General features: G+C 42.9%; 3 protein-coding genes across 3 annotated transcripts; all 3 read right to left on the minus strand.

The window, feature by feature from the left end:
- Nucleotides 1–3,630: 3,630 nt before the first annotated feature.
- Nucleotides 3,631–82,616, minus strand: LOC138651617 (carcinoembryonic antigen-related cell adhesion molecule 5-like). Its single transcript, XM_069741937.1, has 18 exons — nt 82,560–82,616; nt 70,633–70,665; nt 68,449–68,712; nt 68,062–68,110; nt 66,244–66,600; nt 63,252–63,518; nt 61,794–62,051; nt 61,513–61,644; nt 59,623–59,672; nt 58,707–58,739; nt 54,323–54,431; nt 39,607–39,966; nt 29,078–29,344; nt 19,478–19,735; nt 10,828–10,962; nt 7,997–8,046; nt 4,813–4,845; nt 3,631–3,778 (listed from the first exon to the last, which is right to left on the minus strand). The coding sequence occupies exons 4-18, from the start codon at nt 68,081–68,083 to the stop codon at nt 3,731–3,733; spliced, it is 2,379 nt and encodes a 792-aa protein (XP_069598038.1). The 5' UTR covers nt 68,084–68,110; nt 68,449–68,712; nt 70,633–70,665; nt 82,560–82,616; the 3' UTR covers nt 3,631–3,730.
- A 10,798-nt stretch (nt 82,617–93,414) lies between these two features.
- On the minus strand, nt 93,415–104,783 carry LOC138651189 (carcinoembryonic antigen-related cell adhesion molecule 16-like). Its single transcript, XM_069741222.1, has 8 exons — nt 104,713–104,783; nt 100,353–100,709; nt 98,597–98,845; nt 97,971–98,261; nt 96,445–96,541; nt 95,499–95,548; nt 94,042–94,074; nt 93,415–93,813 (listed from the first exon to the last, which is right to left on the minus strand). Coding segments are annotated over exons 1-6 (1,017 nt in total). The 5' UTR covers nt 104,735–104,783; the 3' UTR covers nt 93,415–93,813; nt 94,042–94,074; nt 95,499–95,547.
- A 19,273-nt stretch (nt 104,784–124,056) lies between these two features.
- On the minus strand, nt 124,057–127,016 carry LOC138651618 (carcinoembryonic antigen-related cell adhesion molecule 7-like). The gene is made up of 5 exons (XM_069741938.1): nt 126,995–127,016; nt 126,499–126,852; nt 125,578–125,844; nt 124,842–124,991; nt 124,057–124,214 (listed from the first exon to the last, which is right to left on the minus strand). Exons 1-5 carry the CDS (start codon nt 127,014–127,016, stop codon nt 124,057–124,059), a joined length of 951 nt encoding a protein of 316 aa, XP_069598039.1.
- Nucleotides 127,017–144,179: the final 17,163 nt, after the last annotated feature.

Here is a 144,179-nt window from a genome sequence, read left to right on the forward strand (position 1 = left end):
CCCAGGAGCTGGATATAATTGCAGAGAATTCACAGGACATACAGGAGAATATCTTCAGTACAACTCTCTAAACAAGTAAGACTATATAAAGATGATGAGTAACACAGAACTGAAATTTACAGTAGCTAAACTGAATAGTGAAAATTATCAGTTATGGAAATTCAAAGTAGAGATGTTGTTATCTAAGGATGATCTGTGGGAAGTAATTGTTACAGCAAGACCAGATCAAGATAATCAGACATGGGATAAGAAGGATATAAAAGCTAGAGCCACCATTAGCTTATTAGTGGATGATGCTCAATTAATACATATAAGAAATGAAGAAACAGCTAAGGGAATGTCGGAAGCATTAAGAAAACTGTATGAAAGACCTAGCGTGAATCACAAGTTGTTTTTATTAAGAAAGCTGTACAGTATGAGACTGAGTGCAAATGACGATATGCAGAAGCACATATTCTCAATGATGGAAGTGATATCACAGCTAAGATCTATTGGTGAAGATATTAAAGAAAGTCATGTAGCAGCTATATTGTTGTGCAGTTTACCAGATTCGTATACAGCCTTGATAAATGCCCTTGAGACGAGACCAGAAACTGACATTACATTAGATTTTGTGAAAACAAGACTAATAGATGAATATCCGAGAAGAAAAGAACAAAGAAACGATTCTTCTACTGAAAAGGACTGAAGAAATATCTGATGAGAAAGAAGTAGAAATTAATGAAGAACAAAATACTGAAAGTGAAGAATCACAACTAGTGTTGAGCATTCCGATACCGCAAGTATCGGGTATCGGCCGATACTTGCGGTATCGGAATTCCGATACCGAGATCCGATATTTTTGTGATATCGGGTATCGGTATCGAATTAATAGGGATGTGTAAAATAAAGAATTAAAATAAAAAATATTGATATGCTCACCTCTCCGGCGGCCCCTGGACTTCACGCTGCTAACCGGGAGGCTTCTTTGTTTAAAAAGCGCGCCTTTCGGACCTGTGAATGACGTCCCGGCTTCTGATTGGTCGCGTGCCGCCCATGTGACCGGCACGCGACCAATCAGAGGCCGCGACGTCATTCGCAGGTCCTCAATTCCTAGCATTAGCAGTTTTGTGAATGAGAATGACGTCGCGGCTTCTGATTGGCCGCGTGCCGGTCACATGGGCGGCACGCGGCCAATCAGAAGCCGCGACGTCATTCTCATTCACAAAGCTGCTAATGCTAGGAATTGAGGACCTGCGAATGACGTCGCGGCCTCTGATTGGTCGCGTGCCGGTCACATGGGCGGCACGCGACCAATCAGAAGCCGGGACGTCATTCACAGGTCCGAAAGGCGCGCTTTTTAAACAAAGAAGCCTCCCGGTTAGCAGCGTGAAGTCCAGGGGCCGCCGGAGAGGTGAGCATATCAATATTTTTTATTTTAATTCTTTATTTTACACATCCCTATGGTTCCCAGGGTCTGAAGGAGAGTTTCCTCTCCTTCAGACCCTGGGAACCATGAGAATACCTTCCGATACTTGATGTCCCATTGACTTGTATTGGTATCGGATATCGGTATCGGCGATATCCGATATTTTTCTGGTATCGGCCAATACTATCCGATACCGATACTTTCAAGTATCGGACGGTATCGCTCAACACTAATCACAACTACAAACAGACACAGAACTAAGACGTTCAATGAGAGAGAACAAAGGAAAACCACCAAAACGTCTCTCATACAAGACAAGCACGAGAAAAATCTATGAGCCTACTTCTTGGGAAGAAATATCTAAACTGCCTGTAGAAGAAGCTAATAAATGGATAGAAGCAACAGAAACAGAAATTAAATCCATGCAAGATTCAAATACATGGACACTGACAGATTTGCCAGAAGGAAGAAAAACCATAGGATGTAAATGGATTTTTAAAGTTAAATACCAAACAGATGGCACAGCTGAAAGATAAAGAGCAAGACTCGTAGCTAAATGGTATTCTCAAAAATATGGAGAAGACTATGATGAAACATTTGCTCCAGTTGTCAAACACACTACAATAAGAACTTTACTTACAGTTGCAGCAATGAAACAGATGCAACTGAGACATCTGGATGTAAAGACAGCTTTTCTGAATGGAGATTTAACAGAAGACATTTATATGGAGCAACCTCCAGGATTCAAAGATGAAAGAAATCCAAACAAAGTTTGTAAACTACAGAAAAGCATATATGGTTTAAAGCAAGCAGCTAAAGCGTGGAATGACAAATCACGGAAGTACTTACAAATGAAAAATTTCAAAGAAGCAAAGCTGATTCATGCTTATAACCAAAAAGGCTGATTAATAGATGGATTTACATACTCATATATGTAGACGACATTTTGATTTGTTTTGAACAAGAAAGGGATAACGAAAACATTCTAAAAATCCTGAAGCAACATTTCAAAATCAAAGACTTGGGAAATGTAAAACAATACCTAGTAATACAAGTAGAAAGAGAAGAAGATGGAAGTTTCCTACTGAATCAAAATCATATGATTCAAGACATAACAGAAAAATTTGGATTAAAGGATGCAAAAACAGTAAAGTCTCCAATGGAAACTAATTATCTCAAAGAGATGAACAGTGAACAAAATATGCTACCAAATAATGAAGAATACAGAACAGCAATAGGAAAACTACTGTATCTAGCGACCGTTACAAGACCAGACATCGCAGCAGCAGTAGGAATCCTGAGTAGAAAGGTATCAAAACCAAATAAAGCTGATTGGAATGCCGTGAAGAGAGTAATACGTTATTTGAAAGGAACTAGCAATGTTAAGCTGAAATTACCCACAAGCGATGATTGCATTTTAACAGGATATGTTGATGCAGATTGGGCTGGAGATCCAACTGACAGAAGATCTACCAGTGGACATATTTTTTTCCTCTCAGGTGGACCAATAATTTGGACAAGTAAGAAACAGTCAATTGTGACACTATCTTCAACAGAAGCAGAATATGTTGCCGCAGCACATGCGAGTCAAGAAGTACTGTGGTTAAGACAATTGTTGACAGAATTAGGACAACCACAGTTGGCACCAACAAAACTAAAAGAGGACAATCAAGGATGTCTTGTTCTTGCTCAGATGGAAAGAGTCAATCCAAGAACCAAACATATTGATGTGAAATATCATTTCTTGAGAGATCATCAGGAACAAGGAGTCTTGAAGTTAGAGTACTGTCCTACTGAAGAAATGACAGCAGACATTTTCACGAAGGCGTTGAATGCTGATAAACATCAGAGACTAATAAAAAAGTTGGGTTTGATTGAATAAGTCCTTACTGTTGAGAAAGGGTGTTGGCATATGCAACAGATTGGGACTTATTATAAGTGAAAGGAGGACTTTATACTAACCAGACAGCAGATGGCGATAGTGTGTAAAGTCATATACTTGCTGTAATGTGGGGAGGGAAGCTCTCAGTGGTTGGTTGTTTTCTTACTTTCGGTTTTGCTTTTCTTCATGAATGTGTTGTGTTCAGTGCACGGACTGTGTGACACTGAATTGTATCTCATGTTTATCCAGTATGAAGTAAATACTATTTACTCAAGATATGTTGCTGACTGAAGCTTTCCTAAGTACAGCGGTGACTGCAAGAAGACGCACTCTGCAACAGATAAGGCATAGTGTAAACTGCAGTCAGTGTTCAGGTTTGGCTGCACTCATCATTGTTGTCTATTAAATATAGATATTCTTTTGTGACGGTGATAAATCTCTTATATTTTCAGCCCAGTGTAGATGTCCTCAGTTTCGAACTGCAAACCCTGCAAGATAAATAGGTAGACATTTTGAATTGCCCTAAAAACATCACAAAATATAAAAAAAAAATCTAAAAGAAAATATATAACAAAAACAATTCATACTAAGAAGATTCACGAGCGACGAGCGGATAAATTGCTGTCTGATTTTTTTTATTGGATAGTACACTGGCCCATGTTATTCCATAGGGCTGTTCAGATGAAGAATTTTTTTTTTACAGCCCGACTGTCCTTGAAAAAATAATCGCAGCATACACCACTTTTTTTTTTCTGAGTCCTGGATAACACTCAAACATTAAGGCTATATTCACACTTTGCGGATTTTGCTGCGGATCCGCAGCGGATTTGACCGCTGCGGATCCGCAGCAGTTTCCCATGAGTTTACATTTCAATGTAAACCTATGGGAAACAAAAAACGCTGTGCACATGCTGCAGAAAAATCCGCGCGGAAACGCTGCGGATTACATTCCGCAGCATGTCACTTCTTTTCTGCGGATTTTCAGCTGCTCCAATAGAAAACTGCAGTTGAAAATCCGCAGAAGAAAACGCAGTAAAAACCGCGATAAATCCGCAGTGAAAACGCGCTGCGGTTTTCACTGCGGATTTTGGAATTCTGCTGCGGAAAAATCCGCAGTGGAATCTGCAAAGTGTGAACATAGCCTAAAAGTCTATGGGTGCGTAAAAACAATTGGATCTCACACTGAACATCAAAATGTCATCCGATTTTTACGAATACATTTCTATTATAAAATAGGAAACTGTATTTGATCATTTACATTTTTTAGTATTGATGTATTAAAACATATCGCACATAAACGTTAAAAAAAAGCCAGACACCCGGATGGATGAAACTTAGAAAAAAATTGTCTGTGTTTTCTGGATGAAACTTGGCCGATTTCTCTTACGGCCATTAGTAATAATGATTTTAAAAAAACACAGTAACTTACAAATTTTTTATTTATTTTACTCGCTTATATAGCGCTATTGATTTCCACGGGGCTTTACAGATATCAAAACGTAAAAAGTTTTTCTCTACTCACCATGTATGAAGATTCTTCCTTCGATTGTGCTGCCTGCAAATGTAAAGTTGACATAGATGTGAAAGGGTAAACCACAAGTCATCACGTGTCCCCCTTATAGGATGTTGGTGTGTATGTGAATGCTTATGGCTTAAGAAATGTTTCTTTTGGTTGTTTATGTTTTGTTTTACATTATGTTCCATTATTTATTTGCTTCACGCCCCCAAGGAGCCTGGAAGGCTACTATGTGTATGTAGACTACACCAGTTGGATCACTCTACCAGGGAAGGTAGAGGTGTTGGTTTGTAGGTCCTTGTTTTGGTGTCTTGCACTGACTCAATTGTGAACATTGAGATGATGTCAACGCTGAGCTGCAGTGTTGGTGTGAGGACTATCTGCAAAATTGGATGTCTTTATAGGTTTCACGAGCCCACGGAGTCCGAACGGCTGCTACGTGCATGTAGACTACACCAGTTGTATCATTCTACCAGGGAAGGTGGAGGTGTTGGTTTGTAGGTCCTTGTTTTGGTGTCTTGCACTGACTCAATTGTGAACGTTGAGATGATGTCAATGCTGAGCTGCAGTGTTGGTGTGAGGACTATCTGCAAAATTGGATGTCTTTATAGGTTTCATGAGCCCATGGAGTCCGAACGGCTGCTACGTGCATGTAGACTACACCAGTTGTGTCACTCTACCAGGGAAGGTAGAGGTGTTGGTTTGTAGGTCTTTGTTTTGGGGTCTAGCACAGACTGAACGGAGAACGTTGAGGCGATGTCAATGCTGAGCTGCAGTGTTGGTGTGCGGACTATCTGCAAAATTGGATGTATGGGTTTAAGCGAGTGAATGTGTACTGTTAGTAAGTGAGGAGGTGGCCTACACCAGGAAATTAGTTGGGGGGGGTCTCAGAGTGTGATACTGATTAAAGCTTTTACAGACCCATGCAGTTGCCATTGCTGATGGTGCATGTTGGTCTCAAGACCAGTGAAAAGAATAAAATGTGAGAACTCACTGGAGATATCCGTGAGTCTGACTGAGGCTGTATATGTATGGGGTGTGTATTGTGGATGAGGTCTTGGACTGATATTCACAGGGCCTGTTCAGTGACTAAAGAGTTGGAATAGCTAGGATTGGAAGAATAAGGTCTGTGGTTGGTGGAAAGGGCTGAGACTAAACCAGAAGAGAATTAGCAGCCTAATGGTCAGGACAATAGTAAACAAGACGCAGAGGAAATATACTTCGAAGAGCAAGCTTTGCTAAGGGGTAGTCACCTATATGCCCAGAGAGGCACCATTGTTTGACTTAACCCATTACCGATCTTGATTGCAACATGACCAGCTTCTGGAGAATTAATGTTATGATGCACTGTCTTCTGGACCTGAGCAATAAATCAGCAAGCATTTCCAGATACGTTGGATCATTTCAGAGAAAACACACTATGAAAGGCTGGCAGGGATTGACATGTCTTGGATGACAGGTCCACTAGACCAGTCCTGAGTGGCCTCACCCCACCAATGTGCCCTAGATTGATAGGCACATAGGGAGAGAGACCTGACAGTCTAAGGGAGTCTAAGGCTTGTCTGACTAGTCATGGAACTCAACTGGATTTTCAAAAACATGATTGCAATAACAGAGAAATATTCTTATTCTTGCTACCTGTGGTTAGAGTTGGATGAACCTTCTGTCTAGGTGCCTGTCAGAAACGTTAACCACACATCCCACCTTCCCCCCTACAAAATCATTTATATAACTGTTTAGCCCTTTAAATGTTAAGCCAGTTGATTCTTTTATACCCCAAAGTGCTGCTTCAGCAGTGAGAAATCAAAATTTGAAGATGTGTTTGGAAGTGCATTGGGGACTGATGATGCACTTACAGCTTCTCAGCCTCATACTGTATTTCTGTTGTGAATTCTGTTGTCGGGCTCCCTCCTGTGGTCATGAATGGTACTTCGGCTGGTTCTGTCCATGGACTTCCTCTGGTGGGTGTTTCTGAGTTTCACAGGTGACGAGGTTAATTCGTTAGCTGCTGCTCTATTTAACTCCACTTAGATCTTTGCTCCATGCCACCTGTCAATGTTCCAGTATTGGTCTAGTTCACTCCTGGATCGTTCTTGTGACCTGTCTTCCCATCAGAAGCTAAGTTCCAGCTTGTATTTCTTTGGTTTGCTATTTTTCTGTCCAGCTTGCTATTTAATTTGTTGTCTTGCTTGCTGGAAGCTCTGGGACGCAGAGGGAGCGCCTCCGCACCGTGAGTCGGTGCGGAGGGTCTTTTTGCACCCTCTGCGTGGTCTTTTTGTAGGTTTTTGTGCTGACCGCAAAGTAACCTTTCCTATCCTCGGTCTGTTCAGTAAGTCGGGCCTCACTTTGCTAAATCTATTTCATCTCTGTGTTTGTATTTTCATCTTTACTCACAGTCATTATATGTGGGGGGCTGCCTTTTCCTTTGGGGAATTTCTCTGAGGCAAGGTAGGCTTTATTTTTCTATCTTCAGGGCTAGCTAGTTTCTTAGGCTGTGCCGAGTTGCATAGGGAGCGTTAGGCGCAATCCACGGCTGTTTCTAGTGTGTTTGATAGGTTTAGGGATTGCGGTCAGCAAAGTTCCCACGTCCCAGAGCTCGTCCTTTATTATCAGTAATTATCAGGTCATTCCGTGTGCTCTTAACCACCAGGTCCATTATTGTCCTGACCACTAGGTCATAACAATTTCAGACTGAGCAAAACCCTCCCCCAACTGAGTGACAGGCCAGTGGCCATGTAACAGACCAAATGACCTGTCAATCAGCCAGAAGAGGGTGCTGCTAGGTAGGGAAATACTGCTTGAGACTAAGAAGCTGTAAGTGCATCATCATGTCCCAATGCACTTCCAGTGACATGTAGACACAACTTCAATACGTGATATCTTGCTGCTGGAACATCATATTGGGGTTATAAGGGGATCAATTAGTTTATGGTTGGGGGGGGTAAAAGATTCTTGCAGGTTCATTTTAAGACTTAGCTTATTCTAAAAACATCTGTGACATTCCAGAGTGATTGCACAATGTTTTTTTAATGGAACATACAAATACAGAGAGGTAACGGTATTACAGCTATTATATTTGCCCAGGACTTGGAGAGTCAGGCACGAAAAAAAGGGAACAGGACGGATTTTCAGTAAATATATTTATGTAATTATGTTCCTATGATAACATTGTTAGGACATTGTTACCTACCGTCACGTTCTCATAAACATTGATATGATCCTGTCTGTTCTCCGATGACTCTGGGGAAGAAAGAACAGATATAATATGAAGACAGCATCAAAATATGAGACTATACATTAAGCTAATGAATTTTTATCATTATGAATCAATTTAAGGTAAACCTCCATCTGTCTATACTGCATTGTTAAAAGCCACGGGGACTCAAACATATTATTCGTGCATTGCGAAGACACTCAGTTAGCACACAAGCATGCTTAGATAAGACCAAATCCAAGCACATTCACTCATCACTTTTAAGGACTAATCAACAGATGTTTCAATAAATGTCAGGACTTGAAACCGAGCAGCGGTCAAGTATGTGCCCCACCTATGTCGAGCACTATTAGAATGGAATGCTGGTCCAGCATTTACACCGGTTCTCCATTTATTGTTTATAGGACTGCGGGAGATACTTGAGTTCTAATTTTACCAGCAGTCCCATATGCAGTGAATGAAACAGTGGTGATTTTCAAAGTTGACTACTACTCTTTTGGGATTAGGCTTTACAGAACCCTGTTCTCTTGATCTGTGGGGCGCCCCTGAATGTCCCAATCGTTAATAGCGTACATGTGTTTTTTTCTAGTTTCTATCTACTGGAATAAATATTTGGCCTCCATCTTTATAGGGGCTCACTGTGATGTAATGCTGCAACACTTTAAATTTAGTGCCAAAAATGCGGATTTGCAAAAATGCATGTAATTCGCACATTATTATTATTATTATTATTATTTATTGTTATAGCGCCATTTATTCCATGGCGCTTTACATGTGAGCACATGTACAGTATGTATCAATATGATTTTGTCAAAACCAAATACCTGGAAAACTCAAAAACAAAATGAATTTATTTAAAGCATGACATGATACCAACAAGAGACATAAAAGGCAGCGTGAATAACGAGAAAAAATGATTGTAAAAAAAAATGCAAGTAACCTAATTTAAATAATAGGTGCAAAAATTGAGAAAATCTGCAACATCCAAAAGTCACCAAAAGCTCATTGTGGGAATGTAGCCTTACAGCAAAAATTTGAATTGCAGCTGTGACAATTTTTTTTGAAAAATTTAATTTGTGTGCATGTATCCCAATGGTTTGGTTTATTATTTGCTCCCGGCACTACAATTCTCAGTACGAGAAGTGTCACATAAAGTGGCAACAGGTAAAATTAAGTGACAAGCCTTGTCTACACCTGCAGTCTCCCATCCAGCTTCAGTCACTGTGGGTGCTGCTGAGCTTAGACGTCAGTCCCAGTATCTTGCTTAGGCTAATGCTTTTGTCTGGTTACTCCTGGATCTTCAGCCAAGCCTATGGTAACAAGCAGTAGCCAGCGACAAGCAAACACTCTGGAGACTGTCCAGAAATCACCCTAGTGAGCATGATCGTGATGTGGTGACGTCTCATTGGTGGTCGGTCGTCAGCCGTGCTAGTGATGTGAAAGGTCTGGATTGGTCCACGGACAAGGTCCCGTCTGACTGCACTTGAACTGTAGGTATAAAAGGTTCTCAGAGGTGCACGTTGGTGTGCTAGTTTCAGCCTAATCCCATGTGTGAGTGTAATTAGCAACTGTGTGGTCTGTGTCAGCATGTGCTCAGTAGTGGCTGATAGCCATTAGTATTCCGGCACCTCCGGAGAGGAGTTTGTTCGTATGGATTCAAGGCTGAAGTATAGCCACTATAATTCCGGCACCTCTGGAGAGGAGTTGTTTGAGTGCTTTTACTGACTGTCTGACCACTGTTGCTACCTGCTCCGTTGGTGAGCTTCCATCCTCTGTGAGGTTAACTGGGATCACGTCTGGCGTCATATCTTTCGTTGCTGTGTGTAAGTGACACGGCTCTATTGCTGAGCATCTGCTTCGTTACTGTGTGCAAGTGACACTACTTCATGTGCTGCTCACTGAGTGACTTTTAACTCAGTGCAAGCAAGCAGTTGCTCATTGCATTCTCCGCCATTGTTCACATTAGCTGCAGTTTTACACCTCTGCACGGTGGACCCCGGGTTGCGATTGCACTTCCTCATTAAATCTATTTAGTGCAATCCGCCAACCCTAACAGGCGATTTTGTCAACTATTTTTCTTTTGTTGGAATGCCACCAAATCTGTCCAATGTAAACAACAGGGATTTATAAGTTTTAATGATATTACATGGCTATATAATGAAAGTACAGTAAGATGCACATGTAGTTCTCCTGATAATTAAAGGGACTCTGTCACCTGAATTTGGCAGGCTATGTAAATGCCATATGTCTGGTCCGATGGGCGGTGTTTCCTTTTCTTTCATTCACCCCTTCCTTTCCCGCTGTCTGCAATATTTTCTTGAATTTGAGTAGGTTTCCTCCGTAGTTCACGTGTGCGCAATTCAATCTTGCCTCGCACATGCACAGTATGCTTTGCCCAACTGTGGGCAAAGCCAAAAAGCATTGCTGTGCATGTGCCGGCGCACTATGTCCAGGAACACAGCGAAATACTCCCGGGACATAGTGCGCCGGCGCATGCGCAGTAATGCTCTTTGGCTTTGCCCGCAGTTGGGCAAAGCATACTGTGCAAGCGCGAGGCAAGATTGAATTGCGCACGCGTGAACTGCGAAGGAAACCTACTCAAATTCAAGAAAATATTGCGGACAGCGGGAAAGGAAGGGGTGAATGAAAGAAGAGGAAACACTGCCCATCGGACCGGACACAGGTCATTTACATAGCCTGCCAAATTCAGGTGACAGAGTCCCTTTAACATAAACATGGGTGATGATTAGTAATTCTTAGTAATTATTTCCTCTCTTTATGTAAATATATGCCAGAAATTTTTTTACCATTTCTCCTCTTTGTCAAAAATTTCTTGTACAAGTAGAAAATTCCTATAATAATTAGTACAACACCCAATATTAGACCAAAGGCAAGTCCAAGTATAAGTTCAAGGGGAACTTCACATCGATGAATTAGAAACTCTAAAATTGAAGAAGCAAAAAAGGTGGGAAAAAAAGCAATAATATGAATACACTATATGGAGAAAAGTATTGAGACACACATCATAATTATTGAATTTAGGCTTTTCATTCAGTCGCATTACAACAGGTTTATAAAATAATGTCAAAATCGAACTTTTAAAGCGCTCGGCTACATAACTTAAGATAAGAAGCCAAACCAAGGTTTCCATTTGCAGACACATATTTCAGGATGTTTGCCCCTTATCAGTTTAAATGACAGGGCTGGTTGATATTGAGTTTTAAAATGCAGCATCCAATAGGTGAAGTTAAAGTTTATATCCTTATCCTTATCCTCTCTTATGAGGCTATTTGCATATTTAAATTTCCAGAGGAGCACTGCCTGGCCTTTGTATCTTTATTTGCAGGCTCGGCCTTTAACCTAGCCAAAACTAGATGTCCTGCTTTACACTGAGGAGGGGCAAACATCCAAAAACACATGTCTGGAAATTTACTGGCTGGTTTAGCTTCTTATCCTAAGGCATATGGCAAGGCTCATTAAACGGTTGATATTGACTTTTAAGATTGCTATATCCAATAGGTGGCATTAGAGTACAATTGGACTATACGGCAGATGACACATCTCAATCATAACAGGTTGAGGTTACCTCTGACAGTGACATCATCAGTTTCAAGTGATATCCACATTCTTCCTCAAATGTAAAAGTCAATCTTTGCAATTGTAGATTTTTTTAGTTCGTCAATGACATCTCAGTTTTCTCTGAACCCTAGTCCCCTGAGTGAAAGCATTCTGAGTGCTAAGGAAGATGTTGGATCAAGAAACTCCCACATCAAGACAACTCTCCACAAAATCAGGAATGACTATAATGGTGATGATAGAACAACCGAACTTGGAGAACAGATCAGGTGATGAATAGATGATGTCATCAGATAAGGAGGGTGGTGTTATGGCAGGCAATCAGGCAACACAGCGTGCAGTAATCAGCGCACATACAGAGATCTGGCAAAAACCCAAAACAATAGGACGAGCTCAGAGACGTGGAATCTCTGTAGACTGCAGTACCTGAACTGTCCTCACACAACTGGAAGCAGCAGTGGATTGCGCCTATCACTACCTATGCAACTCGGCACTGCCTGAGGAGCTGACTAGCCTGAAGATAGAAATACAAGCCTGACTTACCTCAGAGAAATACCCCAAAGGAATAGGCAGCCCCCACATATAATGACTGTTAGCAAGATGAAAAGACAAACGTAGGAATGAAATAGATTCAGCAAAGTGAGGCCCGATATTCTAGACAGAGCGAGGATAGCAAAGAGAACTATGCAGTCTACAAAAAACCCTAAAACGAAAACCACGCAAAGGGGCAAAAAAGACCCACCGTGCCGAACTAACAGCACGGCGGTGCACCCCTTTGCTTCTCAGAGCTTCCAGCAAAAGATAATAACAAGCTGGACAGAAAAAACAGAAAACAAACTAGAAGCACTAATCTAGCAGAGCAGCAGGCCCAAGGAAAGATGCAGTAGCTCAGATCCAACACTGGAACATTGACAAGGAGCAAGGAAGACAGACTCAGGTGGAGCTAAATAGCAAGGCAGCCAACGAGCTCACCAAAACACCTGAGGGAGGACGCCCAGAGACTGCAATACCACTTGTGACCACAGAATTCACAACAGTACCCCCCCCTTGAGGAGGGGTCACCGAACCCTCACCAGAACCCCCAGGCCGACCAGGATGAGCCACATGAAAGGCACGAACAAGATCTGGGGCATGGACATCAGAGGCAAAAACCCAGGAATTATCTTCCTGAGCATAACCCTTCCATTTGACCAGATACTGGAGTTTCCGTCTAGAGACACGAGAATCCAAAATCTTCTCCACAATATACTCCAATTCCCCCTCCACCAAAACAGGGGCAGGAGGCTCCACAGATGGAACCATAGGTGCCACGTATCTCCTCAACAACGACCTATGGAATACATTATGTATGGAAAAGGAGTCTGGGAGGGTCAGACGAAAAGACACCGGATTGAGAATCTCAGAAATCCTATACGGACCAATAAAACGAGGTTTAAATTTAGGAGAGGAAACCTTCATAGGTATATGACGAGAAGATAACCAAACCAGATCCCCAACACGAAGTCGGGGTCCCACACGGCGTCTGCGATTAGCGAAAAGCTGAGCCTTCTCCTGGGACAAGGTCAAATTGTCCACTACCTGAGTCCAGATCTGCTGCAACCTGTCCACCACATAATCCACACCAGGACAGTCCGAAGACTCAACCTGTCCTGAAGAGAAACGAGGATGGAACCCAGAATTGCAGAAAAATGGAGAGACCAAGGTAGCCGAGCTGGCCCGATTATTAAGGGCGAACTCAGCCAACGGCAAAAATGACACCCAATCATCCTGGTCAGCGGAAACAAAACATCTCAGATATGTTTCCAAGGTCTGATTGGTTCGTTCGGTCTGGCCATTAGTCTGAGGATGGAAGGCCGAGGAAAAAGATAGGTCAATGCCCATCCTACCACAAAAGGCTCGCCAGAACCTTGAGACAAACTGGGAACCTCTGTCAGAAACAATATTCTCAGGAATGCCATGTAAACGAACCACATGCTGGAAGAACAAAGGCACCAAATCAGAGGAGGAAGGCAATTTAACCAAGGGCACCAGATGGACCATTTTAGAAAAGCGATCACAGACCACCCAAATGACAGACATCTTTTGAGAAACGGGAAGGTCAGAAATGAAATCCATCGAAATATGTGTCCAAGGCCTCTTCGGGACCGGCAAGGGCAAAAGCAACCCACTGGCACGTGAACAGCAGGGCTTAGCCCTAGCACAAATTCCACAGGACTGCACAAAAGCACGCACATCCCGCGACAGAGACGGCCACCAAAAGGATCTAGCAACCAACTCCCTGGTACCAAAGATTCCTGGATGACCGGCCAGCACCGAACAATGAAGTTCAGAGATAACTTTACTAGTCCACCTATCAGGGACGTACAGTTTCTCGGCCGGACAACGATCAGGTTTATTAGCCTGAAATTTCTGCAACACTCTCCGCAAATCAGGGGAGATGGCAGACACAATGACTCCTTCCTTGAGGATACTCGCCGGCTCAGATAACCCCGGAGAGTCGGGCACAAAACTCCTAGACAGAGCATCCGCCTTCACATTTTTAGAGCCCGGAAGGTATGAAATCACAAAATCAAAACGAGCAAAAAATAACGACCAACGGGCCTGTCTAGGATTCAAGCGCTTGGCAGACTCAAGATAAGTAAGGTTCTTATGATCAGTCAAAACCACCACGCGATGCTTAGCACCCTCAAGCCAATGACGCCACTCCTCGAATGCCCACTTCATGGCCAGCAACTCTCGGTTGCCCACATCATAATTACGCTCAGCAGCAGAAAATTTCCTGGAAAAGAAAGCACATGGTTTGAACACTGAGCAACCAGAACCTCTCTGTGACAAAACCGCCCCTGCACCAATCTCAGAAGCATCAACCTCGACCTGGAACGGAAGAGAAACATCAGGTTGACACAACACAGGGGCACAGCAAAAACGACGCTTCAACTCCTGAAAAGCTTCCACGGCAGCAGAAGACCAATTAACCAAATCAGCACCCTTCTTGGTCAAATCGGTCAATGGTCTGGCAATGCTAGAAAAATTACAGATGAAGCGACGATAAAAATTAGCAAAGCCCAGGAATTTCTGCAAACTTTTTAGAGATGTCGGCTGAGTCCAATCCTGGATGGCCTGAACCTTAACCGGATCCATCTCGATAGTAGAAGGGGAAAAGATGAACCCCAAAAATGAAACTTTCTGCACACCGAAGAGACACTTTGATCCCTTCACAAACAAGGAATTAGCACGCAGTACCTGGAAAACCATTCTGACTTGCTTTACATGAGACTCCCAATCATCTGAGAAGATCAAAATGTCATCCAAGTAAACAATCAAGAATTTATCCAGATACTCACGAAAAATGTCATGCATAAAAGACTGAAAAACAGATGGAGCATTGGCAAGTCCGAACGGCATCACCAGATACTCAAAATGACCCTCGGGCGTATTAAATGCCGTTTTCCATTCATCTCCCTGCCTGATTCTCACCAGATTATACGCACCACGAAGATCAATCTTAGTAAACCAACTAGCCCCCTTAATCCGAGCAAACAAGTCAGAAATCAATGGCAAGGGATACTGAAACTTAACAGTGATCTTATTAAGAAGGCGGTAATCAATACACGGTCTTAGCGAACCATCCTTCTTGGCTACAAAAAAGAACCCTGCTCCCAATGGTGACGACGATGGGCGAATATGTCCCTTCTCCAGGGACTCCTTCACATAACTGCGCATAGCGGTGTGTTCAGGTACGGACAAATTAAATAAACGACCCTTAGGGAATTTACTACCAGGAATCAAATCGATAGCACAATCACAATTCCTATGCGGAGGTAGGGCATCAGACTTGGACTCTTCAAATACATCCTGAAAGTCCGACAAGAACTCTGGGATGTCAGAAGGAATGGATGACGAAATAGACAAAAATGGAACATCACCATGTACTCCCTGACAACCCCAGCTGGTTACCGACATAGAGTTCCAATCCAATACTGGATTATGGGTTTGTAGCCATGGCAACCCCAACACGACCACATCATGCAAATTATGCAGTACCAAAAAGCGAATAACTTCCTGATGTGCAGGAGCCATGCACATGGTCAGCTGGGCCCAGTACTGAGGCTTATTCTTGGCCAGAGGTGTAGCATCAATTCCTCTCAACGGAATAGGACACCGCAAAGGCTCCAAGAAAAATCCACAACGTTTAGCATAATCCAAATCCATCAGATTCAGGGCAGCGCCTGAATCCACAAACGCCATGACAGAATATGATGACAAAGAGCACATTAAGGTAATGGACAAAAGGAATTTGGACTGTACAGTACCAATAACGGCAGAGCTATCGAACCGCCTAGTGCGTTTAGGACAATTAGAAATAGCATGAGTAGAATCACCACAATAGAAACACAGTCTGTTCAGACGTCTGTGTTCGTGCCGTTCTACTTTAGTCATAGTCCTGTTGCACTGCATAGGCTCAGGCTTACTCTCAGACAATACCGCCAGATGGTGCACAGATTTACGCTCGCGCAAGCGACGACCGATCTGAATGGCCAAGGACATAGACTCATTCAAACCAGCAGGCATAGGAAATCCCACCATTACATCCTTAAGAGCTTCAGAGAGACCCTTTCTGAACAAAGCCGCTAGTGCAGATTCATTCCACAGAGTGAGTACTGACCATTTTCTAAATTTCTGACAATATAGTTCTACATCATCCTGACCCTGGCATAAAGCCAGCAGATTTTTCTCAGCTTGATCCACTGAATTAGGCTCATCGTAAAGCAATCCCAGCGCCTGGAAAAATGCATCAATATTACTCAATGCAGAATCTCCTGGTGCAAGAGAAAACGCCCAGTCCTGTGGGTCGCCGCGCAAAAAAGAAATAATAATCAAAACCTGTTGAATAGGATTACCAGAAGAATGAGGTTTCAAGGCCAAAAATAGCTTACAATTATTTCTGAAGCTCAGGAACTTAGTTCTGTCACCAAAAAACAAATCAGGAATCGGAATTCTTGGTTCTAGCATCGATTTCTGATCAATAGTATCTTGAATCTTTTGTACATTTACAACGAGATTATCCATTGAGGAGCACAGAGCCTGAATATCCATGTCCACAGCTGTGTCCTGAAGCACTCTAATGTCTAGGGGAAAAAAAAGACTGAAGACAGAGCTAAGAAAAAAAAATGATGTCAGGATTTCTTTTTTCCCTCTATTGGAAATCATTGAATTGGCTCCTTGTACTGTTATGGCAGGCAATCAGGCAACACAGCGTGCAGTAATCAGCGCACATACAGAGATCTGGCAAAAACCCAAAACAATAGGACGAGCTCAGAGACGTGGAATCTCTGTAGACTGCAGTACCTGAACTGTCCTCACACAACTGGAAGCAGCAGTGGATTGCGCCTATCACTACCTATGCAACTCGGCACTGCCTGAGGAGCTGACTAGCCTGAAGATAGAAATACAAGCCTGACTTACCTCAGAGAAATACCCCAAAGGAATAGGCAGCCCCCACATATAATGACTGTTAGCAAGATGAAAAGACAAACGTAGGAATGAAATAGATTCAGCAAAGTGAGGCCCGATATTCTAGACAGAGCGAGGATAGCAAAGAGAACTATGCAGTCTACAAAAAACCCTAAAACGAAAACCACGCAAAGGGGCAAAAAAGACCCACCGTGCCGAACTAACAGCACGGCGGTGCACCCCTTTGCTTCTCAGAGCTTCCAGCAAAAGATAATAACAAGCTGGACAGAAAAAACAGAAAACAAACTAGAAGCACTAATCTAGCAGAGCAGCAGGCCCAAGGAAAGATGCAGTAGCTCAGATCCAACACTGGAACATTGACAAGGAGCAAGGAAGACAGACTCAGGTGGAGCTAAATAGCAAGGCAGCCAACGAGCTCACCAAAACACCTGAGGGAGGACGCCCAGAGACTGCAATACCACTTGTGACCACAGAATTCACAACAGGGTGGTGGCATCTATGACAAAGAGTGGAGTCTAAATCCATCCAAAATATGTTCCAGGGGAATATCAGCCTCTAATGTGTTCAGGTTGGGAGCAAGACATACTGCAGCAGCGGTTGGTGAATGAGGCTCAACAGTGCCCGAAAGCTCTGTTTGTGGAGTGATGGCAAATCCCATGTTCCGTCATTTCTAGTGCTGACATAATTTGCCACTGGACAAATATTTTGAAAATATGCAATGGATGGACATTTCAAGATTTTTACAGCAAATGTATTATTGAAAAAAAAGTGTTAAGTTTGTGGTTATTGCTGAGCAAAGGCATCGCTTCTTCAGTCTCTTGGTTTTCCCTCAAGCACCAAAATATTTCTAATGAGTCAGTGAACCTTACTGCTGCCAAAATATAAAGTAGAATTCCTTTAATTATCTCTGGATGGCTTACTTAAATAAGCCGTTTCTATTTTGCTGTCACACTGTTCTGAAGAAATTCATTATTCTTTTTTCCAAACAAAAGTTTATTGCTCTGGTACTGACAAGGAATTCAACGCTGTTTTAAACAGCAGCTAAAAATAATACATTGCTTAATCATGATTTTTTTTATCATAATTCTTTGCCTGGACAAGGGAAAAAAATGTTACAAACTTTTTACTGGTGCCCTCCAAAATATATTTTGTTAGAGGGCCACAGCTAAAAATAAATAAGTCACTGAGTTTTCATGGGCAATACTGGTCTGAATCCTGGACATTCATTTTCAATTGCCTCCTTTTTGGCTATATGGTCTGGGCCCTGGTGCCTCCCTATTGTTTATTCACTTTACGAACATGCACAAAACCTGTTACTACTCCACAGAAAGAGATAATACATTTTTGATGGCTAACAGAAGACAAGACATTGCTTTTTCTAGCTTCCAAATACTAAAACGGTTGCTACTCCATAAAAAGGGATAATTTTTGGACCGTAGCTTGAGACAAAATTTCTTCTGGATACACACCATGTGTTTAACCCAGAGGTGTCAAACTGCATTCCTCGAGGGCCGCAAACAGGTCATGTTTTCAGGATTTCCTTGTATTGCACAGGTGATAATTTAATCACCTGCACAGAATGATTCCAGCACCTTGTGCAATACAAGGAAATCCTGAAAACATGACCTGTTTGCGGCCCTCGAGGAATGCAGTTTGACACCCCTGGTTTAACACATTATCTACCAATGTCCTTTTTTTGGGGACGCCTAATCTTTAGCTTCTAGCAACTAAGATTTTATACTTTTTATAATTAGGTCCAATTTTTTGTGTTGTGTTTGTAAAATGAATGTTTTCAAAATAGGAAATCATGTCATTGTCATTTTTAATTGAATATTGGGACGCCCTTTTCTGAAAAATCCGTACTTGAAAAATTTTTGCAAATTGTGTTTCTGATTCATTAGGACCCAAATCATTAAAAATCATTAAAAAACAAAACATGAAAATTGCTAATTTGGCAAGTAATGGGTTAAACAGCGGCATGCTAGGCATCTTCCCTCAAAAATTATAATTTTTGGAATGTTTTATTTAATTTTAAAGAACATAAAAATTCTGACAGTGCAGTGTTATTAAACAAATTCATTATAAGCGGTTAACATCCGTTTAATCACATCCATATACAGTATGTTGAGGTCACTTTCATTGTACTAAGACAGTGTTTGCATTAGAAATCTGAAAATTGGTTCAATACGGTCCAAGTAGATCCAACTTTTAGGGGAAATTCTAGGCTTTGGCGTGCTTTCGATTTGCGGTGAATCAAATAGCCGCAAATCGAGTTTACAAGCAATATTTGGCAACGCTGGTGATGTTGAATTTCAAAATCTCAATCTGGCCATATTTCAGCAATCTGAAACTTCAAAACAGGTTAATTCATAAACTATCAATTAAACAATTTCTTTATACCATTACCTGCAGTCACATTTACATATACAGAGGCAGTAGAAGTGCGGAGAGTCACCGGGTTCTCCATCACACACGTGTACAGTCCTTCATCCTCAGGTGCAGCATTACTAACAATATAGTTGCTTGTCCTTTCCGCTATGTCTGTGCCTTTGACTTTCCATTGGAATTCAGGAGGTGGATAAGAATCAGCAGAACATGTTAATGTGATGGAGGAACCTGGCCTCACAAGTGCTGTTCCTTTAATTTGTACGTTATCTGGACCATCTGTAAAACAAAAGAACAGCAGTTGCATTGGGTGAAGTTGCTCAAGAGATAATTATTTGTGATGATTCCACAAGGTTTGTCCATCGTGATTATCTTGATTTAGCATTCAGCTTTGTTGCACAATGTTTTATAATTCGCGATTCTTCTTGAACTTCTACTTCTCAAGATTGTAAACCAATTCGGTGTTTTTGATTATATTTACCCATGTAGACAATTTTTTAAGAAGTTTAAAAGTAGTTAAATGGTGGACCTGCTGGATTAAGACCTGTCTACATCTTCCCTCCTTGCTTTCTAAAGAGAATCTTAAGGTACCTTCACACTGAACGATATCGCTAGCGATCCGTGATGTTGCAGCATCCTGGATAGCGATATCGTTGAGTTTGACACGCAGCAGCGATCAGGATCCTGCTGTGCCATCGTTGGTCGGAGCAGAAAGTCCAGAACTTTATTTCGTCGCTGGACTCCCGCAGACATCGCTGAATCGGCGTGTGTGACGCCGATTCAGCGATGTCTTCACTGGTAACCAGGGTAAACATCGGGTTACTAAGCGCAGGGCCGCGCTTAGTAACCCGATGTTTACCCTGGTTACCAGCGTAAATGTAAAAAAAAACAAACACTACATACTTACATTCCGTGTCTGTCCCCCGGCGCTGTGCTTCTCTGCACTGTGAGCGTCGGCCATAAAGCAGATTACAGCGGTGACGTCACTGCTGTGCTTTACGGCCAGCCAGCGCTCACAGTCAGTGCAGGAAAGCACAGCGCCGGGGGACAGACACCGGAATGTAAGTATGTAGTGTTTGTTTGTTTTTTAAATTAGCACTGGTAACCAGGGTAAACATCGGGTTACTAAGCTCGGCCCTGCGCTTAGTAACCCGATGTTTACCCTGGTTACCCGGGGACTTCGGCATCGTTGGTCGCTGGAGAGCTGTCTGTGTGACAGCTCTCCAGCGACCACACAGCGACGCTGCAGCGATCGGCATCATTCTCTAGATCACTGCAGCGTCGCTAAATGTGACGGTACCTTTAGATGTAGCTTAGTTTGCATCACAATGGCGGTTGCATAGAAGATGTTCTCCATGAAGCTATAGAGTAAAGGTACCGTCACACTCAGCAACTTTCCAACGATCACGACCAGCGATACGACCTGGCCGTGGTCGTTGGAAAGTCCAACACACACACAACAACAACACAACAACAACACAGACAGCTCTCCAACGACCAACGATGCCGAAGTCCCTGGGTAACCAGGGTAAACATCGGGTTACTAAGCGCAGGGCCTCGCTTAGTAACCCAATGTTTACCCTGGTTACCATTGTAAATGTAAAAAAAAAACACTACATACTTACATTCCGGTGTCTGTCCCGTCCCTCGGCGTCAGCTTCCCGCACTGACTGTGAGCGCCGGCCGGCCGTAAAGCAGAGCACAGCAGTGACGTCACCGCTATGCTTTACGGCCGGCACACACGCCGATCCAGCGATGTCAGCGGGTGATCCAGCGACGAAATAAAGTTCTGGACTTTCAGCTCCGACCAACGATGTCACAGCAGGATCCAGATCGCTGCTGCGTGTCAAACTCAACGATACCGCTATCCAGGACGCTGCAACGTCATGGATCGCTATCGTTATCGTTGTAATGTTGTTCAGTGTGAAGGTACCTTTATGCTCGTAAGGCTTTAGCTCCAGTTATTAGACCATCATGCATGGCATGTTAGTAAGCCCATCTGCTCACTTTGAGAAGAGATGAACCTACAGCAGCATAAGTTTTTCAGATGAACCATAAGCTCAAGAATTGACTTGGGCAGGCATGCCTCAACCGAGGATACAACTTCCTAGAACATTAGGGTCCACACATCTGATCGCTATGGTCCCAAGCTGAGTTTTAGTGCACCACCAGATTTGTTGTAACATGGAATGAGTAATTATTGCTGAGACTTGTATGATATGTTGTTTTACATATTAATAAAGAGTAGTAACCTATATTATTGGACTAGCAATTCCTGTGAGACAATGTCCTCAGCAAATGGGCCCCAACATTTGGACTTAGCTTTTTGCATTGCTACAGAAATATTATATTTTATGTTCACTAGTGTGTTAGAGATGAGCAAATCTGTTTGATGCAAATGACATTTGTGTCAAATATATAAGAATTTGCTGGTCAGAGTTAGAGTCGTCACCATGTTGTATATCCCTTTATTTAATTTTGCATACTATAACTATGTTATATTATTTTTGCGATGTGTAGAGTTTCCTTTGATGTGATACCCGGACTCTTATCTTTCTTGGCATAATGCTGTAGATATATACTTTTACGAAATTGTTAAGATTCAAGGCTATATACACTGGTGCAAAAATTAATTGACTTTTAGACAGTTAATTGTCCTTTAGTATATAAGATTCTTTAGCTCAAAGTTCAAAGAACCCCTTATATTTACACAAGTACCTCATTTTTACTAGAATCAGGAAATATAACATAGCCTGTTTAAAAGCAGAGGCAGGAAATGCAGCAGCCATTTTGTTGTGAATTTGGATAGTGAAAGGATGTCACAGCTCCCAGCTTAGCTGTAGACATAGGATAAGAAAACCATAAAACACTGAAGAGACTGTTCTGATCCTGTGTGTGACAGTACAGCAATGAAGAAGATTATCTTGTGAGGAACAGGTTGTTGTGTACCGATGATTGTCGTTCATTCACACATAGTCAGTGAAAAATTGGAATTACTAATACTATTTGCAGTCAAAAACTTAAAAAGGTTTGACAACAGTCCTAAGAGACCGTAGAGTGTTTATTATGCTTTCTCTGTTTTTTATTTTTTCATTTTAAATGGTATTTTGTTTTCTATAATGTCTTAACCTTTCAGAAATGACAACATGGTTTCAAGTCTGTTCGGATATTTTACTTTATATTTTTTTGGCTTTTATTTTACAAAACATAGCTTATTCTCACCCAGGTGGGTGTTTCTTTGAATATTCGCACTCATAGTTTAGTTTTGAGAAAAGGTTTGGCACCAACCTGAAAGGAATTAATAAAAGCTACTTGAAATATTACTGTTACGACCGCTGCACATACTTACCCGGCTTCTCTCATCCCTCGCACTAGCGATCCTGTCCCGCGCCGCTCTGCTTCCTGCTTCACCGGCTCACGGCGTCCGGTCTCACTGCGCATGCGCGGTCGCGTCTCCTCCATCGCAGAGCCTTCTGGGAGGTCGCGACCTGGTGGCTCCGCCCCAATATGGCGGCGCCCATCGGGTATTTCTTCCCGGCGTCTTCCTAGGTAAGACGCCTTTGCTTTGTAGGTGCACTGTCTGCCGTCAGTGTCCCTATGTCCTAGGCTCCCCTATTCCGGTATCTTTTCCCTGCTTAGTGTTCGCTTTGTTTCAGTGCTGTGTCCTGCCAAGTTCCGTGTTCCTGCTGTGTCCTGTCAAGTTCCGTGTACCTGCTGTGTCCTACCAAGTTCCGTGTTCCTGCTGTGTCCTGCCAAGTTCCGTGTACCTGCTGTGTCCTGCCAAGTTCCGTGTTCCTGCTGTGTCCTGCCAAGTTCCGTGTTCCTGCTGTGTCCTGCCAAGTTCCGTGTACCTGCTGTGTCCTACCAAGTTCCATGTTCCTGCTGTGTCCTACCTAGTTCCGTGTTCCTGCCGTCTCCTGCCAAGTCCTGTGGTCCTGCCGTGTTCTACATCGTCCCTGTCATCTTCAGTAAAGTCCTGTTTTCCTTTCATGCCCCGCCACTCTAATAGCTCTGTAGTCTCCATCTATCTTGGGTCGTCCCTTTGGCTCTAGCTGTTGTGTCTCCATTCCCCCGAGGTCCTGCTCCTAACGCTCCCTGTATAGGGGGTGATTCTATCTGGTCCGCTCGACCCCGGGGCTCTAGAGTCACGACCCAGAGGGTCCACTCTCGGATTTCTGTCCGAATCCCTGCAGTAAGCAAAGGCCATGGACCCCGCTGGGGCCTCTGCTGCGCAAAAAGAGCTACTCTTTTTGCGGGAGAATCACTCCCGTATAATGTCCTTTTTGAAAGCTATGGATTCTCGCTTGTCTTCGCTCCTGCCCTCTGATCCTGGCAACGCTGCTCTACTCGTTGGCGTACAGCAAGAGTTAGCTCAGCAGCGTGACACCCAGGCCCATATTCTTAGTTATATGTCTTCAATAGACGATCGGCTGCTTTCTATCCAGACAGCCACTTCTACATCTGCTCCTGCTTCCCACCCTCCACCCCGCTTGGCTAAACCGCCTCGGTACAATGGGGATCCTAAATCCTGCCATGGATTTTTAAACCAATGCCGTCTTCACTTTGAGCTTCTGCCCCAGCATTACCCAATGGATCGGTCCAATGTTGCTTTTTTGATTTCCCATCTGGAGGGTGACGCCTTGGCATGGGTTAATCCACTCTGGGAGCGAGACGATCCCCTAGTCTCCCGGTTGTCTGAATTTTTGGAGACTTTCCGTCTTGTCTTTGACGAACCTGGACGTCTGGCCTCTACTACTGAAGCTCTATTTTCTCTCCATCAGGGATCGCTATCCGTAGGCCAGTACGCTATTCAGTTCCGCACCCTCTCCTCTGATTTGGGCTGGAACAATGAGGCGTTGGTGAGTGCTTTCTGGCGGGGCCTCTCTGGGCGCATAAAAGATGAGTTAGCTGGTTGGGACCCCCCTACAGTGTTGGAGGAATTAATTTCCTTAGCTACCCGTATTGACCTTCGGTTCCAAGAACGCACCCGCGAGCGGAGATCTCTTCGTCCTTCTCCTGCCACCCGAAAGCCACTCAGCCCACAGCCTAGAATTTCCTCTCAGGCGTCCGCACCAGAACCTATGCAGGTGGACCGTCTTAAGATGTCCGAACAACGTCGTAAAGAGAGGCACACTCAGGGGTTATGTTTTTACTGCGGGAGTGCTGCTCATTTATTGCGCTCATGCCCTGAACGTCCGGAAAACTCCTCCGCCTAGGTCAGGTAAGAGAGGCCTCCCTAGGTGTGTGTGATCCCTCTCAACCCCTTACTTTGTCCGTTCTTTTGCATGTTGCGGGCAAGGGCATTTCTTTGGATGCGTATGTGGCTTCGGGCGCAGCAGGGAATTTTATCAGGTTGGAAGAGGTTTTGAAATTCTCCGTTCCAGTCAAAACCTTAGAGGCTCCTGTGATTCTTGCATCTGTGGATGGTAAACCTTTACAGGAGACCATTACTCAAGTAACACTTGAGGTGGAACTTCAAGTTGGGGCTCTGCACAAGGAGAGAATTGCATTTTATGTTTTAGCAGGCCTGTCTCATCCTATGCTCTTAGGTCTTCCTTGGTTACGGAACCACGAGCCCATTTTTGATTGGTGCAATGGCAATATCTTGCGCTGGGGTGAGTTTTGTCGGGAACGTTGTCTGCTGCCGGTGCATCCTGTGGGGTCTTCCTCTAATTCTTCTCCTTCCTCTTCCTTTCCCGCCTTACCCTGTGTCTACAGCGCTTTTTCTGATGTCTTCAACAAGAAGGAGGCTGAGGGTCTTCCGCCTCACCGTCTCTATGATTGTCCTATAGATCTCGTGCCTGGAACTAACCCGCCCAGGGGCAGAATCTATCCTCTCCTGCTGAGACTCAAGCTATGTCTGAGTACATTCAAGAAAATCTTGCTAAAGGATTCATTCGCAAGTCTTCTTCTCCGGCCGGAGCAGGGTTTTTTTTTGTAAAGAAGAAAGACGGTTCTCTCCATCCCTGCATTGATTATCGAGGCCTAAACAACATCACGGTGAAGAATAAATATCCTCTGCCACTCATTCCGGAACTCTTCGACCGTCTTCGGGGTGCGCAAATTTTTACCAAATTAGATCTACGTGGCGCATACAATCTGGTTCGTATTCGTGCAGGCGATGAGTGGAAGACTGCCTTCAATACTCGTGACGGTCACTACGAATACTTGGTTATGCCGTTTGGTCTCTGCAACGCCCCCGCGGTTTTCCAGGAATTTGTGAACGATGTATTTCGGGATCTTCTCTACTCCTCAGTCGTAGTTTACCTTGACGACATTCTCATCTTTTCTCCGGATCTCTCCACTCACAGGCGAGATGTCCGTCGTGTTCTGCAAAGGCTAAGAGAGAATCATCTGTTCGCTAAGATTGAGAAGTGCGTCTTTGAACAATCTTCCCTTCCCTTCCTTGGATATATTGTCTCAAGATCTGGCTTAGAGATGGATCCAGAGAAGGTTTCTGCTGTCCTGAATTGGCCTCGTCCTCTTGGAACAAAAGCAATCCAACGTTTTCTTGGCTTTGCCAACTACTATAGACAATTTATTCCTCATTTCTCTTCCTTGACCAAGCCTATTTCTGCCCTAGTTCGCAAGGGAGTCAACTCCAGTCTTTGGACCCCTGAGGCTGAAGAGTCCTTTCTGTCCCTCGAACAAAGTTTCGCCACGGCCCCTGTGCTTCATCGTCCTGATGCTAATAGACCGTTTGTCCTTGAGGTCGACGCATCCTCTATTGGAGCTGGAGCTGTACTTCTGCAAAAATCTTCGTCCGGACGTTTGGTGACCTGTGGTTTTTTTTCTAAAACCTTTTCCGCCCCTGAGCGTAACTACTCTATAGGGGACAAAGAACTATTGGCTATCAAGCTAGCCTTGGAAGAATGGCGTTATCTTCTTGAGGGGTCTCTTCATCCATTCACCATTTACACAGACCACAAGAATCTGGCCTATATTCACTCTGCCCAAAGACTAAATCCACGACAAGCCAGATGGTCTTTATTCTTCGGACGATTTGAATTTGAACTTCATTTCCGACCCGGAAATAAGAATGTCAAAGCAGATGCTCTTTCGAGATCCTTTCAGCCTCAGGACATTGAGGATTCTCCGGCTCACATCATTGATCCTGCGAAGATCGTCACTCTTGCTCCGCTTAGAGTGATTTCAACTCCTCCTGGCAAGACTCTTGTGGCTAATCAAGACAAGGAGAGAGTTTTACGTTGGGGTCACTCCTCCAAAATTGCAGGACATGTAGGAGTCAAGAAGACACTTTCTCTTATCTCTCGGCACTACTGGTGGCCATCTCTCCGACAAGACGTCACCAAATTCATCGCCTCTTGCCCTTCTTGTGCCAAGAATAAAGTCCCTAGGCAGCTTCCTTCCGGTCTCCTGCATCCTCTGCCTGTGCCTTCCGTCCCTTGGAGTCATATAGCTATGGACTTCATCACTGATCTACCGTGTTCCTCGAATTGCTCTGTCATCTTGGTTGTTGTAGATCGGTTCTCTAAGATGTATCACTTCATCGCATTGCCTGGTCTGCCTTCCGCTCCAGAGTTGGCAAAGATCTTTTTACACCAAGTCTTCCGTCTTCATAGTTTTCCACATCATATCGTCTCAGACCGTGGAGTACAATTTACCTCACGTTTTTGGAGAGCTCTCTGCAGTCTATTAAAGGTTAACTTGGATTTCTCTTCCGCCTATCACCCTCAGTCCAACGGACAAGTGGAGCGAGTTAATCAAGTTCTAACTACATATCTGCGACATTTCTCCAACGCACACCAAGATGACTGGGTCTCTCTTCTCCCCTGGGCCGAATTCTCATATAACAATCTTCCCAGCGAGTCTTCCTCCAAAACTCCTTTTTTTGTAGTCTATGGTCAACATCCGAACATTCCTCTTCCTGTTTCTCTTTCCTCGGGGGTACCGGCAGCGGATTTCTTGTCCCGGGAATTCTCTACGATTTGGAATGAGACCAAAGTGGCTCTTGAGAGAGCTAGCCTTAATATGAAAAAGTTTGCTGACAAGAAGCGTTTGGATGCTCCGCCATATTCTCCGGGGGATAAAGTTTGGCTCTCCTCTCGCTATATCAAGCTTAAAATTCCCTCTTGCAAACTGGGTCCTCGCTATATTGGTCCTTTTCCTATCTTGAGTCGCATTAATGATGTCTCTTATAAGTTGAAGCTACCTGCCTCTTTGCGCATTCCCAATGCCTTCCATGTGTCTCTTCGCAAACCCGCAGTCTTTAATCATTTTCACTCCGCTACCTCTCCCTCTCCTCAGCTCTGCACTTCTGATGGAATCTTTAATGTTAAAGATATTCTTGCTAAAAAGGTAGTTAGGGGTAAGACTTATTTTTTGATTGATTGGGAGGGATTTGGTCCTGAGGAGAGGTTCTGGGAGCCTCGAGAGAACATCAATGCTCCCTTTATCATGAAAAGATTCCTTTCTAGCCTTAAAAAAAGGGGGACTAAGGAGGGGGGTACTGTTACGACCGCTGCACATACTTACCCGGCTTCTCTCATCCCTCGGCGCACTAGCGATCCTGTCCCGCGCCGCTCTGCTTCCTCCTTTGCCAGCTCACGGCGTCCGGTCTCACTGCGCATGCGCGGTCGCGTCTCCTCCATCGCAGAGCCTTCTGGGAGGTCGCGACCTGGTGGCTCCGCCCCAACATGGCGGCGCCCATCGGGTATTTCTTCCCGGCGTCTTCCTAGGTAAGACGCCTTTGCTTTGTAGGTGCACTGTCTGCCGTCAGTGTCCCTATGTCCTAGGCTACCCTATTCCGGTATCTTTTCCCTGCTTAATGTTCGCTTTGTTTCAGTGCTGTGTCCTGCCAAGTTCCGTGTTCCTGCTGTGTCCTGTCAAGTTCCGTGTACCTGCTGTGTCCTACCAAGTTCCGTGTTCCTGCTGTGTCCTGCCAAGTTCCGTGTACCTGCTGTGTCCTGCCAAGTTCCGTGTTCCTGCTGTGTCCTGCCAAGTTCCGTGTTCCTGCTGTGTCCTACCAAGTTCCATGTTCCTGCTGTGTCCTACCTAGTTCCGTGTTCCTGCCGTCTCCTGCCAAGTCCTGTGGTCCTGCCGTGTTCTACATCGTCTGTGTTCCTGTCATCTTCAGTTAAGTCCTGTTTTCCTTCCATGCCCCGTCACTCTAATAGCTCTGTAGTCTCCATCTATCTTGGGTCGTCCCTTTGGCTCTAGCTGTTGTGTCTCCATTCCCCCGAGGTCCTGCTCCTAACGCTCCCTGTATAGGGGGTGATTCCATCTGGTCCGCTCGACCCCGGGGGCTCTAGAGTCACGACCCAGAGGGTCCACTCTCGGATTTCTGTCCGAATCCCTACAATTACCATACGTGGAACTACTCCTCTTTCAGAGCAGCTCAGTCTATCATAACATCTATCTCCTACTGCTCCTCACATTGTATTAGTTCTATCTCTTGTGTGTAATGAGCTTGAATGGGGGCTTCCCAAGTTGACCACTAGCGGAAGAGGAAAAACCTCCCACATCTCTGGAGAGCTCCCAGCAAGAACTTGATGGAGGCTCTGCTCCATAGTGAAGAGAGACCTACAAGACATCCTTGTTATCGAGATGCAACAAAAAGTCTATGATGACCACCCCCATACAAATATTTAGATTACTCACAGGCTATAGAAACTGTATATGGATCACTGACATCCCTACTGACAATATTCCAAGCTTCACACCGGTATTCTCCTGAGTCTTCTCTCTTAACATTGGAGAACATGAGAGTCCGGAGATCTCCATATAACTTGGCTTCGGAGGACATTTTGATATCCCTCTTGGTCCAGCTTATGTTTGTAGCAGGTGAGGTGCCACATGTTAAGGTGAATGGATCATTTTCCTTGGGTTGGGTGATGGATGCTGTTATTTTAGGTTTAGCGACCGGTTCTGTAAATTGAGAAACGTAGAAGACAATTATTAAATAAACTATTAGATCAACAGTAGAATGCAAGCAATATATTAAAAGCAACAGTGTCTAAGAATAACATTTAAGTGCTTTATTATAGAATTCTGAGTTAACCCCTTAGTGACGGAGCCAATTTGCAGCTTAATGACTCGACCAACTTTTACAATTCAGACCACTGTAAGTTCGAGGTTATAACTCTGGAACACTTTAATGGATCCTTCTGATTCTGAATTTGTTTTTTCGTGACATATTGTACTTCATGTTAGTGGTAAAATTTATTTTATATTACTTGCATTTATTTATGAAAAAAATGGAAATATGGCAAAAATTTTAAACATTTTGCCATTTTCAAACTTTAAATTTTTATGCCCTTAAATCACAGAGATATGTCACACAAAAAAGTAGATAAGTAACATTTCCCACGCATCTACTTTACATCAGCACAATTTTGGAAACAAATTTTTTTTTTGTTAGGAAGTTATAAGGGTTAAAAGTTGACCAGCGATTTCTCATTTCTACAACAAAATTTACAAAACCATTTTTTTTAGGGACCATCTCACATTTAAAGTCACTTTGAGGGGTCTATATGGTAGAAAAAATCCAAAAGTGACACCATTCTAAAAACTACACCCCTCAAGGTGCTCAAAACCACATTCAAGAAGTTTATTAACCCTTTACATGCTTCACAGGAAGTGAAGCAATGTGGAAGGAAAAATTAACATTTAACATTTTTACAAACATTTTACTTCAGAACAATTTTTTTTTTATTTTCACAAGTGTAAAAAGAGAAAATGAACCACAAAATTTGTTGTACACTTTCTCCTCAGTAATTACACTAAAACATGTGCAGCCGAAGTGAACAAAACTACTAACTAATATCACAAATAGACAAATCCACAAACAAGCACGTATATCCACACGAACACAAAGATAGAAATCTTAGGACCAATAGAAAAGGACTTATAAATGGTCCTCCATATTCAGCAAAATTTATATGGCCATGTGTTACAACCATATATACCGTACATCAAATAGTAACAATACCCATTACCAATATAAAGAAAGGGAACAATCTCACCTCTTTGTATATTGTCATAAAGCTGCTAATTAGCGGTGGGGGTGTGGCTACATAGAGCAGGTTGACACAGCAGTTCCTGTGGGCTGTTAACCCCTTGTACTACTCCTTGGTCAGACCTCATCTGGAATACTGTGTCCAGTTCTGGGCACCATATTTTAAAAAAGACATCGAAAAACTGGAGCCAGTTCAGAGAAGAGCTACCAGGATGGTGAGCGGACTGCAAACTATGTCCTACAAGGAACGGTTAAAGGATCTGGGAATGTTTAGATTGCAAAAAAGAAGGCTAGGAAGAGACTTAATAGCTGTTGTGGAGACACAAAGATGAGTGGGTGCTCTCGTCCTCTGGCTTGGCTGTCTTTAGAAAGACCACATGGACCAGGGCTCTTCCCACTGAACGCCCGTACTCCTTCCATATGGGCAGAATACCACTCAGACAACACAGGGTGAGGGTAACACAATGGGGTGATCACCAAGTGTCAATAACGTAAAGTGTAGACCTAGCAATAGTGTTGAGCGATACCGTCCGATACTTGAAAGTATCGGTATCGGATAGTATCGGCCGATACCCGAAAAATATCGGATATCGCCGATACCGATATCCGATACCAATACAAGTCAATGGGACATCAAGTATCGGAATGTATCCTCATGGATCCCAGGGTCTGAAGGAGAGGAAACTCTCCTTCAGGCCCTGGGATCCATATTAAAGTGTAAAATAAAGAATTAAAATAAAAAATATTGTTATATTCACCTCTCCGGCGGCCCCTGGACATCAGCGGGAGGATCCGGCGTCCGGCACGGCTTCTTTCTTCAAAATGCGCGCCTTTAGGACCTGTGGAATGACGTCCCGGCTTCTGATTGGTCGCGTGCCGCCCATGTGACCGCCACGCGACCAATCAGAAGCCGCGACGTCATTCCTCAGGTCCTAAAAGGCGCTCATTCTAGGACTTTAGCTGAGGAATGACGTCGCGGCTTCTGATTGGTCGCGTGGCGGTCACATGGGCGGCACGCGACCAATCAGAAGCCGGGACGTCATACCACAGGTCCTAAAGGCGCGCATTTTGAAGAAAGAAGCCGTGCCGGACGCCGGATCCTCCCGCTGATGTCCAGGGGCCGCCGGAGAGGTGAATATAACAATATTTTTTATTTTAATTCTTTATTTTACACTTCCGATACCGATACCCAATATCACAAAAATATCGGATCTCGGTATCGGAATTCCGATACCGCAAGTATCGACCGATACCCGATACTTGCGGTATCGGGATGCTCAACACTACCTAGCAAATGACAGTCTCACCTTTCTCTTTAAGACCTTTTTCTTGGAAGTCTGTCTTGTCAGGTTACTCTGTCTTTCTTACTAGCTTGGATAGAAGAGTTTTTGTATAGAGGGTTATTTGATGTTACCTATGGCACTAAAGCTGCAGTATATTGAGCTGCATGATTATATATTGTAAGAACACTCTAATTTACTAGATTTTAGCTTCTTCTTACATTTATAGAAGAAGTAACAGAGAAATTGCACAACGTTAAGTTCTAAAAAAAGAAACTCCAGAATTGTTATTTTTATGGCCATATAAGTGTTTACTAAAATAAACCTGGAGAGCCTTCATGTCTGTTAGGACTGGCAGAACGCACCAAGAGAGATGATATAGATGCGTTCGCAGTCCGGGGTCCACCGTGCAGGTGAAACCTGCTGCTAGGAAATGACAGACAATATGGCGGTATTCAAAAGTATACACGCGTGGGTTAAACCTCACCCAGCGTGATGAAAGCGATCCTGTTGCGTCACAGGACCGCGGTACCGCACATAGAGCGCGAGCAAGTGGTCAGCGAACTAAACCCCAACAGGGATTGTAGTCTGATTAGACCCTTGCTGGCACTACACCGCTACTGGGTGTGAAAGGAATTATATAATTAAGGCACCGAAGTGCGAACTGTGCCGTGCTGGCAGGCACCACTAAGCACCCAGACGTGGGTCAGGAAGCGCACACTGGCGCGTGGCACCGCACTGGCGGTCACAGCAGTAGACGCTGACACGTGTGTGACACGTTGAGTGATAAGTCGGGCGCTAGATAGCAGCCATACTCCATACGCGAACAATCATACAATAGGGTAGGGGTATTTAAAAAACGACTTGCACTCACAACAAACACACATATTAAATTGTACACTAGCGCATGGCCGTGCGGTCATGCGCAGTTTATATAGTTGCAGGACAGGAAGCAGCCACAGAAACTTTGCCCTTCCAAGACCTGCCAAGAGGACCAATAGAATGCGCTGCAGAGTCTGAGCACATGACCCTCGATCTCCAACGGGAGATCTTGCCCTGGGCATGCTCAGTGTGCGCAGACAAGGACTTAGTCCCAGAGAAGTCCACTCGCTGCTGACCAGTATAGGCTTTACAGGCAGAAGCTGGAGAAGCAGCAGTAACTCTTCTCACAGAGTCAGACTGAGCGAGACGCTGGGATCGACGTCCCTGCTGAGCAGGCTCCACTGCGGCTGGAGAAGAATGGGAGACCGCAGCGGAGACGGATTGAGATTCCCCCTGTGCAGCAGAGGAAACTCGATTCCTAACATTACCCCCCCCCCCCCCTAGGGCCCCCCCCTCCTTGGGCCTCACTACGTTCGAAGGCAGCAATGAGCTGTGGGGCCCGAATGTTTTCAGCAGGCTCCAATGACCTGTTCTCTGGACCGTAACCCTTCCAATCCACCAGATAGAACTTTTTGCCGCGTACCACCTTACACCCCAAAATAGCGTTCACCTCGTAATCGTCCGTAGACGAAACCGATGTCCCGGCAGATGACTCGGAAAACCGGGACATGTATACGGGTTTCAAGAGGGACACATGAAAGGTGTCGGTGACCCAAGCGTGGAGGAAGAGCCAGGCGGTAGACCACAGGATTAACCTGTTCGAGAACCTTGAATGGACCCAAGTAGCGAGGCGCAAACTTAGTGGACTCAACTCGCAGCCTGATGTTACGGGCGGAGAGCCACACCAAGTCGCCAGGAGCAAAGGTCGGAGCGGGGCGCCGATGAACATCGGCGGAGGACCTCATTCTCTCCTTGGAAGCCTGAATGGCATTCTGAGTGCGATCCCAAATGTCCCGTGCCTCCACAGCCCAGTCTGCCACCCTGGAATCGGCGGAAGACACGGGCATGGGCACAGGTACCCACGGATGCTGACCATAGTTAAGGAGGAATGGGGTCTGTCCAGTGGAGTCAGCTACAGCATTGTTAAGAGCAAACTCCGCCCACGGTAGCAAAGATGCCCAGTCATCTTGTTTAGCAGAGACAAAATGTCGCAGATATGTGACCAAGGTCTGGTTGGCTCTCTCCACCAACCCATTCGTCTCGGGATGATATGCCGAAGAGAGATTCAACTCGATACTGAGAAGGCGACAAAGCTCTCTCCAGAACCGAGACGCAAACTGGGGACCCCGGTCACTGACAATTTTGTCTGGCATACCATGAAGACGGAAGATGTGTTTAACAAACAATGCTGCCAAGGCCCGTGCAGAAGGTAGCCGGGGAAGCGGCACCAAATGCACCATTTTAGAAAAATGGTCGGTGATAACCCAAATGACAGTACAGCCACGTGACTTGGGCAAACCCACCACAAAGTCCATCCCGACCATCTCCCAGGGCCTGTCTGCCACCGGCAGAGGGTATAACAACCCAGCTGGCCGTTGACAGAGAGACTTATTTTTGGCACAAGAGACACATGCCCGAACGTAGTCTCCAACGTCACGAACCATATGTGGCCACCAATACATTCTCGCCAACAACTCAGATGTCCTCTTTGCCCCAAAGTGTCCACCCACTCTGGACGAATGAGCCCACGAGAGAACCTCCGGACGCAAATTGATGGGGACAAAAGTCTTGGCCGGAGGCACAGACTCAAGCGAAACCGGAGCTACGGTTCTCAGACTCTCTGAAGGGACAATGAGCCGAGGCTCGTCCTCCTCCTCCACAGTTGACACCAGGGAGCGAGAGAGAGCGTCAGCACGAATGTTCTTCTCCCCGGCGAGATAATGTAGAGTGAAGTGGAACCGGGAGAAAAACAAGGACCATCTGGCCTGACGAGAATTCAGCCGCTGGGCTGTCTGTAAATAGACCAAATTCTTGTGGTCCGTGAAGACTTGGAATGGGAACCGAGCACCCTCCAAGAGATGTCTCCATTCCGAAAAGGCCAACTTCATTGCCAGCAACTCCCTATCCCCGATGGAGTAATTTCTCTCCGCTGGTGAGAAGGTTTTTGAGAAGAAGAAGCATGGATGCTTCCGACCTTGAGCATCCTTTTGATAGAGGACTGCTCCTGCACCAACAGAAAGGCATCCACATCCATTAGGAATGGCTTATCCACATCGGGACGATGTAAGATGGGAGCGCTAGCAAAGTGGGACTTAATAGAAGTGAAGGCCTTGGAGACCTCTTCGGACCACGATTTAGGATTCGCTCCCTTCTTGGTGAGGGATACAAAGGGAGCTACCAGGGTTGAGAAGTGGGGGATGAACTGACGATAGTAATTTATGAACCCCATAAAGCGCTGCACCGCTTTCAGAGAATGGGGTTCCTGCCAGTCCATCACTGCCTGTAGTTTGGCAGGATCCATAGCCAATCCCTGGGCCGAGATGATGTAGCCCAGGAAAGGTAAAGACTCCTGCTCAAACATACACTTCTCCAATTTGGCATAGAGGGAGTTTGCCCGTAGGAGGTCGAAGACTTTGCAAACATCTCTCCGGTGGGAGTCAATATCTGGAGAGTAGATAAGAATATCATCCAGATAGACTACGACCGAGATGGAAAGCATATCCCGGAAGATATCGTTCACAAAGTCTTGGAAAACGGCTGGGGCATTACAGAGCCCGAAGGGCATCACCAGATATTCATAGTGCCCATCCCTGGTGTTAAAGGCCGTCTTCCATTCGTCCCCCTCACGGATGCGAATCAGGTTGTAAGCACCCCGCAAATCTAATTTAGTAAATACCCTTGCTCCCCGAAGTCTATCGAATAACTCAGATATCAAGGGCAAAGGATACTTATTCTTAACGGTGATGGCGTTAAGACCCCTGTAGTCTATGCATGGGCGCAATTCCCCATTCTTCTTCTGCACGAAGAAGAACCCTGCCCCAGCAGGTGACACTGACTTCCTAATGAATCCTCTTGCCAGATTTTCCCGGATGTACTGTGACATTGCCTCCGTCTCCGGTAGAGATAGCGGATAAACTCGACCCCGGGGAGGCTCAGCACCAGGCAAGAGATCAATAGGACAGTCATAGGGGCGATGAGGCGGAAGGACCTCCGCCGCCTTTTTGGAGAACACGTCTGCATAAGACCAATACTGCTTGGGGAGAGAGGATAGATCTGCGGGTACCTCAGTAGTAGCAACCTGAACGCACTCCCTCTGACACCTACCCCCACAACATTCACCCCAACCCAGAATTCTGCCTGAGGACCACTCGATATGAGGAGAGTGGTACCGTAGCCAAGGTATTCCCAACAGGACCTCATCAATTCCTTCCGGAATGACGAGCAGAGAAATTATCTCCTGATGAGATGGCGACATGGACAGAGTAAAAGGGATGGTCTGGTGTGTTATCTGTGAGGGCAATGTCGACCCATTCACCACTCGCACCGTTACTGGTTGAGCAAGCATAACCAGGGGTATTGCGTGACGTTGGGCAAAGGCAGAAGACATAAAATTGCCCTCCGCCCCAGAATCCACGCAGAGCTCTACCGAGTGGGAGAATGAGCCAATAGTAATTGTCCCCTTAAAGGACAACTTAGAGGCAAACGTCGCCGTGTCTAGTGTACCTCAACCTACTACCACTAGACGCTGACGTTTCCTCGACCGCTGAGGACATCTGGTGGCTAGATGTCCTGACTGCTGGCAAACATGACAGACCCTGAGTGCACAAGCGGTCCGGGACTTAGATCCTGCTTGTGACACTTCCCTGGCCTCATGTGACTCAGGAACCAGGACCGGAAATTCCAGAGGTTTGGCGAAAGTAGGAGCCAGCCGAAACCTCTGCCTACACTGGGCTCGCTCTAACCTCCGCTCGTTAAAACGGAGGTCAATTCGAGTGGAGACAGTTATTAACTCCTCCAGTGTGGCAGGAATCTCCCTAGTGGCCAGAGCGTCCTTTACGTGGTCAGCCAAGCCCCTCCAAAATATGGGGATAAGAGCTTTATTCGACCAATCCAGCTCAGATGCTAAGGTGCGGAATTGGACGGCAAAATGACTGACCAAGGACTCACCCTGAGTTAATGCCAGCAATTGGAGCGCAGTATCATGGGTGACTTGAGGTCCTAAAAAGACCTGTTTCAGAGCGCTCAGAAACAGCGGAGCACTCTGCACCACATGATCGCCACGCTCCCACAGCGGCGTAGCCCATTCCAACGCCCTGTCCGACAATAGAGACAGAATAAATCCCACCTTAGCCCGCTCTGTGGGAAAACGTGTATCCAGGAGCTCGAGGTGAATAGAGCACTGACTCACAAATCCCCTACAAAACTTGCTATCACCAGAAAATTTTTCTGGCAGCGGGAGGCGAGATAATGTTGGAACAGGGGTGGCAATAGACATAGTAGCTGCAGCCACACTGGCAGCCTGTACAGCTACTGCAGTAACATCCACAGCTGAGGTCGCGCTCTCGAGAGCCGCCAACCTACCCTCCAGCTGCTGGATATGCCGCATAGATTGCTGTTTGTCTGTCATCACTAGCCAGACCCTGGCGCTAGTGTAATGTTAGGACTGGCAGAACGCACCAAGAGAGATGATATAGATGCGTTCGCAGTCCGGGGTCCACCGTGCAGGTGAAACCTGCTGCTAGGAAATGACAGACAATATGGCGTTATTCAAAAGTATACACGCGTGGGTTAAACCTCACCCAGCGTGAAGAAAGCGATCCTGTTGCGTCACAGGACCGTGGTACCGCACATAGAGCGCGAGCAAGTGGTCAGCGAACTAAACCCCAACAGGGATTGTAGTCCGATTAGACCCTTGCTGGCACAACACCACTACTGGGTGTGAAAGGAATTATATAATTAAGGCACCGAAGTGCGAACTGTGCTGTGCTGGCAGGCACCACTAAGCACCCAGACGTGGGTCAGGAAGCGCACACTGGCGCGTGGCACCGCACTGGCGGTCACAGCAGTAGACGCTGACACGTGTGTGACACGTTGAGTGATAAGTCGGGCGCTAGATAGCAGCCATACTCCATACGCGAACAATCATACAATAGGGTAGGGGTATTTAAAGAACGACTTGCACTCACAACAAACACACGTATTAAATTGTACACTAGCGCATGGCCGTGCGGTCATGCGCAGTTTATATAGTTGCAGGACAGGAAGCGGCCACAGAAACTTTGCCCTTCCAAGACCTGCCAAGAGGACCAATAGAATGCGCTGCAGAGTCTGAGCACATGACCCTCGATCTCCAACGGGAGATCTTGCCCTGGGCATGCTCAGTGTGCGCAGACAAGGACTTAGTCCCAGAGAAGTCCACTCGATGCTGACCAGTATAGGCTTTACAGGCAGAAGCTGGAGAAGCAGCAGTAACTCTTCTCACAGAGTCAGACTGAGCGAGACGCTGGGATCGATGTCCCTGCTGAGCAGGCTCCACTGCGGCTGGAGGAGAATGGGAGACCGCAGCGGAGACGGATAGAGATTCCCCCTGTGCAGCAGAGGAAACTCGACTCCTAACAATGTCTTCTGGTAATATATGTATTCTGCCTGAGATGCGTCTCATCAGTTCTATAATTTATTGTATGGTTTGTGCCTCACATGTTGAGCTCTGCTTCCTCACTGATATGTGGTCGCTCTATGACTATATTAATATTTATATTTCTAAACAAGTGGGCAAGAAAGAAGATGAGTGTAGTGGATGCCTAGCTGTGCAACTGCAAGCGAAAACTGCCATCTGCTGGTCAAAGCCGAAAAGGAAAGTAAAGGAAGAATTAAAGTAGTAGGAGCCTAATAGTTGGAACCTATTTTCAGACAGGAAGAATTTGAAGATGGCACCAGGTCAGGTAACGTGGGTGTCAGTTACTAACTATAAAATCGCGCGAGACGAAGAAAAAAGAGGAAGGCACTCACCGAACTGGAACTTGACTTGTCTTTATTAAGTGTCCATTAAAATGTCATGGCCGGGAGAACGATCAAGGAGCTTCTGTGAGCAGTGTACGGACGACGGCCGTTTCGCGCTCTCTCTGCGCTTCAACGAGTCTGATACAGTATTGGAAGTAGGCATTTATCTCTGACTGATAAGACAAGTTTACTCCTTCCCATAACTCTTTTATTAGTTGCTTCTATGGTGCATATGTTTTGTCTTCTTGTCTTTATATATTTATGGGAGTGGCGAGGAGCGTGACCAAGTAAAGCAAAACCAGACCCATTGTGCATTGTGGGTTTTTGCAGTCCTACATTTAAAAGGGCTAAAAAACCCTCCTTAACACTAATACTGATGGGTGTACTCACTAACGGTCTGCGCTCACAATGGCATATACGAGTCCTGTTTGTTATGATAACTTATATATATATATATATAAGTATATATATTTTTATATATATATATATATATATATATTATATACTTATATTATATATATATATATATATATACTTATATATATATATACTGTATATATTATATATTATTATATATTATATATATATATTATATATATATATTATATATTATATATATATAATATATATATATATATATATATATAAATGTATATATATATTATATATATATTATATATATATATTATATATTATATATATATATATTATATATATATTATATACTTATAACTTATATATAACTTATATCAGTCAGCGAGTGTAGAAGACTTAGATTATAACCACAGAGCGCGTATATTTCTAATCTATACTATTAAATTATTATTATTATGTAGAGGAAAAACCATTATGATGTTGGATACTTAATGGAGCCTCATGTATGAGGAGTTTCTCTGGCAGCCAATCAGAATCCAAGGTTCATTCCTCTGATGCAGGTTGGGAAATAGAAGTTGACTTCTGATTGGCTGTGATGGGCAATTAGGACACTTTTGCGTTAAACAGTTCTCATACATGAGGCGCAGTGCGAACATGTAACAGACGGAGAGGGAGGAACAGGAAGTGATGCTCACCGTAGATGCTCAGTGTCACACCTACGTCCTTTACTGATGCCACGGTCTGTACAGACACTATATAATTTCCTCCATCTGTGACACGAAGATCTTTGATGTGTAATGATCCGTTATTGAAAGCCGAGATCCGATCATTGTGCAGAAGTCCAGGAACTAATGTGGGAGGACTATTACCAGGAATATATGTCAGGATCAGATTCTGATGAGTTTTATCTGCTCCTTTATACCACATAACAGCCTCTAATTTGTCAGTAATCCCGGTAACGCTCAGGGTGACAGATCCATTAATAACCGGATACTGAGGGATCAGCCGGATACTGATCTGTCCACTGGTCACATCCATCGTGAGGACGAGGAGAACTGAAATAGAAAATAAAGCTTCTTTATACTTTTTACATCAACTCAAAACCTTTAAAAAAAATTAGAAAACAATCATTATTAGCATAGCCGTTTGCTGTATGCGCAGGATATACACGCAACACCCCCCGATCGCAGCCCCTGATGTGCACCACTGTATTAAGACATTAATTTTGACATCATGGTTTCTGGGTATACATCAGAAGCAGAAAAAATCATTAATCTCAATTTTGTAAGTTTGTTTCTTCAAAAGGCTGATGTAGCAGATTTAAAGAGAATTTGTCAGTAACCCGTTGACTCTTCCATCAAATGGTATATTTTGTCATGCATGTCTTCTAAAGCTAAATCCATCAATACCTTTGACTTCTATCCCTTGCTGCATTCCCAAGAAATCAGCATTATAATTTATATGTAAATGAGGCATTAAGTGCTCAGGGGGTGGCAGAGCACTTCCCCAATCATCTGTCTCTGGAGGTTGTTTCCCTGCCCATCGCCAGATAGTTTAACTTAATTGATAGCTCACTGTCCGTGTGACATTAGGGACTAATTAACAGCAGGTAACCTTTTGGCAGCAAAGCGTGCTGGAATGTGAAGGAATGAAAGGGTTCTCATGGTACCTAGAGTGCTGGCAGAATACTGACGAAGAGGAGCTATTCTCTCAAAAAGAGCATAAATAGCAAGTTATGGAACAGGAGACTTGGGATAGTTCCCTGATTAATTATACTGTTAAGTGCACCAAAAACAGATTTAGGTTTTGAACGATAAGGGCAGCAAGACGTACAGTATATAAAATAGGGACTTAGGGAATAAAAAATATTTTCAAAAAGGCTGAGACTGGTATAAAAAATATAAGAAGAAATAAACTTTCACAGCAATTCACTGTAACTAACGCTAACACTGTCTATTGCCCACACCCAAAATAACTGGCTGACAATTACACCTGCATGTTCTGTCCGACCAGCTGAACACAGAGCGCCATCGTTATATTACCACCATGTGGGCATGAAACTTAATTATTTATAGGAAAGATATGTAGCTAGAGGCAGAACAGTCACCTGCTAATTATCATTATATTACGAACGTAATATTGTGCGTGTATAATTCTTACCTGTTATTAGAAACCTCCTCATTGCCGATAATTGCTGCGTGTCTCTCTTTTAGTTCTTTTACAGAATAAGGAACTTGCCTGTGAGAAATAAAACCCAACACCCTTTATTGTAACAGGGATTGTGCAATGAAGTAAAGTCATGATGTGTTAACTACTTGAATGCCCTGTCCAACAAATTTAAATATATAGTCGTGGAAGTCTGAGATTACAAGAATTTTTTGTTTTAGATATTTTCTAGATGGCTTATCCCAAATTTATGATTGGAATGGATTTCTTCCAAACAGCATTACACTTCCTGTAAAGGTACCTTCACACATAACGATTTCGTTAACGATATCATTGCAACATCACGTTTTTTTGTGACGTAGCAACGATCCCGCTAACAATATCTTTATGTGTGACAGCGACCAACGATCAGGCCCCTGCTGGGAGATCGTTGGTCGTTGGGGAATGATCAGGACCTTTTTTTTGGTCGCTGATCACCCGCTGTCATAGCTGGATCGGCGTGTGTGACGCCGATCCAGCGATGTGTTCACTTGTAACCAGGGTAAATATTGGGTTACTAAGCGCAGGGCCGCGCTTAGTAACCCGATATTTACCCTGGTTACCATTGTAAAAGTTAAAAAAAAAACACTACATACTCACATTCCGATGTCTGTCACGTCCCCCGCCGTCAGCTTCCCTGCACTGACTGTTAGCGCCGGCCGTAAAGCAGAGCACAGCGGTGACGTCACCGCTTTGCTCTGCTTTACAGCCAGCGCTGACACAGTCAGTGCGGGAAGCTGACGGCGGGGGACGTGACAGACATCGGAATGTGAGTATGTACTGTTTTTTTTTTTTTTTTAACTTTTAGAATTGTAACCAGGATAAATATCGGGTTACTAAGCGCGGCCCTGCACTTAGTAACCCGATGTTTACCCTGGTTACCCGGGGACTTCGGCATCGTTGAAGACAGTTTCAACGATGCCGAAGTCGTTCCCCGGATCGTTGGTCACTGGAGAGCTGTCTGTGTGACAACTCCCCAGCGACCACACAACGACTTACCAACGATCACGGCCAGGTCGTATCGCTGGTCGTGATCGTTGGTAAGTCGTTTAGTGTAACGGTACCTTAAGAACATCCCATAATCTTCATCATAATCATCATGATGGCTGACAGTTGTATAAGTTTGAAAAGAATCCTGGTCTCCTTGTGCCCCTCTCCTGATTCCCACTGCCAGAATTACCCTGATTCTGAGAACCACTCTCCTCATGGCTACCAATTCCCCTACTACCACCACACTCATCTCCGCTAGTGCCCACCACCATCACTTCCAATGCCAACCCTACAGCTCAATGTTTGTGTCATGTCTACCTCCTCCTACACCTCTGCATAATCACAATCCAAAAGCTTCAAGTTCTCATCCAACTCATCATCTGTCATGAAATATCGTCCGTAGCATCAAGAGTGCTGTCTCTTCAGACACAAGGCACCTCAAAATAACTAGACATAACTGAAGATAAGTATGTCATTGATGGAATTGAAAATACTCAATTATAAAGATTAACTGGTATAGTGATGAAGCTAACTGCAGGGCATTGACTCAAACTGATGGTGTCGGTGTCAGAGGTAACCCTCCTGCTGTGACTCAGATGACTAATTTACCATATGGACCACAATGTCCTCTGATGCTGTCCTATTAACATGCTTTTGTAGGCAAAGGAGGAGGAGGACAATTGTGGCTGATTTCTAATAGTACTACTGGCCCAACGGCTGGTGCCAACAGTCCTGCCACAGCTCCTTGTTGTGGCTCTTGAATTCCTTTTGCCAGATGAAGTAATTCAGATTTTTTTTTCTTTGATATGACCCTGTCCATTGCCACACTTACTGTTACCAGACATTTTTGTACACTAGAACGGTGGTCCCCAACTCTGGTCCTCAAGAGCCACCAACAGGTCATGTTTTCAGGATTTCCTTAGTATTGCACAGGTGATGGAATTATTGCCTGTGCAGGTGATGCAATTATCGCCTGTGCAATACTAAGGAAATCCTGAAAACATGACCTGTTGGTGGCTCTTGAGGACCCGAGTTGGGGAACACTGCACTAGAAGTAATGGTGTGGTCTTTTTTTAACCAAAATTTGCTCCTTTCCAAAGGGCAATGACTAAAAACTGTAAGATAAACACCAAAACAATTAAAGGGAATATTGGGGTCGAGTTCTGCAAATTGTACAAATAAAACAGGTTAAAAAATCAGTACTCAGTCTAACATATACTCTATCTCAGCTATATACAGTCTTGGCCAAAAGTATTGGAACCCTTGATATTTTTCTAGAAAATTGAGTATTTCTCCCAGAAAATTATTGCAATTACTCACGTTTTGTCATACTCGTTTATTTCCTTGGTATGTATTGGAACAACACAAAAAAAAAATAGAGAAAAAAAAGCAAATTGGACATATTTTCACTCAAAACCCCAAAAATGGGCCGGACAAAATTGTTGGCACCATCAACTTAATATTTGGAATAAATAACGGATATCAATCGCTTCCTATAGCCATCAACAAGCTTCTTACACCTCTCATCTAGATTTTTTGACCACTCTTCTTTTGTAAGCTGCTTCAGGTCTCTCATATGTGAAGGCCCCTTCTCACAAGAGCAATTTTAAGATCTCTCCACAGGTGATCTATGGGATTTAGATCCAGACTTAATGCTGCCACTTCAGAACTCTGCAGCGCTTTGTTTCCATCCATTTCTGGGGTCTTCTTGAAGTATCTTTGAGCTTATTGTCCTGCTGGAAAACCCATGACCTGGGATGCAAACCCAGCTTTCTGACATTGGGCACTAAATTGCCACCCAAAAACCTTTGGTAATCTTCAGATTTCATGATGCACACAGTCAACAAAAACAATGCAGTAGTACAGTAAGACAGACATGTTGGTCTATGATGACCTTCTTCAGTGTAAACAATGCTTAAGAGAATGGAGAGAAGAGGAGGACACGGTATCCAGCAGAGTGTGTCATCGAAATATCCAACGTGGTGAGATAAGTAGCGCGACGTGAACACAGTATCCACCGCTGGTTCTGTTGTGTGCCATTTTCTCCATGCCTAGTGTGGCACACAGACACACAATGCAAAAATTGAGTCAGCTTGTCCCCTTTTTATCTTGCTTCAGCTGTGATTTTCATATTACCCACACATGTTACTTGCGACAGGTGAGTTTGAACGAGCATCACATGCTCGAACCCACGTTGTTTACCGCAATTTTGAAGACGTGCCAACAATTTTTGTCTGGAGCATTTTTGGGGTTTGGCGTGAAATTATTTTATTTGTTTTATCTGTGTTGTTCAAATACACACAAATTAAATAAACATGTGTATAACAAAACGTGTAATTGCAATAATTTTCTGGGAGAAATACTTCATTTTCTGGAACAATTTCAATTCTGCCAACACTTTCGGCCAGGACTGTGTATAAATAAAAGACAATGATAAGCACTCCCATCCATGTGGACCCATGCAGACAGGAATGCCCGAAGGGAAGTAGCTACATAAAAGAAAATGAAAAAAGAGAGGTACTTCCCAACATTACAACCTGTCCTTTCAGGAAGACAAAAAACACAAGGGAAGTTGGGGAGCTAGTAGGTATATATAGGCGTGTGTTCCAGGACAATAAAATCCACATTGGAGTTTCTGCTCTATGACAACAAAGAGTGTTTTGTTTAAAGGGACGGATGCCAGAAGAATACTTTGTCATGTCACAATCGGCGCACTGGGTGGGTGATAAAAAATTGGTATTACTAATATATTGTATAACTAAGTGAATAAATAATAAATATAGACCACTTCATGAGGCAGTACAGATACAGTGGGGCAAAAAAGTATTTAGCCAGTCAGCAATAGTGCAAGTTCCACCACTTAAAAAGATGAGAGGCGTCTGTAATTTACATCATAGGTAGACCTCAACTATGGGAGACAAACTGAGAAAAAAAAATCCAGAAAATCACATTGTCTGTGTTAGGACTGGCGGAACGCACCAAGACAGATGATAAAGGTGCGTTCGCAGTCCGGGGTCCACCGTGCAGGTGAGAACCTGCTGCTAGCAATTAGCAGACAATATGGCGGTACACTAAAGTATACACGCGTGGGTTAAACCTCACCCAGCGTGAAGAAAGCGATCCTGTTAATTCACAGGACCGCAGTACCGCACTAGTGCGCGAGCAAGTGGTCAGCGGACTTAACCCCAGAAGGGATTGGAGCCCGATTAGACCCTTGCTGGCGTAACACCGCAACTGGGTGTGTAGAGAACCTTAAGCAATCTGTGCACAAGAGTGCGAGCGATGCCGCACTAACGGACGCCACTAACCACCCAGACTCGGGTATGGAAAGCGCAAGGCAGGCGCACGGCGCCGTACTGGCAGGCACAGCTACAGGACGCTGTGATGTGTGTTAGTGCTGTAGGCTAAGTCGGGCGCTAGGTAGCAGCCATACACCTTCCGCGAACAGACATTCAATAGGGTAGGGGTTTCCAAGGACGACTTGCACTCACAACATACACACATAAGCAATTGTAAAACAATACTAGCGCATGGCCGTGCGGTCATGCGCAGTTTATATAACAGCAGCACAGGAAGTGGCCACAGCACTTTTGCCCTTCTAGGACCTGCCAAGAGGACCAATGGAATGTGCTGCAGAGCCTGAGCACATGACCCTCGATCTCCAACGGGAGACCTTACGCTGGGCATGCTCAGTACATGCAGACAAGGACTTAGTCCCAGAGAAGTCCGCTCGCTGCTGACCAGCACTGACTTTAAAGGCAGAGACTGGAGAAGCAGCACTAACTCTCAGAACAGAGTGAGAATGAGCAAGACGCTGGGACCGACGTCCTCGCCGAGCAGGCTCCACTGCGGCTGGACAAGAATGGGAGACCGCAGCGGAAGTGGCTCGAGATTCCCCCTGTGCAGAAGCGGGAACTCGACCCCTAACATTACCCCCCCTCCTAGGGCCCCCCCCTCCTTGGGCCTCGCTACGTTCGAAGGCAGCAATGAGCTGCGGGGCCCGAATGTGCTCAACAGGTTCCCAGGACCTGTCCTCGGGGCCATAACCCTTCCAGTCCACCAAATAAAATTTTTTACCACGCACCACCTTGCACCCCAAAATAGAGTTCACCTCATAATCGTCCGTAGACGAACCCGATGTCCCAGCAGATGACTCGGAAAAGCGGGACATATACACGGGTTTCAAGAGGGACACATGAAAGGTGTCGGTGATACCCAGGCGTGGCGGAAGGGCCAAACGATAGACCACAGGATTAACCTGCTCGAGGACCTTGAATGGACCCAAGTAGCGAGGAGCAAATTTAGTGGACTCAACTCGCAGCCTGATGTTACGGGCGGAGAGCCACACCAAGTCGCCAGGAGCAAAGGTCGGGGCGGGGCGCCGATGAGCATCAGCGGAGGACCTCATTCTCTCCTTAGAGGCCCGAATGGCATCCTGAGTGCGGTCCCAAATATCCCGTGCCTCCACAGCCCAGTCTGCCACCCTGGAGTCGGCGGAAGACACGGGCATAGGCACAGGTACCCGTGGATGCTGACCATAGTTGAGGAGGAATGGGGTTTGTCCAGTGGAGTCGGCAACGGCGTTGTTCAGTGCAAACTCTGCCCATGATAGCAAGGATGCCCAGTCATCCTGCCTGGCTGAAACAAAATGTCGCAGGTATGTGACCAAGGTCTGGTTGGCCCTCTCTACCAACCCATTCGTCTCGGGATGATAAGCGGAAGAGAGATTCAACTCAATACTGAGAAGACGACAGAGCTCTCTCCAGAACCGAGACGCAAACTGGGGACCCCGGTCACTGACAATTTTGTCTGGCATACCATGTAGGCGGAAGATATGTCTGATGAACAACGCTGCCAAGGCCCGTGCAGAAGGTAACCGCGGCAGCGGCACCAAATGCACCATTTTTGAGAAATGATCGGTGATGACCCAAATGATGGTACAGCCGCGAGACTTGGGCAAACCCACAACAAAGTCCATCCCGACCATCTCCCAGGGCCTATCTGCCACCGGCAAGGGATAGAGCAAACCAGCTGGCCTTTGACGCGGAGATTTATTTTTGGCGCAGGAGACACACGCCAGAACGTAATCCCTGACATCCCGGACCATATGCGGCCACCAGTACGTCCTCGCCAGTAGTTCAGATGTCCTCTTTGTCCCAAAGTGTCCACCCACCCTGGACGAATGAGCCCAAGAGAGAACCTCCGGTCGCAAATTAATGGGCACAAAAGTCTTGCCCAGAGGCACAGACTCTAGCGATACCGGCGCCACGGTTCTCAGGCTCTCGGAAGGGACAATAAGCCGAGGCTCCTCTTCCTCCTCCTCAGTTGACATAAGGGAGCGAGAGAGAGCGTCAGCACGGATATTCTTCTCCCCGGCGAGATAATGCAGGGAAAAGTGGAACCGGGAGAAGAACAGGGACCATCTGGCCTGGCGAGAATTTAGCCGCTGGGCTGTCTGCAAATAGACCAAATTTTTGTGGTCCGTGTAAACTTGGAAGGGAAACCGCGCACCTTCCAGAAGGTGTCTCCACTCCGAAAAGGCCAACTTCATTGCTAGCAACTCCCTGTCCCCGATGGAGTAGTTCCTCTCCGCTGGCGTGAAGGTCTTGGAGAAGAAGAAGCATGGATGCTTCCGACCTTGAGCATCCTTTTGGTAGAGGACTGCTCCAGCACCAACGGACGAGGCATCCACCTCCAGTAGGAATGGCTTATCCACATCGGGACGATGTAAGATGGGAGCGCTAGCAAAGTGGGACTTAATAGAAGTGAAGGCCTTGGAGACCTCTTCCGACCACAATTTGGGATTCGCTCCCTTCTTGGTGAGGGCTACCAAGGGAGCCACCAGAGTTGAGAAGTGGGGAATGAACTGGCGGTAATAGTTTATGAACCCCATAAAGCGCTGCACCGCTTTAAGAGAATGGGGCTCTTGCCAGTCCATCACAGCCTGTAGTTTGGCAGGATCCATAGCCAATCCCTGGGCGGAGATGATATAGCCCAGGAAAGGTAAGGACTCCTGCTCAAACACACACTTCTCCAACTTTGCGTAAAGAGAGTTTGCCCGTAGGAGGTCGAAGACTCTGCCAACATCTCTCCGGTGGGAGTCAATATCTGGAGAAAAGATGAGAATATCATCCAGATAGACTACAACCGAGGTGGAAAGCATATCCCGGAAGATGTCGTTGACAAAGTCTTGAAAAACGGCAGGTGCATTACAGAGCCCGAAGGGCATCACCAGATACTCATAGTGCCCATCTCTGGTGTTAAATGCCGTTTTCCACTCGTCCCCCTCACGGATGCGAATCAGGTTGTAAGCACCCCGCAGATCTAGTTTCGTAAACACTCTAGCTCCCCGAAGCCTATCGAAAAGCTCAGATATCAACGGCAAAGGGTACTTGTTCTTAACTGTGATAGCATTAAGACCCCTGTAGTCTATGCATGGACGTAGTTCTCCATTCTTCTTCTGCACGAAGAAGAACCCTGCCCCAGCAGGTGACACTGACTTCCTAATGAACCCTCTTGCCAGATTCTCTTGTATGTACTGAGACATTGCCTCCGTTTCCGGGAGAGATAATGGGTAGACTCGACCCCGGGGAGGCTCAGCACCAGGCAAGAGATCGATAGGACAGTCATAGGGGCGATGGGGCGGAAGGGTCTCCGCCGCCTTCTTGGAGAACACGTCTGCATAAGACCAATATTGCTTGGGGAGAGAGGATAGATCTGCGGGTACCTCAGTAGTAGCAACCTGAACGCACTCTCGGTGACACCTACCCCCACATGATTCACCCCATCCCAGAATTCTGCCTGAGGACCACTCGATGTGAGGAGAGTGGTACCGTAGCCAAGGTATCCCCAACAGGACCTCATCAATACCCTCAGGAATGACGAGTAGAGAAATAATCTCCTGATGGGATGGCGACAGGGACAGAGTAACAGGGATGGTCTGATGTGTTATCTGTGCGGGGAGTGTCGACCCATTCACCACTCGTACCGTTACTGGTTGGGATAGCATAACCAGGGGTATTGCGTGACGTTGGGCGAAGGCAGAAGACATAAAATTGCCCTCCGCCCCAGAATCCACGCAGAGGTCTACCGAGTGGGAGGATGAGCCAAAGGTAATTGTCCCCTTAAAGGACAATTTGGAGGCAAACGTCGCAGTGTCTAGTGCACCTCCACCTACTACCACTAGACGCTGACGTTTCCTCGACCGCTGATGACATCTGGTGGCAAGATGTCCTGACTGTTGGCAAACCTGGCAACCCTGGAGTGCACGAGCAGTCTGGGACTTAGATCCCGCTCGTGACACCACCTTAGGTTCCTGAACCTCAGGAGCCTGAACTGGAGATTCCAAAGGTTTGGCGAAGGTGGCAGCCAGCCGAAACCTCTGCCTACACTGGGCTCGCTCTAACCTCCGCTCGTGAAAACGGCGGTCAATGCGAGTAGATACTGCTATTAACTCCTCCAGTGTGGCGGGAATCTCCCTAGTGGCCAGAGCGTCCTTAACGTGGTCAGCCAGCCCCCTCCAAAATATAGGGATAAGGGCTTTATCCGACCACTCCAGCTCAGATGCCAGAGTGCGGAAATGGACGGCAAAAAGGCTGACCAAGGACGAGCCCTGAGTCAGTGCCAACAGTTGGAGCGCCGTGTCATGGGTGACACGAGGTCCAAGAAAGACCTGTTTCAGAGTGCTCAGGAATAACGGAGCACTCTGCACCACATGTTCGCCACGCTCCCACAGCGGCGTAGCCCACTGCAACGCCCTGTCCGACAATAAGGAAATTATAAAGCCCACCTTAGCCCGCTCTGTAGGGAAACGAGAGGCCAGAAGCTCGAGATGTATTGAGCACTGACTCACGAAACCCCTACAGGACTTACTGTCACCAGAAAATTTCTCTGGTAGCGGGAGGCGAGATAGCGTCGGTACAGGAGCGGCAGTGGACAAGGTAGCTGCAGCCACACTTGCAGCCTGAACAGCGACAGCAGTAACATCCACAGCTGAGGTTGAACGCTCAAAAGCCGCCAACCTTCCCTCCAGCTGCTGGATGTACCGCTGTAAACGCTGATCGTCCGCCATTTTACTAGCCAGACCCTGGCGCTAGTATTCTGTTAGGACTGGCGGAACGCACCAAGACAGATGATAAAGGTGCGTTCGCAGTCCGGGGTCCACCGTGCAGGTGAGAACCTGCTGCTAGCAATTAGCAGACAATATGGCGGTACACTAAAGTATACACGCGTGGGTTAAACCTCACCCAGCGTGAAGAAAGCGATCCTGTTAATTCACAGGACCGCAGTACCGCACTAGTGCGCGAGCAAGTGGTCAGCGGACTTAACCCCAGAAGGGATTGGAGCCCGATTAGACCCTTGCTGGCGTAACACCGCAACTGGGTGTGTAGAGAACCTTAAGCAATCTGTGCACAAGAGTGCGAGCGATGCCGCACTAACGGACGCCACTAACCACCCAGACTCGGGTATGGAAAGCGCAAGGCAGGCGCACGGCGCCGTACTGGCAGGCACAGCTACAGGACGCTGTGATGTGTGTTAGTGCTGTAGGCTAAGTCGGGCGCTAGGTAGCAGCCATACACCTTCCGCGAACAGACATTCAATAGGGTAGGGGTTTCCAAGGACGACTTGCACTCACAACATACACACATAAGCAATTGTAAAACAATACTAGCGCATGGCCGTGCGGTCATGCGCAGTTTATATAACAGCAGCACAGGAAGTGGCCACAGCACTTTTGCCCTTCTAGGACCTGCCAAGAGGACCAATGGAATGTGCTGCAGAGCCTGAGCACATGACCCTCGATCTCCAACGGGAGACCTTACGCTGGGCATGCTCAGTACATGCAGACAAGGACTTAGTCCCAGAGAAGTCCGCTCGCTGCTGACCAGCACTGACTTTAAAGGCAGAGACTGGAGAAGCAGCACTAACTCTCAGAACAGAGTGAGAATGAGCAAGACGCTGGGACCGACGTCCTCGCCGAGCAGGCTCCACTGCGGCTGGACAAGAATGGGAGACCGCAGCGGAAGTGGCTCGAGATTCCCCCTGTGCAGAAGCGGGAACTCGACCCCTAAAAGTCTGTTTTTTTAACATTTTATTTGCATATTATGGTGGAAAATAAGTATTTGGTCAGAAACAAAATTTCATCTCAATACTTTGTAATATATCCTTTGTTGGCAATGACAGAGGTCAAACGTTTTCTGTAAGTCTTCACAAGGTTGCCACACACTGTTGTTGGTATGTTGGCCCATTCCTCCATGCAGATCTCCTCTAGAGCAGTGATGTTTTTGGCTTTTCGCTTGGCAACACGGACTTTCAACTCCCTCCAAAGGTTTTCTATAGGGTTGAGATCTGGAGACTGGCTAGGCCACTCCAGGACCTTGAAATGCTTCTTACGAAGCCACTCTTTCGTTGCCCTGGCGGTGTGCTTTGGATCATTGTCATGTTGAAAGACCCAGCCACGTTTCATCTTCAATGCCCTTGCTGATGGAAGGAGGTTTGCACTCAAAATCTCACGATACATGGCCCCATTCATTCTTTCATGTACCCGGATTAGTCGTCCCGGCCCCTTTGCAGAGAAACAGCCCCAAAGCATGATGTTTCCACCACCATGCTTTACGGTAGGTATGGTGTTTGATGGATGCAACTCAGTATTCTTTTTCCTCCAAACACGACAAGTTGTGTTTCTACCAAACAGTTCCAGTTTGGTTTCATCAGACCATAGGACATTCTCCCAAAACTCCTCTGGATCATCCAAATGCTCTCTAGCAAACTTCAGACGGGCCTTGACATGTACTGGCTTAAGCAGTGGGACACGTCTGGCACTGCAGGATCTGAGTCCATGGTGGCATAGTGTGTTACTTATGGTAGGCCTTGTTACATTGGTCCCAGCTCTCTGCAGTTCATTTACTAGGTCCCCCCGCGTGGTTCTGGGATTTTTGCTCACCGTTCTTGTGATCATTCTGACCCCACGGGGTGGGATTTTGCGTGGAGCCCCAGATCGAGGGAGATTATCAGTGGTCTTGTATGCCTTCCATTTTCTAATTATTGCTCCCACTGTTGATTTCTTCACTCCAAGCTGGTTGGCTATTGCAGATTCAGTCTTCCCAGCCTGGTGCAGGGCTACAATTTTGTTTCTGGTTTCCTTTGACAGCTCTTTGGTCTTCACCATAGTGGAGTTTGGAGTCAGACTGTTTGAGGGTGTGCACAGGTGTCTTTTTATACTGATAACAAGTTTAAACAGGTGCCATTACTACAGGTAATGAGTGGAGGAAAGAGGAGACTCTTAAAGAAGAAGTTACAGGTCTGTGAGAGCCAGAAATCTTGATTGTTTGTTTCTGACCAAATACTTATTTTCCACCATAATATGCAAATAAAATGTCAAAAAAACAGACAATGTGATTTTCTGGATTTTTTTTTCTCAGTTTGTCTCCCATAGTTGAGGTCTACCTATGATGTAAATTACAGACGCCTCTCATCTTTTTAAGTGGTGGAACTTGCACTATTGCTGACTGACTACATACTTTTTTGCCCCACTGTATATGGATATGTCACTGAGAGGATGTCTAACGCTTAGATGATTCCACAGTTTTTGGAATACACCAAGTGAAATGTTAGGAGTGTCAGAGTTCTTAGAATTTAGAATTTTTCTTTACAAAGTTAAGTTTTGAAAAAGGTTTTAAAAACTTTGTAAACTGGAGGAAATATGTATTTTAAAACTGAGTCAGATTTGGGGAGATGTACAGAGGAAAGATTATATCTCATTAAAATAAGAATACTATCTAGAAGGGTCTTCAACGTTTCCATTTCTGCAATTCAACCAAGCAACAAGGAAACAAGGGCAGAAAAGGGACGGGGCTAAAATGACACCTGAGAGATCTAATGTTATCCATGCATTAATAAATACAACAAAGTAACAAAACGTTTACCGGTAATTTTTTTTATAAAATGCATGTGGAAGATGAAAATGTTATATGCAGGGCTAAATAGACTAAAGACGTGAGAGAACTGGAATAAGATGAGTGTAGGATTTACTATGGGCGCCTGTTTAGTCTCCATGAAAAACAGACAGAAATCAACACAATTCTTCCTTCAACACAGATTATACTATACTCCAAAAAGATAATTGAGAATCTACACACGTGGGTCAGCGAGTGACGGGCCTTTTCTGTCGAAATGATGACGTTGACCTTAAACAAATGATCCGGAGATGATATAGATTTTGGGGAGAGATCCTTTATGTGCGAAAAACTAATTTAGGAATAAAACTAACGCAGGATATTCAAACCTGTGCTTTAGTGTGTGCGTGATTAATGGGGTTGTTCGATCTTGGGGTATACAGTACAGACGAAAAGTTTGGACACACCTTCTCATTTAAAGATTTTTCTGAAATTTTCATGACTATGAAAATTGTACATTCACACTGAAGGCATCAAAACTATGAATTATCACATGTGGAATTATATACTTAACAAAAAAGTGTGAAACAACTGAAATTATGTCTTGTAGTCTAGGTTCTTCAAAGTAGCCACCTTTTGCTTTGATGACTGCTTTGCACACTCTTGGCATTCTCTTGATGAGCTTCAAAAGGTAGTCTTTTTGGGAATCAGAACCTCACACAGACAAAAACTTGTTATAATTCAGATGAAATCCTCCAACTTCCAATCTTGACTATTAAAGTGGTGCAAGTCAGTAGCGTACACATGTCCATCTGCTGGAGTGGCTCTGGCACTCTGCCCTCTACAATCTCCTGCAGGTGCCAATGACATACGTGACCTAGTTCCAATCCTGCTTGTGTAGGGCATAGGTGGAGAGATCCTGGCAGTGTAGGGTTTTCCAGTTATTTTCGGAAGGAATCTGTGTACTCCATTTCCTTTGTAGGAAATTCCCAATGTTTGCCATTGCCTTGTATTTTTTGCGTGCACCATCCTTCCAGTATAATTCTCAGCTGGGCTGGTGGTTTATTGGCGTAGTGACAACACTACCTATGTCTTACTTGTTATACCCCACTTAAGGCTCTTCAGAGCTCATTAATAACAATAGAAAATGATTGTGAATGTCACCCAACAACGTTTTGGAAACTGAGATTTTGAACAATTTGCATTTGGTGGTCGTATTACAGAACTTAAATGTAAAATTGAAAAAAAGGGATTAAACTCCATAAGAATGGCTTGGGAAGAATATAAGGATTAGGGTGGACTCCAGTCATTGTTCGGGTTTAGCTGGGGTGATCATTGACTTTTAATACAGATATTCTTCTGTGGGAGTGAATAGAAATCTCTTCAATTTTCAGCCCTGTGTATGTGTCCTCAGTTCTGAACTGTAAACCCTGCAACATTAAATTTAGATATTTTTAATACATTGATTCAAAACTATAAAACATGACATCAGATATAAAATATTTGATAAAATCACTTAAAGAGTAACTCAACTTTTTTATATTCAGTTATTGGTGATCAGCCTTTACAAATTTATGAACCTTTGAATAATTACTTTAATTTGCTTCGTTCTTTCATGGGTGTGTCAGAGGCTGCAGACAGTCGCTCTGCATCTGGCTGAAAAGGTCTCTATGCTTAACCCTTCTGTCTCTTTGACCCAATGACAACCTTTCTCCGGCTCTAATTGACACACCTGGACTGGGTGTTTATAGACTCCCAGCCTGCTGCTGGGAGTTGCCGGGGATATTTCCATTTCCCCCTGTTGAGGTTTGGAGCCAGAGCAGTCAGCTATCTTCCTTTTTGGTGTTGCTGGATGATGTCTGTGTTACATCTCTGAGTCTACTCAAGATAAGTGTTCTCCTTGTTCATCTATTTCAGCTGTAGTGGTAGTGGGGATCGACTAGTGCCACACCATCATTCCCTAAGCAGGGCTTATCACAAGGGTCAGGCAGGAATTAGGTTCCTGCTCGGCAATAGGTGCATAACCTATATAGGGATGTTTATAGCAGACAGGGTGACTTTAGATCTGTCTAGGGGTCTCCACTCCACCTTCTCTAGTGTTGGGCTCCATTCCCCTCATCCTTTAGTGTTGCACTTAGTCTTTCCTTCACTGTGCGTGATTTTTTCTCTTCCAAACACCATGCTGAGGTGACTCTAGTCATTAAATCACGGACAAGCAGTCTAGCCGGGTAGTCAAGAGGATCGAGGTCAAAAGTCAGGAGGGTTCATCATAGACAGAGAGGTGAGACAAAGGCATATTTAAGTAAAAGTCCAAGATCAAAATTCCAAAAAGATAGCAGATCACGACAAAAGGGCCAGGCAAATGGATGGTCAGGGGAAATCCAAGGTCAAATAGCAAAGATCGGAATGCAAGACTAGAAGCACAGAGTAAATACACACCTCATGAGCAAAGCTGCAATTGTTAGTAATCTAAGACAGAGAGCTGGTTAAATAGCCAGGTAGTTACTCTGAAGACACATGGATGAAGCCCTGGCACACCCTGGTCCTGATTGGATGGTTAAACTATCGCTCAAGACACTGACAGCTCACCCCACCCCACCATCCAATTGGATGACTGAGATGTCAATCACCATACACACAGCTCAGCATGCCCCAGTCCTAGTTTGGATGACAGAAATATCATTCACTACGTCTAGAAGCAATTATAGGAGGAATCATGATAGCTGAAAGTGATGTTTTATCTGCCCCATCAGTGCTTTTTAGAAGCTGCTTTGAACTGCTGCTCTTGAAAGAAGCTAAGTTTAAATAGTATTTGCAAACAATCTCCCTGTCTGTGGGCGAGTGGGATGGGAGAAGAGAAGTGCTTTTTAGACTTCAATATTGGTCTCAATAGTGAGGTGTCGCCCAAATCTTGATGAAGTGCAACATATCAGCTAAGTAACTCAGATTCAAAAAGCCAATGTCACTCTCCCAGGAGATTATGTTTCTGACCTGGCAATAGTGATCAAACACCTGACTATGGATCTAAAAAAAACACTTTTTTAACTGATCTTTGTTTTTTTTTAAAAAAAATCATAGCGAGAAATGTCTAGAGATCATTTGACTGGTTTTACGGGGGAAAAAAAGTGAAAAAAGAGGAGAAAATTCTTGAGAATCTATGGCAATAGGTTTGTATTGATCTTCCATAGACTGCAATGTTCTAAAAAAAAAAACATATCTGTTTTATTTTAATATGGAAAAGTGTAGTTGTCTGCATTTTTTTCGTCCAGTAAAAAAAATTGATTGAAACAGATATTTGCAGAAACATTTCCCCATTTTATTCTTTTTAAATAAAGTTTACTTTGACCCTTAAGAATGCAGACAATTTTTCATTTTTCCTCTCCTTTTTTAAAAAGCCAAAACTTTTTAAACTTTTGCATCAACAGTGGTATGATAGATTGTTTTTGTGAGACGAGTTTTAGTTTTGAACGACACCATTCATTTTACCACACAGATTACCGTAAAATTGCAAAAAAAAAATTCTGTCAATTTTATTTTGAAGCTGTAAATCGTGCAGTAGAAATCATCCTCAAACATGATTCTCCAAGCCAGTGCAATATATGGAATTTTATTAATGACTTTAAAAAATTCTGAATTTTGTCAAATCAAAAAATATATGGTTTGAGTCACCAACGTTTCGGAAATCCGTAACTTTATTATTTTATTATATTTTTTTTATTTATGTTTATCTCTTCGCCCCCTTTTGGGAATAGATTGGACTTCACAGAAGAGATCACATGGTCTCCTGACTGGCTGTCGTGTCAATCTATTGGGATGGGTGCCCGAATTAACATCCAGGCCGGATGATCTCCAAATGTACAGATCATGTCTATCAGAAGCCAGCATCCGCCAGGCATGGGGCGGGTTCTACTTCTGAATCCACTCCAAACACCCTTACACATACCGCCATGTAAGAGTAAGTCATAGAGATTTAAGGGGTTAAATATTATTTTTTCATAGCACAATGGAATATGTCAAGTAGATGACAAAATATGGTGCGAGGCAGGCCGTACATTTTGATCCATTTACCATAAACTTCAATTTAAAAACAAAATGGTTCCAATTGCTGTTTTTTGACCGGGCAAAAAAGTTTTAGAGGCAAAATTTTTTCTATCCAGCTAAAAGATGCACTGCAGTCAAATGAAAAATAGTATGGGACAATTCCATCCCCATTCAAAAGAATGTATCCTGTAGTGGATCATTTTATTTTTGTTTTTGGTCATCCCAAAGAAATCTGAAAATTGAAATACTAGGGCCATTGTGGAAATGGTGGCACCATTGGTGAGAACCTGGTATCACAATAGTTTGACTGGTAAGATACTCTTTTCGAGAATATCAAAAAGTTTTCTGTCCCCGTGCTACATCTATATTGATTTTCTAAACATTTGAGAATGTTATTGGCGATGTGCACTGTAGTTATTAACTTGTTTCCCCTTGAAGAGGTCATTACAGAATATTTGGTTTGGCAAGTGAGGTCACACCTTAAAAGAGCCATCTGCCATGACAACTAGAGGGAAGTCCGTGCACCCACATGCCTAACAGGAACTATGAACTCAAGCTGTCCAGAGTGGATATCAGTAGTAACAGCACTCCATGTGGTCAGGAGTAGTATTGCAGTACAAATTAAAGGTTTAAAATCCAGCAGTGCCCGCAAGGTCCCCTGCTCCAGAAGGCACATGTGCAGGCCCGTCTGAAGTTTGCCAATGAACATCTGGATGATTCTGTGATTCTGTGAGTGATTTGGAGAAGGTGCTATGGTCAGATGAAACAAAAATTGAGGTCTTTGGCATTAACTCGCTGTGTTTGGAGGAAGAGAAATACTGCCTATGACCCAAAGAACACCGTCCCCACTGTCAAGCATGGAGGTGGAAACATTATGTTTGGGCGTGTTTCTCTGCTAAGGGCACAGAACTACTTCACCGCATCAATAGGAGAATGGATGTCGCCTTGTACCGTAATATCTTGAGTGATAACCTCCCTCACTCCACCAGAACACTAAAAATGGATCGTGGCTGGATCTTCCAGCAAGACAATGACCCAAAATATGCAGCCAAGGCAACAAAGGAGTGGCTCAAAAAGAAACACATTAAGGTCATGGAGTGGCCTAGACAGTCTCCAGACTTTAATCCCACATAAAACTTACGGAGGGAGTTGAGGCTCCGAGTTGCCAAGTGACAGCCTCAAAATCTTAATGATTTAGAGATGATCTGCAAAGAGGAGTGGATGAAAATTCCTCCTGACAAGTGCGCAAACCTCATCATCAACTACAAAAAACATCTGACTGCTGTGCTTGCCAACAAGGGTTTTGCCACCAAGTATTAAGTCTTGTTTACCAGAGGGATCAAACACTTATTTCTCACTGCAAAATGCAAATAAATGTATATAATGTATACAATGTGATAATCTGGCTTTTATTTTTGATATTCTATCTCTCAATGTTAAAATTAACCTACCCTTAAATTATAGACTGTTCACGTCTTTGTCAGTGGTCAAACTTACAAAATCAGCGAGGGATCAAATACTTATTTCCCTCACTGTATAAACAACCTTTAATTACAATGTTTTAAAAGTTAAAATTAAGAAAAAAAATAAAAATCTACAATACATGTATTTTTCACAGCTTTTATTGGCACAACCAAACTGGAGAGCAAAGTTTCTCTACTCACCATATAGGAGGAATCTTCTTTTGTTTGCGCTGCCTGTAAGAGTAAAGTAGAAATAGATGTGCGGAGTAGAACACAAGTAAACCTCAGGTGCCCTCTTTTCATATGTAGAGGTCTGCCTCTTTAGAAATGTTTACCTAAGAGCTTTGTTTTTGTTTTTTTTACAATTTGTTGGATTGTACATTGGCTTCACAATTAGAGTTGAGTGAATATGTGCGGAATCCTTTGCAGAATCTGAATTTGCCATATTCGTGCCATATTGGTACCCTATTCATGCTTCAAGGTTATGTTTGATGATTAGTTCTGAATATATTCGGTAATTTCTACTCCCATTGACTCCAATGACGTTCGACTATGTTCGTCAAATATTGGAAAAACAATATTTGCCACCGATTATAATTGGAACCAAATTTTGAAAAATTTGCTCAACTCTATTGACAATCTACAGAGCTCATGTAAGAGCTGGGGAACCATTTCCCTCAGCAGTGTCGCCATCTTGTATTTAAGTTGACTATAACATGGGCGAGGTTCTTGGATGTCCTTCTGTGGAGGGTGGAGGTGTCCAATAGAGGAGTTATTGTCTTGGTGCCTTGCACTGGCTTGATGGCGAACATTTTCACGTTTCCTGTGCTACAGCATTTGTTACCAGAGTTCGAGGTGTATCTGTAAAAGTCTACATTTTGTGTCTACTTTTGCCTTTGGCCACCATTTAGGACAATCAGTCATCAAAATGATCTAAGCTCATTAATGCAATACCCCATTAACAATGCCAAGGCATTCATTTCAACTCTTAATCAGTGTCACTCCAATGAGGTATCACTTTTCAACTACGTGGGATCTGTACAGGATCCAGTCACTTACTCTCAAGGCCCTAACTTACTCCTTGGAGACTTGAGCTCTGAAATACATCATCACCTACCTTCACATTTTCAGAAACTGTGAACAGTCCCAGCTTATGCTCCAATGAATCTGGGGATGACAGAAAATGTATAATAAAAGAATAAAATTCAGGCTACTGATTTTTGATCTTTATGAATCACTATATTCATTCACTTTATGAATCAGGGACTCTTTCGGCAGATTTTGGATATGTCATCTGAGTACAGCATGAGGTAGCAGCTTTGACACTCAATTCAGCAATGTGTCATTTATCAAGCTATGTTCTGCTATTTACTTACAATTAAGGTTTTATCAGCAAGAGATCATCATTTCCCTCCCCATAGTGCACTCACTGGTCCAACCACACCCCCTCCGGTGATAAGCAGTTTGACTTTGGAATAGACAATGTACAAAGAAAGATGTTATATGGGCAGAGTTCGCTTTTTCAGCTCTGATTTATGCTATATCTAAGAACTGCACCCAATAAACCAAGTGATACATCGTTAGACTCAGGGTATCTTTTCCTGCATTATGCTGGCCTCAGATGTAGTAACAAAAACCTGGTTACAGCTTCCCTTTAAAGAATGTACTCGTCGTGGTTGTGATCACTGCGAAAGTGCCCACTGCCAAAAAGCTTATTGATTGGCTGCACTGCAACCTTTCAACAAGCTTTATTGAGCATCCAGACTCTGAACACTAAAATGAACTTACAGAAGAACTTTGTGTTCTCAGCTATGAACCCCCAACTTTACAGTTCGGATTCGCTCATCTATAGTAGTAAGTCAATTCACCGCAAATCAGAAGCACTCCAAATCCTTCAAATGCCCTGAAAAATGTGTATGTCACCAATCTCTTTTCCTCAAGCACTAATCTTCACTGCTTTGATGTTACAGCTTTTTTTCTGTGATTTATGGCTTCCTCTCCGTATCTCTATTTCTAAACTATGAGCTGTGACTTTCTCTCACTATCCAGATTTTTCACAAAATGGCAGCTGTATTCCCTGCCTCAGCATTTATATGGTCTATGATAGTTCCTCCTCATTGACTGCGATGTATTATAAGATTTGATAGATACAAGGCATTGTGGGGAAGTCCTCCCTAGCTCATGTGACTCTGGTTTGTTACGGTTCAAAGAAAGTGTGATGAATAAATAAATGCTCACATGAAAATTGAATAAACTAAAATGAATTTACTTAATAAAAGATAATAAATATAAACAATCACTAAAAATAGCACATAATCAACAGTCATACATTACATTGAAATGGTAGGAGTCAATCAGCCATCTCTCTCAGTGTCCTCTCTCTTCCATCTGTGACTCTCTCTACCTAGTCTCAGGCAATACTTCCATTTATATGTTAAAACTGACCATTGAATCTTATCTGAAGGCTTTTGACGTTTATCCTGGTATGTGTACTGAAGCCTTAAGGCCAAATAGATAAGACTTCACCACCTAGCATCCCTGGGGGCTTTAAGACCTCCAATTAACATATGTAGGCCTAGGAAGATCTCTCATCTCTGAAGATAAGTGTAAAGTGTACACTAAATGTACATTTCTGGGTCATTCCTTTGTTTAGACTGACCATCTGGAACAATTAACATGTGGCTGGACAAGTTTTCAATTAGCTTTCTGCTATACTCTTTGAAAGTACATATATACTGTATATTATATAACAAAACCAATCAATATCTCTACAACTCGTATTAATTAATTGGAGTGTTGAAATCATATTAAAAATAATATAACATACTACACAGACCCTTTTCGCCTGTTACAATATTCTGAAACGTGTAGAATGATACTGGTCATTTTAAGCTATTTACGCAAGGAGAATTTCACATTTTTAGTACTGCCGAGTCCAGCGGATTTCTAAAAATGTCTTCTATTAGTAACTCTTGATTTGGGAACATATTCAATATTTTTTTCTTACCATTTATCCTCTTTGCTCTGATTTTCTTGTATAGGAATACACTTAAAATAATAATTAGTACAACTCCCAAGATTGTGCCAAAGACAACTCCGAGGATAAGTCCCATGGAATCCTCACATCCGTCTACGAATCCTAGAAGAAAAAATAGATATAAAAATAATAATAAAACTAAGTCTAAATATAATAAGTATTTTATTACACGCCATTGGTTATAATTGGAATTGGTATAAAAACAGAATTAGGAATAAACCACTGATTATCCAGTGACTATGTACCATTACCTGCAGTCACATTCACATAAAAAGAGCCAGTAGCCATGCGGAGAGTCACCGGGTTCTTTGTCACACATGTGTACTGGCCTACATTCTCAGGTGCGGCATTATTAATGTAATATTTGCTTGTCTTTTCTGATAATATTGCGTCATTGAGCTTCCAGTGGTATTCAGGAGGCGGGATAGAATCAGCATGACATGTTAAAGTGATGGAGTAACCAAGGCTCACAAAATCTGCGACTTCTATTTGTGCCTTGTCTGGGCCATCTGTAAAAGAAAAAGAGGTCATCCTGTAAGTTATGGTCCTTATGACTTTTACATTTTCAATGCTATTTAGCACTGAGAGGCTAAACAGTCCTGTATTCTTCTGAAAATTTCATGCGTTGTGTTGAAAAATTTTCATTTATTTCTTGGCTGTAATGCAAAATTTAAGGTGCACACAACCGATCTTGACCAATCTGATGCTATAATAGAGATTGCTCTACTTGTTCTTCTGCTACTTGTGTTCTTTGTTGGACCACCATGTAATGATAATTGTAAGTAGGGAAGAGCCGAGATCGAATTTCGAGTCAAATTTTCTCATGCATTTCGCAATTTGATTCGCGAGTATCGAAAAAGAAAAAATAAACCATTGAACTGTTGCACCATTGCACTGTTGAAGAGTTAGAGCAGGTTAATGAAGTCTTCCTATACAGACTTCCCCATAATGTCTTGCCGTTATCATATCACATGGTCTAGTGGAGTAAATCAGGGGTGGAAAACTAACAATTACAGAAATTTGATTCCAGCTCACCCAGTTGCTCTATGCTCATCCACCTGGGGCTCAAACACCGGCCTCGCCCAAGGAAAATAGAAAAAATTGGAGTCCAGCTCAATTTTTTCTATTTTTCACGGAAAACTAACACCGTCGTTATGAAAGATGGGTAGGAGGCAAACAGCATATAAGATTTTACAGTGCAGTCTAGGATGTCAGAACGCTAAGCTCATTCCACGTAAGGATAGAAAAAGGCCTAATCTGAAAGTGTATCACTACAGTGAAGAATCACATTGAAAATTGGAGTGGTATTCTCAGCCTGTGAATTCAAGTGAAATAGGAAGGTGCAGGACCCGCAGAGTCAGTGTAACTGTGAATTGGTTCATCTGAGTTATACAGCAGTAACAACATCTCAATAATTGCATCTTTTTCATTATTCATACACTGCAACCAAGGTGGGCAGTATAATACCCTCCTGTCCTATTTTTTGGTTCAAGAAAAATCCTGAATTCAAGTCTTGTGTGTCAATGAAAGTGTGGTGAATTAAAAGCTGGTGAATTAGAATTCTAAATAATTCTCTCATGTCTATTTTTAAGGTTTCAGACACTTCCAATTCTTAAACAATTGTATATCATGTCAAAATATCAGCAAGGGCATAAAATGAAAATACAGTCTACGCTGATCTCACTGATACAACTATGAAGGTTACTTACAAGTCACAGTCACTGTGAAGGGATCGCTTGAATCCATACTGGCAATATTCTCAGCTTCACACCGGTATTCTCCCGAATCTCGTCGTTTAATTCTGGACAAGGTCAGACCTTTGTTATCTTTAGATAGTTTGGCTCTGGATAGGACAGGGCCACCATTCCTGGTCCACCTAATGGTTACAGCTTGTAAAGTGTTACAAGTTAGGGTTAATGTCTCATTTTCCTTGGGTTGGTTGATGGACGCAGTAATTGTAGGTTTAGTGACTGAATCTGTAAATTAGGGAAAATAGGGATTAGTTGTCATACATTCAATTTAACAATTAAATTAAGATTAGATTTTAACAAAAAATTAAAAGCTTCCATATTAGAGAAGGGATGTCCTAGCCAAAAATAATGTTGTTTTTTTATTAGTCATTACAGTGCTTTATATTTACCTGCTGTGCTGTTACAAACAAGCAAAAACAAAAACGTTCCAGTGCAAAATTATGACATTTACTTACACAGAATTGTGGCACTTGGGAACTAGTTGTTAGGGCTAGTGGAACGCACCGAGTAAATATAGATGTTTATTATCATTGGTGCGTTCGCAACCCGGGGTCCACCGTGCAGGAGGAACCTGCTGCTAATGAATGGTGACACTATTTGGCGGTATAGGCTAGCTCTGTTACTTCACAGAGTAGCTGTGAAAGGAAAGCACTGCGCCCTGTTAGACTCACAGGAGCACAAGCTAACTGCCGAACTGATAGCAGTCAGTGGTCATGCAAACATACAATCTCCTCACCGGAGGTGCTGGTATTCTAGGGGCTTATTTCAGCCGGGTCCCTGAATACAAACACTCAATCTCCTCACCAGAGGTGCCGGTATTCTAGGGGCTTATTTCAGCCGGGTCCCTGAATACAATCACTCAATCTCCTCACTGGAGGTGCCAGTATTCTAGGGGCTTATTTCAGCCGGGTCCCTGAATACAATAACACATGACCACACTGGCGCAAAGCACATAACTTGGATTGATACTAGCGCATGGCCGTGCAGTCATGCAAACCTTTTACAGCTGCAGCAAGTACAGGACCTTCCCAGAAGGACCAATGGGAGGCTGCCACAGAAGTTGAGGACCTTCAGGACCTTCCTAGAGGACCAATGGGATTAGCGGCAGTATCTAAGCATGTGACCCTTGATCTCCAAAGAGAGATTTTACCCTGGGCATGCTCAGAACGAGAAAAGCAGGACTTAGTCAAAAAAACATCTGCTCATCGCTGCCCAGTACTGGCTACAATGGCAGAAGCTGTAAAGGCAGCAGTAACCCTTTGTACAGAGTCAGACTGAGCGAGATGCTGGGACCGACGTCTCCGCTAAGCAGACTCCACTGCAGCTGGAGAAGAATGGGAGACCGCAGCGGAGATGGCCCGAGATTCCTCCTGTGCAGAGGTGGGAACTCGACCCCTAACACTAGTACCACTAGAGTAGAAAGCATTGCACACATCCACCTGACTAGTGCTGGTTTACACATATACTCCGTCACTCACCAAACAGCTGGGTCTCTTCATAATTTTTTTGGTTCACTGCAGAGCAGCCAATAAGATTAGCTTTTTATCATTGCGGGAGTAGCTCTCCCAGTAATATAGGCTGGATGTGAGCTCTGTGTTTATTCAAGATGCTGAAGTTATTAGTATCTAATATAACATTTCCTCCTTTTTTATACACTGCTTTCTTTGCCCTCCAAGAAATACTTTATCCCCTGTCCATGCTGTAGAGATCTGTCTGCAACCCCCTCCCACTACCTTCTGCTATCTATAACACAGAGAGGGGAGAAATGGCAGAGGGGTGTCAGAACCAGGATTTTTAAGATTTTTGCAAAACACTCAGCTAAAGGAAGAACATACAGAGACTTTTCAACAGTAAAACTGTAAAAGCTTTTTAATGAAGAATATATGAAAATTTGCTTAACTACATTTAGGAAAAAAAACCTTTACTCCCTTAAAAAAAAAAGGAAATGAAAAAATGTAAAACCAAATGAAGTCTATCACCCAGTTTTTTGGTCAACATCTCCAAAATACAACTGCAATTAAAATGAACCCAAAATTGTATTAATAAAAATATCAGTTCAGCATGCATATAAAAAGCCGCCACTCGGCTCCAGGGATAACAAAATATAACTACAGGTTTCACAAAAAAAAAAATATTTTTAGCTAGTAGCTAAAGTTCTTACCTTTAACCATTCAAATGTTTTTTTGTTTTTGTTTTTTTTTTAAGTATTGGGTTGGTATCACTTTTAATCATGTTATTTTATTCGTTTTTTTAGTACATTATATGGTAAAAATCAATGGTATCATTTAAAACTACAGCTCGCCCTGCAGAAAAAACAAGTCCTCATATGGCTATGTCAACGGAAGAACAAAAATAAGAGTACTAAAAAAATGAAGGAGAATAAAACACAAAATGTTCAATTCATTAAAGGGAATATGTAAGCAGTTTTTGGCTATGCAAGAGCAGAATAATGGAAAGAAGTAGCGGACAATAAATAAATCAAATAAGTGAAATACGGCCAAGGTAAAAGACTAAATATATAAAAAAATATAAAACAATTATATATCTATATATATATATATGTCCAAATGAAGCCCAATAGAAAGGAGACCATTACTAGAAAGGAGACCACATGACTGCCATTCAAGAGCAGAATAATGTAGAGGTCTTTAATTTCAGTGATGCATCAATTACTTTGGATAGATTCCCTATTTTTTCACTGCTGTAGATGTAGCAGTGATCAGAATGCTGAGCTCTGTTTAACTCCTCCCACACCTGTGATTGGCAGCTTCCTATGCATAATGTATACTATTGTGAAGCAACCAATCACCAGTGGGGGCGTGGCTACACAGATTAGCTGGACTAGTGAGAACTAGTCTGGCAGTGATAATCTCCTGGGGATAAAACACTGATTGTATTGAGATTACAGTAAATTATATACTGAGAGGGGGAAATAGAAAGTGATACTCACCATAGACGTTCAGCTTCAGATGTTCGGTTTTTTCTAAAGTATCTGTAAGCATGTATGCTGCATAATTCCCCTCATCATTGATATGAAGTTCTTTGATGTGCAACGATCCATTACTGAAAGCTGAGAACCGCTCATTGTATAGAGGACCAGGAAGTAATGGTGGACTTCTAGCAAAATCACGCGACAGGATCTGATTTTGATACCTTGCTAGGCGTCCTTTATACCAGGTGACAACCATGATCTTCTCAGTAATCCCAATGACGCTCAGGGTAACAGATCCATTAATAACCGGATACTGAGGGATCGGCCGGATACTGATCTGTCCACTGGTCAAATCCATTGTGAGGACGAGGAGAACTGAAAGAAAAATTGATCAGTTTCTTTGTACTTTTTAAATCAGCTCAAAACTTTGTAATAAACGCTTAGGAAGCCTTTGTGGTGTTTTTTGCTAATTATTCTAATTTACTGAGATAATGACTTTTGGGTTTTCGTTGGCTTTAAGCCATAATCATCAACATTAACAGAAATAAACACTTGAAATAGATCACTCTGTCTGTAATGGCTCTATATAATACGAGTTTCACTTTTTGTATTGAAGAACTGAAATAAATTAACTTTTTGATGATATTCTAATTTTGTGAGAAGCGCCTGTATATTGTAAATATCTTGAAGAATATATGTAAATGACAAAGAGAATTTCTCTATGTAGAAGCTCATGTTAAAATCGCATTGCCATCAGGCCACATTCGCAAACAAATCGGATGTAATCGGATGCTAGGTGTTAAAAATCGGATTGCACTCCCTTGAAAATCGCATAACACTTGCATGGCACTCGACTGACTTTTCTGGATCAAAATAGGACCAAATTTTTTAAGGCTAGACATAATAATGGATTTGGGGGCAGGTTTCGGTCTTTTTTACTCATGCATGCTCTTTAGACGTCAAGCTGCATCCAAGCTGATTTTCAATTGAAAAGCCACAAATGGATGGCGAAATCCAAGGAAAAGTATTTTTCTGCACCTATAGTGCTGCTAGAATGACGATAAGGAGAAATAAAAAAAAAAGTGGATGGCATGTTAGAAAGCATGAGAATCAGGGCAGTTCCTGGATATATTGGACTGAAAATTGTGATAAAATTAACTTTTATTGTGGCTGTTGCTTAATACAGGTTTTGTGATAAAGGTGAGGTAGACTTTCAGATACAGTGTGTCTGTAAAGTCACGGTGCACTTTTGACCAGTCACTGGAAAGCAACGAAAAACGATACAAATGTGAAATCTGCTCCGAATAAAAGAAAAACTCTCCCAGTTTCATACCTATTCAGTGCAGTTCGTTGTGGGCTCCATTTGTTGCCCTACACACATCCAAACGATAATATAAGCTTGTGGTTGCATGATGTAACAGACCTGGCAGTGTATTAATCAGAATTCAGTTAATCTGACTGGGGGCTCAGAAACAGCTTAAATGAGCTTGTGTTGTTTGATTGGTTCTTGTTATCTCTCCTCATGAACAGGTCTGATATGATTGGGCCAGAGAAAGGGCTCCAAAATGTAAACCATAAAAGTGCACCATGACTTTACAGGCACACTGTATATTTATGTCGGAATTAAAAAATTACTTTGAAGGAGTTGCCCAAGGAGATAAAAATATTTTGGATTAGTGCAAAAAAGACACAATAGTCACCACTAATCAATTGTTGCATTATCACCATATGTAGTGTCTAATTAATAAGAAAGATATGTAGCTAATGGCAGAACAGTCACTTGCTTATTATTATATTTAGAATGCATCATATATATAGAGAGAGAAAGATTTTTACCTGTTCTTATGAATCCCCTCATTGCAGATGGTTGATTGTCGTGTCTCTCCTGTAGATTTATTATGGAATAAGGAAAATGTTTGTGAGCTACAAACCTTAATACTAATTCCAGCGAAATTAAGGAATGAAGTAATGTCCTGTTGTTTTACCTCTGAAACAAACCACATTACTCATAGTGTGGTTTTGTAAGTGTTAGTGGTTTTTTTCATTGCTTAATGGATTTTGAGAAAATCGCCCCCCGAAAAACTCAAAGAGAAGAAAAAAAAAAAGGAGGCTCGGGAAACGTTAACGGAAAATGCCCGAGAAAAATGGCAGCAAAATGCTTCAGAAAAAAGTTAAGGAAAAAACACAACTTTTAAAACTTGCTAGAAATTGTAGTGAACTTACCCGTAAAGTAGTATACACAGAGTTTTCTAGAGGTGGTCAAAAATTATGATCTATTTTTCTTTAGTGGAAACTACTTCAGGAAATGAAAATTTGTCGGGGTAGTTTTTTTTAGGCGTTTTTGCTTCCTGAATAGTTTTTTCTTTTTTTTCCTGAACTGTTTTTGCAGAGCTGTGATTTGCTTTGTCTGGAATGGATGCCATCAGAAACCACTTCAGAAAAATAACCTCCATTTTCTTTTTTTTTCTTCCTGGGGTTTTTGAAATCCTGAAACAGAAAAATTTGCTCAAAAGACTGAAATTATGAAAAGTAAATTGGTTTGATAACAAAAATGAATAGGAAGAGTCTTTCAAGCAATTTTTAGGATATTTTCACATTGAAACTTTTTCGCTGAGCTTTTGGAAACCCAACATTATTTTGGAGAGTTTCCCCTCAATGGTTTTTCAATCAGGTTTTGAAACCTTTACAACAACGAAAGAGAAGTAAAACATGCTGTTTTTTGGGCATGGGGCATTTATTTCTGCTTCAAATAATTTGGTGGTACTCTAAAAGTTTTAAAGGATTTTTTGAGCAAAAAAAAAAAAAGATTTTAAAAAGATTTATAGCATCATGGCATGTTTCCACAGTGTTCAAAGTAATGCTGCTCGAAAATCTACATGAAAGCTTGATTTAAAAGGGTTGTCTGATACCCCAAATTGTTTTTTACCTTTCTAATTTGTAAAGTTAAGCATTTTTCTAATTCGTAGTAATTAAAAATTCCTTACAGTTTCTTAGATACAGGCCCTTTTTTTTTTATCTTTCACTGATGCTCCAATTAAAACTCTCAGAATGCATGTGCAGAAGATAATCTTCTGTCATATGCATCATCAGAGCGCCACTTGCCGTTTCTCATGACTGATCTCTCAGCGGCAGGTAATATTGACAGCACAGATTTGCTATACCTTGCAATTACAAGCTCTGTTGTAGGACAGTACAGGGGAATTGTGCTCTGTAAGAACCAGCTATCGATGTTGTAAAAACTCATAAACCGCTATACTGATGTAGAGGGCAGACGATAAACTTGGCAACACAGGGTGGTGTACCAGAGCAGAGAGTGCCTAGAAACATCATGCGAATTCTACAGTTTGATGAACTTAACCCATTAGTGACCACTAATACAATGAGAATAGCATCCCTCGATGGGTGAAAATGCATCAGCTGTACACTATGGCTAATACGATGTTGCATCAGTCACAATCAGTGTTGCTTCCGACGATGGCCGTTTAACTCCTTAAATACTGCTATCAATAGTGACAATATCATCAAGATGGTTAACAGAGTAGGGGGGCTCACTCTTTACTTCCATTGGCTCCCTGAGATAATGATCGTGTGGTCCTGATGGTTGCAATATCAATGCAATACCAATACATAGGCCTCTTAGGGATAGAATAGGCCCCACAGAAAATACGTTTTGTAAATCTCCTTAAAAAAAAATTAAAAAACGCTGTTAAATTTTTAAACCCTGTAACATTCTAAGAAAAAAAATAAAAGGACAGTTTAAAAATGGTTCTGATGTAAGGTAGACATAAAGTAAATGTCATTTATTAACTTTTTTTTTGTCTGGTATGACTATCTGGATTAAAGTTATAAACATTCAAAGTTTGAAAGCTGCAAATTTTTTGACATTTTTGTTGAATTTCTGATCTTTTTTTTAATAAATGCAAGAACATTTCACTAAATTTATTACCAACATAAAGTATAAAGTATGAGGAAGGAAAAAATTGCCAGCAATCACTGAAATAAGTAAATTAAAACATCACATTTACATAGTACGTAAATATCCATTTAAAAGATGAGACACTGGGTCTACGCGTTTTGAGATGACTTAGGCTGGTTTCACATTTGCGTTTTTTGCCGCTGCGTTTTAGCGCAAAAAAACGCATGCTTTTTTTTTCCCTGTACTTAACATTAAAAACGCATGCTTTTTTTTTGCATGCGTTTTGCCGCGTTTGACGACGCATGCGTCGTTTCTATGCTTGCGTTTTGTTGCGGAAATGCAACATGTAGTAATTTCTAGAGGCGTTTTTTTGCCGCAACCACTATACTTCTCTGATGCAGCCTCTTTTACAATGCTTTAGAAAGTTGACATTGAGAAAAAAAAATAAATCTTGACACAACAAGACTGGAGAACAAAATTTCTCTACTCACCATATATGAAGATTCTTCCTTTGGTTGTTCTGCCTACAAAGGTTAAGTGGACATAGATGTAAGAGGAGAAACCACAAATAGTCCCCACCTGTCTCACATGATATTAGTTTGTGTATTCCTATTCGAAATGTGTATTTAAGTTCTTTATGTGTCTTCTTACATTATATTGGACTGTACATTGGCTTCACAAGCCAGAGAGTTCATGTAAGACCAGGGAACCATGTTATTCAGTAGTGATGACTTCTCCTGCTATAATGCCAGGATTGAGACTCCTGGATGCCATTCTGCAGATGTTGGAGGAGATGGTGACTTGATGGTGAATGTTTTGGCACTGACTGTGCTACAGTGCTTGTGTGTGGTGTTGGAGGTGTATTGATAAGAGTATGTTTGCCATCTAATACATTTCTAAGGGGTCAGGGTAAAGTTTAGACATAGTAACATAGTAACATAATAACATAGTTAGTAAGGCCGAAAAAAGACATTTGTCCATCCAGTTCAGCCAATATTCCATCATAATAAATCCCCAGATCTACGTCCTTCTACAGAACCTAATTGTATGATACAATATTGTTCTGCTCCAGGAAGACATCCAGGCCTCTCTTGAACCCCTTGACTGAGTTCGCCATCACCACCTCCTCAGACAAGCAATTCCAGATTCTCACTGCCCTAACAGTAAAGAATCCTCTTCTATGTTGGTGGAAAAACCTTCTCTCCTCCAGACGCAAAGAATGCCCCCTTGTGCCCGTCACCTTCCTTGGTATAAACAGATCCTCAGCGAGATATTTGTATTGTCCCCTTATATACTTATACATGGTTATTAGATCGCCCCTCAGTCGTCTTTTTTCTAGACTAAATAATCCTAATTTCGCTAATCTATCTGGGTATTGTAGTTCTCCCATCCCCTTTATTAATTTTGTTGCCCTCCTTTGTACTCTCTCTAGTTCCATTATATCCTTCCTGAGCACCGGTGCCCAAAACTGGACACAGTACTCCATGTGCGGTCTAACTAGGGATTTGTACAGAGGCAGTATAATGCTCTCATCATGTGTATCCAGACCTCTTTTAATGCACCCCATGATCCTGTTTGCCTTGGCAGCTGCTGCCTGGCACTGGCTGCTCCAGGTAAGTTTATCATTAACTAGGATCCCCAAGTCCTTCTCCCTGTCAGATTTACCCAGTGGTTTCCCGTTCAGTGTGTAATGGTGACATTGATTCCTTCTTCCCATGTGTATAACCTTACATTTATCATTGTTAAACCTCATCTGCCACCTTTCAGCCCAAGTTTCCAACTTATCCAGATCCATCTGTAGCAGAATACTATCTTCTCTTGTATTAACTGCTTTACATAGTTTTGTATCATCTGCAAATATCGATATTTTACTGTGTAAACCTTCTACCAGATCATTAATGAATATGTTGAAGAGAACAGGTCCCAATACTGACCCCTGCGGTACCCCACTGGTCACAGCGACCCAGTTAGAGACTATACCATTTATAACCACCCTCTGCTTTCTATCACTAAGCCAGTTACTAACCCATTTACACACATTTTCCCCCAGACCAAGCATTCTCATTTTGTGTACCAACCTCTTGTGCGGCACGGTATCAAACACTTTGGAAAAATCGAGATATACCACGTCCAATGACTCACCGTGGTCCAGCCTATAGCTTACCTCTTCATAAAAACTGATTAGATTAGATTAGACCTTTTATGAGAGAGGGAATGAGAGAGGGAATGTCTGAGCCTACATCAGCAACCAAGTGATTCTGAGACTGAGGGAGCATGGCAGGGTGACTGAAGCCTCTACCAATCCCATGTAGTTAAGTTTGAGGTTGGCGTATGTTAATGTCAGGACCATTGGAAAGTGAGATCTTACTGGAATTATTTATGATGAGCCTGTATATGTATAAGAATTGCTGATTTTTTTACAACATATGTGGTATCACATTAATGAGTTAAGCTCAGTTCGATGACTGATTTTTCAAAATGGTGGTCAAAGTCAAGAGTGTGAATGCTGGTATTGGGAGAAATGGACATCATCTCCTAGCTTCACATTCTCATATACAGTGATGTGATCCTGCCGATTCTCTGATGACTCTGGGAATGGAACAAATTACATAATTTAAAAAAAACTCAATTTCAAGCTACCGACTTTTTATCATTAGGAATCAGTTCAAAATGACTCTTTATCTTTTCTCATCATGTTGTTTTTAAATCCAAAATTCTGTTCTGATTAATTTCCAAATATGTTACTATCACAATCAGTCCTACATTTTAAGGATCAAGTAGAGAGAGATTACTGCACATCGTGATCAATTATTATTTTTATTAGAGCTGTAAATCTCAGGCATCTGTAATGTTAAAAGGTTTAGCGATAACTTCTGGATCACTGATGGTCCCACCACTGGGACTTTCAATGATGCAGAGAATTCACATTGACTGAAGGAAGCTCCACTATTTTTATTAATTGAAAAATAGACGACTCTAGATCCACAGAATCACCTGATCCAGCACTTCATAAAAGGATGATCTTTTTTTTATTAAATTTCATTAATACAAATATCCAAAAATCAGACGGACAGCTCTATAGTGTCATCAGCTGGACCTTCATCTTTCAAATGGCAAATATTCTAAACAGTATTAGTGGACAATCATATTCCGCGGAAAGAAAAATCCCTTTTTTCTTTGAAAAAAGTTAGTCTGATCCTAAAGAGGTCAAATGCCAGGTACGTGATTAAAAGTGAACCTAACTCACGTGTTATGTGAGTTTAGTTTCTAAATACTGTGAAAACAATTTGGCTTCCATTCTAGATGTAGATGTCATAGGTCTCGATGTGAGGTCATGCTGGACAGATACTAGATCTTCGTGGAGATTATACTGAAAAGCTCTAGTTTTCCTCCACTGAATTTTGCCAGTGCCAATCTACGTGTGGACGTGGTGGCCATTCCTCGTCGTAAGCCCAAGTGTCAGTTGTGGCAAATTGCTGTGGAGTCTGAAAAATCCAAAACGTGTGAACACGCTCTACACTAATTATTTGGGTCTGCATTAACTCCCAGCTCTACAATACTCTGTATGACCAGAGAACCAAAAAATGGCAGCAGATAAAAGTGAGAGGCAGTGACTAGTGAAGAGTGAGTGTACTCGTTGCTCGGGTTTTCCCGAGCACGCTTGCGTGGTCTCCGAGTATTTGTAACTGCTCGGAGATTTAGTTTTTGTTGATGCAGCTGCATGATTTACGGTTGCTAGCCAGCCTGATTACATGTGGGGGTTGCCTGGTTGCTAGGGAATCCCCACATGTATTCAAGCTGTCTATCAGCTATAAATCATGCAGCGGAGGTGACAAAAACTAAATCTCCGAGCACTAACAAATACTCGTAGATCACCCGAACGTGCTCGGGAAAACCCGAGCAACGAGTACACTCACTCCTCACTAGCAGTGACTAGTGCCAGACATTTTTTTGACACGAGTCTTCAAAAAGCTAAAAAGGTTTTATTATTTTTTATTTTTATTACTATTACATGGCTATCAACTGTATGTAGATTAGGGTTTACAGCATATTGGAGATTCCGTCTTTGATATTAGTTCTCCTGCTAAATGATGATTGACCAGTAATTAGAGATGAGCTCGTCTTCTGAAATTCAGATTTGCCAGTTTTTCTGAATAGTCTCTGGAAACTGGATATCTTTGAGTCTAGTTGCTGCAAATCGAAAGGACTCCAAAGCCTCTCACTGTCCTGATAAGTATGAAGGAAATATTCTCTGTTTTTCCAGCACTAAATTTTACTGTGCTGTCACACACTATCTGTGTTTATGGCTTTCTCTCCCTTTCTCTATGGCTAATCTTTGAGCTGACACGTTTTTTTTTTTACTATCCAGATTCACCTCAAAATGGCTGTTACATTTTCTGCTTTTGCCTTATATAGGCTTATATAGGCTATGATAATCCCTTCATGTGTTGTGATAGCTTCAAGGCATTATGGGGAAGTCCACCCGAGATCATGTGATCCTTTAATGACTTATGGCAGCATTGAAAGTGATTTGCGCAAAACAAAATGTTTGTATTGCTGAGTTCAGTGAATCTCTAAACATGCAATTTCACTTCACATTGAATCGATTTGCTCATCTCAACTATTGGTCATTTTTCGTCATCTTCCTCTTTATTTGAGAACACATTCCATAACTTTGCTTACCATTTCTCTCCTTTGTCCAGATTTTCCTGTATAAGAAGACACTTAGAATAATAATTAGTACACCTCCCAAGATTGTACCAATGCTAAGTCCAATTATAAGTCCTATGGAATTATTAATTGGTTTTGTGTTTTCTAAAAAACAAAAATAGGTGGAAAAATAATGAAAATAAGTATAAGCAATATATGTAATCTTATATATAATTGCCTAGAATACTACTTCCTGCAATTTGTGCCAACTTCCGTGGCTTTGTCCGGAGCTAATGTCCGGAGCTAATGTCCGGAGATAATGTCCGGAGCTAATGTCCGGAGATAAGTGACGTCAACAGTGTCCAGTGTCTGATTGGTTGCCGCCTGCTGCGAGCGACCAATCAGAAACGTGCCGTACTGTGACACACTCCGCCCGCCATTTTGGTGTGATTTTTGAATTTTTACCTCACAGCAAGTTTCTACTGCGTGGAGGCGGGCCCAGTGACGTTGCTCTTCAAGCTCCTGCCGAATTTCAAGTATATATGGATTCTAGACTCCCGATTCTTTAGAATCGGGCTGCCATCTAGTCAATTATAAATGGGGAAATGGAGAAAAAATAGTAAAAGAGGGGTGTGTGGGGGTCTATAATTGGATCAGACGTGCTATTACTTAACTGTATAGGAGGTTATGTGGCAGCTCCTACTGTATATAAGAAGCTCTGTGGGGGATCACATTGTATATAGGAGGCTACGTGGCAGCTTATACTGTAGATAAGAGGCTCTGTGGGGGCTCAAACTGTATATAGGAGGCTATGTGGGTGCTCACACTGTATATGGGAGGCTATTTATACTGTATATAGTAGGCTACTAATACTGTATATAGAAGATTATTTTCGGGGGGGCTCGCAATGTAAAAAGGTGTCACGGATGTCTCAGAGGGTGCAGACAGTTGCACTGCATCTGTCTGCAGAAGGTCTGAGTAGTTTGCTTTGCAGACTAGTGGTTACCTCCCCCAGATTTAATGGCCACACCTGGACCTGGGTGTTTATAACACCCATCTTCCTGTTGGGAGTTGCGGGTGATATTTTCTATTTGCACTGCCCTTTTGAGGTTTGGAGCTGTAGCAGTCTGCTAGCGTCCTCTGTGGAGTTTGGAGGACATTGGTGTTTCTGCCTGAGTCTAATCAAGCTAAATGTCCTCTTGTTTCATTTATCCTTTCTGTCTTAAGTGTTAGTGGGATTGACTAGTGCTTATCCTGTCCTTCCTGGTGCAGAGTTTATCACCAGGGTCAGCCAGGGATTAGCTATCCTGCTCGGCAATAGGTGCGGAATCTATATAGGCATGATAGGATAGACAGGGTGACATTAGATCTGTCTAGGGGTCTTTACTCCCTCCTTTCCTAGTGTTTGGTTACCTTCTCCTTAACCCTTCATGTTGCACTTAGCCTTTCCTACACTGTGCTTAACAATAGGAGGCTATGGGGAGACCGAAATGTACAGTATAAAGAGAGGCTATATGGTGGCTCATACTGTATATGTGAAGCTATGTGGGGGCTCTAACTGCATTTAGGGGCTGTGTGAAGGCTCATATTGTATATAGAGAGGCTATGTGGGGGCTCACATTGTATATAGGGGACTATGCGGGGCTCATACTGAATACTGAGGGCTTAATGGGGGCTCATACTGTATACAGGGGGCTATGTGGGGTTCAAACTCTATATAGGGGGCTATGTGTGAGCTCTTATGGTAAATAGGGGCTGTGTGTGGACTCAAAGAGTATATAGGGTGGCTGTGTATGAGCTCATATGGTATATAGGGGTTGTCAGCATACTTATTTCTCTGCAATATTAAGTGATACCATCAGGGCCGCCATCAGGGCATTACAGGCATCACTGCAGTATGGGGCCTGGTGATGAGGAGCAAAAAGGGGGGGCCCGAGCGAGCATGCTGGCAGCCGGTCCGGTCCGCGCTCTGCTCAGGCCCCCCCTGACATTTTTATTCAGGCTGAGGCTGCGCGGCTGCCACTGTGCCTAAATGAGCCCTGTAGCTTTAAGGCGGCTGGGCCCGCGGTGCATCATGGGCCACTAGTTCGTGATGTAACACGCTGTCCTGCTCCACTTCCTCATTCCGGAGCAGAGCAGCGTGCGATGTGCCACCATGTGGCTGCGCCTGCGGATGGCAGAGGAGCAGACAGCGGAGGGAGCAGAAGAGACAGGCGGCAGCGGGGGACCACCGGACGACGAGGGACCCGGCAGAGGACCAGACGGCGGAGGAGAAGAGGCAGGCGGCAGCGGGGGACCGGTGGAGGACCAGTCGGCGGAGAAGAGGCAAGCGGCAGCGGTGGACCACCGGAGACACTGGGGGCAGAATGCTGGAGACACTGGGGCCAGAATGCTGGAGACACTGGGGGCAGAATGCTGGAGACACAGGGGCAGAATGCTGGAGACACAGGGGCAAAATGCTGGAGACACAGGGGCAGAATGCTGGAGACACTGGGGCATAATGCTGGAGACACAGGGGCAGAATGCTGGAGACACAGGGGCAGTATGCTGGAAACACTGGGGGCAGAATGCTGGAGACACAGGGGCAGAATGCTGGAGACACTGGGGGCAGAATGCTGGAGACACTGGGGGCCGAATGCTGGAGACACTGGGGCAGAATGCTGGAGACACTGGGGCAGAATGCTGGAGACACTGGGGCAGAATGCTGGAGACACTGGGGGCAGAATGCTGGAGACACTGGGGCAGAATGCTGGAGACACTGGGGCAGAATGCTGGAGACACTGGGGGCAGAATGCTGGAGACACTGGGACAGAATGCTGGAGACACTGGGGCAGAATGCTGGACACAGTGACAGGGGCAGAATGCTGGACACAGTGACAGGGGCAGAATGCTGGACACAGTGACAGGGGCAGTATGCTGGACACAGGGGCAGACTGTGAGACCCGGGGGCAGAATGCTGGACATTGGGGCAGAATGCTGGACATTGGGGCAGAATGCTGGACATTGGGGCAGAATGCGAGACATGGGGCAGAATGGAAATATGGAGCGTGATTGGAGACACGGGGCAGGATGAAAGACATGGGGGCATGACTGGAGACAGATGGGGGAGGATTGGAGACAGATGGGGCAGAATGGAGACACAGGGGGCATGATTGGCGACAAGTGGCAGGATTGCAGACATGGGCAGAATGGAGACATGGGGCATGATTGGAGACACTGGGAGCAGAATTGGAGATAGATCGTGCAGGATCATGGGGCAGGATGGATATGATGGAGACAGATGGGGCAGGATGGAGAGATCACATGGGGCAATCATATGGGGCAGGATGGGGAGATCATATGGGGCAGAATGGATACTCATGAGGGCAGGATGGGAGAACATATGGCTGACGCCAGGAATGAGACACACGGTGGCCAGGATGGGGAATATTATTACCATAGGGGCTAATTTAGGGATATTATTACTGCAGTGATGTATTTATTTTATTTTTTGAGGACACAGTTTTAAATGGGGGGGCGGTCCTGTTACTGTGTAGAGTGACACTATGTCGCCTCTTTTTCTTCATGTGGTGTAATGTAGAAGTTGGGAAAAATTAAGTAATGTATTCTACAAGCGGAGCTCGAGATAACTGTGTTATTTCTTGCAGAGAGAAGTCCTGGCTGGATGAAATGATGGCGGTCTGTGCTGGATGAAAGATGAAGGACTTCACCTAGAGACGTCACTGGTGAGTCAGTGTGTTACCTATACACTGACACTATACACTGTATGCTGTATACAGAGCTCCTGTGTATAAGTTCACTAGTGATCACTGTATTATCTGTACACAGACACTGCATACTAAGTACAGATCTCCTGTGTATAATGGCACTTATGGTGATCGTATGGTGCTTTTTTTTTTAATTACTGATCAGAATTGTAGTATTCAGTCACTATGTGGTGGTAATATGTGGTCTGGTCATGGTGTAGTGGTATTTGTTCTTTGTATGTGATATTATTCGATCACTGTGGTGGTAATATGTCATCTGGTCATGGTGTAGCGGTATTTGTTCTTTTTATGTGATATTATTGGTCATTTTAAAAATTGAAAAATAAATAAAAAATATACCTAAATTGTATTGCATATTTTAACAAATATTTAGTAGGTTACAGCAGAGTAGGGCCCGGCCAAAAGTGTCTACCGTGTTATGGTGGCGGCTTAAAAAATCTTTTGGCCAAAACAAAAGCTGCCGGCTATATGTGTGATCTGGTGATGGGAACTGTTAATGTGTGATTGGTGAGAAGTGGAGTTTTTCCAAGAGAGAGCGGTGGGACTGTGGACAGTTCGAGGGGTGGAGCGTGGTAGGTGGGGCTGGGGTGGAGCCTGGGCGGAGTCTCAAGGGGGCCCCGAAAATTTTGCCAGTATGGGGACCCGAAATCTCTAGTGGCAGCCCTGGATACCATTAATATTAATAGAAAACAATTATAATTAATGTTAATTTTGAGCAGAATTAATTCCAGCCTATAGGTTCGGCCTCCACAACAGTGACTGGTCCACTCTTGCGGTAGATTGTAGCAAGATTCAGCCTATTTAAACAGGAAATTTATCTCTCAGGAATAATTAAGTTCCTTAGCATATTTTTTGCAGGTCATGCAACGATTGGCACACCGGACAGAGCATGGTTGTCAGTGCAGAACCCTGAATCTCTCCTTTTCTTCTTTCCTGTTAATATCCTTCCCTCGCATGTACTCTGATCCCTCAGAGTCATCATCATTGAGGTAGGAACATATCTGGAGAGATGTTTTGTGAGGCCAGAAGGCTTAGTGCCACACTTTGGTACTATCCTAGTAAGGACAAGAGCTGCTGCATTAGGCACGACCGGGTTAGTAGCATTCCCTGTTTACCTCATCTGCTGCCCAGAGAGCTCCACGGACTACAAGGTCTACTCTGAATTAGGTGAGACCTCCATATTTACTACTGGCACAGTTTACATATAGCTATTTATTATCCAGGACCTATGTGATGTTGGTGTAGATTCACGCCATACTCTGTGTTTTGGTTTTAGGTTGTTTGTTTCTGGTTCTTCTTAGCATGTGTTGGGATATATTTCTATGTTTTTAGAATTATTCATTAAAAGTTATATTTTATTAATATTTGCGTCTCTACTTGCTACTACCGGCACTGTATGGCTGTATTAATAACTAGACTGTATTTCTGTATTCATAATTATACTGTATGGCTATCTTAATAACTACACTGTATTTCTGTATTAATAACTATACTGTATGGCTGTATTAATAACTACACTGTATGGCTGTATTAATAACTATACTGTATTTCTGTATTCATAATTATACTGTATGGCTATCTTAATAACTACACTGTATTTATGTATTAATGACTATACTGTATGGCTATCTTAATAACTACACTGTATTTCTGTATTAATAACTATACTGTATGGCTGTATTAATAACTACACTGTATGGCTGTATTAATAACTACACTGTATGGCTGTATTAATAACTACAACATATGGCTGTATTAATAACTATACTGTATGACTGTATTAATAACTATACTGTATGGCTGTATTAATAACTACACTGTATGGCTATCTTAATAACTACACTGTATTTCTGTATTAATAACTATACTGTATGGCTGTATTAATAACTATACTGTATGGCTGTATTAATAATTATACTGTATGGCTGTCTTAATAACTACACTGTATGGCTGTATTAATAACTATACTGTATGGCTGTATTAATAACTACACTGTATGGCTGTATTAATAATTATACTGTATGGCTGTCTTAATAACTACACTGTATGGCTGTATTAATAACTATACTGTATGGCTGTATTAATAACTACACTGTATGGCTATCTTAATAACTACACTGTATTTCTGTATTAATAACTATACTGTATGGCTGTATTAATAACTACACTGTATGGCTATCTTAATAACTACACTGTATTTCTGTATTAATAACTATACTGTATGGCTGTATTAATAACTACACTGTATGGCTGTATTAATAATTATACTGTATGGCTGTCTTAATAACTACACTGTATGGCTGTATTAATAACTACACTGTATGGCTGTATTAATAACTACACTGTATGGCTGTATTAATACCTACAACATATGGCTGTATTCATAACTATACTGTATGACTGTATTAATAACTACACTGTATGACTGTATTAATAACTACAACGTATGGCTGTATTAATAACTATACTGTATGACTGTATTAATAACTACAACGTATGGCTGTATTAATAACTACACTGGATGACTGTATTAATAACTATACTGTATGACTGTATTAATAACTACAACGTATGGCTGTATCAATAACTGCACTGTATGATTGTAATAATAACTACACTGTATGACTGTATTAATAACTACACTGTATGGCTGCACTAATAACTACACTGTATGGCTGTATTAATGGCTATAATGTATGGCTGTATTAATAACTACACTGTATGACTGCATTAATAATTACACTGTACGGCTGTATTAATGACTACAATGTATGGCTGTATTAATAACTATACTGTATGGCTGTATTAATAACTACAATGTATGATTGTATTAATATTTGTATTGGTGATAGTATAATAGAAGTAGGGTCTAAGGGGATTCATAGAAGAACAAATGAAAGTGGCACTCACCCAGGTACTGCTGAATAGAGATGTCCTTTATTCAAGAGAACAGGTGGACATACATGAAACGGAGCAGCGGCTGGTAGTGGTTAGGGTGCGGGAGGGAGGTGAAGGACGACGGCCGTTTCGCGCTTCTACGGGTCCAGGTCTCCTTATGGAGAGTGACATACCATCTCTGGCTTGTCAAGGTAAGAGCCTCTCACCTAGCCATGTTACTATGTTACTATGTTGCCCTTGGTGGGATTTGAACCCAGGACCCCAGTGCTGCAAGGCAGCAGTGCTAACTACTGAGCCATTAGTATACACTATATTAGTATATAGTGAACTCACTGATTGTATATAACACCATCCTTAGTTACATAATTTCCTCTTGTATTATGTATAACACCATCCCTTATTGCGTACCATCCTCTCTAGTTATACGGTATATGGTGCCGTGCCTTATTATATAGCTTCCTCTGCTGTTATGTACAGTGCTGTCTCTTACATAGTGTATTCTTGTTATTTTTGTTATTCACAGCGCTCTCTTTTATTATAGTGTCCTCTTTTGTTAGATATCTAGATATCTTTGTGTCTGAAAAATCACAGTCACAGGAGAAGCGTACTGGTGCATTCCCCATACCCCATTCTATCTCCCAATGTTAAAATTAACCTACCCTTAAAATTATCGACTGTTCATGTCTTTGTTAGTGGACAAACTTACAAAACCAGCAAGGGATCAAATACTTATTTCCCCCACTGTGTATATATAGCAGTTATTAATAAAAGAAACAGCACTTGGTACATTTTTTTTACTGTAGCTGTGCAAAATTGGATGTAATTTCCAGTCCAACAATTCAGTCCATACTGATTGATACTTTCTGTTTTTGTCTCCTTTCAGCACACTGTAAAGGACTCACTGACAAGTACCATGTAAGTTCTATCAGTGAGATATTGCGCCCAGTGGACATAGAGTTCTAACATTACGTTATCACCAGTTTATTGTCTTGTAGATATGATGCTTAATTGTTTATAGTAAAGATATGTAGCTAGTGCCAGAACAGTCACTTACTAATTATCATTGTATAAAGACTATGACTTTTTATCTATAAGGATCTTACCTGACATTAAGAACCCCCTCATTGTTGTGTGTCTGCCCTGTAGATCTATCGTAGAATAAGGAAGTTTTTTTTTAGCAACAAACCCTTGCACTGATTCCAGACTGATTAAGCAATGGAGAAACGTCATGTTTTTAACCTCTTAAATGTGATGCCTGTCAAACTACCACAGTGGTAGAAGGCTGAATCTTTCAGATTTAGAGAGGGATTGTCTGAGGTATTTAGGACACTTTATCCTGCATGTGTGACCATAGCTGGGCATAGCTATCTGTGACCTGTGCGGCCATTGACCTCTGCTCCTGATAAAAATCCTGTCAGCCAGGGAATCAGAACCAGAGACAGCTTGGAGGGGAACCTGCACCACAATACTGGGTCTGGGGGCCACCTGAATATATAAACTATAGACTGCACTTGTGGCGCCCCTGAGGTTCAGTCGCCACAGAGGTACTGCACCTCATTCTGAGGTGTGGTACTCCGCTCTTGGGTAAGGAGGGGCACTACTCAGGACTCACACACTTACATCTAACACTAGACCTCTCAAGGCCAGGGAGGAACTAGGAGGACATATGGAGGACTATGAGGTTTGTATTAAACTATATGGAGGACTGAGCAGTGTGATACTCACCTCATAGTGCTCCATGTAGTATTATACACTCCCCATAGTCCTCCATATAGTATAATACACCTCTCATTGTCCTCCATATAGTATAATACACTCCTCATAGTCCTCCATATAGTAAAATACACTCAGTCCTCCATATAGTATAATACAATACTCAGTCCTCCATATAGTACAATACAATACTCAGTCCTCCATATAGTATAATACACTCCTCATAGTCCTCCATATATTAGAATACATTGCTCAGTCCTCCATATAGTATATTACACTCCTCAGTCCTCCATATAGTATAATACACTCCTCATAGTACTCCATATAGTATAATACACTCCTCATAGTCCTCCATATATTAAAATACACTCATTCCTCCATATAGTATAATACACTCCTCATAGTCCTCCATATATTAAAATACACTCAGTCCTCCATAGAGTATGATACACTACTCATAGTCCTCCATATATTAGAATACATTGCTCAGCCCTCCATATAGTAAAATACACTCTTCAGTCCTCCATATAGTATAATACACTCCTCATAGTCCTCCATATATTAAAATACACTGCTCAGTCCTCCATATAGTATAATACACTCCTCATAGTGCTCCATATAGTATAATGCATCACCATAGTCATCCATGTAGTACAATTCACTTCCCATAGTATAATGCACCCCATAGTTTTTCATATAGTATAATGTATTCCCCATAGTCCTCAATACAGTATAATACAGCCCACATATAGTATACTGCTGCCACCCCACAGAGTATAATGCAACCACCCCACAGAATATAATGTAGCCCTCCAAGTATAATGCTGCCACGCCATACAATAAAATGTAACCCCCCATAGAATATAATGCAGCCCCCTCATTTAGTATAACGCAGCCCCTGCATAGAATATATGGTAGCCCCCTCATAGAGTATAATGCAGTCCCCATAAAATATAATGCAGCCCCCATATAATATAATGTAGCCCTCTCCATAGAATATAATATAGCCCTCCTCATATAGTCTAATGCAGCCCCCAATAGAATATAATGTAGCCCCTCCATAGAATGCAATGTAGCCCTCCTCATATAGTATAATGCAGCCACCCATAGAATATAATGTAGCTTCCTCATAGAGTATAATGAAGCCTCCCATACAATGTAATCTAGCCCCCCATAGAATATAATGCAGCCCCCCATAGAATACAATGTAGCACCCTCATAGGGTATGATGCAATCACCCCTCATAGAATATAATAAATTTAAATACATAGAATATAATGTAGCCCCCATAGAATATAATACAGCCCTCCATAGAATATAATACACCCCCATAGAACTTGGGGATCCTAGTTAATGATAAACTTACCTGGAGCAGCCAGTGCCAGGCAGCAGCTGCCAAGGCAAACAGGATCATGGGGTGCATTAAAAGAGGTCTGGATACACATGATGAGAGCATTATACTGCCTCTGTACAAATCCCTAGTTAGACCGCACATGGAGTACTGTGTCCAGTTTTGGGCACCGGTGCTCAGGAAGGATATAATGGAACTAGAGAGAGTACAAAGGAGGGCAACAAAATTAATAAAGGGGATGGGAGAACTACAATACCCAGATAGATTAGCGAAATTAGGATTATTTAGTCTAGAAAAAAGACGACTGAGGGGCGATCTAATAACCATGTATAAGTATATAAGGGGACAATACAAATATCTCGCTGAGGATCTGTTTATACCAAGGAAGGTGACGGGCACAAGGGGGCATTCTTTGCGTCTGGAGGAGAGAAGGTTTTTCCACCAACATAGAAGAGGATTCTTTACTGTTAGGGCAGTGAGAATCTGGAATTGCTTGCCTGAGGAGGTGGTGATGGCGAACTCAGTCGAGGGGTTCAAGAGAGGCCTGGATGTCTTCCTGGAGCAGAACAATATTGTATCATACAATTATTAGGTTCTGTAGAAGGACGTAGATCTGGGTATTTATTATGATGGAATATAGGCTGAACTGGATGGACAAATGTCTTTTTTCGGCCTTACTAACTATGTTACTATGTATGTTACTAGAATATAATATAGGCCCCCATAGAATATAATACAGACCCCCACAAAATATAATGCAGCCCCCAATATAATACAGGCCCCCATAGAATATAATACAGCCCCACATAGAATATAGTACAGGTCCCCATAGAATATAATACAGTCCCCTCATAGAATATAATGCAGCCCCCCATAGAATACAATGTAGCACCCTCATAGAGTATGATGCAATCACCCCTCATAGAATATAATACATTTAAATACATAGAATATAATGTAGCTCCCATAGAATATAATACAGCCCCCATAGAATAGAATACAGGCCACCCATAGAATATAATACAGCCCCCCATAGAATATAATACAACACCCCCTTAGGATATAATACAGTCCCCCATAAAATATAATACAGGCCCCCATAGAATACAATACAGCCCCCCATAGAATATAATACAGGCCCCCATAGAATACTGTATAATATTGCCCCCATAGAATATAATACAGCCCCCCATAGAATATAATGTAGCCCCCCTGAGAATGGGCCCACAGTCCAGAACTCACTCATTGATATATTACAAAAAAACACACCACCCTTACCTCTCCTCATGCCGCACACTGCTCCCGGCTCCGGTCTCAGTGCCTGCTGTCTGCCCGGCACACAGCAGGTACGCGATGAAGTGACATCATCGCGCACCCGCAGTGTCAGAGGGGATTGATGGGAGAGTGAGCATCAGCTGACGCGCTCTCCTCCATCATTGCTTTGAACTGTACTGGCATCATAGACGCCTGTATAGTTGAATATGTCAGCACTGGCGGGGGGGTAAGTCAGCACTGGCAGGGGGAGTCGGTGCTGGTGGCAGGCGACTGGCTGGGGGCCTCTGGGGGATTGGGGGCCTTAGAGAGCTGCCTGGTCTGCCTGACGCTAGTGCCGGCCCTGGACCCAGTAAGGGAGGGATGGGAATAAGAGAACTACGGCTGAAAGTGGGGGAAGATGATTTACAGACCAAGTGTTACTGCTGGTGGGGAAGAGGTGAAAAGAGGGCAATGATGCAGCTGGTGGGAAAAGGGAAGGAAGAGAGGACAGTAAGAATACCGTTGAGGGAGGGAAAAACTTCACTTGATGTGTGAAACACTAGTCAGCAGAAGATGCGCCAGAGGTCATGTAGTAAACATCAGAAAACTGGAGGGAGTGAGCAAGGAACAGAGCATGGAGCTGCAACTGCAGAACACGTGAGGCGCTATTAGGGCTGGCAGAACACACCAAATTATAAGAGAGATGGTATAAGGTGCGTTCGCAGCCCACGGTCCACCGTGCAGAGATGGAACCTGCTGCTGAGTAATGACGAACTATATGGCGGTACAATGTGGATACACACACGGGTAAACTTCACCCTGTGTGAAGGAAGCAAACCCTGTTGCGTCACAGGGCCACAGTACCGCACCAAGAGCGCAAGCAAGGATTCTCAGGACTCTATCCCATGACACAGGATTAGAGTACGTACAGACCACTTACGCTCGACACTGCAACTGGGGTGTCAAAGTAACAGAAAATACAACTTAAAGCACAAGAGTGCGTGCTGTGCCGCTTTGGTGGACGCCACTAACCACCCAGACTCGGGATAGGAAAGCGCTCTATAAGCGCACGGCGCCACACTGGCGGTTACAGCAATAGACGCTGTATCATGTGTCTTTATGTTGACAGCGTAGTCGGGCGCTAGACAGCAAGCAACCACCTTTTGCGAACAGTCATACACAAGGGAGGGGATTTTAAAGAACGACTTGCACTCATCGACACACACACGATTCCAAATGTACACTAGCGCATGGCCGTGCGAACCTTTTATAGCTGCAGCAAGAACAGGATCTTCCCAGAAGGACCAATGGGAGTTAGCCACAGAAGAACACCTTCAGGACCTTCCTAAAGTACCAATGGGATTTGCTGCAGCATCTAAGCATGTGACCCTTGATCTCCAACGAGAGATCTTGCCCTGGGCATGCTCAGAAAGGGAAGAGCAGGACTTAGTCCCAAACACGTCTGCTCGCCACTGCCCAGTACTAGCTACAATGGCAGAAGCTGGAAAGGCAGCAGTAACCAGTCGACCAGTATCAGCCTGAGCTAGACGATGGGACTGATGTCTGCTGAGCAGACTCCACTGCGGCTGAAGAAGAATGGGAGACCGCAGAGGAGATGGTTCGAGATTCCCCCTGTGCAGAGGTGTGAACTCGACACCTAACAGGTGCAAGGTGAGTATGTTTCACACTTGCTTTATTCTGTTTGGAGTTGCTGGTCAGTTTTTTGTAGTATACCATTGAAGGTGGTGACTGCCTCCATTTTTGGCTTAGCATATCCCATCAACATAAAGCTGTTTTTAGTTAATGCTCAATCCTACCTGCCCTATAAATTGGTAGGTTTTTATCTTGGGAGAGGCATGTTTGATAAATATTAGCTTTAGATCTTACTAGGGAAAGGTAAGGCTTGTAATAGCTTTTGGGCCCACATGAATTATCCAATTTGTGCTCTAAATACCTTCATTTTATGTGTTTATTCTATACTAGATGGTGGCCCGATTCTAACGCATCGGGTATTCTAGAATATGCATGTCCACGTAGTATATTGCACAACCCACATAGTATATTGCCCAGTTACGTAGTATATTGCCCAGTCACGTAGTATATTGCCCAGTCACGTAGTATATTGCCCAGCCATGTAGTATATTGCACAGCGATGTAGTATACAGCACAGAGCCACATAGTATACAGCACAGACACATAGTATACTGCCCAGTCAGGTAGTATATTGGCCAGTCACGTAGTATATTGCCCAGCCACGTATGAAACAGGTTAAAAAATAAACATATACTCACCTTCCGAGGGCCCCTTGTAGTCCTGTCGCCTGTGTGCGGTGCACATGGCAGCTTCCGGTCCCAGGGTGGATATGAGCACAGGACCTGTGATGACGTTGCGGTCACATGACCGTGACGTCATGGCAGGTCCTTCTCCCATAGCATCCTTAGCACCGGAACCTGCCGCTTGCACTGCCGAGGACAGCGCCACGTCGAAGGGTGAGAATGTTTTTTATTGTTATTATTTGTAACATTAGATCTATTTACTATTGATGCTGCATACGCAGCATCAATACTAAAAAGTGGGTCACACAGGGTTAATAGCTGCGTAACCGGAGTGCGTTACACCGCGCTCCGGTAACGCTGGCATTAACCCTGTGTGAGGGCTGACTGGATGACTGGAGGGGAGTATGGAGCGGGCACTGACTGCGGGGAGGAAAGAGCGGCCATATTGCCACCTAACTGTGGCCGTCGCTGATTGGTTGAGGCAATGGTCGTGGGCGTTTTGCCACCCACGACCAATCAGCGACTTGGATTCCATGACAGACAGAGGCCGCGACCAATGAATATCCGTGATAGACAGACAGACAGGCAGACAGAAGGACAGACGGAAGTGACCCTTAGACAATTATATAGTAGATAGCAGTAATGCATTTTGAATTTCATATATTAGATTCTTCCATACATCTTAGTGTATACAGAGTGCTGCTGTATTCTTTTCCTTGTACATCATTCATCTCAGTCTTAGCAGGATGATGTAACCTCTGACAGCGACACCATCAGCTTGAGTCAGTGTTCTGCTCACTCCGCCTTCTTTGCCTCCATTACATTTAATGTTTTACATGGCGAAATATCAATTACATCTTTAGCACCCTGGGGGCTAGGAAATATATTTCTCCAGAACAATTTCTTCCACTTGATTGATTGCAACAGATTAAAAGTTAGTTTTTGTACTGAGATGACATGAGGCCAGAGTAGATAGAGGCTCTGTGAGTGGTAGTGGACCTTTAAACCAGACTAAATGGAATGGGAGCAAGAAACTCAGGACATTTTTCACTTAGAGGCAACTGTCAGCTAAGTCAAGGATGGTGATGATTGTGTGTTGGATAAGATATGAAAACTAGATAGAGATGACAAGTAGATTTCTTCAGTGCAGAAAGGTTTTGGCCTTGGTGATGCACTGTGGAGGCGACATGATGCTAAAATATCAAGGGCAACATTGACTTCTTTTACGATTGGCTCTAGAACAGGTGATGTAACACATTCTGTTAGTGAAGGAGGCTTAATAACAACTGAAAGTTCTGGTTGTCATGTTGACAAGTCGTAAGTACAGGTATCACATGTGTCGTAGTTCTTTTACACATTGGCAAAGATTGGTCTGTAACCAAATGTGAAGGCTGTGCAGGAGGAAAATAAGCCATAGACATCCCAGCTCACATATACTAAGAACTACGACTCTCTGTCAACACATAAAGCAATATTGCCTCTCATCAGGGAAAAGCAAGCTGGCCAGCAATCATAACCAGACTCAAGTTGTCCTCCTATCCCTTGTCATGTTCCATTTTTTTCATTATGGCCCCATCCTCATATAGTGCGTGGTTGGTGTCATCATCACATTCCTGCGCACAATCACGGCTGGATATCTGGTGGTGCAATGAGAAAGGCAACAGGCATGAACTTCCAGTCATCCACTTGTGTGCCAATGTAACTCCAATCTGGCCAACTTGCTGGTACTGCAGATACTGCTATACCACTTAGAGGAGTTGCAGCCTCCACCAGGGGGAGTTTTGTCTGATTTCACCTCCGAGTGTCAGCTGTGTGTCTCCTACTGGATGGAACTTTATTTTTACATTATCAAATATTGGAGTACAGAGCTGGGAGGACAAAAAACCCAATTGAGTGAGTGAAAAGACGTGGGCACTGCTACTCAGGTGCTCGGGTAGGTTCCCAAACCGTGTGCATATAGATAAAAAGAACCCGGCACTCAACTTTAAGTCAAACTTGTGATTTTTATTTTGTAGTACGTAAAAATAAAAATCACAAGTTTGACTTAAAGTTGAGTGCCGGGTTCTTTTTATCTATAAAAAACCCAATTGAGTCTTACCTGGATGATAAGTTGGGAACATGTGGGCAATAGTGCTGGCTTAGTCCTGGTGTGGGCTCACAACTACCAGATAGGCTTAGGATGCTTCAGACCCACGGTAATGGAAAAATAAAAGACTAGAATCAAATGGGTTATTGCCATCAGAAGGGTGATGAGGAGACAGGAATCCAAGATTTATTTTCCAACGCGTTTCGAAGTATAAAACCTCTTCATCGTGACAAACCGCAGCGATCAAACTTCTTCTTCTCTATGGTTTGTCCTTATGAAGAACTTTGATACTTCGAAACATGTTGCCCAATAAACCACAATCTTGGATTCCTCTCTCCTCATCACCCTTCTGATGGGAGCACAATTTTAACCCATTTGATTCCAGTCTTTCATATTATTAAATATTGAGCTGTCAGAATGCTCATTTGCTTATACATGTAGTATAGTGTCATATCTATAATGAAGGTATCTGTAATAACTAGTAAGAAATATGTAGAGATTGTTGTACGACTCTCCAGAAGATCTAACTTAGAAAAGGAAGTTGCGTGTGACAGATGCGTCGCGATGGAGAAATATCATGTCATGTTGTTCAAACCCCTTGGATGGACTGTGACAGACTAAGTGTCAGGAGTCGGAATCTTGTAGACTTAAAGGAGTTTTCCAAGATATTTTCTGAATAACATATCCTGGATGTAATGTAGGGGCTTCAGCACACGAAGAAATCAAGTACTCAACTTTTTTCAAGAAAGGCATCAAGAAGCTTCTGGAGCTTCTGCTCTTACAGTAAAGAGTTTGTGACATCTATGAAACCTTCTCTCCTCTAGAAATAGTGGATGCCCACCTATAGGCCTAGGTATAAATTGATCATCAGAACGATCTCTGTTCTGTCCATTCATATACTTATGTATTGTAATTTGATATCGTCAAAGTCATATTTTTTCCAATTTGAAAAACCTATTTCAGTTCTGCAGTCCTCTCATTCCTTCAATTAATTTGTATTACCTTTCTTAAATCACAATTTTGATTATTAGGAGAGTTGAGGAGCAGCCATAGTTCTTTACCATTTTGCACTTTACAAGTCATTCCTCCGATACCAATGTCAATTTTCCTCTCCTTTGAGAGTAACACGCTCACACCATAACTTTGGACTTTTTTCGAAAAATAATGCAAATGGGATAGTATTGTACCACTGCTGACATTATGGTGTTCAACACTTTCCTCATACTGCCAGACCTTGAAACATTCATGGTGGAAGCCGACACATACTTTTTTTTCCTGCATTGCACTTTCCCGGCCATTCCTCCATTACCATTGCTCTTACTACTCTCCTTCTTGGCCCACATCTTTATACAATTCTTCTACAAATGGTGGATGTTTATTGCCCCTCAGTTAACTCTTTCAGTTTCTTCTTCACTTTTTCACTTCTTGATTTACTAATCAAACTTCTGTGAAATCAAACTGTCCACTTAGGAAGCAACACTGATTGATAATCAATTTCACATGCTGTTGTGCAAATGGAATGGACAACAGATAGAAATGATTGGCAATTATCAAGAAACACTCAATAAAGGAGTGGTCCTGCAGGTGGGGAACACAGACCACATCTCAGTACCAATGCTTTCTGGCTGATGTTTTGGTCACTTTTGAATGTTGGTTGTGCTTTCACACTCGTGGTAGCATGAGACGGGCTCTACAACCCACACAAGTGGCTCAGGTAGTGTAGCTCATCCAGGATGGCACCTTAATGTGAGCTGTGGCAAGAAGGTTTGCTGTGTGTGTCAGCGTAGTGCCCAGAGGCTGGAGGCACTACCAGGAGACAGACCAGTACACCAGGAGACGTGGAGGGGGCCGTAGGAGGGCAACAACCCAGCTGCAGGACCGCTACCTCAGCCTTTGTGCAAGGAGGAACAGGAGGAGCACTGCCAGAGCCCTGCAAAATGACCTCAAGCAGGCCACAAATGTGCATGTGTCTGCACAAACGGTTAAAAACTGACTCATCAGGAGCATGCCCTGATCAACACCTGGTCGTCTAATAGTTATACGGAAAACTAAAGAGGCATACAAGCCACAGTGTCTTGCACCCACTGTGAAATTTGGTGGAGGATCGGTGATGATCTGGGGATGATTCAGCAAGCCTGGAATTGGGCAGGTTGTTCTTTGCGAAGGACGAATGAATCAAGCCACATAAAAGGTTATCCTGGAAAAGCAGTTGATTCCTTCTGCTCAGGCAATGTTCCCCAACTCTGAGGACTGTTTTTTCCAGCAGGACAATGCGCCATGCCCCATAGCTAGGTCAATCAAGGTGTGGATGAAGGACCACCACATCAAATCCCTGTCATGGCCAGCCCAATCTCCAGACCTGAACTCCACTGAAAACCTCTGGAATGTAATCAAGAGGAAGATGGATAGTCACAAGCCATAACACAAAGAAGAACTGCTTACATTTGTGTGCCAGGAGTGGAATGAGGTCACCCAGAGGCAGTATGAGAGACTGGAGGAAAGCTGCCAAGACGCATGAAAGCTGTGATTAAAAATTATGGTTATTCCATAAAATATTGATTTCTGAACTCTTTTCTGAGTTAAAACATTAGTATTGTTGTTTCTAAATGATTATGATGGAGGCCCTGGTCCATATCTTGCAAAGGGCGCGTAAGATTCTAGTTATGCCACTGCATGTCTCTATCAACCAACATAGCATTCTGGATTGTGTTATTTGTTGGGATTTAGGATAATAGTGTATGTTTTAAATAAATATACTATATTTTCCGCATGCTTATTTAATATTACAATTTAGCAACCGTACACCTCACAGCTGTACTGTGGGCAGTTGCAGCATTTTTAGGCTTTGATCCTATCTCGTAGTATTTCTTATTTTGCCCTTATAAAGTTGGGTGAATTAATCTGCTTTAACCAAAAATCTACTAACAAATTATTACACTATATTGAGACATTTACCTGTGCACTTCTGATGCGGCACACTGATCTAAATTGCCAACTTTACATTTTACTTTTCCACTTATTCACTTTGAAATCAGCCTAATACTTTTGGCTCTCTTAAATAAGGGATAATTTTTGGACAACTTGGGAAAAAAGTGATTGTTTTTTTCATTCAGCAAAAGAAATGCCATTGATATTACACAAATTATCCATATTTGAAGAATGATATTGTCTTTCATCTTCACTGATTGTATAAACCACAGTAAGGCAGACATCTGTCCCCCAAAAAAGAGATAATTTTTGGACCATTTTTACTATTTAAGTAGCATAAGAGTTCAGATAATATCTTGGCTTTTTAATCTGCAAATGAGATTAACGTGAGATAAAGTGCAGTGTTCCAGAGTAGTACATTGTTCCTGTTCCATACATTTTTGACACTCAATTGCCAGAGAAGATAACTGCTGATTGAACAGGGTATTTAGTATCAAACTCCAGACAACCCTTTTAAATGAGTAATAAAAATTCTCGGAACTACGCTGTATACTTTGAGCTAAAGTTAAGCTCAGAATGACCACTAATGAGAATACATCTTGACTTCCTAATTCCCTGGTCCATAAGTGTGACTTGGGAAACAGGATGGAGATTCAGGTGAACTCCAGTCAGTGTTCAGTTTCGGTTGAGGTCATCATTGAGGTCGAATGAAGCTCTGTGTAAATGTTCTCAGTACCTCTTTGCAAACCCTACAAGATAAACACATTCTTCATTGTAGAAAAAAGTGATCTGATACGCAACGTGAAATAAATGACCAGTCAAACGTTACATTAAATTTAGGACTTTAGGACCCAACAAAAAACTTTTTCAGGAGATATACAATTTCAATTACATAAAATGCTGAAATTGAGGAAAGAAAATACATGAACTGATACATATATTTTTTTACAGCTTATCTAGGCAGTTTTTCTACTCACCATATATAAGGATTCTGCGGCTGGTTTTGTTTCCTGCAAAAGTAAAGCCAAAATAGAAATTATATAAAGGTGTAGGATTATTTTAATGGGAATCTGTGGAACACATCAAAAGTACATAGCTAGTTCTGTGACGTTACATGGATTTTCAATGTCGTTGTTTTGCGGTGCCAAAGAAAATAAATTGGACATCTGTCAAGACGACCATAAAGATACTCTTCAAAAATTGGACATTAATTCAGCTCTGTTAGCTAAAGTATCCGAGATAGATAAGGTTCTGATAAAATTTCAAAAAGCTAGTGCTGCATTACTTTTAGTAATGTATACCGTTGGTCTGGGGATCAGGAAGAATTTTTTTCACTTCGTGGCACATTGGTCTATTTTGATGATTTTTATTTTTCTCTGGATGAACTGGTGTTATGTACATGTAATGATTTGAACTTGATGGAGCTCTTCTCTTTCATCCTTCTAACTGAAACTACTCGAATAGGGACACCTTGACGTGGTGGGATTACTTTTATGTTTTTTTGATAAAAATAAGTTAATCAAGTACCCTATATTATTTTCATGCATACTATTTATTATTTGCAAGTGTAACAAAGTCACTGGTGCAGTGAGTGGTTATCAGCTAATTTGTAAAAAGGGGCTGAGTTTTATGTGGACATACATAGAGCGGGTGGGAGGATGTCCACCTTATCTCCACTTCAGATTTTGGTCTGGGGCTTAAGTAGCTGGCCTCCAGAGGCAGTAGGTGTTCAGTGTCTGGGGAGGAACACTCCAGAGACGTTGTTGTGCTGCAACCACCCTGAACCATGTGTGTTGTGCTAGAGGTGAGCTGGAGGAACCCCGCTCTCAAAAGGACTGTGCTTTGTGCTACCATTTCATTTTGTTCTCCTGTTTTGCCCAGAGGGCTGTATTTGTTTTACTTCACCTTGGTTTATTGCTGCCTATAATAAACCAAAGCAAGTTCTTAAAGAGACAGTGTTTCCGTGTCTACCTCCGTGTACTGCTGAGTGAGCTGATCTACCACACAGGGCATTTTCTCATTTTGTTCTTCTCATATGGAATACAGGAGAAATGTGAGTTATCAATAAATAGTTGTTAATAATCTGTTTGTATTGTGGTTAGAACACTTTATATTATTTATTATTATCATTAATTATGCTTTTCTGATATAGCACTATCATATTCCACAGCGTTTTTACAGACATTATAACATTATCATCACTGTCATCAATGGGGCTCACAATCTAAATTCCCTATCAGTATGTCTTTGGCGTGTGGGAGGAAACCAAAAGAACCCACAGGAAACTCATGCAAACACGGGGAGATCACATATGCAGATGTTATCATTGGTGGGATTTAAACCCAGGATCCCAGCGCTACAAAGCAACAGTGCTAACCAATGAGCCGCCATGCTGCCACAAAAACAAAAGTAAACATAGAAAATCATCACTTACCTCCACATTATAATAGCCATCAATTCTATCCTGTCTGCTCTCCAATAACTCTGTGGATGGATCATGAGAGATATTAAAAAAAAACATATTTTTAAGCATCCATTTATTTTCCTTTATAAATTATTAAAGTTGAATGAATCAATTTGAGGCAAATCAAATGTGATGTTTTATGGATTTCCAAATATAGTATTGCAACTATCACATAATTTAGTATAGCAAACCAATCAGGAGATATTATAATAGCCTGTATAAAAGTAGAGGCAGGGAAGGCAGCAGCAATGTTGTGGTGAATCTTCATATAGATAGTGTGTGTGTATGATAGCACAGCAGTGACGAATAGTTACTATCCGATTATCCGCAGCCATATACAGTACCCTATTCAACTTTTGAAATTAGAACAACAAGGAAAAGTCATGGAACTGCATAAATCACAGGATGAATCCATCTTGTGATTTGCATAATTCCATGACTTTTCCTGTTACTGATTTTCAAATAACGGAATAATGGTAGCAAAATTTTAAAAACCTCCCAAACCTATCTGTTTATTTAGTGTGAAGTATGAGCACCTCTTGAATAATTCCGCACCCTTACAGCCTTGGTTGCTATCAATGAGGTTATTAATGGCTGTTTGAAGAAAGTTCTGCCGCACTGAATGCACTTGGTTAAGTCATCAAGATCCGCTGCTGGCAGTTGATCTATAATCACCGACCAATGTCATCCCCGATGAGAAGTCTGGAGGTGCTGTAGCCATGGGAGCACATTTAGGTAAGGCAGGCTGTTCACAGTAGCATGTGAAACAAGCAGCCTGACGTTCTTCTGTTGAAAAATGTAGCATGGTTCCAGAGAAGTGGACTATGCTAATTTGTATGGTCTTTATTAAAGGGGTATTGCATTTAATTTTTTCTTGTTCATTCCTTTATTAAATGTGCCCTATTTTTTTTCTTACCATTTCTCCTCTTTCCCGACAATCCCGAAAATAATTACTAGAGCTCCCAAGATTATTGCAAAGGCATGTCCAAGCGTAAATCTATAATTTACGAATTCTAGAAATAAAAACAAACAAAACAAATAACAATTCTACTGCTATTAATAATAGTAATATTCAGAATAATTACAGAGGAGTGAATTGATACACACGAAAAGCTAATTTTTGCAAAATTTTCCAACTTTTTACCCAACAAATTCGAATATCTTGCAATTTGCTTCATGTGAATTAACTAAAATGACAGCCGACATTTTACGCAAAGCAAAAGACTGCATGAGCCAGAGGCAACTTATATAACTTCACAACCCAGACTTCGCCCATAATGTCTCGCAGCTATTGTATCATATATTATAGGAAAGCTAATCATGCGGTACTATCACAGCCTGTATAAAAGCAAAGGCAGGGAATGCAGCAGCCATCTTGTGTTGAATTTGCATAGTGAGAAGAAGCCACATCTCACAGCTTAGCATTTGAAATGAAGTGTCTTGTTCATGTTAATGTTCCCAAGGTTTTATGATGATTAGATTCAGAAGAGCCAAAGGGAAAGGGAACATTGATTAGGTCTTGAAGCCATAATACAGATATTAAAAGGCCATCATATTTCAGCCATCTGTAACCAGAATAAAGCTAATAAATAATCCACTAAAGCTTTGCAAGGGTGAAATTGTTGGAAAAGTAAGAGGTGATTTTTTATATACTTGAGAGAAATAAGTCCAGCTCTGTATGTCCATAAAATCCATTTTCTTTAATCCATAGCTTCAAATAACATTAAAACAATTAATTCATAGTCCAGACATTAAAATCATACGCGTTTCAACGCAAGAACGTGCGCCTTAATCATTGGCCAATGATTTTTATATACTTTCGATAACCGAACTCAGAAAAAATATCGAAAAAAATTCCATCAGGTACAGTTTTTTTCACAAATACTGACTCCATAGGCTTTTTTATTGTACCATACTTTGACCCTTTTGCACGTCCTTTGGTGGATGATTTTGGTGTCATTAGATTGGTTAAAAATTAATGGACGTTGTGCTGCGATTGGCTGCTTTGGAAGAGAATATTTTCTCAACCCGGCTTCCCGTTTGGACTACTCTCCTGAAAGCTTTGGTGCTGTTAGCAAAGAGCCAGGAGAAATATTTAATCAGGAGATGGACCTTCATTACCAAGGTAGATGGAATGTGAACACGATGCTTCACAGAGAAGATCCGCAGGCCTTCTCCAAGAGAAAAGGTATCAAGAGAAGCTTTGAGGAGAAAAGGAAAAATCACAAGAACTAATTTCCAATACAGTTGCAGAATGAATGTTCAATAATTTTTTTTTATATATATAATATGTACATTTTTGGCTATGATAAAGATTTTTCTTGTTCATCTCGTTTGTATGTAATTTCACGTTCATTTTCGGCAAAATCCGAACTTGATGGGTAAAAATACAAGATAAGAATAAGTCATTGAATTAAAAGAAAAAATCATAAATTTGCATACCTGTGTTATTATCCAATTTCTTTATACCATTACCTGCCGTCACATTCACATACACATAGGCAGCAGCAGTGCGGACAGTCACCGGGTTCCTCAAAACACATGTGTACAGTCCTTCATCCTCAGGTGCAGCATTACTAATATCATATCTGCTTGACGTTTCCGCTAATACGGCGCCATTGCGTTTCCACTGGTATTTCGGAGATGGGGAAGAATCAGCAGAACATGTCAATGTAATGGAAGAACCAGGACTCACATTTAATGTGCTCTCTATTTGTGCCTTATCGGGGCCATCTGCAAAACAAAAAAGTAGCTGCAATAAGGGAAACAGCCCATAGACATGAAACCATTTTTACCAAACGCTAATGATTCCAGCACCATTTTCCTCCATTGACATCTCAGATGGCGAACAATCAGTGTTTTTTTTTAAATTGAATCTGATTCTTTACTCATTTCCTACCTCTAGTGATTGTAATGTTTTATTTTTGTATTATTTTTTTAAGAAACTTTCAACTAATAAAGTTTGCAAAGTCATTAGACCATCATATATATAATAGCAGATTAATCAGAATGCCATCAAAGGCACAAAATGGGAGTGATGATCACACCAGTGCAACCTTATTACTCACAGGCCACAGTCACTATATACAGATCACTGGTACTGCTACTGATACCGTTCCCCGCTTCACACCGGTATTCTCCTGCGTCTCCTCGTTTTACACTGGAGATGTTGAGAGTCTTGCTATCTCCAGATAATTTGGCTCCATTCCTGGTCCATGTTATCTTTGCAGCAGCTGAGGTGTCACAGTTTAGGTTGAGTTGGTCAGTTTCTTTGGGTTGGGTGATGGATGCTGTAATTTGGGGCTTAGTGACTGGCTCTGTAAATGGAAAAAAAACATAGGGGGCGTATAACAGATATCAAAATTCTTATTTAGAAAAAAAATAATACCTTTGTAAAAGCTAAGTTTGAAGAGGACCTTTCACCAAATTTTTCATGTTGAACTGGATACATGATATAATAGTGGCAAAAGAGCAGAATAAAAAGTTTTTAGTTTTTTTTAGTTTGCCTTTCAATTGCAGACAAATTGGCAAATTTGGCACTCAATGACTTAAAGTTTGAGTTCAAGTTGTGATAAGATATAGGTTTTCACTGGGGTATATTCCTGTATGAGTTGTTCAATGATAAGTAGGTAGCAACTTGACAAAAAAAGAACACACTTAGGTTTCTTAGTGTTAGAGATGTAATGATACAGTTCTGATCTCCTGGTCTAACCTCCTGAATAATTAGAAAGTGCTGGGAGATTAGAGTGCAGATGAATCACATCTTTGAGATAAGGTCACTCTAAAGATAGCACAGCTAAGTTTAGTTGTGTCACATTACAAACCCTTCTATCAGCTCTCCTCCTTTCCTAGCACCGTCAGCACTGCTGTACTGCCCTTTCCCTTACACTGACTCTCCAGATCTGTATCAGTAATAACACTTATGTCTCTTGTGCTCAAAAGTTGCTTGAACACAACAGACATTAGTGTGACTCCTCTCTGGACAGGCAGTGCAGGAAGAGGGGTATTACAGGAAGCTGAGAGTACTATGAGACGTGAAAAGCTGATAGAAGGTTTTGTAATGTGACACAGCTAAACCCAGCTGTACTTCCTAATCACGAAGAAGGTTAGACCAGAAAATCAGAGCTGCATTATTATATCTCACGCTGTGAAACCTAAGCTATGGTTGGGGCATGTTATGTTTCTGCTATGTTGCTACCTGCTTATGGTAAAGGTAAAGTCCATACAGGTGGAAGAAGTACACACCCCAGTCTAAACTTTGATAACACCAACTTGGATTTAAAAAAGCTAACTCATTAGGTGTTAAATAGTTTTATTGCTAATATGTCTTCTTCAGGGAGAAGAAAAAAAAATGTTTTATTCTGCTATGCAGCCAATTTTACATTGTGCCTAGTTCAACATGCAAAATTTGGTAAAGTAACATTTTTTAAAATTCTATAAAAATTCTAATTTTTAAATCTGGTTCTCTGGTCAGGAAGCTCACTGTCACTACTGCCCACTTTTATCTGTTCAAAGGTTACGTTGATGGTATGTATGGGCAAATAAAACAATTATCAAAAAAAATCTGGAAATTAATTAAGACGACACCTCGATAACTTTAAAACTTTGGAGGGGTTGTCTGTGAGTACACGGAACGTCCATGGAGCTACTATGTAGGTTTTTACCTTTTTCGGTCTCAAAGGGCTCTAAAAGGTCCAAAGTTCCAATATTGAAGATAATAGTAGACATTAATTGTGGGTGTCATACTGACCATGGCACACACGTGCAAGAGCCAGCTATTATGATGGTCTACTACAGTGTCCAAGAATTAGAAAATAAACTCACCATAGACAGTCAGGATCACCTGTAGCTTTTCTGATAAATTCACTCCCCGTAATCTCACTATATAATTTCCAACATCTGTGATTTGAAGATTATTGATCTGTAATGATCCATTATCGAAAGCTATGAACCTGTCATTGTACAAAGGTCCAAACCTTAATGGCCTTTTGGCACTGTTAATATGTTTCAGGATTTCATACTCATCATTTTTATTTGGTCCTTTATACCAGTTGTACCTATGAAGTTTCTCAGTAATCCCAGTAACGCTCAGGGTGACAGATCCATTAATAACCGGATACAGAGGGATCGGCCGGATACTGATCTGTCCACTGGTCACATCCATCATGAAGACAAGGAGAACTAAATTAGAAGAGTTCATCAATTTATTTATGAACTTCCCAGAGCCATAACTTTTTTATTTTTCCGTCAATATTGCCACGTGAGGGCTTGTTATTTGCAGGACCAGTTTTACTTTTGCACAACACCATTGGTTTTACGATATCACATACTGGAAAACTGGAAAATAATTCCAAATGCGGTGAAATTGAAAAAACGAGCAATTCGAGACTTTGTTAAAAAAATAATTGCGCCATTTTCCGATACCCATAGCATCTCCAATTTTCGTGATCTCGAGTTGGGTGAGGGCTTATTGTTTGCGTGCCGAGCTGACGTTTTTAATGATACCATTTTGGTGTAGATACAATCTTTTTATCGCCCGTTATTGCATTTTAATGCAACGTTGTGGCGACAAAAAAAAAGTAATTCTGGCGTTTTTACCTTTTTTCTTACTAGACCATTTAGCGATCAGGTTAATCCTTTCCTTTAGTGATAAGATCGGGTGATTCTGAATTCGGCGATACCAAATATGTGTACGTTTCATTTTTTTATTGTTTTATTTTGAATGGGACGAAAGGGGAGTGATTTGAACTTTAATACTTTTAGTATTTTTTTATATTTTTAAGAACTTTTTTTTACTTTTGGCAAGCTTCAATAGTCTCCATGGAAGACTAGAAGCTGCCATAACCCGATCGGCTCTGCTACATACAGGCGATGATCAGATCGCCTGTATGTAGCAGAATTACTCACTTGCTACGAGCGCCGACCACTGGGCGCCGCTTATAGCAATCCGGCAGTGACCAACATAGAGGTCTGCAGGAGACCTCCGGTTGTCATCCCAACCCATCGGTGACTTGCAATCATGTGACGGTGGTCACCGATGGGCAGGATTTCTGGCACGCTTGCTGGAAGCGCTTGTTAAATACTGCTGTCAGAGTTTGACAACGGCATTTAATGGGCTAAGAGCTGAGGGAGGATCACGATTCCTCCAGTGGCTGTTAGCTGCATGTCAGCTGTTCAAAACAGCTGACATGTGCCAGAAAAGATGAGGCTCACTGCCGGAGCCCACATCAAAGGGAGGGTGTCCGACATTGGCGTATTATTACGCCCGATGTCAGAAAGAGATTAATGATGTTGAGCATTTGAAGAGCTTTGGATAACTGTAAGCTCTTACCAAGCCCCACGTAGCACTGCCCTCTACTCTTTGACTGAGCGCTCCTTTGCTTTACGTAACATAGCAAATGAGCTTTCAAACAAGCCAGAGAAAGCAGCACTGGGCAAGGAATAGAGTTGGAGTGACAGGGACATGGGAAGAGCTTCCATGCACCAAAAGCACTTCAGCCTTATTTGCATATTGATTCAAATGCTGATTTATCAGTAATAAAGGAATGGACTGGCCATGTAAAGGTACTGATGGACTTATTTTTAAAAGAGCTACATGCATATATGTGTAGTTTCTGGGGTTAAATTTGACTCTCAGCAAATGTTTATTTGCTGCAGAAAACATCACTAAAAACTAGACATGAAGGAATCTACCGAGATTTAATTTCTGAAGATTGTCTGAATTTGGCAAGGAAATTTGATTTGCATCAAATCTCTGGACTCCAAAGCATAATAAAAATGGGTGTATAAAAAAGAAAAATATATTATTTTTTGCACTCCTGTCCTGTCAGTGTCCACCGTTTGGTCCTCTACTCCATCCAACCTCTTCGTTCTTCTCGACTCTGGCACATGATGTCCTCTTCAGGCATCTTTACTCTATGTCATGGCTTCCAGTCCCAATTAGTCCTCAAAGGTGACGTCCAATCAAGGGACTGTTTAGACCTTGGGCAATGCATGTCATAATGTAATAACTTGTGCCGTGATGTCTGAAGTTTTCTTGGTGCTGAAAACCTTGGCGCAGAATGAAGATGTCCAAAGTCTACGTAACGTGGCCGAGAAAGGAGGAAAGAAGAGGCCATGCGGCGTGGAGGACCAGACGGAAGACTATGGCATTCATGGGACTAGTGAGCAGAGAGGTGAGCATTACTTTTTTTTGTTCAACCTCTTTCCTGGCTCTTCACAATTCACCAAATGATGGCCTTATAGCTAGAATTTTACCGAATTTGCACAAAGAAAACAGCAAAAAAAATTCAAATTTAGCAGAATTAAAATTATTTGTAAAATTTGAGGCAAATTAAATTTGCATGTGAATTGATCTTATTCAGCTCAGCTATTACTAGCTTAGGTAGTTATTAGGGTTGAGTGAAACGGGTCGGCCAGATTCAGAAGTCGCCGACTTTTGGCAAAGTCGGGTTTCATGAAACCCGACCCGACCCCTGTGTGGGGTCGGCCATGAGGTCGGCGATCTTCTGATCTGGAATCGGAATTCCGATACCGAGTTCCGATATGTTTAAGATATCAGGAATCGGTATCGGAATTCATATTTAAGTGTAAAATAAAGAATAAAAAAAAAAATATTGATATACTCACCCTCGGATGCGCCCTGGTTCTCACCGGCAGCCTTCCTTCCTAAGAATTAGCGCCTGAAGGGCCTTCAATGACATCGCGGCTTGTGATTGGTCGCGTAAGCGGTCACATGGGCGGTCACGCGACCAATCACAAGCCGCGACGTCATCTAATGTCCTTCAGGCGCTAATTCTTAGGAAGGAAGCGTCCGAGGGCGCGTCCGAGGGTGAGTATATTCCTAATAGGTATATACTCACCCTCGGACGCGCCCTGGTTCTAACCCTCAGCCTTCCTTCCTAAGAATCAGCGCCTGAAGGACCTTAGATGATGTCGCGGCTTGTGATTGGTCGCATGACGCCCATTCTTAGGAAGGAAGGCTGCCGGTGAGAACCAGGGCGCGTCCGAGGGTAAGTATATCAATATTTTTTATTTTGATTCTTTATTTTACACTTAAATATGGATCCCAGGGCCTGAAGGAGAGTTTCCTCTCCTTCAGACCCTGGGAACCATTAGAAACCCAATGCACTGCATTGGGTTTCGTGTTTCGGCCGACCACGACCCCGACTTTCTATTGGATCGGCCGATTTCACTCGACCCGACTTTTGAAACCCGACCCGATCCTATAAAAAGAAGAGTCGCTCAACCCTAGTAGTTATAACTAGACATCCTTCCAGTTTGATCAGCATTATAATTTAAATTTAACAGATTTAGAATGCCGGATAAGGTTATATTCACACACGTCAAAGAGTTGAGGTTCCGGATGGGTACCCTTTCTATTAGCTAATGTAAATATTCATTCCAAATAGTGGAAGCGATCAGATGCAGTGATTCCCAAGGTTAGTTTGATAGAAAACAACAAGCAAAGAAAACCTTAATCATTTACAACTTTTCCAATGCTTCAACTGATCAACCAATAAGTGAACAAATAATAACGATACGATACAAATCCATAGCCTTATTCAATATTCAAAGACGCCTAGTGTATATTTTTCGCAAAAATCGTGGCCAATACTGTGTGAATAGAATGACTGAATAGAATTGTCAAATACATAGTAAATTGGATAATGCTAAAGTCCTTGTTGGTCTAAGGCATTTAAGTATCTTTATGATTAAGTTCCGATTGGTCTTGTGCAGTGAAAGGGATTACATTTCCCTCACCTCCCGTCCCGAGAATCCAGCAATGTCTCCTGTGATCACCATGCAGATCTTACTGGTCATTACAGAGAAGAAGACACAGTAAACTTTGCAGCTGTATTTTAACACAATTTTCTCTGTTGTTGGTGAGTGTGATCAATGTACAATAAATAATGGTGGAAGGAGAAGCCTCCGAGATCGCATATGCACCAGTTCATCTTGAATATTTGATAATTAATGAGATGCAAAAAAAATTACAATTTTCGTGCTCTAAACAAAATTTTGCACCCACTTGACACCAAACACTCACATAACATACAGAACATGTTTAGCATTTCTTAGATGGCACACATAATTATTTTTTATAAAGATATGTAGCCAGTGGCAGAACAGTCACTTACTAATTATCATTGATTTTAGAAATATAGCATTTTATGTTTCTTACCTGTCATTACCAGCCCCCTCATAGCTGATGTTGGATTATTCTGCTACTCTCCTGCCGATATATGCTGAACTAAGGAAGTTGTGGTAAGAGACAAATCTTGGCTCTTTTATTGAGCAAGTGTGATTAAGCAAACAACAAACATTTTGCTTATTTAACGTCTTGTATAGGCGGCCTGACATATAAGTGTAGTGGTAAAAGTTTGAATTTCTCAGACTTGGGCTATGTGCATATGGCACCTTTATGATGGCTGTGCAGCCACAGAACTTTCTCGGGCAAACTCGATTCATGAAAACTCCTCCGGCTTTGCAGTTGTTCCACCATGAGCTTCCTTTACTCTATACTATGAAGTATAGCGAGTAGTAGGCTTCCTAGTAGAAGCCAACGTAAGAATAAGCATGTCCCTTTTTTCAACCACTTCCAAGATTTCCAAACTCTGAAGCTTTTAAGAGAAGGGACATAAGAAGGAACATGTGCACGGCAATCTCATTTTGACATTGCTAGGCATTCTGTTCGTTTTTTGGGGTGCTTTTGCAGTGCCAGGCAGAATCCTCCTACAAAAGATGCTGTTTGCATTTCGCCTTAAAGTGAAAGTTGAGCTATCATCAGAAAATTACATATTGCATAAATGAGGTTTTGTGTGAGATCTTTTTTTTTTAAATGGCAATGCTTATTTTTTCATATCACAATTGTTATTAAAAAGAAAAATTAGCAATCTTGTATTTTTATGACTTTTTAGACTGGTACTTCCTATTGTTTCAGGAAGCATTTTCAGCAGGTTCCTTATCAGTAGAAGCAGGATTTACAATAACAGTTAACACCTCTATACTCAGCTAATAACACAAGATCCACCAATCACAATAGGCGATGTCCCAGCTGACCCTGTTCCCTTCACAGTGACTCTTACGCTCCTGTCTTGTCTTCAGGGCCAAGCTTCAATCCATTCCTCTATGGCTGTCGAGTTTTGCTGTGATTCACATCAGGTCTTACAAAATGCCCAGTGTTCAATTGCTGTTTGACACCATCCAGTGTCTTCTGTTGCCTCAGATTCCTGTGACTCCTACAATGTTCATTCAATAATCCTCAAAGTTCCGGATAACCCATCATTTGTTGTAACCTTTTTGAGCTGCTTCTTATAGACTGTTTAATTACATTGCATTCATCTTTGAAAACTACTTTGATTTCTGCAAACCTTCAGACCTGCTGATTAACCCATCATTTGCAATAAGCATTACAAACTGTTTTTAGATACTGTTTACATTAAGCTATAATCTACCCTCAGACCTGCTGGTTAATCCATCATTTGCAATAAGCATTACAAACTGTTATTAGATACTGTTTTTTATTAAGCTATAATCTACCCTCAGACATGCTGGTTAACCCATCATTTGCAATAAGCATTACAAACTGTTTTTAGATACTGTTTACATTAAGCTATAATCTACCCTCAGACCTGCTGGCTAATCCATCGTTTGCAGTAAGCATTATAAACTGTTATTAGATACTGTTTACATTAAGCTATAATCTACCTTCAGACCTGATGGTTAAGCCATCATTTGCAGTAAGCATTATAAACTGTTATTAGATACTGTTTACATTTAGCTATAATCTACCCTCAGACCTGCTGGTTAATCCATCATTTGCAATAAGCATTACAAACTGTTACTAGATACTGTTTATATTAAGCTATAATCTACCCTCAGACATGCTGGTTAACCCATCATTTGCAATAAGCATTACAAACTGTTTTTAGATACTGTTTACATTAAGCTATAATCTACCCTCAGACCTGCTGGCTAATCCATCACTTGCAGTAAGCATTATAAACTGTTATTAGATACTGTTTACATTAAGCTATAATCTACCCTCAGACCTGCTGGTTAACCCATCATTTGCAATAAGCATTTCAAACTGTTATTAGATACTGTTTACATTAAGCTATAATCTACCCTCAGACCTGCTGGTTAACCCATCATTTGCAGTAAGCATTACTAACTGTTATTAGATACTGTTCACATTAAGCTATAATCTACCCTCAGACCTGCTGGTTAACCCATCATTTGCAGTAAGCATTACTAACTGTTATTAGATACTGTTCACATTAAGCTATAATCTACCCTCAGACCTGCTGGTTAACCCATCATTTGCAGTAAGCATTACTAACTGTTATTAGATACTGTTCACATTAAGCTATAATCTGCTGTTGATCCTGCTACCTTCATCTGTGTGCTGCGTCAAACCTGACATTTTTGTTTACATCTGCCCCCCTCGTTCTGTAGCTTCCAGTGTGTACTGCCTCTCATTTGTCTTCCATCCCACATACCTTATAGTCCAAGTACTTGCAGTTTTCTGTGCCTTCCAGTTTTCTGTGCCAATGCTCTGTCTACCCTTAACCTGTGCCTTTGTGATTCCGCCTCCCCAGATGAAGCTAAAAGTGACCCTTTGACACGTTTAGTGAAAAAGTCTGTTATTTGTTGTATTCTTGAAAAAGACGAGGTATTGTCAATTCAAGGAGGCTCTGTTTTAGTGGAGATAATTTGCACATTTGCCGACCACACCCATCTATGTTTTTTTTTTAGTACATTCTTTAGTAACTTCAGTGTTTTCATCACATCTAGAATTGCACCATCTCTCAAAAATATGTGTCAGGATGTGGTCAATGCTCTGTAGGATTATTCCTCTATAGCAGAGTCTGTATATGTGCGTGTCCTTATTAACTAAAGTAATAGGAATAAAAGGTGAATGTTGTCTCCTGTGTAAGTGGCAGTTGTGTGAAAGCCAGTTTATCAGTGAAATGTGTGCTGTAAGGGCAGTGTAGAAAGAGACCTGGATCAGTTACAGTCAAAATTATTCAGCCGCCACTGCAAATTCGTATTTTCGGCAAATGTACAAACTACCTGCTGTTTGCAATAAACCAATTAAACAAGAGCAATCTACACAACTCCTAATTGATATAATAAGTGGTTTGTTCACATTGAGAACAAAACGCCAATTTAAAAAACCACTGGATTCTCAGAATTATGTTATCCTTTCATGACAAACATTTTTAGTACTTAGTAGAGAACTTCCGGCTGTTATAACCTGCTGCAAATGTGACTTATAGCCAGAAATCAGCTTCTCGCAGAGTTCCTGAGCCTCAGTATGCCTGGAGGAGGAAGAATGAAGCGTACTTGAAAGGAATACCCTGACTATAGTAAAGCATGGCCATGGCTCAGTAATGTCTCCAATGAAGCATGGTGGAGATTCGGTGATGCCTATAGTGAAGTATTTTTAGAGACTCATTAAAGTCTACATCGAAGCATGGTAGAGGCTCAGTAATATCTTTAGTAAAGCATGACGGAGGCTCAGTAATGCCTACAGTGAAGCATGGTGGAGGCTCAGTGATGTCTACAGTGAAGCATGGCGAGGGATGGTGATGTCTACAGGGAACCATGGTGGGTGTTCTGCAATGCCAAGGTTGAAGCATGGCAATGGCTTTGTGATGCTTACAGTGAAGCATGGCAGGAAGCTTGGTGATGCCTACAGTGAAGCATGGCAGGGAGCTTGGTAATATCTACAGTGAAGCATGGCAGGAGCTCGTTGATGCTGTAGGGGCTGATTTTCTTCTAACATTGGAAATTTGAAGAGTGTGGTGCATGATGATTCAATCAGGTATCAGCAAATCCTAAGAAGAATAATCATTTTTTTCTGCAGGGAAACATTTCACACAATTCAGTCCAGCACACCACTTTAATGCAAGAATTGGCACACAACAACAAAAGATTTTACAATGTTTCTATATGTAAGTGAATGATTAATACTAAACTGATAATAAATAAAAAGCAAAAATCTTAGAAAAGCAGTAGCGAGACAAAGAAGAGAACATGGTAATTCCATACATCACGCAAAGTTCAAAATGTTCTACTACATAAATTGGAGCTCCACGGATCAGATACTGATGGCCTATTCATAGCTGTCGTTTCAGATAACTTTTCAAAAAATGCTGTCCTGTGTGCGTACATGAGGAGTTATACCATATTTTGCCATTATATGACTTATATTCTGCATTTTCACCAAAGTTCCCCTTTTCCATTACTCCTAAGAGAACTTTTCTGACCTTCTATTCTACATCCATAGACAATGATATGGAGTCGGCCCCTCTGCAGATATAACAGCTCACGCTCTTCTGGGAAGACTTTCTACAAGATTTTGGAGGCGTCTGTGAGAATTTTTGTCCCTTCAAGAGAATTTGTGAGGTCAGACCCCAATGTTGGGGAGAGGTCGGGTTCACAATTTCCATTCTAGGTGTTGGATGGGGTTGAGGTCCGGGTCATATTCTTCCAACAAAATTCCCTCAACCATGTCTTTATGAACCTTGTTGTTAGGGTTGGCGGAACGCACCAAATATATTGTTTATTAAATGGAATTGGTGCGTTCGCAACCTGGGATCCACCGTGCAGGAAAGTACCTGCTGCTAAATAATGGCGGCTCTATATGGCGGTATATACCAACTCTGTTAGCTTCACAGAGTAACCGCGAGAGGCAGGCTCTGTGCCCTGTTAGACTTTCACAGAGGCACAGGCCAACTACCCAGATGTGAGCAGTGAGTGGTCATGCATGCATACACAATCTCCTCGCCGGAGGAGCCAGCATTCTAGGGGCTTATTTCAGCCGGGTTCCTGAACACACTTATACACAATCTCCTTGCCGGAGGTGCCAGCATTCTAGGGGCTTATTTCAGCCGGGTTCCTGAACACATACAAACGCATGAACACATTGGCGCAAAGCATATGACAAAAGACGATACTAGCACATGGCCGTGTGGTCATGCGCAGTTTATATAGTTACAGCACAGGAAGCTGCTACCAAAGTTTTGCCCTTTCAGGACCTTCCTGGAGGACCAATGGGATGCGCTGCAGTACCTGAACATGTGACCGAACATGTGACCCTCGACCTCCAATGGGAGACCTTGCCCTGGGCATGCTCAGTGTGTGTAAATAAGGACTTAGTCCCAGAGAGGCCTGCTCGCCGCAGATCAGTGCAGGGTACCATAGGAAAGCCAGAAAAGGCAGTAGTGACCCTATGCACCGAATCAGCCTCAGCGAGACGCTGGGAGCGACGTCTCCGCTGAGCAGACCCCACTGCGGCCGATGCTGAATGGGAGACCGCAGCAGACACGGATCGAGATTCCCCCTGTGCAGCAGAGGAAACTCGACTCCTAACATTACCCCCCCTCCTAGGGCCCCCCCTCCTTGAGCCTCACTACGCTCAAAAGCTGCAATAAGCAGCGGAGCCCGAATGTGCTCCACAGGCTCCCAGGTTCTATCCTCTGGGCCGTGACCCTTCCAGTCCACCAGATAAAATTTCTTGCCACGTACCACCTTGCACCCCACAATAGCATTCACCTCAAACTCATCCGTGGATGAACCCGATGTCCCAGCAGATGACTCAGAAAACCGGGACAAATGAACGGGCTTTAAGAGGGAAACGTGAAAAGTATCGGTGATACCAAGGCATGGAGGAATAGCCAAACGGTAGACCACAGGGTTGACCTGTTCCAGAACCTTAAACGGGCCAATGTAGCGAGGAGCAAATTTAATGGACTCAACTCGCAGCCTGATGTTATGGACGGAGAGCCACACTAAGTCGCCAGGAGCAAAAACCGGAGCGGGGCGCCGGTGTGTATCAGCCGAAACCCTCATTCTCTCCTTGGAGGCCCGGATGGCATCCTGTGTGCGGTCCCAGATGTCACGTTCCTCCACCGCCCAGTCTGCCACCCTAGAATCGGTGGATGACACGGGCATGGGCACAGGGACACGCGGATGCTGGCCGAAATTAAGGAGAAAAGGAGTTTGACCAGTGGAATTGGCTACGGCGTTGTTCAAGGCAAATTCCGCCCAAGGTAGCAAAGATGCCCAGTCATCCTGCCTAGCAGAGACGAAATGTCGCAAATATGTCACCAGAGTCTGGTTGGTTCTCTCCACCAACCCATTCATCTCGGGATGGTATGCAGAGGAGAGGTTTAACTCTATGCTGAGTAAACGGCAGAGTTCTCTCCAAAACCGAGACGCGCACTGGGGACCCCGATCGCTGACAATCTTATCAGGCTTACCATGCAATCGGAAAACGTGCTTAATGAACAACACCGCCAAGGCCCGTGCTGAGGGTAACCGAGGAAGCGGCACCAAATGCACCATCTTAGAGAAATAGTCGGTGACAACCCAAATAATGGAGCAGCCACGCGACTTGGGTAGGCCCACCACAAAGTCCATCCCGACCATCTCCCAGGGCCTGTCTGCCACCGGTAGAGGGTAAAGCAACCCAGCAGGCCGTTGCCGAGGAGACCGATTCTGGGCGCAAGAAACGCACGCCTGAATATAGTCCCTGACATCTCGGGCCATATGCGGCCACCAGTATGTTCTCGCCAAAAGCTCAGATGTCCTCTTGATCCCAAAATGCCCACCCACTCTGGAGGAGTGAGCCCAAGAGAGAACCTCCGGTCGCAAGTTAGCTGGTACGAAAGTCTTGCCCGGGGGCACAGACTCAAGCGAAACCGGAGCTACAGTTCTCAGGCTCTCAGAAGGGACAATAAGCCGAGGCTCCTCCTCCTCCGATGACACTACGGAGCGGGAGAGAGCGTCAGCATGAACGTTCTTCTCCCCGGAGAGGAAATGGAGAGTAAAATGGAACCGGGAGAAGAACAGGGACCATCTAGCCTGGCGAGAATTCAGCCGCTGGGCCGTTTGTAGATATACCAAGTTCTTGTGGTCAGTGAAGACTTGGAAGGGAAAGCGAGCTCCCTCCAAGAGATGTCTCCACTCTGAAAAAGCCAACTTCATGGCTAGCAACTCCCTGTCCCTGATGGAATAATTCCTCTCCGCTGGTGTGAAGGTCTTGGAGAAGAAGAAGCAAGGATGCTTCCGACCTTGAGCATCCTTTTGGAAATGGACTGCTCCAGCACCAACGGATGAGGCATCCACCTCCAAGATAAATGGTTTATCAACATCGGGGCGATGTAGGATGGGAGCGCTAGCGAAGTGTGACTTGATCGAGAGAAAAGCTTTGGAGACCTCCTCTGACCACAACTTGGGATTTGCTCCCTTTTTGGTGAGGGCAACCAAGGGAGCTACCAAAGTTGAGAAGTGTGGAATGAACTGGCGATAGTAATTAATGAACCCCATAAAGCGCTGCACCACTTTAAGAGAATGGGGTTCCTGCCAGTCCATTACAGCCTGTAGCTTGGCAGGATCCATAGCCAAACCCTGGGCAGAGATGATGTAACCAAGGAAAGGCAATGACTCCTGCTCAAACACACACTTCTCCAACTTGGCGTAGAGGGAGTTTGCCCGTAAGAGGTCGAAGACTTTGCAAACATCTCTCCGATGGGAGTCAATATCTGGAGAGAAGATGAGAATATCATCCAGATAGACTATGATCGAGGTGGTGAGCATATCCCGGAAGATGTCGTTCACAAAGTCTTGGAAAACGGCTGGGGCATTACAGAGCCCAAAGGGCATCACCAGATATTCATAGTGCCCATCCCTGGTGTTAAAAGCCGTCTTCCATTCATCCCCCTCACGGATGCGAATCAGGTTGTAAGCACCCCGCAGATCTAACTTCGTAAATACCCTCGCTCCCCGTAGCCTATCAAACAGCTCAGATATCAGGGGTAATGGGTACTTGTTCTTAACGGTGATGGCGTTAAGACCCCTGTAGTCTATGCATGGACGTAAGTCTCCAGTCTTCTTCTGTACGAAGAAGAACTCAGCCCCTGCCGGTGACACTGACTTCCTAATGAATCCTCTTGCCAGATTTTCTTGGATGTACTGAGACATTGCCTCCATCTCCAGGAGAGATAACGGATAGACTCGACCCCGGGGAGGCTCAGCACCAGGCAAGAGGTCAATAGGACAGTCATAGGGGCGGTGAGGCGGAAGGGTCTCCGCAGCTCTTTTGGAGAACACGTCTGCATAGGGCAAATAGTGCTTGGGGAGAGAGGAAAGATCTGCGGGTACCTGTGTAGTAGCAACCTGAACGCACTCCCTCTGACATCTACCCTCGCAGGATTTACTCCATCCCAAAATTCTCCCAGAGGACCACTCAATATGAGGAGAATGGTAGCGAAGCCATGGTATCCCCAACAGGACCTCATCAATTCCCTCAGGAATGACTAATAGGGAGATTATCTCCTGATGTGATGGAGACACAGAAAGCGTGAAAGGAATGGTTTGGTGGGTAATCTGTGAGGGTAGTGTTGACCCATTTACCACTCGAACGGTTACAGGCTTGGCGAGCATCACCAAGGGTATTGCGTGACACTGGGCAAAAGAGGAAGACATAAAATTACCCTCTGCCCCAGAATCCACGCATAGCTCGACCATTAGAGTGGATGGGCCTATGGTAATTGTCCCCTTGAAGGACAACTTTGAGGCAAACGTCGCCGTGTCTAGTGTACCTCTTCCAACTGCCACTAGACGCTGACGTTTCCCCGACCGCTGAGGACCCTTGGAGGCAAGATGTCCTGACTGCCGGCAAACATGACGGACCTTATGTGCACGGGTGGACTGAGACTTGGATCCCGCTCGTGTCACCTCTAAGGCCTCATGTGACTCGGATGCCTGGACTGGAGATTCCAAAGGTTTGGCGAAGGTGGGAGCCAGCCGAAACCTCTGCCTACACTGGGCTCGCTCCAACCTTCGCTCGTGAAAATGAAGGTCTATGCGAGTAGATATGGCTATGAGCTCCTCCAGTGTGGCGGGAATCTCCCTAGTGGCCAAAGCGTCCTTCACATGGTCAGCCAGCCCCCTCCAAAATACGGGAATGAGGGTTTTATCTGGCCATTCCAACTCAGACGCTAATGTCCGGAAGAGAACAGCAAAATGGCTGACCATGGTTGAACCCTGAGTCAAAGCCAGCAGTTGGAGCGCTGTATCATGGGTGATTTGAGGTCCTAAAAAGACCTGTTTCAGAGAGTCCAGAAACCGAGGAACACTCCGCACCACATGATCGTTGCGCTCCCACAGCGGCCTAGCCCACTCCAACGCTCTGTCCGACAAGAGAGAGATTATGAATCCCACCTTTGCCCGCTCAGTAGGGAAACGTGCAGCCAGGAGCTCGAGGTGTATACCACATTGGCTCACGAAACCCCTACAGGACTTACTGTCCCCAGAGTATCTCTCAGGCAAAGGAAGGTGAGATAGGGTCGGAACAGAGGTGGCAGTGGGTAAAGCTGCTGCAGCCACGCTAGCAGCCTGAACTGCTATTGCGGTAACATCCACCGCCGAGGTTGCACGCTCAAGAGACGCCAACCGGCCCTCCAGCAGCTGGATGTACCCCTGCAATCGCTGTTCATCCGCTATTACTTAGCCAGATCCTGGCGCTAGTATACTGTTAGGGTTGGCGGAACGCACCAAATATATTGTTTATTAAATGGAATTGGTGCGTTCGCAACCCGGGATCCACCGTGCAGGAAAGTACCTGCTGCTAAATAATGGCGGCTCTATATGGCGGTATATACCAACTCTGTTAGCTTCACAGAGTAACCGCGAGAGGCAGGCTCTGTGCCCTGTTAGACTTTCACAGAGGCACAGGCCAACTACCCAGATGTGAGCAGTGAGTGGTCATGCATGCATACAAAACTCCTCGCCGGAGATGCCAGCATTCTAGGGGCTTATTTCAGCCGGGTCCCTGAACACACTTAAACACAATCTCCTCGCCGGAGGTGCCAGCATTCTAGGGGCTTATTTCAGCCGGGTCCCTGAACACATTCAAACACATGACCACATTGGCGCAAAGCATATAGCATAAGACGATACTAGCGCATGGCCGTGCGGTCATGCGCAGTTTATATAGTTACAGCACAGGAAGCTGCTACCAAAGTTTTGCCCTTTCAGGACCTTCCTGGAGGACCAATGGGATGCGCTGCAGTACCTGAACATGTGACCGAACATGTGACCCTCGACCTCCAATGGGAGACCTTGCCCTGGGCATGCTCAGTGTGTGTAAATAAGGACTTAGTCCCAGAGAGGCCTGCTCACCGCAGATCAGTGCAGGGTACCATAGGAAAGCCAGAAAAGGCAGTAGTGACCCTATGCACCGAATCAGCCTCAGCGAGACACTGGGAGCGACGTCTCCGCTGAGCAGAGCCCACTGCGGCCGATGCTGAATGGGAGACCGCAGCAGACACGGATCGAGATTCCCCCTGTGCAGCAGAGGAAACTCGACTCCTAACACTTGTATCCTGGGCTCAGTCATGCGAAACAGAAAAGGGTCTTCTACAAAGCTGATGTTAAAGTTGGCCAAGATGTCTTAGTATGCTGTATGTTACGGGGTCTCCACTTTGCGGCTGACTTGCTGTTGTTCCTTCCGCTTCTCATTAATTTATCTCACAGGTGCTGAGGGAAGATTCAGAAGGGAAGAGATGTCATGAACGGCTTTGTCACCTTGGAGGCTCCTATTACAGGACCACGCTTGTATCAGTGAGCTCTACACCAACAGCCATTCTGTCCCTTCAGAATAGACAGATGGCATGATGGAGTTTGGAGATTATACACAAGGGTTAGGGGGGGCAGAAGGTATTCACCGGCAGTGAGTGATCCTCATACTATACACCAGAGAGTGAAGGGCCTGGTATTATACACTGGGGCAGTGATTGGCTGGATCTAATACACCAGGGTTGGGAAGCCGGATGTTATAAAACAGAGGTGAGGGGTCAGATGTTATACATCAGAGGTGAGGGGCCGCATGTTATGCGCCGGGCGTGAGGGGCCGCATGATATACACTAAGGGACAATGAGACTGGATGTTATACACTAGGGGCAATTGGGCTGGATGTTGTACATAGAGGGCGGGGGCAGATGTTAAACACCGGGGGCAACAGGGCAGGAGGTTAAATACCAGGGGGGCAATGGGACCAGAGGTTATACAAAGGGGCAATGGGGCTGGAGGTTATACACAGGGGCAATGGGGCTGGAGGTTTTACACAGGGGGCAATGGGGCCAGAGGTTTAACACAGGGGCAATGGGACCAGAGGTTTAGCACAGGAGACAATGGGACCAGAGGTTAAACGCAGGGGAAAATGGAACTGGAGGTTATACACAAGGGGCAATGAAACCCGAGGTTATACACAATGGACCATAGAGCAGTAAGTTTTTCCTCCCTGGGTGAATGTTATACACAAAGGGGCAAAGGACCGGATGTTATACACCAGGTGTAAGGGTCTGGATATTAGTTTCTGGGGCGAGGGGTGGATGTTTATACACAAGGGGGTGAGAGGCTTAATATTATACAACGGGGGTTCAATGGGCTGGATATTATACCCGTGTGACAATGGGACTGAATGCAGAACCTGAATTCAATGTCCCAATGTAATAACATGAGACGTCTGCCCAGAAATGATCTATACAGAAGAGAAAGTATTTTTCTACGTTTACACCTGTAATCAGCAATTCCGTTGCCAGTTACGGTTTTAGGAACCTAACGAAGGGAAAATGTCCAAAATGGATCGGCTGTAAAACTCTTTATTACCAGCACAAAGCTACTTTATAATATAAGGATTATATGGCTATTCTGACGTAGATTTTCAAAGAAAGTACACCAGCCTCATCAGGTCAACTTGCTCATTTGTATTGTGAATCTAGCGAGAAGTTCACTTTGAGTAAATTTACAGGCAAAACTCCTAGCAAGTTTACGTACTATTTTAACTTTCTGAAACAATCAAACTTGAAGTAATCTAGAAAAGAAATTCTGGAAGGGGCACCCGACGAAAAATACTTTTTTTGACTGAAAGGTGCTTTTTTTTGTTCCAGTAAAAAATTAGACTACAAAAAAAATGCAACTTTATTGTAAAAAAAATAATGAGCAACTTAATGAGAGGGGAAAGAGATCAAAAGTGGTGAATAATGTACCTTACAATGGCAAAACTAAAAGTGGGGCAAATATATCAATAATATCAAAACTACTGTCTTAAAATAAACATATTTATTATATACATATATTAAAATATAAAATATTAAGCAACAATAGCAAAAAAAACCAACATACATTTATTGCAAAAATAGCACACTAATGTAAACATAAAATGTATTAAGCTTTGTCATTACCTAATTATTTGTTTTTTTATTTATTACATTTTTTTCTCTATTGTTTCTATTTTTTTTGCCTTTTATAACAAAAATATACCAAACCAGTGTAATCCAGCTGCATAAACTGAAGAAGTTACAATCCGTGGGATGGTCCAATAGGGGCTCGACAAGAAATGTTGATGGAAGAAGTTTCGGATGGGTCAGCTCTGTAGATCGCTGTACATATCTTGAGATGGAAACTGCAAATCCTACACAAAAAATGGTCAAAGTAGGATAAATTTCCTATAAATTTCCTAACCCAAAGAGGAAGTAGGTCTTTCAGGTGTTTGAGGGTTAACACAAAAGGGGAGACACTGAGCTTGGAAACATAACGTTTTTTTTTAATGTAAAAATAAGGACATGTCTGGTAATGGGAATCTGTCAGCAGGTTTCTGCTGTGTAATTTGACAGCACCATGATGTAGGGACTGAGACCCTGATTTCAGTGATGTATCACTTACTAGGCTGTGTATTGCTATTCCCAAAAAAAGAATCATTATTTTATCAGTAGATTATCACTACAGGACTAGGTGTCTCGTGCTTCCTGGTCCAACCTCACCCCCTGCACTGATTGGCCGCTTTCTGTCAATGGACAGTTTAAACAGAAAGCGACCAATCATTGCTGGGGGGGCGTGGCTGGACCAGGAGGCATGAGATACCTAGTCCTGTAGTGATAATCTCCTGCTAATAAAACACTGATTTAATTGAAACAGCAACACATAGCGCCGTTAGGTTACTTTCACACAATGAGGTTTTGGTGAGTTTTCAAAAAAATTGCAAATAACCTATTTAACTTAATGGATGTAGAAAATCTGCAGCATCAAAAGCTCATCATGGGAACTCAGCCTTAGTAACACATCACTGGGAATCAACGTCTTAGCCCCTATATCGTGCTACTCTCGGATTACATAGGAAAACCTGCTGACAGATTCTCTTTAAATAAAAATGTGTTTTACTGATGAACCACCAATTCTGGCGTACCTTTTGTTAGAAAATACTTTGAGCCTTTTTTTTTAATTAAATCGTGAGGCTGGAAAAAAGTGGGTAAAATTCCGCATTGCCAACGGTCCAGAGATGAGCAAAAGACCGGAATAGTTGAAACACGGTTTATTAATCAACGCGTTTCGAAGTAAACATGCTTCTTCATGGGGACAAAATAAAAAGCTCAGCAGAAAAAGAAGCTTACAACGCACAGTCTTCACTAGTTCCTCCCTTTGTGTTACATTCCCGTTTTTAATAGGATGTATGTCACACCTTCAGCACTGATTTGACAGTGTCGGTGTAAAAAGAGAAGGTTTAGATTTTTTTTCCCGCCTTTAAGACTGACCAGAGGTAGCGTTTCAAGCCATTGTGGATCAAAATAAACTCTAAATACAGTTCCACCCCTTCCAATAACTCCAAAAGTGACTTTTATTTTTCACAGCTCTCAAAATTTTTTAATAATCTTTTGGCACAAGAACTGGCAAAATTGTGCCAAATTTCGTAAGACGCTCTCAATAAATTGGGCACATCTTACTCCAACAGGCTTGTGTTTAAGAACAGAGCATGAAAGACCAGTCTTAAATAATTTCCCACTATATATTCCCAGTACTGGAATGATGTGTAGAAAGACACTTACCATATAAGTAGGCTCCTGGTTGTCAACTTTAGGCTGTGAGAAATAAATTGCATAAGTTTTTCCAAAATTTCCAGCACATTGTATCTAGAAATAATTAATTTTCCCACTGCCAAAAGCTGGAACATAACTAAGTTCTAAACACAATCTGTTTAAGCAGAAATTGGTTCCCTGGCGTTCACGAATTTTCTCCACTATGAGCAAACCCTTGGTGGCACGTGTAATAAAATTCAACTTTTATCTAAAAGTTACCGTATTTTTCGGACTACAAGACGCACTTTTTCCCCCCCAAAAAAGGGGGGAAAATGGGGGGTGCGTCTAATAGTCGCAATGCAGGCTTACCGTGGCGGCAGAGGTGCGGCGGCAGAGGTGCAGCGGCAGAGGAGGCGCAGTAAGCGGGAACCCTTTCTCCGGTGAGGTGATGCAGCAGCCCGGAAAGCAGCAGAGTCGGGTGAATCCTGTTGTTATCGGTGGTGGCGGCCATTTTCCTGAGGCCGCGCGTGCGCAGATGCAGCGCTCTGCTTCCCGGGGCTTCAGGAAAATGGCCGCCGCGATCTCCATCTGCCCCGGGAAGCAGAGCGCTTCATCTGCACACGCGTGGCCTCAGGAAGATGGCCGCCCCCACTGATAACAACAGGATTCACCCGGCTCTGCTGCTTACCCGGCTGCTGCATCACCTCACCGGAGAAAGGGACCCCGCTTACTGCGCCTCCTCTGCCGCCACACCTCTGCCACTGCAGGATTCAACCGGCTCTGCTGCTTACCGGGCTGCTGCATCACCATACCGGGGAAAGGGACCCCTCTCACGCCATACCTCTCACTGCGCCTCCTCATCCCAGCACCTCCTCATCCCAGCACCTCCCCACCTCTGCCGACACCATGCCTCCTGTGACCCTGCTCTGCCACCGCCAGCCTTCAGGTAAGATACTGTAAATTCGGACAATAAGACGGATCCCCATCTTATAAAAAATCTTTTTTTCTGCAATTTTCACCCCAAATTTGGGGTGCGCCTTATGGTCCAGTGCGTCTTATAGTCCGAAAAATACGGTAATTTTATGATATCCGCAAATTAGCTCCAATCCAGAAAATATAAAACTGACCTCGCAAGTGCCCAACAACATTTGTTATCCTGTAGGTCAATGTTTGACTTATAAAGAGCCTTGAAAAAATGATGGATATTAACAAAACTAGACACTTATTTGTAGACAGTCATCCCTTTTAGTGTTCTTGCCCCTCTTACATCGCCGGTCGGCTCGATCAGATGTCTGATGCAGCTCTGGGGTCCGGGTTTGTATTGAGGACATACATCTGTTATGTCTCTTTCGTCCCGCTACATTTAGCCCAACTTGGGTCTCTCCCTAAGGTGGCTAGCATGTATGTATCGCTTGCTCACCGAGCCCCACTCCATACAGCCAACCAATTCCAGCCCTGTGCTGATGAGGGCCTAAAGCCCGAAACACGTGTCCACAGGTAGGAATTGGTTGGCTGTGTAAATTTAGAAACTAATCCGCAGCATTGCACGCTTGGCGGTTCCAAGCGCTGTGGATTAGACAGGGGTGGAAAGAGATGATTTGCATAGCTCCGCCTACTGCAAAGGATTCTGGGTAAACCTGCTATTCTTTGTATTATGCTGCTTGCAAGTACTTTCCGTTTCAGGAAAGCATCCACTATGTATTTCCTTTAAGTAGAGGGCTTTTCGGTCTCTTTCGTCCCGCTACATTTAGCCCAACTTGGGTCTCTCCCTAAGGTGGCTAGCATGTATGTATCGCTTGCTCACCGAGCCCCACTCCATACAGCCAACCAATTCCAGCCCTGTGCTGATGAGGGCCTAAAGCCCGAAACACGTGTCCACAGGTAGGAATTGGTTGGCTGTGTAAATTTAGAAACTAATCCGCAGCATTGCACGCTTGGCGGTTCCAAGCGCTGTGGATTAGACAGGGGTGGAAAGAGATGATTTGCATAGCTCCGCCTACTGCAAAGGATTCTGGGTAAACCTGCTATTCTTTGTATTATGCTGCTTGCAAGTACTTTCCGTTTCAGGAAAGCATCCACTATGTATTTCCTTTAAGTAGAGGGCTTTTCGGTCTCTTTCGTCCCGCTACATTTAGCCCAACTTGGGTCTCTCCCTAAGGTGGCTAGCATGTATGTATCGCTTGCTCACCGAGCCCCACTCCATACAGCCAACCAATTCCAGCCCTGTGCTGATGAGGGCCTAAAGCCCGAAACACGTGTCCACAGGTAGGAATTGGTTGGCTGTGTAAATTTAGAAACTAATCCGCAGCATTGCACGCTTGGCGGTTCCAAGCGCTGTGGATTAGACAGGGGTGGAAAGAGATGATTTGCATAGCTCCGCCTACTGCAAAGGATTCTGGGTAAACCTGCTATTCTTTGTATTATGCTGCTTGCAAGTACTTTCCGTTTCAGGAAAGCATCCACTATGTATTTCCTTTAAGTAGAGGGCTTTTCGGTCTCTTTCGTCCCGCTACATTTAGCCCAACTTGGGTCTCTCCCTAAGGTGGCTAGCATGTATGTATCGCTTGCTCACCGAGCCCCACTCCATACAGCCAACCAATTCCAGCCCTGTGCTGATGAGGGCCTAAAGCCCGAAACACGTGTCCACAGGTAGGAATTGGTTGGCTGTGTAAATTTAGAAACTAATCCGCAGCATTGCACGCTTGGCGGTTCCAAGCGCTGTGGATTAGACAGGGGTGGAAAGAGATGATTTGCATAGCTCCGCCTACTGCAAAGGATTCTGGGTAAACCTGCTATTCTTTGTATTATGCTGCTTGCAAGTACTTTCCGTTTCAGGAAAGCATCCACTATGTATTTCCTTTAAGTAGAGGGCTTTTCGGTCCCTTTCGTCCCGCTACATTTAGCCCAACTTGGGTCTCTCCCTAAGGTGGCTAGCATGTATGTATCGCTTGCTCACCGAGCCCCACTCCATACAGCCAACCAATTCCAGCCCTGTGCTGATGAGGGCCTAAAGCCCGAAACACGTGTCCACAGGTAGGAATTGGTTGGCTGTGTAAATTTAGAAACTAATCCGCAGCATTGCACGCTTGGCGGTTCCAAGCGCTGTGGATTAGACAGGGGTGGAAAGAGATGATTTGCATAGCTCCGCCTACTGCAAAGGATTCTGGGTAAACCTGCTATTCTTTGTATTATGCTGCTTGCAAGTACTTTCCGTTTCAGGAAAGCATCCACTATGTATTTCCTTTAAGTAGAGGGCTTTTCGGTCTCTTTCGTCCCGCTACATTTAGCCCAACTTGGGTCTCTCCCTAAGGTGGCTAGCATGTATGTAAATTCTCATATTTCAAAGCTCATTTATCCCAAAGATAGAGGATACCTTTCCAACGTGAGATCACCCTCACTTTGGCACTCCATAACAAGCTACATGTCCACAATGAGAACCATATTTCTTCCCCAGAGTTGCATGAATGTCAAAAAATCTCCTGTGCAGATCAGCATTCAGTGATAGCGCTAGTCAAAATCAGTGAAAAAGTCAATGTTAAAGGCATATTCCAACAATAGCACTGTATCAGCATAAACATTGTTAATATACAGTACAAGCCAACTATAAAGTTTCCTTCTTTTGCCTTTGTATCTTTTTTTCATTTTATTTTGCCCCTCTGTGCATCCAGCTTTCCAGAGATAATGGTCAGTTCTATTCTTATCTGCTAAAGCTACATGTCTCTGCAGCACCCTGCTTCTCCTCAGGGCTGCAGGCCCCTCCATCTGCTTACCTACAGAATGTGCGTACTGATAGGGATAAATTGATCTCAACATATAGAGAAAGAGATAAAAGACAGAAAAATTTGAGAATGAGTAAAATGAATAATAAGAGAGAAAGAAGACAAAACATGAGAGAAGCAGGGAGAAAGAACGAAAAACGTATGTAGGAGATATTTTGAAAGAGAGAAGAGAGGGACCAAGAGAAGAGACAGAGTGCTATGCAAGTGTAGCAACTCACTCGGAAACATAGGTAACACTAAAAACTGCAACTGTCTCTTCCGATTCCTGTATAGACGGGAATCCCGATCCCACAGTCCCTAGTGGTTCCTGCATGAGCTAAGATAGCCCTAACGACAGACTAGATGATGGCAACTCAGACCTATGCTGCCTGAATGGCCATTGAGTAAATGTTCCTCCTAAAGAATCGGAGAGCAAAGCAGAGTGTAAATTACCTACAGATGGGAAAGTGTGCTGAGATAGAAAGAGATCCCAAATGATGAAATACAAAACAAAGCATTAAATATGTACTTTTAGAAAATATGTTGCCTACTTCCTAGAAAGAAACAGAAGATAGGTCTAAGGTAAAGAACATAAATAGTAGAGAGATAAACCCTAGCTGGTCTTTCACTGACTGGCTTAAACTACAATAGTATGGCTGTACATCCAAATGAGACTATCACCAGCAGGAAATACCAGCAAGGGGAAAGTATATAAATCCGCACCCTAAAGGTGATAGGGTAGAAAAATGAGTAAATAAATACACTTGTTACACTATAAAGACTGACACAAAGATAACAGAAACTAAACACCAGGAGAAAAGGTGTATCTTCAGTGGCTTGGCAGACAGAGAAACCGACCGCAAAGCACAGACTCAAGTATTTGAACCAAGATGCATGACACAGAGGGACAGAGAGGAAGAAAGAAAACAGAAGCAGTGTAGTCAACTATTGTACTTAGTTATCACTCCCTCATTATGTACCTGTATGCCTTGTTTTTGGCTCATGATTAATTGTATTTGTCTATATTTGCCCACTTTTTCATATGTAAAGCTCCATGGAATAAATGGCGCTATAAAAATGTATAATAATGATTAGTACAAACATGATTTTGTTACTTTTGTTAAAAATAAAGCTATATCACTATATCTATTAATCAAGGTTATGGGTTATTAGAGTTTTGAGTTGCTGTACAAGCATTCTATAAACATTTTATGTACCGTATCTGCAATTTGCCCTTGAATGTTCTAGTCTCCTTTAGTAAATATGATCATTATGATCATGCTCAACCCTGTATGCATAGCAGAGCCGAGCATTGCACAGCTGAGCTACAATCTGGCTGACAGAGCAATGAGAATGCAAAGAGGGCCTTTTATTAGACAGGGTCATTAGGTGCATCTACTTTTCATTAATCAGATAAGATCATTAATAGCATCTGCAGTTGGTATAAGTGGGATCTTCAGAGCTGAGCATAACATAGCTGAATTCTGCTGCAATCCGGCTGTTAGATCAACAAAGATGCCTTGAGAGTGTTTTATTACCCAGGGAGGGTCATTAGGTGCATCTGCTCATGCTTGACCAGCAGGATTAGGAATGCCTAAGGAAGGATCCAGGAGAAAAAGTCAGGTGAAGTCAGCCCTGGGGGGGCATCATTAGGGAGAGTAGCTGTGAGTTATTGCCAATTTAAGAAGTATGTTGTATTGGCAAACTTGCTTAATTTTGTATGTACAGAAAACTGAAGTTTGTGGAGGAAAACCATTTTCAGGTTCCTAATCCCAATTTATGTAAACCAAAGACTATTGATAAGTTCATATGAGTAATGGACATAACCAAGTCCACTTCCGGACTCCCTGCTGACACCGCCAAGACAGTTGGGACAAATAAATGTTGAAAGATAAAGGAAATTAAAACAGACAAGAATAGGAACTCTTAGTAATGACGACGATTGTCACAATCAAGGAAGACGCTACAAGATGGACATTAGTGAGTTTTTGGTTTCTCACCACGGTTGTCGCTTGCACGTTGTAATACTCAACGGGATAATCCTGTTTAATTTCTTCTTCTGTAAGTTGTAAAAAAAAAAAACTTTAGATACCACATTCTACAGAATCATCTTGCCAAATATGGAGAATCGATCTGTTGACATATTGTTGGGTCAAATCCATGAAAGATACAAAACATTATCGCATACACAAGACATGTTGTATTGTGCAAACCGTAATCAGATTTCATGTGCACTTTTAAGGATATAACCAGAGATCAGCAAATTTCTCAATATTTTTTCCATCAGATTCACTTTAATCGCCCCACAGATTCAATTTGGTCTGAATCGAAAATGCCCCGTAGACAAGATTTTTGTGGTCCGAGGACTCTCCAGAATCCAAAGCATAAAAAGTGAAAAATGCTGTGAGAGGGGACAGGGAGCCACCGGGAAAGATGTTTCATCGGCTTGAGCATACAGCAAAGCTCTTACAACACCTCTCGGAAAGCCCACCAAATAAAATAAAACCCTATAATTTTCTAGTGATATCTACTGGTAAGAAAAGCCTGGCTCTCAGATCCTTGGTCTGTACATGATCGAGGATCTATTCTACAAATCCGATGATGGTCTACAAGTCACACACATGGACAAATAATGTAAAGTCTTATTTTAAGTATTCATTTTTATTTTTTTTTTATTTTTCCTTACCTCCTGTCTCTTCCCTTGCAGGATGTTTGTGTCTTTGAAAGAAAAGAATAAGAAGGAATCCACCAGCCAACAGGGCAAGTCCAAGTATGGTCCCAATGATGATTCCTGAAATATCTCCGGCACTGAGGTCTGAAGTGGATCCACAGATGCCTTTAACAGCAATGCATGGATACAAGAAAAAAGGAGATAAGTATACTATAAAGTCGGTAAAGGTGAGCTAATAAATTGGTAGCATCCACAGCTTCTCTTTTGAGTAGCTGGCCTGTGGCAATGCCATCATTACGGCATGTGACATCACGTCAAGCCGGTAAACTAAGAAAAAAGCTGTAGCTCATAGTTCACAGCACCCTCGTCCAGATAACACAGGATGATAGCCTGTCCAAGGGTACCAAGATGGCCAATATTTCAGTCCTCCAAGACCTTGATCACAGCCTGATCAGGAGCCCTCTGAAACGACTCCTACCTGCCAGCATCTCCAGCCACTCTTTTGATTAGCAGACCTGGGGCAACGTCTTCGTTGAGGCGTGATGCACACACAACATTGCACCAGGCCAGCTAAAACCAAAAGAAGAGATTCAGATGATGGAAAATTGGAAACAGTTCACATGGCTTCAGTTGCGGAATTCCTACCTGGACCAGGGCATGCACATACAGTACATATGAACACCCCTTAGACAAAATCATACATTGATGATGATATTACAACCACCACTGTTAAATTACTGCTGACACTCACAATAAACACTCAAAGTGTAGATCTCACTGGTCATCTTGTTTATAGGATTCTGAGCCTCACACCAATAGTTTCCTGCATCTGAAGGTCTGACATTAGGGAAAGTGATGGTCCTGTTATCAGGAGATCGAATGACCCCAGGAGGAAACGGTTTTCCAGTTCTTCCCCATTGGATCTTCACCGAATGGATTGTGCCACATTCCAGTCTAAACGTCTCATCTCTAATTGCATACGTAGCAGACGCTTTGATAAATGGTTTAATAACTAATTCTGAAAGAAAAAGGAGAAAACGAAGTTATGAAAACACAAAGGAAACGGTTAATACAATAATATGTGAGAGAAAGAAAAAAATCTAAGGAATGGATGACCAAAGAACATTGTGTGTCCACGTAGAAGTCAAGATTAGAGATGAACGAATATATTTGCACACTCCTGGACCAGCGACTGAGATCAGCTCCTCTTTTGATTTACCGGTCTGAAGTGACATCATTGTTGTGGGGTGTCGCACACATGACATCACGCCATGGTGGCTAATAAAGAGAGGAGACACGGATTCTGGCAATTAGGAGATGGTTCTCAAGGCTCCCGTCCAGTGGCCAATGTCTAATGACCTTCCTTCTGGACCAAGATCCTACAAATGTATTTGCTCATCTCTATCCAATATGCTTGCATGAGATAATCCTCAATTATAAAGATGGTTCAGCGACACTCAAGGTTGACTAGGTGGACAAGGAGACAACTATTAAAATAGATTTTCTGATGGACAATTTTTTTTTTACTTTGATTTCGAAAATGAGAATAAATTGGGCCCACCTACTCAAATGGGGACGTTTTGGCGGCACGACAGTCATTTTGAAGTTTGTCTAGAGGTCTCCCTTTAAGAATATCGTTGTAATTAGGAATCTAGTACCAAATCGTACTCACCATAAACATGGAGTTGGACTGTACTGCGATCTTGCCCATCATTCATGGAGACTTGCACAGTGTAATTATCTTGATCTCCAGTGTGAAGATCTGAAATCTTCAAGGATGCATTTGGAAAGCTACTGACTCGAGGAAAATACAAAGGTCCCGGACTCTCAGGTGGGTTATCTCTTTTATTATACGAGAGGATCTGATACTGTGACCTGGCGAGTTCTCCTCTAAACCAAGAAAAAGTCCGGATTGAACCATCAATATGTGTAACGTGAAGAAGAACTGATTGATTGAGAAGGGGATGAGGAGGAATCAACTCAATTTTAATTCCAGTAATAAAAGTCATCCAAAGACAGAAGACACCTAAGAAAGCAATATGAGAAATATCATCATCTGGAAAGTCATGAAGCCAAAATCCAAAATATCTATTAATCCGAACACATCAGGTCTCCTAAATTAGTCGAAGATGTAGAAAGCCATAGGGCACAAGGAGATACTTCATTACCTGCTAAATTGAAGCCCCTCATGTCAGTGGTGTAGGCTAGTGTCTGTCTCCTGCAGGTAAAACTGCAGAGCTCAGTATGTTATGTATATTAGATCATGTTGTAATGTTTAACCAGCTCTGACACACACAGTCTCACTCTCAACCTTCAATGGCGGTTGTAAGGGAGACAGATTTAGAACTTTTGCAAAGAGAAGGTTTCGGTCTGGATTATTTAGCAAGACCTTGTGTTACATGGCTGCCAATTCATTTGGTAGGCTTACCAAACAACTGCATACTTAACAGTCCTGGCCTTGCCAAGACTGTCCTAATTTCTCAGAAGGAGTCCAGGCAAACTTGTGAGTGCCCACCAGAGTTTACAAGCTTCACCTTCGATTGGCAGTTTTTGTGCTGGATTGGGCAGTCACAGATGGGACTGAGGAAGAAATAAATCTATCCTAAAATGCCCAAATCAATGTTTGTAACTATGTCCCTTGTAGTAAATGTTATGACCGCAGGTAGAACACGTGGTTTCATGGACCCACTATGTCACAGGGTGGGCTTGCCTACAAAGGGGCTATCCTGAAGGTAGAGATGGGCTGGGCTGCAGGTAGTTGCCAGGTATCACTCAGCAGAACCCGGTACTGCAGTTACTTACATTCATTAAGGACTAGGGCTTCTCTACAGAACAGTCACTGACATGGATTCGGGCTCCATTCAGACTGGGCTGATTTGGAGATTGATTTTAGCAGACTGGATACAAATGGGTGGGGGAGAGGTTTCAGGTACTTGCCGAACATGAACCAGGAGGGAGGTTCTGGCACTGGTCGCATATGGACCAAGGGAGCAGGTTCTGGTACTGGCTATACACGGACCAGGATTGCAGGTTCAGGCATTGGCCACATACGGACCAGGAGATCAGGTTCATGCACTGGCCACACACAGACCAGGCATTCAGGTTCAGGACACTGGGCACACGGGGGCCAAGGATTCGGGTTTCGGAGTCTGACGGCAATGGGACAGGGATTCAGGTTCAGGACACTGGCCACATCAGGATGATGGGACCTCACAACTCACTAGCAGGAGAAACTACACACTAATAAATATTGTTGCTTTGGCAACTTCCGAAAGAGGAGGGAGTATTTTTGACTGGAAGCCATCTTGCTCGTGTACTCTAATCCTAAATGCTTCCCAGCTATTGGCGAGTGCGCACCTACACCAGGAAGTGTAGTGTGCTCAAGCAGGATACATGCCAGCAGACAGGGACAACGCCGCGGGGCTGTATCGGTGAGTATGCCATCGTTTCTGCATGGAGGGCGATGGAGAACCATGCAGGGGCAACGGCAATAGCATTACAGTAAAATATTTTTTTTGCAACTTAAATAATAGGCCCATAGAATATAGGAAACCTATAGGCAAACGCTCTAAAACAGTGGAACAGTATTGCGGCACAGTGCGTTGCTATGCAGCAACGTTATTGTGCCCTCTTGTGCCGTTAACATTTCAGCAAAGGCAAGTGAGGGAGCAGAGAACTACTGTGTGGGGGCATAATGACTATGTGAGGGGCACCAAGCCAACACCATTACTGACTTACGCTACGTTCACATTTGCGTCTTTGGGCGCAGCGTCGTCGACGCAACGCAAAACGCATATACACAATGCAGCGTTTTTTTGACACATGCGTCTAGACACTTCATCAATGTGTTTTTTCTCAAAAGGCGCATGTGTTGTACAACGCAGGTCAACGCAGGCACCTGCGCCGTATGCGTTTATCATAGACCCTAATGTGTTTTTTGGGCGCATGTACGACACAAGTGCGTCGCATGCGTTTTTGTTTGAAAATTCGGCGCAGGCAAACTGCTACATGGGGCGTCGCCCGCGCCCTGTCTGGTGTGACAAAATGGCGCATGCGTCGAACAACGCTTCACAACGCATACCGGCGCATGACCATGCGCCCCACATGTTAAAGATAGGGGGCGCATGAAGCATGCGTCGGTATCCGTCGACGACGCTGCGCCCAAAGACGCAAATGTGAACCTAGCATTACTGGGGAGCCAAAGTGAGATCTTTTATAGTGATATGGAGCACGAAAGTGTCTCAATTAGCACGTTGAAAAGGGTGAACAAAGTAGCACCATTATTTAGTAGAGACCCTAAGGATGACAACTTTGGCCAGTGAAGACACTCAGAGGCATCATTACTAAGGGAAGGAAATAAGGGGCACCATTCCTGAGTGGGAGAGGGGATTTTACCATATGGAGGATACTAAGTTGATACCAATACTAGTGTGCAATTTTGCTTTGTGCAAGGGCACTATTACTGTACAGAGAATGAGGGCACAATTGCTTTGCATAGGGTCACATAATGGGCACTATTATTTTGTAGCGGACGCACAATTGGTACTGTTACTATGTTACAACAATGAGGAGCAGTCTCTAAGGAGGAACTATGAATGTGGGCTGGTAGCCAGAAGAAGTCATCCTGGTAATCTGATCTGTGCCAGTAAAAGAAGAAAAGAACAAAGTAGGAACTACAATCAGAGGTGGTAGTTAGATGAAGTCATCATGGTCGTCTGGGCCAGATAGAAGAAAAGAATAAAGGAAATACAACAATCAGACGTAGTGGCCAGAAGAGGAAATCCTGATGGTCTGGGCCAGGTAGAGAAGAAAAGAATAAAGGAAGAACTACAATCAGAGGTGGTAGTTAGAAGAAGTCATCATGGTGGTCGGGGCCAGATGCAGAAGAAAAGAATAAAGGAAGATTTACAATTACACGTGGTAGCCAGAAGGGATAATCCTGGTGGTCTGGGCCAGATAGAGAAGAAAAGCATAAAGTAAGAACTACAATCAGAGATAGTAGTTTGAAGAAGCCATCGTGATGGTCAGGGGTGGGCCAGATGGAAGAAAAGAATAAAGAAACGACAACAAACAGAGGTGGTAGCCAGGAGGGTAATCCTAGTGGTCTGGGCCAGATAGAGAAGAAAAGAATAAAGGAAATACAAAAATCAGAAGTAGTGGCCAGAAGAGGAAATCCTGGTGGTCTGGGCCAGATAGAGAAGAAAAGAATAAAGTAAGAACTACAATCAGAGGTAGTAGTTTGAAGAAGCCATCGTGATGGTCAGGGGTGGGCCAGATGGAAGAAAAGAATAAAGAAACGACAACAAACAGAGGTGGTAGCCAGGAGGGTAATCCTAGTGGTCTGGGCCAGATAGAGAAGAAAAGAATAAAGGAAATACAAAAATCAGAAGTAGTGGCCAGAAGAGGAAATCCTGGTGGTCTGGGCCAGATAGAGAAGAAAAGAATAAAGTAAGAACTACAATCAGAGGTAGTAGTTTGAAGAAGCCATCGTGATGGTCTGGGGTGGTCCAGATGGAAGAAAAGAATAAAGGAAAGACAACAATCAGAGGTGGTAGCCAGAAAAGGTAATCCTCGTGGTCTGGGCCAGATAGAGAAGAAAAGAATAAAGGGAGAACTATAAGAGAAAATATAACACGTGAGTCTCTGGATATGAGGTCTATAGCATGATTGCTCTCTGCAAAGTGCCAGTGTATTGCTAACGTATAATGACTATATTTTCACTATACGATGATATTATTGAATATTCTGGTCATTGTGTGGATTTATTATTTACCTCTTGCACAGATGATTTTTTTAGTCAGTGCATGCCAGTATTATTCAATGACAAGCTGATTAAACCTAAAATGTTATTTCTTTCAATCTAAAATTACAAAATCGGGAAGTTGAAATCTAGATTTACACATTTTCCATCTGTACAGAAACCAAAGATCCCAACTCTTGGTGCAATGAACTCAGACAAGGTCAGTGACCCAGCGTGACGTAACGCAGCTTTATTGACTTACAATAGCAGTCAGCCTTCTGTATATTATGCTGGATCAAAGAAAATTGCAAATGAAAGACAATTATCAGGTGTTTTAACGAGCCAAGAAAAAGCACCGGTTGGGATTTACCCGCCTCACCATGACTCTATCATTGTGAATAGGGGAAGTTGTGTGGTTGCCCCTGCTAGCTCTTAGATAAGCCAAAGTCCTATCACTTATTTTACCACTTTTCTGTAACAGACACCTCCTGGTCCATTGATGAGGTTTACTGTCACCAGAAATGAGGACACCCCATTGTGGTAGGGTTTCCTCTAGTGTTGGGGTAGTGAGATCAGTGGTGGTGTGTCTCTAGAAAAGAAGGAAACCTCACTATTCCTGAACATAATACTAGTGATTTAAGGTACCGTCACACTGAGCAACTTTTGAATGAGAACGATAGCGATCCGTGCCGTTGCAGCATCCTGGATAGCGATCTCGTTGTGTTTGACATGCAGCAGCGATCAGGATCCTGCTGTGACATCGCTGGTCGGAGCTAGAAGTCCAGAACTTTATTTTGTCGTCAGGTCACCCGCTGTCATCTCTGGATCGGCGTGTGTGATGCCGATCCAGCGATGAGTCACCGGGTAACCAGGGTAAACATCGGGTTACTAAGCGCAGGGCCGCGCTTAGTAACCGGCCGTAAAACACAGCTGTGACGTCACCGCTGTGCTCTGCTTTACGGCCGGCACTCACACAGTCAGTGCGGGAAGCTGACGGCGGGGGACGTGACAGACATCGGAATGTGAGTATGTACTGTTTGTTTGTTTTTTTGTTTGTTTTTTACTTTTACAATGGTAACCAGGGTAAATATCGGGTTATTAAGCGCGGCCCTGCGCTTAGTAACCCTATGTTTACCCTGGTTACCCGGGGACTTCGGCATCGTTGGTCGCTGGAGAGCTGTCTGTGTGACAGCTCTCCAGCGACCACACAACGACTTACTAACGAGCACAGCCAGGTCATATCGCTGGTCGTGATCGTTGGAAAGTTGATCAGTGTGAAGGTACCTTTAGAGGTCATAGTAAAAAATAAAATCTAGGCCATTATCTAGTCAACAGAGCTGTGCTGTGCCGTTGACACCAGAAACTGCGGATCGACAGGAATGCCGTGTTTCACACCCTCACCGATCAGATACTAAGGATAGGCCATGTGTGTTAAATTCGTGAACAACAATTTTAAAGTCTAAAAATTATCCATTGAAAATGGAACAAAAAAGTTGACTGATGCGTTTAAGTATGTTTTTTTTTTTTTTTTAAATACTGAATAAATGACAAAACAAATGAAAACTGTAAAATGTGAACAGCGCCTTGTCCGTCAGTGATCTTGTACTGAAGGGAGAGATTGTAATACTTCAATCTGCCTTTTTCAGAGCTCCTTTCAGCTAATGAAGGACCACAAAATCAGCTCAAATTGGATGCGGTCTGTGGTTATCAATCAGCGCCAGGGAATTCAGAAATAAAAGAAATACGCTGCACAGCCGGCTGTCAATCAAAGTGTCGGACCGTGCGTACAGTTGGGCACTGTGATTGACAGCCGGCTTTGATTGACAGCTCCTAGGAGGAAATAAGTAAATTTTCTCCAAATATTCGCACTTTCGGTAAAAGTGGCCGTAACTCTATTTACCTACAGATTAACCCTACTGTATATCTGCAGGTAAATAATGGTTTCGGAGGCGAAAGGTTCCTTATATGTGAGACTAATGCATTACTTCGTTTTGCCAGTTGAGGGCAGATTGCATCAATAAAGTTTTAAAATATAATTTTAGGTTCGAAGGAAATAAATTATCCCCAGATGTAGATGTTATGGTGTACTGATTGCAGGAGGAGCAGTGCACAAACTTGGAGCGCCGTCTTTTGACCCGATGATGTGTTCTTTCCGTGGGTGAGGTTTGTAAAGACGCGCACCCACATGCACGCACTTGGGTAGTTGTCAAAGAGTCATTTACAGCTTAACCCCTTTATAACCTTGCAATTTTTTTTTGTTTGTTTTTGCATTATAGTTTAGTTTCTCCCCACCCTGGTCCTTAGAGATATCACTTTTTGTATTATTATTATGACCACATGGCTGTACCGCAGCTTGTTTATTGCAGGGCGAGTTGTAGTTTTGAGTGACATCATTCACACTTCCAAACAGAAAAAAAATTCTTAGTGCAGTGAGATGACAAAAAAAAAAACACAATTCCTCACAGGGAATGCAGCAGGCATTGTCGGGTGAATTTGGTGAGAAGAAATCACACAGTTCACATATAACCCGTAAAATAAGGAAAGCGCGAAAATACTGAATAAAATTGTTCAGATAGTTTTTGACAGAACAGTTTCATAGATTTACCCATAGCCAGATATGTCAAGATCACGATAATATTATTAAGGCTGTATGATCAAATATTTTCATTTTTTTATGCATAGCGTACTAATCATGAAGATGACAACTTATAACTCTGGGTAAACTTCCTTCTTCTTCCTCTTCAAAAGAAAAATCCAAAAAAGTCAAAGTAGCTCTTGAGGTTTACCGGTGACTCGTACTTCCTCCAGGAAATTCAACGCAATAATTAAGAACACTTTTACGCCAAGGTGTCAACATACTTCTAGAGAAGTTGTATGATAACATTTCCAAGGAATTGCTCTTCAAATTTTACAGAATTATCTTCACTTATCAAGACAAAAATATACTTAGTCCTACACATACTCCAACACAATAAAAAATCATCCTAATAATAAGACATCTTAATATAAATTTAAGATTATACATTTTGTTCTTCATGCCCACGCATATTTTAGGTTGCATTTTTTTATGTTTGTTTGTCGTTGTTTTTTGTGGTTGTTTTTTGGCTATTTTTTTTGTTTTTGATTGCATTTTTTTTACATGTAGAGTTGAAAGTTTTGTATCATTTAATTACTCATAGAATTTTGTCTGTAAGCAACACTGGCATTCAAATCAGCTCTCACCTCCGCTAAACAGGCCTACTTCACAACTCGTATCTTCCTTATCCCACAACCCCAAATAGTTGTTCCACACTTTTAACTCCCTCCTCCACCCACCACTGCCCCCTCTGAGTTCCCTAATCATTGCCGAGGACTTTTCCACGCACTTCAAAAATAAGATCGACCAAACAAGGCAAGTCTTTGTTGTCCAACAACCACAACCCCTTTGTATGAGAGACTAATGCCCAAACCCCATAACTTGACTCTCCAAACTCTCTGAAGGGGAGCTTGCTCATCTTCTCTCCAAATCGCACCTCACTACTTGTGCACTTGACCCTATCCCATACCACCTCCTCCCCAACCTCACCACCACACTAGTCCCATCCCTAACCCATCTTTTCAACCTTTCACTAACTTCTGGTACCTTCCCCTCTGCCTTCAAACATGCCACGATCACACCTATCCTCAAAAAGCCATCCCTTGACCCAAGCGGTATGTCCAGCTATTGCCCCATATCTTTGCTCTCATTTGCTTCCAAACTCCTTGAGCAGCACGTCCATGCTGAACTTTCCTCTCACTTTGCATCTAACTCTCTCTTCGATAACCTACAATCTGGCTTCCATCCCCACCATTCCACTGAGCCTGCCCTGATGAAAATTACTAACTACTTAAGGTACCTTCACACTAAACGATATCACTAGCGATCTGTGACGTTGCAGCGTCCTGGCTAGCGATATTGTTCAGTTTGACACGCAGCAGCGATCAGGATCCTGCTGTGATGTCGTTGGTCGGGGCTAGAAGGCCAGAACTTTATTTGGTCGCTGGCTCTCCCGCTGACATCGCTGAATCGGCGTGTGTGACACCGATTCAGCGATGTCTTCGCTGGTAACCAGGGTAAACATCGGGTTACTAAGCGCAGGGCCGCGCTTAGTAACCCGATGTTTACCCTGGTTACCATCCTAAAAGTAAAAAAAACAAACGCTTCATACTTACCTTCCGCTGTCTGTCCCCGGCGCTGTGCTTTCCTGCACTGACTGTGAGCACAGCGGCCGGAAAGCAGAGCGGTGACGTCACCGCTCTGCTTTCCGGCCGCTGTGCTCACAGCCAGTACAGAGAAGCACAGCGCTGAGGACAGACAGCGGAAGGTAAGTGTGAAGCGTTTGTTTTTTTTACTTTTAGGATGGTAACCAGGGTAAACATCGGGTTACTAAGCGCGGCCCTGCGCTTAGTAACCCGATGTTTACCCTGGTTACTGGCATCGTTGGTCGCTGGAGAGCTGTCTGTGTGACAGCTCTCCAGCGACCAAACAGCGACGCTGCAGCGATCCGTATCGTTGTCTGGATCGCTGCAGCATCGTTTAGTGTGAAGGTACCTTTACTTACAGCCAAAGCTGACAGACGATTCTCTATACTCCTCCTCCTAGACCTGTCCTCTGCCTTCGACACAGTTGATCACTGCCTCCTACTACAGATCCTCTCTTACTTTGGGGTCAAAGATCTTGCCCTATCTTGGATCTCCTCCTACCTTGCCAACCACACATTTAGCGTTTCCTACTCCCATACTACCTCTTCATCTCGCCCCTCTTTCTGTTGGAGTCCCCCAAGGCTCTGTCCTAGAACCCTTACTCTTCTCAATCTATACACTCGGCCTGGGACAACTAATAAGGTCATATGGCTTCCAGTACCATCTATATGCCGATGACACTCAGATCTACCTCTCTGGCCCAGATGTCACCTCTCTGCTGTCCAGAATCCCGGAGTGTCTATCAGCCATATCCTCCTTCTTCTCCTCTCGCTTCCTCAAGCTCAATGTGGACAAGTCTGAACTCATTATCTTTCTTCCATCACGAATATCTTCCCTACCTGATCTATCTATCAAAATAAATGAAATCACACATACCCCTGTCCCCAAAATCCGCTGCCTCGGAGTAACCCTTGACTCTGCCCTGTCCTTCAAACTGCCCATCCAAGCTCTCGCCATCTCCTGTCACCTCCAGCTCAAAAATATTTCCAGAATTCGTCCTTTCCTCAACCCACACTCTACCAAAATGCTTGTGCATGCCCTAATCATCTCCCGCCTCGACTACTGCAACATAATCCTCTGTGGCCTACCTTCTAACACTCTCGCACCCCTCCAGTCCATCCTTAACTCTGCTGCCTGACTAATTAATTTCTCTCCTCACTACACTCCTGCTTCACCTCTTTGCAAATCCCTTCACTGGCTCCCAATTTCCCAGCGTATCCAGTTTAAATTACTAACACTGACCTACAAAGCCATCCATAACCTTTCTCCTCCGAATATTTCCAAACTAATCCCTCAATATCTCCCCTCACGTAATCTCCAGTCCTCTCAAGACCGCCTCCTCTCCTCCACGCTTATTCGCTCCTCACTCAATCGCCTCCAAGACTTCTCCCGAATATCCCCCATCCTCTGGAATTCAGTGCCCCAACACATCCGGTTATCCACTACTTTTGGATCCTTCAAAAGAAAACTGAAAACCCACCTCTACAAGGAAGCTTACAGCCTGTAAAGACCACACGGCCACCTCAACACCACCGGAGCGCCTGCAACCCTCAACCTACTGTCTCCTTCCCCACAATCCTGTAGAATGTAAGCCCGCAAGGGCAGGGTCCTCTTCCCTCTGTACCAGTCTGTCATTGTTAGTTTTGTTTACTGCAAGTGATATTTGTATTTTGATGTAACTATGTCTAACGTACAGCACCATGGAATGAATGGTGCTATATAAATAAATAATAATAATAATAATAATTTTGGCTTCATTTTTTTCTTGATGCTCAAAAATAGAAGGATAAAAATAGTACATTTTTACATAGTTTCCCTATCCACTGTAATTATTTTTATATATTGGATATTTATGTTTTGTTTTTTTCCATTCAAAGCTGTAGCTGGACTAATTGGTGAAGAAACCGGACTAACCGGTAAAGAGGATCAAAAGAGAGGCAAGTACAAGTTGTAGAAAACACTGAGTAATATCTTGTAGATATTGATATGAATTATTCAGTATCCCATCTTTCAGCCAACAGATACTATGAGAACTACGACATTGATTTGCATACAAATAAAGTAAATAATCCACCCATTATATTTGTAACCTCTAACAATGAATACATTGTCTGTCAATTATATTATTATTATTAAAGTATCGAGGACGGCACACCCTGCAATGGGGCGCACTCTACTCGGGAAACTTCATGTCAATCAGTTTGAAAGTTAAGGGACCGATATGAGGAGATTGTAAACTCTAAATGAAGGCGAGTTCGAGACACCCTAATAATCATAAGGCAGTCGGGTGTTCTTGTACCCAGAGAAGGCTTTTAGGGTAGATCAGGAAAGAGGAAAAAAAAAAAAAAAAAGACAACAAAGGGGGGAAAAAAGAAAAAAAAAGGGGAAATCAAAGAAAAGAGTAGACACTAGGAGTATACAAGACATTAATAGAAAAGCCCTTCTTGACTAGAAAAGGCCAAAACGTATCAAGCAATTTTATGGCATGAAAAAGTCATGGGGCCCAGTTCATTGGTTCCTTATTTGTGATGTATTGAAGTTATTTTTATTTTTATTTTTGTTCCGTAGTGTTCGCTGATGTTTTTCACTCCACCTACTTCAAAAATCAAAAACGCTCTTTTCTTTTTGTCTTAATTAATTTAGTTTTTGCAACGTCTTAGGACCAAAAGTCACAAATCCTTTAAAAAGTCTCAAAATTGTGCTAAATTGAAAACTCCTCCAGAATCCTCACTCCGAGGGGAGACTTAGAAATAAGATGCGTCAAAAAATGTGATAAATGGTAACAGTCGAATTTCATGAATCTGTCTAAAACTGGGCTAAATGGGTTATTATAGCAATATTGGAAAACATGACTACTTTACTCCAAAAACAGTGCAGTGCCAAAACTTGTCCCATGGTTGTTTGAAGTATTGTAGCTAAGCGCAATGTGCTTCTGTCGAGCTGACCTGAAATACCAGACACAACCAGTGGACTGGTGGGGCACTGTTTATGAAAGAAAACTGTCCATTTTGAAAGATGGATATTGTCATGTGTATGGGTTCCCACCCTGAGACTGTGCTTTGTGGTCGGCTTCTCTGTCCTCCGAGCCACAGCTGATACACCCTTTCTCCAGGTGTTTAGTTTCTGTTATCCTTTCTTCAGTCTTTTCAGGGTGACAGGTGTTTTCATTTATTCATTTGTCTACCCTATCACATTTCAGGTGCGGCTTGATATATTTTACCACTGCTGTTATTTTCTGCTGGTGATAGTCTCATTAAGATGTCCAGCAATGGTGCTGTAGTTCATGCCAGTCAGTGAAAGACCAGCTAGGGTTTTTCTCTTTGCTGTTATGTTCTTTACCCTGTACCTTGTCTTAATTCTGTGGATCAGTATCAACACTATATTTTTGCAGCGTCACAAAAAGAATAAGTTTTAAATCGCCAAAACATAGTGGCAGAATTTCTGTTTTCTTTATATTCCATAAAGAGTTAAGAAAAGTTTGCTAGTAAGTTAGACATTTAGCTCATCCCAAAAACAACCATGTCGTTATAAAATAAAAAAAAAGTTATGACTCCTGGAACATGACGATACGAACGTCAATGGTTTGTCGTCGTAAAGGTAAAAACTGTCTTAGTTGGCGATAAATTTAATTTTCTTCCTAAGTAACATGTTGTCACAACTGACACTAAGTACTTGTATGTCATAAAGGACTGCGACCCAGCTCTAAATTAACATCAAAAGAGGTTGACCACTACTATTTCATTGATGACCTATCCTCATGAAGGGATGGGAGACATGTCTCCCTTTAGTTATGGCATAGTACTAATGTAAACAACTAGATACCGTCAGCTGATGTATACTCAATGCCAGACGGCAGTGCTAAAGGGGTTGCACACCAAGTGACAAACACATACTTTTCAGAGCATAAAGGGCAGAAGGCGCCTTTTTTTGTTTCCAATCCCTATCAGTGATCTTTATTGACCTGTCTATGTGATGTATTAGGAACTACAAGATTTAAAACCTCTTAATTATAGGGTTGGTAACAAAAAATAACATGCATGCATTTCTTGGCACTGTCAGCCTCCGATACTTGGGAGATGGATTTGACTCCCTAGTTATGCAAAATATCTTGCTCTCTTTATTCTTCCATGAGATTTTTATGGCTCTTACAGATTCTTGCATATTCCGAAAATATACAGTGAGGTCACTTGGCTTTCGAAGACATTTGATGTGTTTTTTTGCTTGCATTTTAAGATTTTTAGCCTGTAAGCACCAAAAAGGAAAAGGTTGGATGTGAAAGTGTACAGACAGAGCTGAACTTAAATTATCAATGTAAAACAGCAAAATTTATCATTGAGTTTTAACTTGCCAGAACATAACAACACCTGTTATCAGTTTTTCAAAAAATTTCCAGTAAACCTGATGTGTTATCAAAGGGTGCAACTAAAGGTTCATAAGCAAAAGTTCAGTTTTGCATCTCAAAAGTATCGTGTCATGGTCATTGCTCCATTTTCATTGGCACAATGCCTAAAATATAAACATTAATATGAAGTTGGGTGCCAGAATGACCTCTATTTCTCTGGGTAGGAGCTCTACAAGATTTAGGAGGCATTTGTCGAAATTTGTCCATTCTTAGCCAGAAGAGATTTAGGGAGGTCGGACACTGATGTTGGGGAGATGGTCAGGCTCACAAACTTGGTTCTAGTTCATCCCAAACGTGTTGGATGGGGTTACAGTCATGACATTGTGCAGACATCCAAAGTCCTTCATATCAAACCAAGTCTTTCAGGTCCCTACTTTGGAACAGGAAAGAAGCTTCCCTATTTCAACAAATTTGGAAGTGACAGCCGTACATTGTGTCTTTCTATGGTGCAGGATTTACATGGCTCCCATCATGTTATATTGAGTCAAACCTTGAAAACAATCTCACAACATTACCCTCTGCTTCCTTTCTTTCCAGTAGAGTAGCATTCTCTAGTCAACAGCCAAATCCAGACTCTTCCATCAGATATTGAGAAGTGATTTATCACTCCAAAGAATTATTTTCTATTGCCCCAAAGTCCACTGGTATCATAGAGTAAAAAGTAATGAAAAAGTCATATAAACCCTATATGATTTACAGACTGTCCTTCAAAAAACAAACCCTCAAAAACTCAACCAATGGACAAAAGGAATGATGGTTCTCAGAATAATGTGATCCAAAAACTAATTTTTTAAGAGTGTTTATATTGTGAAAAAAAATGATAAATTTTGCATTGTAATTGTAAATTTTATTTTGCGAGAAATACCCATAACTCAAAAAGCAATCAATATTTCTTGTAAGCCAAGAGAAACAGCACCATAAATGCTTCTTCCCACCAGAGTAGAAAACCAGGAGAACAGCCGTTGCAAAATACAGTGGAGTGGAGCCAATTTTGTTGGATGAGTAAGTGCTAGTTGTTATGTTGCCAGTCTCATTAGTGCATCAATAAATTGTATGTTTTACTTGTAAAGATCTCACCTTTCCAAGCTCCAATGATTCATCTTTTGCATCCTTACAGCTTATTTACAAGATCTTTAAGTTGGGTTGGACGGCAGGCGAAGAATGGCTGCAGGATTTCCAGCCAGTCAAAATTTAAGCTGTAGTACAGTATTTGGGAATGTTCCTCACTGTCCGCTATGCCAGTTAAAAGGGGTTTGTTGTGACTCATCTGTCCTGACTTTTTATCATATATTCCGCAGTACTCATATACTCCACGGTACCACATATAACTTTGTTCTTGCTCACTCGACAGCCTGTTGTCTTGGTTCTACCTGACCAAAATTACCTTCCTCTCCTGTCTTGTTTAACTTTGTTTACTGTTTGACCTCTTTTAATTGCGTCAGTTAGTCTCGCATCTATTTACTCCCGCATTTCCAGTTAGTTAACATCTGCCATACGTGTACAGCACCAGGATCTGCCTCTAACATTCACGAGTGGCACAAAAGCGACCCCGGTGATCATTAACCTGTTAAATTCAGCTGTCAAACTCTAACAGCGTCATTGAAAGCATGCTGACAGAGGATGCATCATTCAATGCCACCATCGGCACGCTCATGACATGGTCATGGGTCAACATTGGTTGCTACGACATCGGGAAGTTTGTTGAAGACCTTCTTGACTGTTATTACTGACCTCCCTTGAAACTCTGCCTGTTACCGGGCTTCAAAGGAGACTGTGATTTTTCACTACATGCAGAAATACTGTGGTATTGCCTTATATAGCACAAACAATCAGTTGATCACAGGTTAAAGTACAATGAAAGTTAAAAAAAAAAAGTTAAAAAAATATGAAAAAATAAAATAACATAAAGGTTCAAATCACCCCGCTTTCCCCCCATTAAAAGTAAAGTTAATAGAACAAAATAAAATACGCATCTGTGGTATCTCCACGTTCACTCCTGTCTATCAAAACATAATAATAATAATTAACCAGATCGGTAAACATGGAAAATGGAAAAAAATAGAAGAGCGGCAAAATTATGTTTCTTTGGTTGCTGCAATACCACAAAAAATACTGCAACAAGCGATCAGAATGTCATATATATCCCAAAATGGTACTAATAAAAATATTTTCTCGCCCCGCAAAAGATAAACCATCACAAAGCTCCATCAATAGAGAAATGAAAACCCATTTGGTCTTGGAAAATGGAGACACCTCTACCCCCAATTTTTTTTTCAACTCCTGATTTATTTTTCAAAACTAAAATAATTTAAAAAAACTTGACATCATTGGTGTCACCGTAATCACACTGATGAGGAGAATCATATTTCAAGGTCATTTATAGCACAAAATATAGACTGTATAAACAGTTTCCAAAAACCAATATCACAGTTGTGTCTTTTTCACAATTTCTCCCTACTTGGAATTTTTTACCCGTTCTCCGGTACACTATGTGGTAAAATGAATGGTATCAATCGAAAGTTCCGTAATAAACAAGCCCTCATATGTCTGTTTGTGCAGAAAAAATATAAAAGTTATGGCTCTGGGAAGAAGGGGAGTAAAAAAAAACGAAAACACATTGGCCATAAATTATCGTCACTGCTCTGTTGTGTTTATTGACTTCTTCTCATTTCCTTTATGGTCGATCACTTGTCATTTAATGCACAATGTCTTCAAGGACAACTAAAAAACTTGACCCAAATTGAAGTCAAGTGAACAAGGGTCACTATCTGTGGACTGCGCTTTTCGGATTGGTTCTCATTCTGGGCATCGTAGTGAGGAATATTGCACATTTCTGTACACAAATTGGAGTAGACTTGTCCGGTAGAGTTGGTGCAAATCGATTCGCAAGACCCAGTCCATCGGCCACTTCAGTAATCTGTGTCCACTGGATAGGAACCCTAAAAACCAACTTTTATTTGATGGTATCTGCAGCTTTTCTTTTGATAATTTGGCCTAACCAGATTATATTAAATTCAAATAGAAGCAACAGATACTGTTAGATAAGAAGCAGTTTGATAAGGCTTCCATCCAACAGCCATAGATCACTGACTGGGTCAATGGACCAAGTCCTGAAGATTGACTTGCACCAATTCTACTGCTCAGCTATTGAGCTAGTAAGAGCAAAACTGGCAAGGAGCTTCACCATTGACTCCATTGACTTCACTAACATCTTTAGCCTTTTTCTATTCCGGATTTACTGCTTCTGTACATGGTTGCAAAAGTATTCCACACCTTGGCTTTTTACCCGTTTTGATATATTGCAACCTGTGGATAAATATTTTTTGTAATCCAATTTGTGTGTGCTGCATCAGCACTAAATAGTCTAAGTTAGCGAAGTGAGAAGAATGTAGGCATAAATTACATTTATGGGGTCAAATGACTAGAAATTGAAACGTGCAAATGTATTCACGTCTTTTGCGATGAAGTCCCTAAACATTTCTGATGCAAGCAGTTGCCTTTGTACGTCACATGATTACTGTTCCCCAAAAGCACCATCAAATCTATTATCATCAAATGAAAAGAACATTGGACCACAACAAACCCGCCAACAGAGGGCCACCCACCAAAACTCTCAGCCCAGAAAAGAAGTGCAGAAATCAGAGAGGAAGCACAGAGTCTAAAGGTCACACTGAAGTAGCTAAAGAGTTCACAGAAACTGGAGTATCTGTCCATACAACCACAATAAGCCGTACACTCCATAGAGGTGGGTTTTATAGAAGGATAGGCAGAATAAAAAAAAACTTTATTTACGCACAAAAATCGTAAGGCTCATTTTGAGTTTGCCAAAAGACACGTGGGAGACACCCCAAATATATGGAGGAAGGTTCTTTGGTGAGATGAGACCAAAATTAAACTTTTTGGCCACCAAGGTAAATGCTACGTCTGGTGCCAAACCAACACAGTTATTGACCCCAAGAACACCATCCCCACAGTGAAACATGGTGGTGGCTGCATCATGCTGTGGGGATGTTTTTCGGCAGCAGGGACAGGGAAAATAATCTGAGTCAAGGGGAAGATAGATGGTGTGAAATACAAGGACATTCTTGAGCAAAACCTTTTTCAGTAGGTCAGTGATTTGAGACTGGGACTGATGTTCACCTTCCAACAAGACAAAGACCCAAAGCATAATGCTTAAGCAACAGTAGAGTGGTTTAAGGGGAAACATGAAAATGTTTTGGAGTGACCAAGTAAAAGCCCAGACCCTAATCTAACTGAGAATCTGTGGTCAGACTTGAAGATTGCTATTTAGCAAAGGAAACCATCTAACCTGAAGGAGCTGGAGCAGTTTTGCCTTGAGGAATGATCAAAAATCCCAGTGGCCAGATATGGAAATGCCATAGAGAATTATCCAAAGTGACTTGCAGCTATAATTGATCCAAAAAGAAGTCCTACATAGTGATGAGCGCATATACTCATTACTCGAGATTTCCCAAGCCCACCCGGGTGACCTCAGAGTATTTTTTAGTGCTCGGAGATTTAGTTTTCATCGCCCCAGCTGAATGATTTACATCTGTTTGCCAGCATAAGTACATGTGGGGGTTGCCTGGTTGCTAGAAAATCCCCACATGTACTTATGCTGGTGATGAAAACTAAATCTCTGACCACTAAAAAATACTTGGAGGACACCCGAGCATGGTCGAGAAATCTCGAGTGACGAGTATATTCGCTCATCACTAGTCCTACAGAGCACTGACTTTAGGGGGGGGGACAGTTATGTAGAATATTACTGATTACATATTTTTAATTTGAAAACATTATTTTCAGGTTTTAACAAATGTTAGACGGTGGCTCATGTCTCTTCCTTCTGCTTATCCACTGCCAAGCCATGAGACCAACCAGGTACAGGTGAGCTGAATATTCCTCTTCTTCTGTGCTTATGACCTGTGTAAACAGGCCAATAAAAAAAATCAAACATCTTATATCAAGTTAATTGGGGTTAATTATTATC

This window comes from Ranitomeya imitator, chromosome 10, assembly GCF_032444005.1.
Source record: "Ranitomeya imitator isolate aRanImi1 chromosome 10, aRanImi1.pri, whole genome shotgun sequence".
Lineage (NCBI taxonomy): Eukaryota > Metazoa > Chordata > Amphibia > Anura > Dendrobatidae > Ranitomeya > Ranitomeya imitator.

Coding starts and splice junctions, on each gene's coding strand:
- LOC138651617 (XM_069741937.1), bottom strand. CDS start 68,083: ATGAGGGGATTCATAAGAACAG. Junction 66,601..68,061: donor GAGGGGATTCATAAGAACAG/GTAAAAATCTTT, acceptor TTTTTCTTTCAG/TTCTCCTCGTCCTCACAATG. Junction 59,673..61,512: donor CAGAGCAAAGAGGATAAATG/GTAAGAAAAAAA, acceptor TGTCATCCCCAG/ATTCATTGGAGCATAAGCTG.
- LOC138651189 (XM_069741222.1), bottom strand. CDS start 104,734: ATGAGGGGGCTGGTAATGACAG. Junction 100,710..104,712: donor GAGGGGGCTGGTAATGACAG/GTAAGAAACATA, acceptor CTTCTAATTTAG/TTCTCCTTGTCTTCATGATG. Junction 98,846..100,352: donor GGTGATCCTGACTGTCTATG/GTGAGTTTATTT, acceptor TTCCATTTACAG/AGCCAGTCACTAAGCCCCAA.
- LOC138651618 (XM_069741938.1), bottom strand. CDS start 127,016: ATGAGGGGCTTCAATTTAGCAG. Junction 125,845..126,498: donor AGTCCAACTCCATGTTTATG/GTGAGTACGATT, acceptor TTTTTCTTTCAG/AATTAGTTATTAAACCATTT. Junction 124,215..124,841: donor TGCAAGGGAAGAGACAGGAG/GTAAGGAAAAAT, acceptor TACAACTTACAG/AAGAAGAAATTAAACAGGAT.